A 130,776-nucleotide genomic window follows, 5' to 3' on the forward strand; every position below is an offset into this window, starting at 1 on the left:
AGGAGATGGTCGAGCTTGTGGGCCCATGGGCCTCCGGCCTGAGTATCCTGTTGCGAGGAGGCAACTTCACCATCTCCGAGGTTAAGGAGGTGGTGCGTGGGCGCCTCCTCGTCACCAACGTCATGTACAGGAATGCTCCCCTGAGACTGATTAATGTGTACGCCCCAGTGGGTAAGGGTGAACGGTTGGCCGTCCTGCAGCAGCTTCCACTGTTGCTGGCTACGTCCAGGGCGGTCATTCTGGCCGGAGACTTCAACTGTATCATTGACGCAAATGGACGATCCGGTAGGGCGGGACAGTAAACTGGACGCCACGTCCAGAGCCCTGACGGACACGGTAAAAGATGCCAAGCTGCACAACGTCTTCAGCGCTCCTGCAGACGGAGCGCAGCGTAGATACACCTGGTCACGGGCAGACGGGTCTATCCGCTCAAGGATAGATTACCTGTTTGTGTCCCGAACACTCTCAGTCAGATCCACCGACGTCAAGCCGGTGTTCTTCTCTGACCACTGCCTCCTGCTAGCTGACTGTCACCTACAGGACGAGCAGCGGGCTGGTAAGGGAACGTGGAAGCTGAACACAAAGCTGTTGACCCTGGGAAACATTGAGGAGCTCAAGAGGGACTACGCAGGTTGGAGAACAGTGAAGCCCCTCTTTGAGTCCCCAGCAGACTGGTGGGAAACAGTAAAAGGGAACATCAAGAGGTTCTTCATCCTCAAAGTTTTTCAGGAGGCGAGAGAGAGGCGGGGAAAACTGTCCCAGCTCCAGGAAATTATGCAGAACCTGCTCCTGCTGCAGATGATGGGGTGGATGTCACGGAGGACCTCAAGGAGGTGAAGGGCCAGCAAGCCTCGCTCTTTGCTTCGTTGGCCTCCAAGATAATTTTCCGGTCCAGGGTCCGCTCAGTGGAGCAGGACGAGGCGTGCTCATGTTTCTTCTTCCAGAAGGTGCACAAAGAGAGCTCCGTGCTCAGCAGCCTGAAGGAAGAAGATGGCTCGATAACGTCATCTCAGGATGACGTCATGAGGATCAGTAAATCCTTCTATGCCAGTCTGTATGACGCGAAGCCGACCAACAGCGCGGCCTCCCAGTCGTTCCTGTCCTCTATCACGGAGGTCTTAGACAACAGAACACGGGAGAGGCTGGACCAGCCGCTATCTCTGGACAAGCTGACCAAGGCCCTCGAGTCCTTCGAAAAGAATAAAACTCCCGGAAGCGACGGCTTACCAGTCGAGCTCTATTCCGCTCTGTGGGACTTGATTGGTCAGGACCTGCTGGAGGTGTATGTCAGTATGCTTCAGGCAGGTACCATGAGTGAATCCATGAGGAAAGGCATCATCACGCTCATCTACAAGCGGAAGGGGGAGAGGGAGAAACTCAAAAATTGGAGACCAATCTCACTGTTGAATGCAGATTATAAAATTCTGTCAAAGGTAATCGCCAACCGGGTCAGGTCTGCTCTGGGGTCGGTGATTCACCCTGACCAAACCTGTGCTGTGCCGGGCAGGAAGATCGCTGAGAGTCTCGCACTCCTTAGGGATACGATCGCCTACGTGCAGGACAGAGGGTTGGACACCTGCCTGATCAGCCTGGACCAGGAGAAAGCCTTTGACAGGATATCACACAGGTATATGAGAGATGTTCTCTCCAAAATGGGCTTTGGGGAGGGAATCTGCAATTGGATCAGACTGCTCTACACCAACATTGTCAGTGCAGTCTCAATCAATGGGTGGGAATCAGATAGCTTTCCAGTCAGAGCTGGAGTCAGGCAGGGCTGCCCTCTCTCTCCTGCCTTGTTTGTGTGCTGCATAGAGCCATTTGCCGAGTCCATCAGGAAGGATGCGAGCCTGAGAGGGGTGACTATTCCTGGCAGCGGGGGCCTACAGGTTAAGGCCTCCCTGTACATGGATGACGTCGCCATTTTCTGCTCGGATCCGCTGTCCGTGCGCAGACTCATGTGCATATGTGACCAGTTCAAACGGGCCTCGGGAGCCAAGGTAAACCGAGGCAAGAGCGAGGCCATGCTCTTTGAGAACTGGGCCGACCAATCCTCGATCCCCTTTACCGTCAGGACCGACCCACCTGAAGGTGCTGGGTATTTGGTTCGGGGGGGCTGGGGCGTGCGCCAAATCTTGGGAGGAGCGTATCAGCAAAGTGAGGCAGAAACTGGGCAGATGGAAGCTCCGGTCACTCTCCATCGCGGGAAAACCTGGTCATCAGGTGTGAGGCACTGTCATTGCTATTATATGTGGCACAGGTCTGGCCTATTCCCAGAACCTGTGCCACTGCAGTCACCCGGGCCATCTTCCAGTTTATGTGGAGGTCAAAAATGGACCGGGTCTGAAGGGACTCGCTGTACAAAGATCTGGGCAACGGGGGAAAAAATACACCCAATGCCACCCTCACCCTGATGGCCACCTTTGTGTGTGGCTGCATCAAGCTGTGCGTGGATCCCCGGTACGCAAACACCAAGTGTCACTACGTACTGAGGTTCTACCTGTCCTCGGTGTTGCGAAGGATGGGCCTGGCCTCAATGCCGCGGAACGCTCCGAGTAGTTGGACCGTTCCGTATCACCTGTCCTTCGTGGAGAAGTTTATGAAGAAAAACACCTTTGACCACAAGTCCATCAGGAAGTGGTCAGCACGTAGTGTCCTTGAGACCCTTCGGGAAAAGGAGAGGGTGGATCCTATCGAGCGGTTCCCTGAGCAGACTGTCAAAGCCATTTGGCAGAATGCCTCATCGCCAGAACTTTCCAACAAGCACCAAGACATGGCTTGGCTGGTGGTGAGAAGGGCTCTGCCTGTGAGATCCTTTATGCATGCCCGGACTCTCAGCCGCACCGCCCGCTGCCCTCGAAGCGGCTGGGGGGGGGACAAGACTGTCACACACCTCCTTCTGGAATGTGCCTACACAAAGGAAGTCTGGAAAGGAATGCAGTGGTGTTTGTTAAGGTTTGTCCCGAGCAGCTCTGTGACATGGGACTCCGTACTCTACGGCCTGTTCCCCGGGATGCACACCGAGATGAACATCAACTGTGCCTGGAGGATCATCAGCTCGGTGAAGGACGCTCTTTGGTCTGTCCAAAACCTGTTGATCTTCCAGCTGAAGGAGTTGACCCCGACTGAGTGTTGCAGACTGGCACATTCAAAGGTCCATGACTACGTGTTGAGGGACGCGCTGAACCTTGGGGCAGCTGCTGCCAAGGCGCGGTGGGGAAAGACCACCGTGTAAGGTCTGCCTGCCTAAGTAGAACAGAGGGCCCACTCAGAAATTGGGCCCCGCTGACGTCTCAGCAAATTATCTGGATGGTCAATGTACAGACTTGTATATACGAATGATTAATTCTGATCTCTGTATGTAAAGAAATGCAATGTGTGCATAAGAATAGCATGATCAATTGTATAGGTATCAAAATAATTTTATGAATAAAGTATATTTTTGAAATATAAAAGAAACCTGTTTAGGATCTTTGGACCTCCTGACACCTCAATTTTCATCATTGTTTTTACGTCCTTGCACTCCCTCATCCATTTCCAATCTTTGTAACGTTCTCCAGCTTTGTAGTCCTGAAATATCTGGGCGGCTGCAAATCTGACTTCTTCTGCATCTCCAGCTTGCATTGCTGCTCTGTTGTTGTCTGTGCATCTACCTGTTTATCACAGAATGGTTACAGAACAGAAGGAGGCCATTTTGTTCATCATGTTCATGGTGGCTGTCTGCAAGACCAATCCAGGTAGTCCTATTCCCTTGCCTCTTCCCCCATAACGTTGCATACTTATTTCACTTTTGAAGGTTTTGATTGAATCTGCCTCCATCACATACAGCCAGCACACTTCAGATCACAAGCACTGGTTGCATTAAAACAACAATCATGTTGCCATTCCATCCTTTGCCGAGCAACTTAAATCTATGCCCACTGGTTCTCAATACTTCTGCCAGTGTAAACAATTTCTTCTTATCTAATCAGAACCAATAAAGGTTTTAAAAACTTCTATCAAATCTCTTCTTCATAACCTCTTCTCCAAGGAGAACAACTCCAGCTTCTACAATCAAATTTCTCTTTCATGAAACCATTCTCACAAGCTCTCTTTCCTGCACCCTCTCTGATGTTCAATCATCCTTCCTAATTGAGGCTAAACTATTGTTTTATCCACTCTGAAAACTGGAATTTCCTCCCTAAACGTCCCCGTCCCCACCCCTTACCTCTACCTCCTCCTCAAAATCTCTCATTATAATATTTTTATCTTTAACTTTGTGTCGATTCCTTTGACTGGGTTTTCTTTTTTTAAGAAACAGTGCTGCCCAGTAGGACCTCAATCTGAACCTCAAATGTATTTACCCACTTTTGCCTTGACATCATTTCCCACCTTTAGATGAGGTGAAATTGTGCCACTAAATTGATTTTAAATCAACTTAACCCTGCAAGTCATCTCCCATCCCAAGGGCTGCCTAAGAAGAAGAACAAAAATCAGATAAGCTAATCACTAAAATGTGTGATATACTACGTGTCAGTCCACGTTTGGAGTATTGTGTGCAGTTTTGGATCCCACAGCTCAGGAAGGATGTACTGACCCTGGAGCGAGTTCAAAGAAGATTCACAAGAATGGTGTCAGGAATGAGAAGCTTAACATATGAGGAACGTTTGAGGACTCTGATGTTTACTCGATGAAGTTTAAAAGGATGAGGGGAGATCGAATTGAAACTTACAAAAAACTTAATGGCCTGGACAGAGTGGATGTTGGGAAGATGCATCCATTGGTAGGAGAGACTAGGACCCGAGACACAGCCTTAGAGCAAAGGGAAGGCCTTTTACATCAGCGATAAAGAGAATCTTCTTCAGCCAGGGAGTGGGGAACCTGTGGAATTCGATGCCATAGAAGGCTGTGGAGGTCAGGTCATTGACTACATTTAAAATTGAGATAGATAGGTTCTTGATTATCAAGGGTTACAGGGAGAAAGCAGGAAAAGGGGGGATGAGAAACTTATCCGCCATGATCGAATGGTGGAGCAGACCTGATGGGCAGCGTGACCTAATTTCTGCTCCTGTGTCTTATGTGTGTGATGGATCTGAAATGCAAACCGAGTGGTGGAGAAACGTAGCAGGTCTCACATCCTCTGGCAAGAGAAACAGAGGTAATGTTTCTAGTCCAATAGGGCTCTTCCAAATAATTAAATGAGTCATTTCCCACAGATGACAAACCAGCTGAGTTTTTCCAGTATTTGCCACTTTTATTTTAAACTGTCAATGACAGATGTTAGAAATTGACCATAAACCTGCCAAGTTGCGGGTTGGACAATCAGAGTGTGAGCTTGGATAAGACACTGATGCTTAATTGGAAATACATGCAGAATCGAACAAAAGTGGGATCTTTTGGAACTATTAAGGCTCAGGACTTAAATTGAAATGCAGGAGAGCACAAAACATGTTTTTAAGGACCCAACTGCTCCTCATAAATATAAGCAACAATAGAGAGATAAAGTGTCTGATAGTTCTACTTTATAAATATTATCTCTGCATGCTGTTTGGCATGGATTGGTTGGATTGAAGAGTCTGTTTCCATGCTCTGTGACTCAAATGTTTCTAATTCCAGTTCAAGGGGTATCATAGCTAGTTTAAATATTCATATAAAACAGCAAATGAAAATTATTATTAATACTCCACATCATATTTACAACAATATGCAGAAAGTAATATAAACTCAGTGTGCTTCAATATTGCCATTCCTGACTGTAATAAGCTGAAGTGGTATTACTGGTTCCTGTCATCAATCAACAGCATTTAATTAGTGGTTCTGGTAGATGCAGCATGATAACACTTACCGAGTATAATTTCCAAATAATTACTAACAGGGTTTTCCCAGGCACAGGTTTTGTATACCACCTGAACTCATCAGAGGGACAAGAGCAGCTATTTACTCCACCTGTACTCCCATCTGCTCAATTCCACCTATTTGAATGGCTACTAAAGTAGCAATTAGCTCAACACTCAATGTGATTCCATGTTCCATCATAGCATATTTGAAATTTTGAAATCCATTTGAAGAATCTGGAGATAAAAAGCTGGAATCAGCAAAGGTGACCATGGAAATGCTCCATTGTCTTATAACCAAAGTGATTCACCAGTGCTGACTTTCATTTACACTCTGAAGTGGTTGATCAAGTCATTCACCTGGATCAAACAGATTTGCCATTGCTGGATCAAAACCCTGAGCTCCAGCCCTAATAACACTTCTCCTCACAGTTCAGGAGGAGAGCACTGAGCACCTTTTCAAGGGAATAATCCATGGACAATAAATGCCAGTTTGATTCACAATATCCACCTCCCAAATCTGAAGAAAAAAACCTCTACAAAGGGTGAACTGATAACATTTAAAACACACATATATTAACTAACATTGATAGTTTACATTTATTCAGTAATTCTAACTGGTAGATGTGCTGGGACATAAGCAGAACTGGGCCCTGGATAGCTGTAGAAGACTAACATTTGTGACTGTAGGCATGGGTCAAGACATCATCCGAAGGCCAAGAGGTTAATAGTAAAACAGGGAGAAGAGATAAGCACTTAGTCATTACACATACAAGTATGAAAAAAAAACAAAAATGCAACAACTAGAATAACACTCAGGCACTAATCTCTTGTCACCTTGCTCAACAAACATGACAAAATTCATTACTGAGTCAATTGCACAAGTCAAAAAGGACCCTTCCCTTAATAAAGATTATTGTTCAAATTTACACTGCCAGCTTGTCAAATTCTGACCTTTGCAACAATATAGATACATTTTAAAAATTTAGAGACATGAGGTAAAGAGGGGAGTTCTGCTCACTACCATTTATTCTTCACTGAATTGTTCATTTACTTGATTTTTGTTTGTGGCACATTACTGTTGCAATTTGGCTGTTGGATTAATATATCAACTTAGCACAAAAAATGGCCTAGGAAACAGTGATCATAACATGGTAGAATTTAGCATTCAGTTGGAGAGTGAGAATCATGGGCCAGAAACAACTGAGCTAAACTTAAATAAGGGTAATTACAAAGGATTGAGGACAAAGTTGCATGGAATGGACTTGGAAAGAGGTTTAGCAGAAAATTCGATTGATGAACAATGGCAGATGTTTAAGAAAATAATTCATGACTCACAACAAAGATATATATGAGGTTGTTGACTGCTTGCTGAGCTGGTAAGTTTGTTGGCAGATATTTCATCACCATTCTAGGTTACATCATCAATGTGCCTCCAGTGAAACATTGTCTTTTGTCTGCTTGCTATTTAAGTGTCCCGGTTTGCTGAGGTGGGTGGTATCATTTTCAGTTTTGTTTCTTAGTGGTTGTTATATGGGTCTAACTCTACATGCTTGTTAATGAGGTTCAGAGTTGAGTGCCAGGCCTCCAGAAATGTATTAATTTCCATATCCACCATTTGCTGTGGCATGATTTGAACCCACATTCCCAGAACATCATCTGGATCTCTGGATTAATTGGCCAGCAGTAATATCATTAGGCCATTGCCTCCCCCCTCTGTTTGAATTTCCTGAAAAGCTAAAAATGTATCCTGTGGTGTGGATCACTTTATACACTGGAATGGAGTAAGTCTCATATCGATGTGGAAGAGATTTCTCAAATGAAGCATTTGTATCACTTGGTCTGTATGGGACTCGGTTGGTTTTGAATATTCTTTGGAGCATACAGGTTAAAAACTGGTCTTAGTAGATGTTTCCCCAGATAAGAGTATTAACAGATATGTAAGTAAAAGATTATATAATTAAATAGCAGAAGAAGAGGGAGAGACAGTGTGACGAAAATGCACTCACCTTTTGTTATAGACAGACCAAACCCCCTCAAGATATTCAGAAGATAGGATTAGGATCTAGACTTTCTTATTTTAAAGATAAATGTAAGTTGTCGCATTCCAGATGTGATTCAAGTGGTCAAACTACTGGATTTTAAGCAAAACACGCTTTATTCATCCACAAAGTTAAAATACAACGAAAGAAAGAAGGAATAACAACTCTGTTAGAAAACTTAACAGAATAATAGATATTACTATTACTAACTAATTGTTCCAATATAGTAACATATCATAAAGATACCCTTGGCAAAAGGCAAATTCAGGAAACAGATTGTCTCACATGAAACCACCATAGCAGGCAGGGAACCCCCAGCTTTTGGCTTTAACCAAGAAAGGAGCAAAAAAAAATAGCTTCCACTTCTTCACAACTCCACCGGCAACTGCTGAAAGTGAACTAAGACTCCTAGTTCTTTGAGAGCTTAACCACACCCAGTCAGGCTGCTTTTATTGTTCCAACTTTAAAAAAAAGCACCCAAGGTTTCACAAGTTGTTAATCTTCTCATAGACTGCTCGCTACATCGGCCTTAAAACATCTCCAAATAAAAGGTCAAAATAACCTCAAAGCCACAGCTTCATCACACTTTATTGCTGCAATGGTTTATCCTGAGTTCCAAATATAGTCTCCAGAGCCCATTTCCCATGCAATGAACCAGTGAAAAGTCACAAATAGATTACAACAAACTTAAAGATGTCTCACCAGTTAAATATAGTTTGTAAGACAGACTAGCTTAGTCATTTCATTTTGCAACTGTAGAAAATTAACTTAAGGCTATGCCAACTTAATCAAAAGCGACACAAAAATCATTCAGACCTATGATATCATATAAATGTCAGAAGCAAATTGCAGCGTATGACTCAAGTCACAATCCTCCATAACTTTATTTCCATTACCATTACATGTCCTTAATATTGACATCTGTAGCCAATATTGTGGTTAAGGATCAAGAGTCTGTCAAACTTAATCATTTAATAAAAGAGACATAAAAAAGCTCGTTATTATCTTCTTTCCTTGGGGTTTCAATGACCTTCCATTGAAATTGCACTGAAATGTTGGGAGAATATCAAGGAAAACTAAGCTCCTTCTGTCTCAGTTCATGGAAGTTTGTATAAAGTAGCATTGTAATGATGTTACTATACCAATAATCCAGCAGGATGGAACTTATGATCTGTGAAAGTGGGTCAAAACTCACCAAGGAAGCAGCAAAATGTAAAGAAAAAAATTAAGTGAACCTTGATTTATTTTAAAGTAGCATCAGTAGTCATCATGAACCTATTGGATTGTTTTAGTATACCCTTTGTCAAAAGAAACCTGCTATTCTTTACCTGTCTGGCTGATTATGAGATTTCAGACCCACGCCAATAAGGTTAACTCTTAATTGCCCCCTCCCCCCGAAAAGAAATGGCCCAGCAAGTCACTTGGATGTGTTGAAGAAAGCAAACACCAGCACCTTCAAAGGATGATTAAGAACGGGCAAATTTTCCATTGACATCCACATTCTCTGAATTTGAAAGGAGAAAGCAAGAGGGCTGTTGGCACAAATGAGACGGAGGTAAAAATAAAGTTGCTCCAACATAATGTTAGTTAAGTCAATCTTGCCACCACCCAGTTCAACTTTCCCAAAGACAGTTCACTTTTTTGGCAGACTGCCATCTGTCTAAGAAGTTATCTTTTTGGGAAATGTAATAATTGGTTTTTGGAATAGCCCTGATGCAATGATATAAAAACTACTTTTCCAAATTCAATTTGGTGGAGTTAAATAAGGCACTCAAATGATAATTATTTCTAAACTGTGGCTCAGAATAATTTTTTAGTCAGCGGCTAGACACCGCTGTTTAGGGAAGGATGGTTTGGCCCTGGGAGGAGTTCAACTCACGTTTATAAGGATGATACCTGGGCTTCAAAGGGTATGTTTTGAGGACAGACTAGACAAATTAGGCCTTTATTCTTTGGAATTTAGAAATTTAAGCAATGATTTAATTGAGGCCTTCATGATTAACAAGGAAAGACAGGGTAGATAAAGATAAACAATTAACACTGGTTGAAGATTCCAAAATCCGGGTGCATAGTCTAAGAATTAGATCCAGACAAGGTATAGTATCAAGTGGTATGGACCCAAGGTAGGGAAATGGAGTGAAGCCACAGATCAGCCATGTCAGCCATGATCTTATTGAATGCTGGAGCAGGCTGGAGAGTAGCACCACAGAATGAGTCAATAGAGTAAACTGAAGTCAGTATGGAGGGATGAAATATATTAGATTCTATCTTTATACAAGGCTGATAAGTGAATGGCTCAATTTATTTTGGAAAATAACAAATGCAACACAGATATTTTATATTTGTTATGTTATGTGGTCAACCCTGCATTGTTGTATTTCTATGATGCAGCAGTTTCAAAACTTTGCTTTATGACTTTCTTTGCTGGCCACCAGATCTCTTACAGTGTGGGGTTCGTTTTGCATTGCTCAAGCAAAGAACTGGCACCAAACAATGGAGCGCACCGTCCTGGGACTGAAGCATCAATATTGGGTAACTTCCTGTCGGTCTGTGATCAGAATGCCTCGCTTACTTGGATCCAAACCAAAAACAAACAAATTGTTTTCCAGTTCTTGCTGCCTCTGAAGTAACTTACTGAAAACCTATTCCTGAAATGGGTCTTGGTTACTCAGGAGGCAATAATATCTAGTGCTGTGTACCTTACTGAATTGTTACTGATGTGTTATTAATGGCTACATATAAAGGACAGAACCTACAGACCCTGCTGCTGCTCCTACCCTGAGCACAGTGGACCACCTAAAGACCAGAAGCTCTGATTATTGGGCCCCTGACGTATCCCTCATCCTGTGCCCGACTGCAGGGGCCACTGGTTAGTTGAGCCATCTGGTCAATTAACATGTGATTCAGAATAAGGCTAAAAGTGCAAGGTGTGACTTCAATTCTGGTAGGGTATTTTTGGGGCCTACTTCCTCACCCTGGCACGGTGGCACAGTGGTTAGCACTGCTGCCTCACAGCACCAGAGACCCAGGTTCGATTCCCGCTTCAGGCAACTGTCTTTGTGGAGTTTGCACATTCTCCCCGTGTCTGCGTGGGTTTCCTCTGGTGCTCCGGTTTCCTCCCACATTCTAAAAATGTGCAGGTTAGGTGAATTGGCCATGCTAAATTGTGTGTTATGTTAGTGTTAGGTGAAGGGGTAAACGTAGGGCAATGGAGCTGGGTGGGTTGCCCTTCAGAGGGTCGGTGTGGACTTGTTGGGCCGTAGGGCCTGTTTCCACACTGTAAGTAATCTAATTTAAAAGTGCAAGGTGTGACACCAATTCTGGTATTTTTGTGGCCTGCTTCCTCACCCCGGCCCTTATCGAAATCATTCCCTAGGCTATAGTTCAGCTGCCCTTGAATAATTCAGGACGTTACTGGAGAAGAGAAAACGTAACTTCACCACAAACCCTTCTCCTTAACACTGACCTCTTCAGTGTTCTGGCCCACTTGTTTCTGGTATGCTCTTTACTGTTAAAGTCATCACCCCTCCAACTCCCCACCTCTACCAACCTGAAGCAAGCATATACAAACAGCATCATTTCCCTATAACCTTCCATGTTGCATACCATTTGGATATTTTCTTTTGAGAATGTCAGTTCACCCTTTGATGATTAGTGTGCACTTCTGAAAGGCTGGTAGCAGGAGTATCAAAAGTAACTTTCCAAAGGCAGTTACATAAAGAGTTGAAAAGGAGAAATCTGGAGTGTGTCGGTAAAGAGCAATGGAGAGGAAAATAGGGCTAATTAAGTAACTTGTTTGCAATGGGCCATATGTCTTCGTCAATTGATGTGAAGCTGGGCAAGCACAGCAGTTCAGACAGCATCTGAGGAGCAGAAAAGTCAATGTTTCAGACATCAAACCAGATGTCTTCCTTCTGTTAGACGGTATTTAGTTTCTGTTGGTACAGTTAACTAGCTAATCTTTCAGAGTTTGAGTGGGCACTATTCAAGCAAACATTTTGGCTACAGGAATGGATGCACAAACACAACAAAATTGCCAAATGCAAACACTTGCCATGGAGAAGTTTTAATCAAACAATCTTGGGATAGTGCATGTTTGTGCTATAAACACCATGGTGTACTTGAATGGACTGCAGCATGCCATGTGACCCAACTTGTAGCTAAGTCAATGAAACATTTAGACTGTAATAATGTGGGTTACAGTTCACCCCAATCTAGTGAGGAGAGAAAGTATTCTGTCAAAGTGGGATAAGAAAGGCCTTTTTTTTTACACTGAGTTGTGAAGCTGTGGATTTCACTAGCTTCAGGGTGAATGACTTTGGAGAAAACTATGTCAGCAATCAAGATTAGATTGGAACGGGGTGGATGAAGGAAAAGAGGTTGAAGGGATATGGAAACAGGGTGGAGAAATGTGATTAGAAATGTGAAGGATAAACATGGGGCGGCTGGTCCAAATGACAAGTTTCCTCACTTAAAGGTTACTCATGCTGTATTTATCATGCAAGACTGTTTGTCAAAGCCAAAGCTATTAATGCAAGTCAGCTACTCCTCAACTCCATGGAGCTTAACACCACTTCAGGGCTCTAGAGTGCATGAGCAGTGCTGGAGACCATGTAAGCAGTATTCCGAGAGATTGCTGCCTGGTTCAGATTTCAACAATCAGCCGTATTGTCTCAATGTTTCAAGTGACATGTCCTCATGTTGCACAGCTCAAATCTTCCAAGCCAACAAATCCAACTGCTTTTCTAACTTCCACCCCTAAAAAGACCCCTGAAAACAAATGATGCTATACCTCAATATAACCTGGTGTAGCATCTTGCAGTACACACTTGCCTGTGTATCTTTACGTGTTTCTCATTATTTCCACTATTAGTGACAAGCAAACCATGACGAGTTCTTAATGTCTTGAACACTAGGCTGTCTGACTCCCGAATTGACCATTTTTTAAAAAAAAAATCATTCATAGGATGTGAGTGTCACAGGCTAGGCCAAAATTTATTGCCCCACCCCTAAATCACCCAGAGGGCAGTTAAGAGTCAATCCCATTACTCTGGGCCAGGAGTCACATGTAGGCCAGACCAGGTAAGGATGGCAGATTTCTTCCCTAAAGGGCATTAGTGGACCAGATAGGCTTTCCTGACAATTGGCAATAAATTTATTGTCATCATTAGACTCTTAATTCCAGATTTTTTTCTATTGAATTCAAATTCCACCATCTCCCCCGACCACCCCACCCCCAACTCCTGTCGGGAAACTCCCACTATACAGATGGTTCACATCCACTGCATATTTGAGGAGAAAACAGTGAGACTTGGCATGGTAAGTGATTCAAGGCATTATCTAGAAGCGTAGCAAATTCAAACATCCAAGACTTCATGCCTACTAATGGTTGTATTGCTGAGGGATAGTCTGGTACTGCTGAAGACTCCATTCTTCCAGTAAGCATGGAGCAAATCCCCCTGATGATGGTGGAGCCTTTGGGCATTACACAATTATGAGAATAATTGTCAGAGGGTTTTACAGCTTTGAAACTCTCTTCCATGGAAGGTAGTGGAAGTGGAACCATTCAATATCTTTAAGGTGGAGGTGGTAAAAAAAAACCTTGTCAGGCCAGAGAATCAAGGTTATTGGGAATGGAGAGGAATGTAGAATTCAAAATGTAAACAAAATTGGCCAAGATCTTATAAATGGCTGGAGAGGGTGAATGGTCTAGTTCTGTTTCTATTTGGATGCTTGCCTGAGTTCCCAGAGCCCAATGTCTAACCGCTGACAGCTCAACCACACCTTTGCTGATCTATTTCCTGCCAACTCATTACTTTTAATGTATTTTTTGAGCTCAGACATTTTTCATTGGAAAAAAGAAGGAAGAGAGGGGACCTAATTGAGGTGTACAAGATAATGAGAGGCATAGATAGAGTTGATAGCCAGAGACCTTTTCCCAGGGCAGAAATTGTTAACACGAGGGGTCATAGTTTTAAGCTGTTTGGCGTAAAATATAGAGGGGATGTCAGAGGCGGGTTCTTTACGCAGAGAGTTGTGAGAGCGTGGAATGCGTTGCCAGCAGCAGTTGTGGAAGTGAGGTCATTGGGGATATTTAAGATGGAGAAAGTGAGGACTGCAGATGCTGGAGATCAGAGCTGAAAAACGTGTTGCTGGAAAAGCGCAGCAGGTCAGGCAGCATCCAAGGAGCAGGAGAATCGACGTTTCAGGCATAAGTCCTTCTTCAGGAATGAGGAAGGTGTGCCAAGCGGGCTAAGACAAAAGGTAGGGAGGAGGGACTTGGGGGAGGGGCGTTGGGAATGCAATAGGTGGAATGAGGTTAAGGTGAGGGTGATAGGCCGGAGAGGGGGTGGGGGCGGAGAGGTCGGGAAGAAGATTGCAGGTCAAGAAGGCGGCATTGAGTCCGAGGGTTGGGACTGAGATAAGGTGGGGGGAGGAGAAATGAGGAAGCTGGAGAAATCTCCATTCATCCCGTGTGGTTGGAAGGTTCCTCGGTGAAAGATGAGACACTCTTCCTCCAGGCGTCATGTTGCCATGGTCTGGCGATGGAAGAGGCCAAGGACCTGTATGTCATTGGCGGAGTGGGCGGGGGAGTTAAAGTGTTCAGCCACGGGGCGGTTGGGTTGGTTGGTGCGGGTGTCCCAGAGGTGTTCTCTGAAACGTTCCGCAAGTAGGCAGCCTGTCTCCCCAATGTAGAGGAGGCCACATCGGGTGCAGCGGATGCAGTAAATGATGTGTGTAGAGGTGCAGGTGAATTTGTGATGGATATGGAAGTATCCCTTGGGGCCTTGGAGGGAAGTGAGGGGGGAGGTGTGGGCGCAAGTTTTGCCTTTCTTGTGGTTGCAGGAGAAGGTACCGGGAGTGGAGGTTGGGTTGGTGGGGGGTGTGGACCTGACGAGGGAGTCGCGGAGGGAGTGGTCTTTCCGGAACCACTTCCGGATAGGGGAGGGGAGGGAAATATATCCTTGGTGGGGTCTGTTTGGAGGTGGCGGAAATGATGAAGTATCTGGAGGTTGGTGGGGTGGTAGGTGAGGACCAGTGGGGTTCTGTCCTGGTGGCGATCGGTATTGGAATATGGGATGGCGTTTTTACAGGGGCAGGGTGGGATGAGGTGTAAAGTAGATGAACTGTTCAACATGCAGGTCCTTGGCCTCCTCCAACGCCAGACCATGGCAACACGACGCCTGGAGGAAGAGCGCCTCATCTTCTGCCTAGGAACCCTCCAACCAAAAGGGATGAATGCAGATTTCTCCAGCTTCCTCATTTCCCCTCCCCCCACCTTATCTCAGTCCCAACCCTCGGACTCAGCACCGCCCTCTTGACCTGCAATCTTCTTCCCAACCTCTCCGCCCCCACCCCCTCTCCGGTCTATCACCCTCATCTTAACCTCCTTCCACCTATCGCATTCCCAACGCCCCTCCCCCAAGTCCCTCCTCCCTACCTTTTATCTTAGCCTGCTTGGCACACCTTCCTCATTCCTGATGAAGGGGATATTTAAGAGACTGCTGGACATCCATATGGTCACAGAAATTTGAGGGTTCGTACATTAGGTTTACCTTACATGAGGATCAATGGTCGGCACAACATCGTGGGCTGAAGGGCCTGTTCTGTGCTGTACTGTTCTATGTTCTATGTTCTATGTTCTATGTTCTATGTTCTTTCTATGTTCTATGTTCTATGTCACAACCGTCTGATGAAACGCTGGAATAAAAACAGGAATAGACAGCAGGCTGAGCAGCTTCTGTGGAGAGAGGATACAAATGAGTTCATGTTTCAGGTCAAGGATCTGAATTGATTTTGCAGGCAAGTCCCTTTTGTTATGGCACGGTGGTGAACCCTTCTGCTAATTAAACCAAACAGCCAGAAAAGCTCACCTCGCCTCGTAAGCTGTTAAAACATAAGTGACAGAATTCCCAAATTCCATTATTTAAAGAAAATAATATCAATTTATTCTTTCACTCTAAAATGAACATGTTGTGAAACTTAAAAGGGTTCAGAAAGGATTTACAAGGATGTTTCCAGGGTTGGAGGATTTGAGCTATAGGGAGAGGCTGAATAGGCTGGAGCTGTTTTCCCTGGAGCGTTGGAGGCTGAGGGGTGACCTTATAGAAGTTTACAAAACCATGAGGGGCCTGGAATAGATAAATAGACAAAGTCTTTTCCCTGGGGTGGGGGAGCCCAGAACTAGAGGTTTAAGGTGAGAGGGGAAAGATATAAAAGAGACCTAAGGGACAACCTTTTCACTCAGAGGGTAGTGCGTGTATGGAATGAACTGCCAGAGAATGTGGTGGAGGTTAGTACAATTGGAACATTTAAGAGGCATTTGGATGGGTATATGAATAGGAGGGTTTGGAGGGATATGGGCCGGGTGCTGGCAGATGGGACTAGATTGGGTTGGGATATCTGGTTGGCATGGACAAGTTGGACCGAAGGGTCTGTTTCCATGCTGTACATCTCTATGACTCTATTCACAACTATAAGCCCCCCTTTTCTCTTAACTGCTTATTACCTGCCTCCAACAAAACACTTATTAAAATTACATCGACTTAATTTCAAAACCACACAGCAGCTGTCATCTCCGGTAACATTCTTGTTCCGAATAAAGATCTCCCTGGGTCGTCTTCTTTCTTTTTACTGTGAAGATGTTACATCTGAAAACATACCTTTGACAGAGAGTGTCTCAAATGGCAGTTGCTCTGACTGATGTTCAAACTGCCTGCCTTTTTTATACCCCCAACATCCTGATTCCTTATGCCCGAAACATCGATTCTCCTGCTCCTCAGATGTTGCCTGGTCTGCTGCGCTTTTCCACCACCACGCTCTCAACTCTGATCTCCAGCAACTGCAGTCTTCAATTTCCCCTAATATCAGATCATCTCATTGGTTCGATGTTGGCAAAATAAATTCAAACTCGATTGGGTTGTAGTATCCTGGGGCATAATTTAAACAGATTGGTTAAATTCGAATTGTTGTCAAAACAGCAACCAACCCAGATATCCATTTCACAGCCAAATGTTACATATTTTCAATTTCCCAGTACACTGGGACTGCCAGCTAGTCATATGACAGGTACTTGTAAGCTCTCAGTGCAAAAGAGCATTCACTCTCCCAAAGATACGGTACACGCCTTCAACTTCCTAACACTTCGTATATGGACAAAGCAGCCTGAATCAGAATCCCTTTCCTGTGGGGAAGGCGGCCATCCCCTTGCACAGCCCTGTGGGGAAGGCGGCCATCCCCTCGCACAGCCCTGTGGGGAAGGCGGCCATTCTCTCGCACAGCCCTGTGGGGAAGGCGGCCATTCTCTCGCACAGCCCTGTGGGGAAGGCGGCCATCCCCTCGCACAGCCCTGTGGGGAAGGCGGCCATCCCCTTGCACAGCCCTGTGGGGAAGGCGGCCATTCTCTCGCACAGCCCTGTGGGGAAGGCGGCCATCCCCTCGCACAGCCCTGTGGGGAAGGCGGCCATCCCCTCGCACAGCCCTGTGGGGAAGGCGGCCATCCCCTCGCACAGCCCTGTGGGGAAGGCGGCCATCCCCTCGCACAGCCCTGTGGGGAAGGCGGCCATCCCCTCGCACAGCCCTGTGGGGAAGGCGGCCATTCTCTCGCACAGCCCTGTGGGGAAGGCAGTGAAGTAGACATTACAGAGTGTTGTAGACATTCCACTTAGCATTTATGAAATGGAACAGCAAATGACATGACTTTTCAAGTTTTGCCCTTGATCGGCCCAGCTGCTGCTGAAGCCCCGATGCTTTCACCTTCAGACTTCTGCACCTCTCTCCTGACTGGCCTGAGATCCTCTACCCTCTATAAACATCAGCTCATTTAAATCTCTGACACTATATCCTAAAGCTTGTTCCACCTAAATTTTAGTTGTAGTGCACGATTAGCTTTCTCAGTTCATGGTTCCTCTCAATGTATTTTTTCTGCTGCCCTGCCTCTATGCACAGATGTGCTATTTTTCATGGAACAAGCCTTCGTCCCATGTTTGTAGAGATCTATAGAAGAGCCATAGTGGAGTCAAAGTATTAATGCTGTTTCTCTGTCTACCTGGATGCTGCCAGACCTGCTGAGTTTTTCAATCATTTTCTGTGTTTGTTTCAGATTTCCAGCATCTGCAGTGTTTTGCTGTTTCTTCATTACTGGTTCAATTGGCGGAACTGGTCCTCACCCTCAAGAACTTCTCCTTCGAATCCTCCCACTTCCTTCAGACCAAAAGGGTAACCATGGTCACCCGTGTGGACCCGGGCTATGGCTGCCTCTTCATCAGGTATGTGGAACAGTCCATCTTCTGTAGTTACACCGGCACCATTCCCTACCTTTTCCTCCAGTACATTGATGACTGTATTGACACTATCTCATACTCCCATGAGGAGGTTGAACAGTTCATCGACCTCACGAACACCTTCCACCCTCATCTCAAGTCCACCTGGGCCATCTTGGAAACCTCCCTCCATTTCATTGACCTGTCCTTCTCCAGCGACCAATTCAACATGGACATCTACTTTAAACCGACCCACTCCCACAGCTACCTCCTGCCATCTTCCCTCCTGTAAAAACACTATCCCTTACTCCAAATTCCTCTGCTGTATATGCTCCCAGCAGGAGCAATTCCAGTCCAGAATATCCGAGATGACTTCCTATTTCAAGGACCACAATTACTCCTCCCACATCGTCGATGCCCTCCAGCACATCTCCTCTACTTTCCACATCTTTGCCTTTGAACCCCACCTCTCCAACTGCAACAATCTCCAGATGCAGCACATTATCGTCCGCCATTTCTGCCACCTACAATCAGATCCCACCACCAGAGATATATTTCCTCCCCACCCCCATCAACATTCCACAGAGACCTTTCCCTCCACGTCTCACCCGTTAGGTCAATACACCCCACCAACCCACCTTCCACTCCAGGTACCTTCCCTTGCCAACACAAGAGTTTTAAAATCTGCGCCCACACCTCTCCACTCACCTCCATCTAAGGCCCCGAAGAATCCTTCACATCCAGAGATTTTCCTGCGCATCCAAACACCTCAACTACTATGTCCGTTACTCTTGATGTGGTCTCCTCTACATTGGGGAGACAGGATACCAACGTGGAGTGTTTCAGGGAACATCTCTGGGACACACGCACTAAACAACCCCACCGCCCTATGGCCAACTACTTCAACTCCCCCTCCCGTTCCGCCAAGGACATGCAAGTCCTGGACCTCCTCCAACCGCCAAATCCAATCCATCCCACACCTGGAGGAAGAATGCCTCAGCTTCTGCCTTGGGACCCTCCAACCATATGGCATCAACAATTTGACCAGTTTCCTTATCTCTCCTCCCCACACCTCATCCCAGATCCAACCCTCCAACTTGGCATTGCCCTCTTGACCTGTCCTACCTGTCCATCTTCTCCACCCTCTCCTCCGACCGGTCATCATCTATCTACCTCCACCCCCACCCCGACCTGCATCTACCCATTGCCTTCACAGCTTCCTTTGCCCCACCCAACCCTATTATTTATTTCTTAGCTCCCTTTCCCCCCACCACATTCCTGATAAAGGGCTTATGCCAAAAAGGTTGATTCTCCTACTCCTCAGATGCTACTTGACTTGCTGTGCTTTTCCAGTGCCACACTCTAACTGATCTCCAGCATCTGCAGTCCTCACTTTCTCCTGGGCCTGAATTCACGTGAGTTTACAAGGATGAAGGAAAATCTAATTGAAACAAACAATTCTAACAGAGCTGGGTGGGCTAGAAGCAGAGAGAATGTTCTCCCTGGTCAGTGAGTCCAGAACCAGAGGGTTCACAGCCTCAGGGTTGGCCTTTGAGAATGGAGATGAGGATTGATTTCTTTACTCAAAGAGTAGCGAACCCATGAAGTTCTCAATCACTGAAGGCCGAGTCACTGAATATATTCAAGAAAGAGATAGATGTATTTTTAGATTTTAAGGGCATCAAGGGCCACAGGGAGAAAGCGGGAATAGGGAATGAGATACAGCACCAACATATTGAATGGTGGAACAGACTCAAAGGGCCAAATGGCCTTCTCATGATCCTAGTTTCTAAGTATCTTCAAGGCTGCTCTGTGGCCATACACTTTGAAGGGACATTGATCCTAAACCATAGCTCTAACTCCATTTAAATGTACTGGAATGAAATATTTTCATGCAACCTTTGTGTTCACTTAAGATAGGCCCAGAGTTAACAACTCAATAGATAGATGGTCTCTCTGAAAATGTAGTGCTCCCTGAATATTGCATTGGAATGTCAGCTTAAAATTACCTATCAGGGACTTAAACCCACAGACCTCTGACTCCGAGGGAAGAGCTCTATTACTGAGCTAACACTGACAGACCAAGCCAGGGCCTTGATTCATTAGCTAAGTAGCTGTGTTGCTATGATGGGGCTAGTCTGTGAAGGTTGTCAGTACCTGAAAAGTGAACTCAAAGCCATTGCATCACAATGGCTACATTGACATTATCCTCAGCCTATGACCTGTCATCATTATTTTTAGCTTTTATTTGCACCCTTCTTCATCCAGGTGAAGAGATGTGCTGCATATCATATTGGTGACTGAAACAAAAAAATACAAAATCAAGCTTGATGTAAGAAGAGCAAGGAGCTTCAGGTCTTCCGTACCTTCTCAGGAATCAATGCAGTAGAAGCCAGGAAGGCATTCATTAAGGACGATTCATTTGAATAATCCCATCATCCTTCAGACCATGGCCTGCATCCTGGTTAGAAAGTACATTGGTTGAAGAGCTAGGAACAGTTTTGACATTGACGATTTGTAAAGATCCTCAGTTTATTGCTGCACTTGCTTTCCAGGGAAGGTACCATGCAAGTGGAGAAACACCATTGGCCAATACCAGATCCTTTTCCCTTTGTACTGTGACAGCTGCAGCCTGAATAACAGCCGATGAATGATGCTGGCCTTAACCTTTCAGTTTTACTTGGAAGAAGAAACAGAACTCATTTTGGGCAAAGTCATGTACAGAACTGAAAGTTGTGGGGATGAACATGTCAACAGAGAGTGTGTGCTTGAAGTACCTAACTGGCAGCTGGTGTAAACGTCCCACATGAAGTAATTCCAAGGCCAGAGGATCCCTGCACTGTTTTGATTTATTGAGCTCTCTGATAAACTCCCAAGGCAGCACTTCGAGCACCACAGTTGGCTTTGCAGGATTCCAAGGTTATGGGAAAAACACTCCACCCAAGTTCCCCTCAGTCCACCTCTCCCCATTACAAATGAGCTGACTCCTGCTCAGAGGTTTCAGCCCCTCGAGGAAGGTAGTTTCTGAATGGAAGGAACCAGCTGGACTTTGGTTATTCAGCTTGGCACATGTAGAATGCCCACTTGGGTAAGACAGTGGAGGGTTCCCCTTTGCTGTGAAACCCTACTCCCATATGAGTCAGTGCTAGCTGAAGAGCAGGGTTACAACTGAGGAAGGGAAAAGCAGATCAGAATAGTCAAATATGCCTGTGTCCATGAATGCCCTGTTGGTTCCTTGGTGCTGGGAAGAAATGTCATGTGACTTATTTCGAGACTTCGGCAAAGACGCACAAAATTCTACAATTCTGGTACATGGACGACGGGGCACAACATCCGACTGATTTAGTACAGAAAACACGACTGCAGACAGGCTACTTTGTACTTGGGATGGTCTGGAGGTATCTGTAAAAGTGAATGAATGGGCACCACCATGGAAGAAAACTGAGTGGTGCCAACATTGGGAAAAAGCCTGACATGTTAGTTCATCCTTCTCAGTTCTCAGTGAAGCCAGAGCTGCTCCTGATCAAGGTAGTCCCATTGCAATTGCTCACCAATAGCCTCCACAGAGGAACTCAGGAACAATATTGACACCACCTTCCCCACTCACTCTGCATTCAATCATTAATCATTTCCCTCTTCCTTCACCATCATGTCTGCAGCATCCCTCCTTCCATCCATTCGCAGGGTCCACAGAACCACCTCATCTGTGCTTTTGCATTCAGCTTCCCAAGTCCCATGGTTGGGAGTTCTCTTCCTAAATGCCTCTGCCTTCCTTCCTTCCATTCAGACCTTCCTGAAAACCACCAGGAGCCTATGAGAGTCAGGGAATGGGCTGGTAAGGTGAATAGGTTTAGTACGAGTTAAGATGACACAGGAGGAAGAGTTCCAGATAATTTCAAATGCACAGAGAATAGAATGTTAGAGTTCTTTCAGGTTTTACTGGACACAGAGTGTGGCAACAAAGATGTGAGTGAGGGTTTCAGCAGCAGCTGAAGTCTTCATCATTTGGTTCATTGGGGGAAACAAGGCATGGGGTTTTCTGGCAAGTTGATTTACAAATGCACCGAAGGGTCTTTGGACACTTGATACAGAGTGAATGTGGGTGAGGTACATGGGTCAAGGATTAGGATTTGAGGTAAATGTGATAGAGAGGATGGAAGCTTGTGAGGAGCCAGGTGAGTTCGATGCCAAGTAGGTAGGGTGCAAGATGGGCAGAGTTGCTCATGGGTAGGGTGCCGGGTGGGTATATGAGTCAGGTTGGAGTTGGGTAGTGGGCTGGTGAATGGGTATGTGGCTCAGGCTGGGACAAGTCAGGTGGCAGGGGTGGGGAGTTGGGGAGTCAATCAGATGTCTGAGGGGGAAATTGGTAGCAGGGTAGTCAGTTGTATAATTACTCAAGAGTTAGACATGGGGTTAATCTGTCCAGCGCTTCTTGGGTAACTATCCAAGTAAGTATGTCAGATCTGTCTGTATTTAAGGACTCTGTCTTCAAGTATGGAGATGTTTCTGGAGGTTCCAAGGCAGAGAGGAGTTGCTGATCAGAAGCTCATACTTCACTGGCAGGTGTGTTAGGCCCTGCCTGTGGTTCCAGTGTATGCTTGCAATCATAAGTACAGCCTCCAACCATCCAGAAATGGGAGGTTCAGGGTCAGGAAGTCTCAGTGATGGCACAGATATGTAGTTGAAAGCTTATCTTGGGGTTACATGTAACAAACCAAATTAATTAAGTGACGGGTTTAATCTGAGTCAGGGAATGGGAATGGAGTTTGGAGATAGAACGGAAAACATTGGCTGCCTAAAATGAAGTGGGAGAAAATCTCTGCTCATCCAGTACCAAATGTGGCAAAGACAGCGGGATCATTCAGTCCCTGCAGGGACTGAGGGAGCTGCTGCTGAGGTTAAACTGGGTGATGTAAAAGGACAGCAAATAGATGAGGGAATAAAATGGGCCAAGGAAACATCAGAGATTATCAGTGTGAGAACAGGAAGAGAAGCCATAAAATGATCCTTATCACAACGAGGGAATTATCTCGCAGTATTCCGCTTTATATAGTTTTATCTATTCCAAAAGAACGCAGCCTCACTGTTGAAAAATTGCAGGGAAGTATCCATCCATATTGTGATTAAACAACAACAAAAGGACAACATTAAGTAATGATATTTACAATCCCCTTTCATGAATATGCTGAAACCGAAAAGGAAAATAAATGATTATGATCAGATTAGATTACAGTGTGGAAACAGGCCCTTCGGCCCAACAAGTCCACACCGACCCGCAACCCACCCATACCCCTACATTTACCCCTTACCTAACACTACGGACAATTTAGCATGGCCAATTCACCTGACCTGCACATCTTTGGACTGTGGGAGGAAACCCACGCAGACACGGGGAGAATGTGCAAACTCCACACAGACAGTCGCCTGAGGCGGGAACTGAACCCGGGTCTCTGGCACTGTGAGGCAGCAGTGCTAACCACCGTGCCACCGTGCCACCCACATTACTGAAGTGTTTGTATATAAGTTGAGCTTGAGCTTAAATGAACATTTGATTAACTTTACCATCAAAAAAGGAACATTTGTGGATCAAAGTGCAAAGGAATCTCCAAATCCCAGAACTAGGCATGTTCCCTGTATTGTTCCTTTTTTTTAAAAAAATGAATCATGCAGTTCATGATTTTATGGTCCCATACAGCACATTACTTACTGTAATGTTTAATACAATCAGTATTGATCAGTTGGACTTTGAATAAGTGTTTCCTTTATTGCTTTGATCTGTTATAGTTGCGACATTTTCCTTCATGCTCGGAGCCTTTTCCAATTTGATCTGCCTGAGAACACAAAAGTCCATTTATTAAGACTTTTCACCCTGTAGACGTGCTTCCCAGCATAGCTATTAGAACCCATATTTCCTCCAAATTTAAGCTTTCAGCGCATCAATGAAAAAATGTTTTAATCAGAGCTGTTTTACATTTTAACCAGAAGATCAGAGAGGAAGAAAAACACCAGATGCTCAAACAAACCTGTCCCACATCACAAATGGTTAGACTTTTGTGAACTTCCTACTTGCACCCACTCCCGATTGCCCACTTTGACCTGCCACAATTCTGTTGAATGGAGGAACAGGCTCAATGGGCTGAATGGCCCACTTCTGCTCTTATGCCTTATAGTCTTACTCAGCACTGTCCTGCTCGCCAACATTTTGCTTAGCTTCTACAAGGGCCACTCAGCCTTGATCCAAACATGGGAAAAAAAATTGTGATCCAGACAGGAGTGTCTGTCCTTGACATCAAGGCATCATTTAACCAAGGGAGAAAGTGAGGACTGCAGATGTTGGAGATCAGAGTCGGGAGTGTGGTGCTGGAAGAGCACAGTAGGTCAGGCAGCATCAGAGGAGCAGGTGAATTGACTTTTTACAGCATAATTCCTGATGAAGGGCTTATGCCCAAAATGTTGATTATTCTGCTCCTCAGATGCTGCCTGACCTGCTGTGCTCTTTCAGCACCACACTGTCATCATTTAACTAAGTATGAAAACAAGGAACCCTGACAAAACAGAAATCAATGGGAATCAGGAAAATTATCCATTGTTTATAGACATTCTTAGCAGAAAGTTAGATGCAAGGTTTGTGAAGGTTTGTAGCTCAGGTTGAGATTTAGGGTGTAGGTTTGCTCGCTGAGCTGTAGGTTTGACATCCAGACTTTTCATTACCTGGCTAGGTAACATCATCAGTGGCGACCTCCAAGTGAAGCGAAGCTGTTGTCTCCTGCTTTCTAAGTACAACCCATGGACAAAACCAACGTCATCTACAAAATTCCATGCAAGGACTGACACAAACACTACGTAGGACAAACAGGAAGAAAGTTAGCCACCAGGATACACGAACACCAGCTAGCCACAAAAAGACATGACCCTCTCTCCCTCGTAGCCCTACACACGGATGAAAAAACCCACCATTTCGACAGGGACAACACATCTATCCTGGGACAGGCTAAGCAAAGACATGCCAGAGAATTCCGAGAGGCCTGGCACTCCAACCACAACGCCATAAACAAACACATAGATCTAGATGCCATCTATCAACCCCTCAGATAATGAACAGGAAATGACATCACCACAAACCCCAGGAACCCCATCCAGGAGAAAGATATAAATAGAAAGCAGGAGACAACAGCTTCGCTTCACTTGGAGGTCGCCACTGATGATGTTACACCCTAGAATATTAAACCTACAGCTCAGCGAGCAAACCTACACCCTAGAATATCAAACCTACAGCTCAGCGAGCAAACCTACAATCTAGAAAGTTGGATGGTTTGGTCACTGGAGGTCAGTCATTTCAGTCACAGGACAGCTCTGCAGGAGTTCCTCAGGGGAGTGTGCTATGCCCAAACATTTTCAGCTGTTTCATCAATGACCTTTTCCCTATCATAGAATGAGAAATGAGAATGTTCACTGATGATTGCACATTGTTCAGTAGCTTTCCAGATCCATATACCACCTTGTCACCCCACCCACCTGAAACATCCAACTTCACAGAGCACCGCCTCCCTACACCAATTAGAAAGCAAACAGACTTTTCTTTACCTGATTTACTGTCAAAGAGCCTTTTCTTCATTGACAGCCAACTTTTCTCCTGAATAGCCCACTGCAATATTGTGGAGATTGGGACTCTGGGACAATGGCAGGCTTACACCCTATTATCAGACTAAGTCCACATTGTCATTCTGAGGAAGGGTCACTTAACCCAAAATGTTATCTCTGATCTCTCTCCAGATGCTGCCAGACCTGCTGAGCTTTTCCAGCAATTTGTTTTGGTTGCTGTCAGGCCTGTTTCTCTTCCATGCTCACATTCAAGCCAAGCACATTTCTATCAGGAAGTCACCAGATCCTTAAAAGATTTTATTTTTCCGTTCTCTATTCCAAGAACGCTGATGTAAACTGTGATTCTTCTTGTTTAGAAACAGTTCACTTGTCAGAAACGATCAGGGATTGAAGATGGCTCCTTCTCTAATAAGAATGTGTATAACAGTTAATCATCCCGTTGCGTTTCCATGGCAGCGTGACTAAACTAAATTTAGATCATCTGGAGGTAACAGGAAGGGGACCAAAGATTTTCTGAAAGAGTAAGATTAGAGGGGAGAGCTACAGAAAGGAAAAGACTTTGAAGGCTTGGGAATTTCTGCTTGTAGAAACTAGACAACTGAAAGCGTAACCACTAAAGGTTGGACAAAGGCCCATAAAACGCCAGAATTAGAGAAGTACAGAGATATCAAAGTGCTGCAAGGATGGAGGAGGTTACAGAGATAAAGAGGGCACTTAATTTCACACACCCTAATAAGCCTGAACTATGAAAAGAGCTCAGCTCGCCTGTTTTAAACTATTGCTTTATTTCCTGTAGACTGAAAAGTTGCTGCATATTTCAGCAATTGCTTGTTTCCATCGCCCAAAGCATTTTTTTCCTGTGAATTACTCAGTCCTCAATGAATCAGCTGACTTCCTCATTTGACACTCCTCCAGCCCAACTCTTTGAACAAGGTTTTAGTCACCTTTGCAGTATCTCCTCATGCAGAATTTAGTCCAAATAATGAGGGGACAGTTGCTCCTTAATTTATCTTATCCTGTTCTCCCCTCTTTCTGTCACTGAGTGAAAGATAATAACTACAATTGACAATGTTATCATTAAAAAAAAAGCTTAAAATAGATCATAGGAACATAGGTGACCATAGATAGATCCATTGAATGCCTTAAGCCTGTCCTGCTACCCAAATATATCACTGCTGATATTTAACTTAGCTTCACCGAAATGTTCTGTATTTTTTAATACCACTGTAGAACAATAATCTGTCATCCCTTTTTTGGAAAAATGCCTCAACAACATTTTATTGGGGTGGATGCTATATCTGCTAATTTTCATAGGAGTACGTTGTTGTTTAAGTAATGGTTTTAAAAAGTTAATTGTTAAGCTAAATTGAGCTCCACCCAGTCCAACAATGCCACGCAATCGGTGAGTGAAGAACCTATTGCACTTTGACACAGTTTCCTAATGGATAAGTCCTTGTCTTCTCTACCTCTCGTTTGTAAATAGTTAATATTTCTATGAGGTTGAGATGTAATAAATTACATTGAAGGCAAAAGTCTCTTCTAACCTGAAACTAAGCTGTGGTCCATCCTCCCCACACATACTACAGACTGAACAGCCCCTTAGACTAGCTAAGGGAGGAGGCTTGGTGGCAAATCTGTACTCCATCAGTCACCAGTGATTGGTACTAAGGTGTCACATTATTTTATTACAAAAATGACCTTTTAATATCACTCCAGGGAAAGACCTTGTCCTTTAAGCCTATCCATGCCCCTCTTGATTTTATAAACCTCTATAAGGTCATCCCTCAGCCTCCGACCCTGAAGGGAAAACAGCTCCAGCATATTCAGCCTCTCCCTATAGCTCAAATCCTCCAAACCTGGCAACATCCTTGTAAATCTTTTCTGATCCCTTTCAAGTTTCACAACATCCTTCCTATACCAGGGAGACCAGAATTGCATGCAATATTCCAAAAGTGGCCTAACCAATATCCTGTACAGCCACAACTTGTCCTCCCAACTCCTACACTCAATGCTCTGACCAATATAGGAAAGTATACCAAACGCCTTCTTCACTATCCTATCTACCTGCGTCTGCACTTTCAAGAAACTATGAACCTGCACTCCAAGGTTTCTTTGTTCAGCAACACTCCCTAGGACCTTACCATTAAGTGTATAATTCCTGCCCTGATTTGCCTTTCCAAAATGCAGCATCTCACATTCATCTAAATTAAATTCCATCTGGCACTCCTCAGCCGATTGGCACATCTTATCAAGAATGAGGAAAGTGTGCTCAGCAGGCCAAGATAAAAGGTAGGGAGGAGGGACTTGGGGGAGGGGCTTTGGAAATGCGATAGGTGGAAGGAGGTCAAGGTGAGGGTGATAGGCCAGAGTGGGGTGGGGGCGGAGAGGTCAGGAAGAAGATTGCAGGTTAGGAAGGTGGTGCTGAGTTCGAGGGATTTGACTGAAACAAGGTGGGGGGAGGGGAAATGAGGAAACTGGTGAAATCCGAGTTCATCCCTTGTGGTTGGAGGGTTCCTAGGCGGAAGATGAGGCGCTCTTCCTCCAACCGTTGTGTTGCTATGGTCTGGCGATGGAGGAGTCCAAGGACCTGCATGTCCTTGGTGAAGTGGGAGGGGGAGTTAAAGTGTTCAGCCATGGGGTGGTTGGGTTGGTTGGTCTGGGTGTCCCAGAGGTGTTCTCCTTCCACCTATCGCATTTCCAAAGCCCCTCCCCCAAGTCCATCCTCCCTACCTTTTATCTTAGCCTGCTGGGCACACTTTCCTCATTCCTGAAGGGCTTATGCCCGAAATGTCGATTCTCCTGTTCCTTGGATGCTGCCTGACCTGCTGCGCTTTTCCAGCAACACATTTTCAGCTCTGATCTTCAGCATCTGCAGTCCTCACTTTCTCCTCGAACATCTTATCAAGATCCAGCTGTACTCTGAGGTAACCTTCTTCGCTGTCCACTACACCTCCAATTTTGGTGTCATCTGCAAACTTACTAACTATACCTTCTATGTTCACATGCAAGTAATTTATATAAGTGATGAAAAGCAGTGGACCCAGTACCGATCCCTGTGGTACACCATTGGTCACAGGCCTCCAGTCTGAAAACAACCCTCCGCCACCATCCTCTGTCTTCTACCTTTGAGCCAGTTCTGTATCCAAATGGCTCGTTCTCCCTGTATTCCATGAGCTCTAACCTTGCTAATCAATCTCCCATGGGGAATCTTGTTGAATGCCTTACTGAAATCCATATACATCAGACCCACCACATTTCCCTCAATCCTCTGTTCCTTCTTCAAAAAGCTCAATCAAATTAGTGAGACATGATTTCCCATGCACAAAGCCATGTTGACTATCCCGAATTAGTCCTTGCCTTTCCAAATACATCTAAATCCTGTCTCTCAGGATTCCCTTCAACAACTTGCTCACCACTGACGTCAGGCTCACTGGTTTATAGTTGCTTGGCTTGTCCTTACCACTTTTCTTAAACAGTGACACCACGTTAGCCAACCTCCAATCTTCTGGCACCTCACCCGTGACTATCGATGACACAAAAATCTCACTAAGAGGCCCAGCAATCACTTCCCTAGATTCCCACAGAGTTCTAGGGTACATCTGATCAGGTCCGGGGGGGGGGAGCTGAACCAACTTTATGCATTTTAAGACATCCAGCACCATCTCCTCTGTAATATGGACATTGTTTAAGATGTCACCAACTACTTCCCCACATTCTATATCTTCCATGTCCTTCTCCACCGTAAATACTGATGCAAAATACACATTTAGTATCTCACCCATCTCCTGCGGTTCCACACATCGGGTGCTTTGCTAATCATTGAGGGGTCCTATTTTCACCCTGGTTACCTTTAGATTCTCCTTAACCCTATAAAGCTATCTCATGTCACCTTTTTACCCTCCTGATTTCCCTCTCAAGTATACTACTTATGTCTTTGCACTCTAAGGATTCACTCGATCTCTGCTCTCTATACCGGGGTAAACCCCTCTGCTAATTTAAACCTGACACACACAAAAGATCCACCCTGTGCTTTAAACTGTGAAAATTCAAGAGGCAAAAGAACTATCCCAAAAGTCATTATTCAAAGTAAAAATTAACAACTTTAATTTTTTAAAAGTCTAACAGAGAATAATTAATTAACAACTACTTACAACTCCTTTCTCTAACCTATCTTCTACCTCCCCCTCTACAATACTAGCTGATTAAAACCCCCAACTAAGATTTACTGAAGAATACAAACTTCAAAAGCAGCCAGCTGTTGAGTCTTCTCTTTGTATTTTTCTCTGTAGATTTGCTCTCCAGGTTATTTCGGCTGTACAAACCCCTTCACTGGATAGGTACCTCTCAGAGAGTTCTTACCAGCAGTCTACATCTGTTGGTAGTTCTCCTCCAACTGTTCAATTTTGTTTTGGTTTTATACCCCAAAGCATTGGATCGTTTCATTAGTGTAAATATTGTCAAAATACTAAATTCAAAATTGATTGGAGTTTGGTATTTTGGGGCATAATTTAAACTGATTGACCAAATTTGAAATTTTTTGTCTCCAAGCAACCCAGCTACTCTAGTTGTTCAACCAAATGTTACATTGTTACCTTGTTCAGAACACTTGGTTCTGCTGGCTTTTAACTCTCTTAAAGGTACAGTACCCCTTATACCTTCATAACATCTGATATACGCTTCCTTCTTTTCCTTGACCAAAACCTCAATTTCTCCAGTCATCCAGCATTCCCCACACCTACCAGCTTTGCCCTTTCCCCTTACAGGAACATACTGTCTCTGGATTCTTGTTATCTCATTTTTGAAGGCTTCTTGAACACATAATCCAGTCTGAAACTCTTGTCACCTTGAGAGTATACTGGAGTTTTGGAGGTCATGTCAAACATTGGCTCTATTTGTCATCTCAGAGTGATTTAAGTATCACATGTCACTACTTGTTAAACAGTAAACAACATCATCAAATAAATTGAGTACTGGGCACCTGACAATGATTGGTTAAGGCTTTCTTATCCCACAGAATTAGAGCTGTGGGATCTTAGTTACAGTTAACTTTTTCCTGACCTTGATGAAGAAGGATGTCTAATAAAAATAAGCCTAATAATAATTCTAGTGTAAGGCATTCATTGTAAATTTAAGAGATGTCAGGAGAGGCCAACCGAGAGGATTGTGTGGAGTGCTGGAAGCTGCCAGTGATCTCCAGATTACCGATTGTGCAAGAAGTTAGTGAAAGTCTTTTTCCTAAAATGATGACATCAGCTTGTACGAAGGGGCATAACTACAAATTGAGGGGTGATAGATTTAAGACAGGTGTCAGAGGCAGGTTCTTTATGCAGAGAGTGGTAAGGGCATGGAATGCCCTGCCTGCCAATGTAGTCAACTCAGCCATATTAGGGAGATTTAAACAATCCTTGGATAAGGAGAAAGTGAGGTCTGCAGATGCTGGAGATCAAAGTTGAAACTTTATTGCTGGAACAGCACAGCAGGTCAGGCAGCATCCAGGGAACAGGAGATTCGACGTTTCGGGCACAGGCCCTTCTTCAGGAATGAGCAGAGAGTGTTCAGCAGGAGAAGATAAAAGGTAGGGAGGAGGGACTTGGAGGAGGGGAGTTGGAAATGTGATAGGTGGAAAGAGGTCAAGGTGAGGGTGATAGGTCGGAGTAGGATGGAGGCGGAGAGGTCAAGAAGAAGACTGCAGGTCAGGAAGGCGGTGCCGGGCTGGAAGGATCCGGCTGAGACAAGGTGGGGGGAGGGGGGATGAAGAAACTGGTGAAGTCCAAGTTCATCCCCTGCGGTTGGAGGGTTCCCAGTCGGAAGATAAGACGCTCCTCCTCCGACCGTCGGGTTGTTGTGGTTTGGCGGTGGATGAGTCCAATGACCTGCATATCCTCGGTGGAGTGGGAGGGGGAGTTGAAATGCTGTGCCACAGGTTGGTTGGGTTGGTTCGTCCGGGTGGCCCAGAGGTGCTCTCTGAATCGCTCCGCAAGTAGGCGGCCTGTCTCCCCAATATAGAGGAGGCCACACCGGCTGCAGCGGATGCAGTAGATGATGTGGGTGGAGGTGCAGGTGAATCTGTGGCGGATATGGAAGTTTCCTTTGGGGCCATGGAGAGAAGTGAGGGGGGAGGTGTGGGCGCACGTGTTGCACCTCCTGCGGTTGCAAGGGAAGGTGCCGGGAGTGGTGGTTGGGTCGGTGGGGGGTGTGGATCTGACAAGGGAGTCGCGGAGGGAGTGGTCTCTACGGAAAGCTGATAGGGGAGGGGAGGGAAATATATCCTTGGTGCTGGGGTCTGTTTGGAGGTGGCGGAAGTGACGGCGGATGATGCGCTGTACATGGAGATTGGTGGGGTGGTAGGTGAGGACCAGTGGGGTTCTGTCCTGGTGGCGGTTGGAGGGGCGGGGCTCAAGGGCGGAGGAGCGGGAAGTGGAGGAGATGCGGTGGAGGGCACCGTCGACCACGTCGGGGGGGTAATTGCGGTCCTTGAAGAAGGAGGCCATCTGTGTTGTACGTATTTTGAACTGGTCCTCCTGGGAGCAGATGCGGCGGAGACGAAGGAATTGGGAGAATAGGATGGCGTTTTTACAGGGGGCAGGATGGGAGGAGGTGTAGTCCAGGTAGCTGTGGGAGTCGGTAGGTTTGTAGTAGATGTCCGTGTTGATTCGGTCGCCTGAGATAGAAACAGAAAGGTCTAGGAAGGGGAGGGAGGAGTCCGAGACTGTCCAGGTGAATTTGAGGTCGGGGTGGAAGGTGTTAGTGTAGTGGATGAACTGTTCAACCTCCTCGTGGGAGCACGAGGTAGCGCCGATACAACGGGATTTCCGCTTCCCCGGTCCCCAACGCCTCATCTTCACCATGGACATCCAGTCCCTGTACACCTCCATCCCCCATCACGAAGGACTCAAAGCACTCCGCTTCTTCCTTTCCCGCCGTACCACCCAGTACCCTTCCACCGACACCCTCCTTCGACTGACCGAACTGGTCCTCACCCTGAACAACTTTTCTTTCCAATCCTCCCACTTTCTCCAAACAAAAGGAGTAGCCATGGGCACCCGCATGGGCCCCAGCTATGCCTGCCTCTTTGTAGGGTATGTGGAACAATCCATCTTCCGCAACTACACTGGCCCCACCCCCCATCTTTTTCTTCGCTACATTGATGACTGTATCGGCGCTACCTCGTGCTCCCACGAGGAGGTTGAACAGTTCATCCACTACACTAACACCTTCCACCCCGACCTCAAATTCACCTGGACAGTCTCGGACTCCTCCCTCCCCTTCCTAGACCTTTCTGTTTCTATCTCAGGCGACCGAATCAACACGGACATCTACTACAAACCTACCGACTCCCACAGCTACCTGGACTACACCTCCTCCCATCCTGCCCCCTGTAAAAACGCCATCCCATTCTCCCAATTCCTTCGTCTTATCTTCCGACTGGGAACCCTCCAACCGCAGGGGATGAACTTGGACTTCACCAGTTTCTTCATCCCCCCTCCCCCCACCTTGTCTCAGCCGGATCCTTCCAGCCCGGCACCGCCTTCCTGACCTGCAGTCTTCTTCTTGACCTCTCCGCCTCCATCCTACTCCGACCTATCACCCTCACCTTGACCTCTTTCCACCTATCACATTTCCAACTCCCCTCCTCCAAGTCCCTCCTCCCTACCTTTTATCTTCTCCTGCTGAACACTCTCTGCTCATTCCTGAAGAAGGGCCTGTGCCCGAAACGTCGAATCTCCTGTTCCCTGGATGCTGCCTGACCTGCTGTGCTGTTCCAGCAATAAAGTTTCAATCCTTGGATAAGCACATGGATGATGATGGGATAGTGTAGGAGGACGAGGGAGCATCGAGGGCCGAAGGGCCTGTTCTGCGTTGTATTGTTCTATGTTCTAAATGCTCCCAGCTACAGAAGCTGAAGCTCAGGGTCTCAGAGCTTGACCAATGGTTGGGGACACTTGGCACATTGAGAGGCTGAGAGTGACATGGATAGCATGTAACTGAAGTGGTCACACCACAGCTCCAGAGTTCAGAGGAAAGAAGGGAATGGGTGACATCAGACAGTCCAGAAAGATCAGGCAAATAGTGCAGAATAGTGTCACTGACACTTGGAAACAGGATATTGTTGCCTTTAGAGAAACATAGTTGAGTGAAGGGCAGGACTGGCAATTCAACATTCTGGGGTATTGGATCTTTAGGCGAGACAGAGGAGAGTGTAAAACGGGTGGTTGTGTTGCACTATTAATTAAGGAGTCAATTACTGCAGGAAGGAGAGATGATATAGAATCCCAACAATGTGGAAGCAGGCCATTCAGTCAATTGAGCACACACCAACCTTCTGAAGACCATCCCACTCAGACCCACGCCCCTATCCTTTCAGTGTCACCCTGCGTTTTCTTTTACACCCAAGGAAATGAAAGCCTAGTTTATGCAATGTCTCTTCATAATTTAACTCTTTCAGGCCTTGACCCATCCTGACCAATCTTCATGTTCCCTGTCCAAGATCAGCGTACCCTTCCTGAGGTGCAGTGCCCAACACTAAATAAGATTATAAGAATTAGGAGCTATTTAGACCCTCAAGGATGCTCCATCATTTGAGAAAGTCATGGCTGAACTGGTAATGGCTTTTGTTCAACTTAATTTCATAGACCCTTAGAATTCCCCTTTATTTATACACACCCTGTAGCAGAACTTCTTGTCCTTCATAACTCTTGGCTCTTTAGTCAATGAAAGATTTGTCAATTCTGTCCTGAATATATTCAATGACCCAGGACCCACTTCTCCCTAGGGAAGAGAATTCCGTAGACTAACCACTTTCTCAAGTGCTAAATAGGAGACTTGTTATTTTACAATTCTGCTCCCTAGCTCTAGATTCTTCTTAAGAAGAAATGTTCGCTCAGTTTATCTCTGTCCAACCCCTCAAAATCTTATATGTTTCCATAAGATCCCTTCTCACACTTCTTTTTCCAGTTTGTATAAGACCAACTTGCTCAAACTTTCAACAAAAGATATTCCTTCATCCCAGGGGCAAATAAACCTTCTCTGAATTGCTTCCAATGGCAGTCTATCACTCCTTAACCAAGGAGACTAAAACTGTGTGTAGTACTGTCAGTGTGATCTCAGCAATGCTTTGTACATCTACTCCACTTAACTACTCCATTCCATTAAACATCAATTTTCCTTCCCAATTACTTGTTCTGTCTGCAAAATAATATTTTGCCATTTCTATACAAAGACACCCAGATCTCCCTGTACTATATAAGAATCCCTACAGTGTGGAAATCGCACTTTGGCTCAACAAGTCCACACTGACTCTCCAAAGAGTAACCCACCCAGACATTTATCCCAGACTAATACACCTCACCTACACATCCCTGAACACTATGGGTGATTTAGCATAGCCAATTCACCTAACCTGCACACCTCTGGATTGTGGGAGGAAACCCACGCAGACACAAGGAAAATGTGCAAACTCCACACAGACAGTCTCCCAAGGCAGGAATCAAACACGGGTTCCTGGCTCTATGAGGCCACCGTGCCGCCCCAACCATACTACAGCCCACTGTAGCCTCACTCCAGTTGAATAATAGTCTGTTTTTCTAGTCTTCCTGAAAAAGTAGTCAAACTCATATTTTCAGCTATGAGTGCACATTCCTTGAATTCACAAGAGCAGAGGAAACCTTTAATAATTTCACTGCCTCCTCATTTCTGTTATGTATCTTACCACATCACTTCAGCAGTTTAATCAGGCTGAACATGGTTGAGAAATTGCTACTGCACAAAGTTGCAATTTACAAAACTCTGTGTATTTGTTGTGCAAAGGCCTTCTTACATGCTACCTTTACAGTTCCTGGCGAAGGACAATGGTGTAAACACAGATTGCTGTGATAGCCACACGACTACACTAAAACCAATTCTCTATATACTTTCCCTCTTTCAATTTTAGTGAAATCTAGATGAAAACATGTATAATCAATTGTGCACCGAATCTCATTTGGGCTTTCAAGAAAGATTGAAGTGCATCCTGCTGAAGAGTTGTTACTGAAGCTTTTCTTATTTCGTGCATCAGGACAAGCGCAAGAATGCCAAACTTCCAAAGGAGCATACCAATTTATATTGCAGGAGAAAAGGGTGCTGATTTGAGGGTAATTTCATTCTGAGTGATTTGGAGTTGCCATGGAGAAATCATGAGGTACTGTGGACTCCCAAGCTCAGCTGGATTGCTTGAATGTACTCTATTTTTGTGTCATTTTTGCAAGGTGAGTAAATGTCCAAGCCCTATTTACAAGATTTCTGATCAGGCCAGTACTATTGTTCATAGAGTTCTATGAATCCTGGTGAGTATATTTACAAGTGAAAGTAGCTTGTAGACAGGAAGGAAGAACTCTCAACTAATGCTCCAAGGAAAGAAAATGCAAGCGATTGCTCCATTTCCAGCAAGCATTTGTAGACAGAATGACCTTTCATGACCTTTGGATATACCAAAGCATTTTGTAATCAATCAAGCGCTTTGAGTGTGGTCAATGTGGGTAATGCAATTTGCTCACAGCAAATTCTCAAAGTCAGCCAAGTGATAGTGACCAATTCATTCCTTTGACAGTGTCAATTCCAGGCTATAGGGAGAAATCAGAGAAAAATCTATAAGAGGCGTAGATAGAGTCGATAGCCAGAGACTATTTCCCAGGGCAGAAATGACTAACACGAGGGGTCATAGTTTTAAGCTGGTTGGAGGAAAGTATAGAGGGGATGTCAGAGGCGGGTTCTTTACACAGAGAGTTGTGAGAGCATGGAATGCGTTGCCAGCAGCAGTTGTGGAAGCAAGATCATTGGGGTCATTTAAGAGACTGCTGGACATGCATATGGTCACAGAAATTTGAGGGTGCATACATGAGGATCAGTGGTCGGCACAACATCGTGGGCTGAAGTGCCTGTTCTGTGCTGTACTGTTCTATGTTCTATGTTCTATGAAATCACTCAGTTATTCTTTGACTAATGCTGTGGGATGTTTTATAATACCAGAGAAACCAAATCGGTTCTCTATTTTGTGTGATAGAAGGCACTCTCCAACAATGCAATCCCTCAATACTGCACTGCATGGTCAACTTCAGTTATGAGCTCAAATCTCTGAATCCTTGAACCTTTGATTGAGGGGCAAGTCTGAACTGAGACCAGTACCTGTTCAGTACTGTACACCAAGTGTTTTCATAAAATCATTGACCACTTACAGAAGGCCATTCAATCCATTGTGTCAGTAGTAGCCCCATATTACTGCCTTTTCCCCACTGACCTGCAAAACCTTCCCTTCAGATAATTTCCAAGTTGTGTTTAGAAGGCCCTGATTGAATCTTCTTCTACAGCACTGTGAAGCACACAACGTGTAAAAAAGAGTTTCTGCCAATCACTTTATAGAATCATAGATTCCCCACTGTGTGGAAGACCCATTGGGGTCCATACCCTCCAAAGAGCATCCCACCCAGACCCACCCCATCCCCACAACCCTGCATTTCCCAAGTTTAATCCTCTAACCTGCACATCCCTGGGCACTATGGGTAATTTAGCATGGCCAATCTATGCAACTTGAACACCTTTGGACTGCTGGAGGAAACCAGAGCATCCGGAGGAAATCCATGCAGAACACGGCCCATACCTTCTGGTTCTGTACTTTTCTGCTAATGGAAACAGTTTCTCCCCATCTATTCTGAACAGATTCCTCACAGTTATGAACACTGTCAAGCCTCCTGTTAATCTTCTCTTCTCCAAGGTGCACAGTCCCAGCAACTTCAACCAATGCTCGATCTTATCCACACCCTTCCTCATGCCTTTACATTCTTCCTAAAGTGAACTGGCCAGAACTGGATACAGCACCAGTTGAGGCTGAACCTATGTTTTACAGATATTGGTTGTTAAATGCACTGTTGAACTGAATCTTTCAGACAAACCCCCTTCCTGATAAAAGTTCCTACTTTGTGATGAACTATTGGAATTTATCTGCATTTGGTAATTGTTGGTCTGGCATAACTATGGGCCTAGGAGGGTTGAAAGCTGATGTCCAGTAACATGTAAGTATCTATGGGGAACAGGACACCATGAGGCTGTGATGCTCCCTATTGTCAACACCTGCTGACACTCACTGGCCAGCCTCCCAGTATAAGGTATCAGCAGTTGGCTGCATCAGCTGGGCAGCTAAGGCAAAGAGAGACAGAAAGTACTTGCAAGTAAATGCTAGCTTTTAGGAACATTCTTACATTGGAGCCAAATCTGAGAGGTAACTGGTGTTTGTGTTCGTGGTAACTGGTGAAACTTTGTCTCCTCAAGACACATTAAGGTGAATGCAGAATATCAATTTTAAATTTGATTTGCATGGGTTGGAAAAGAAGCCAGATTCAGACAGACCAAATCCTATTAGGAAATGGGGAATGGATGCAGAAATAGGACAGTTGCACAAATTGACTCAGCTACAAAAGCACATCCCTGACTGGGGAGAGTTTCTGGATTTTCATGAATCATGGAAGATGGGATATAAATGCATGCCATATATTACATGGAGGCAAACTTCTTCTGGAGCATTGCATGCTGAAATGGGGAGTAGAGTCTGGAGTGCAGTATTCTGAGGGACTAAATGGTCTTTTTAATCGTTGTCTTTAGTGGAAAAACTGATCGCCCCCAATCCATTAAAGGCACTCTCACAGTGTCGAGAGAGTAACATAGCTTCAAATCTAAATTTTATACTTTTATAAGAAATGTCAACAGCTCCTCACAATACAACAATCGATTTATAGTGATTTGGGTTACACATCTGACCTCACAATCGGAATTGTACACCAACCGCAGAAGTCAGATCATTTGTTGTGAATCTAAATTCACTTTAAATTCTGGGAAGGTAAACCAGTTTTCTTTATCATTTCTGCATTATGTGTACAAGATTAAAATGTTTTAGTTTAAAACACACACGCAAGAGGAGCAGAGAGTTTGTGAGGTGGAAAGGAAAATGAAACAAGTTCTAAAGTGTGTAGTTTTAATCGTGAAGACTGTTTGTGGGAGGGGTTCCCATGTAGACTGGGCTGAAGGTGGAGCCTCTACACTGGGTTTAATCCGGAGCTGCGCTGTTGACCATAAACAGACTGTCCCAGCACAGCACATAGAGGAGTGGTCCCATCTGTGGTAAGGGGCTTTTCAGCACTTCCTCACACCACTTCCCGAAGTTTTGTGGGAATTATAACGACTCTGTTCCAGCGGGGAATGGGACACTGTCTGGATAATAATGGCACAGCTTTGGTCTTTTAACACCGGATTTAAGTGAGAAGCAGCTCTGAAGACCTAGTTTACCTGGGAGTATGATTCAGAGAGACTCTGACCGAGCTGTTTTGGATAAAGTTGGTATGGAAGGGAACTGTTTATAGGAGGGAGGAGCCGTTGAAAGGCGACTCACTGCAAAGTTGTGTGTTGAATTAAGACACTGGGAGACCCTGACAGTGGGTGTGGGGTACAGAAATGCAGATTATCAAAGTTAGAATGAAGTTTTCTGTTGGCTGTACGGTTGGTTCCTACTCTCAGCGGCTGCTTCCCTGGTCAAAGCTGGCAGTGCGTTTATTTCCATGCTGGAGTTTATTTTTAGTGTCAGAATGTAATTACTCTATTTTCCTCAATACTGGTGTGTTTATTCCTGTGTTTGTTCCCCTCTGGCTCCATAGGCATTCCCCTGTGACTCCTGAATGATACCGGTTGTGATACCCTTTTTGTACAAACCCAGTTAGTCACTGGCAGGAACAACTGATGTTGGTGTTAACGGTGAAGAGGTCATCGGGTTTGAGGTACTAGGTAAGAACCCAACGTTTCTTGGTGCCTACGTGCTGAGTTCCAACTAACCTTTGCCCCTCCCCTCTCCCCATTATTGACCAGGTTTACTGCTGAGTCCAACGTGGATTTGGGAGTGGCGATTGATTCAATTTCCGAATAGTGGGCTGTACACGTTCTGGGTTAGATTAAATCTGAGCCAGGAGCTGGGAACCTACAGGACAAGCAGCTGAAGGAGTTGATAAAACTATTGAATTTTTTTAAAAAAAATTAAGGTTCTAATTCTTGGCAAGATAAGAATAAGGCCAACGATGTTTTAATTAGCAGCAGCACAAGGTGTATTTTATTTCTCTGGATTAGGTGGTTCATTCGCTAGACTGGAGCATGTGGTATGTGCTGACACACCACTACTGAAGGAGTGTAGCACTGCCTGAAGTGTTAGCTCTTCCACAAGATATTTATTCAAAATTCTCAAGGCCCTATTGCTCTTTTTTGTAGTTCGCTAATGGAATATGGGCATCTCCGGCTAGGTCAGCATTTATTGCCCATCCCTAGTTGTCCAGAGGATAGTTAAGAGTCAACCACATTGCTATGGGTCTGGAGTCACATGCAGGCCAGGCCAGACCAGGTAAGGATGGCAGACTACCTTCCCTAAAAGAGGTTAGTGAACTGGCTGGATTTTCCCTGAAAACTGACAATGGTTTCATGGTCATCATTAGGTCCTTAAGTCCAGATTTTTAAATTTAATTTAAATTCCACTATCTGCCACAGTGGTCTCCAAAACATTAGTTGAGTTTCTGGATTAATAGCCTAATCATGATGCCACTAGGCTTTCACCTAATGGTTGTCTTTTATAGACCTGTATCCCAGGTCTCCATGAGAGGAGGGATAATGTCCAGGTACGTACATAATCGCTCACGAAATTTCACTGAGTGTGCTTGCTGTGGGACTGTGTGCAAAATTCCCTTCAGCACCTTCCAAACCCACAACCACTTCCATCTAGAAGAGCAGGAGCAGCAGATACATTGGAACACCACCACCCATAGGTTCCTCTCCAAGCCACTCACCGTTCTGACTCTGAAATATATTGCTATTCCTTCAGTGTCACAGAGTCAAAATCCTAGAACATCCTCTGTAAGGGCATTACGGTACTACCTACATCAGAGAGACTTCAGTGGAAGGAAGAAGGAAGCTCACTACATCTCAAGGACAACTAGGGACAGGCAATAAACATTGGCTCAGCCAGTGATGCCCATGATCCACAAGAGAATAAGTAAAAATTTGACCTGTTGGGATTGTCTCCATTGCAACAGTAACCATATTTCAAAAGTTGTTCACTATGAATTGTTTAGGGTTGTGGAGGTCATGCAAGATGCTGAATTATTGCTCGTTCTTCACTCTTATACACCACATTGGGAATTGTAGGTTTAATGGAGTTAAATGGAAGGAGCAGGGAGTAACTTGCCACTGGGAGATTTTTGATCAAATACATGAACTGGGCTAGAAATTACTTTATTGTTGAAGTCAAGCAAGTAATCTTTGAAACAAAAGTGTGTTAGATATTGGCCATTTTAGTACTAGTGAGTTTGAAGTTTTTGGAAATGGATGAATCACTTAATAGCTGTCCAGAAGAGATCCTTTAAAAAGTGAGTGCACTTGGGAAGATAGTGTAAGTAACACTGTGGCCTAAATTTCACAAGACTGGAATAACAGCAAATCTGGTCTGTCCAGTTGTTGCTTGCGTATTAGGCTGCTCCATGATTCAATTCCTGATTATTGTAGCACCGTTGCCCCCCCCCCACCCAATTAGTTCAGAAATACCTGGTCAGAAGCTGTCCCTCACTAGTTTTCAGGTGAGGTTACTGCTCATTGTGCTGGTGCAGTTGCAAGATATCTTTAGGGTTTTCTATAGCTGTGGCTGAGGTGCAATCCACAAAATTCCCCACAAATATTCATTGCAACATGCATGGCTGGAACTGCTCCAAATTAGCTAGTGAGCCAGGTGGCTCATGATACTGATCTCTGTCAGTTAACCATTTTGTCCATTGTTTCTTTATGCCTCATTTATTAAAATTCTTAATGTATTGTGACTCACTTTTGTGTGACTGGCTGCCCAGGTTAGCAAATGTGACAGTGCAAGTTTAAACAAATCATTTCCTCACCGGTTTAATTTGCAGATATTTTTCAAATGCTACGTTGTGACCAAACAAACTAAACAGGAGTACAATTTAAAAACATTGTGCACTTTGGAAATCTCACTTGACTTGAGAGCTGACTGACAATATGATTCAGCATGTACTCTCAACTGCAATGTCTCAAAGTGGAGTGCAACTTTTGGTTTCTGCCATAACTATGAGCCATAATTATAAGTAAAGGGTTAATACTCAAATAGCGATGTAAGGGATCACATAATAAACTCTGCAAAGAACCGTGTTGAGCCTTGTGTTAAGCCTAAGAGTTTAAATAGTAGAATTTTAAAGAAAAGGTAATATTTACCAAATTCTTAGAATCTAACAGTCTGTGCTAAGAATACCAGAAATCTGACCTCCAATCAGCCACCCTCCGTTACAAAATAATCAAGTTCCTTAAAGTGAGTGAGAAAACGATGAATTATACTCCACCACTGGTGACTGTGCCTTTAGCTCCTTGGGTCCATGGAGATCTGGCATTCCTTTCTTAAACTTCTCTATCTTTCTAGTCCTGCCAGATGATCTTTAAAATCTACCTCTTTTTCCAAGGTTTATCCTTCTAAAATCATCTTATATGGCTCAGAGTCAAATTCTGATGTAACACTTTTATGAAGTAGCTTATGATATATTCCCTTGAAGGAACAAGGTAAATGTACATTTGTGTATGGAGTTGGCTGATGGAGGAATATTGGCCGAGATACTGAAAGAATTAATCTCCTTCTCTTTTGAAGTGAAGGGAGAAGAGTGGGTCTAGGATTGGTACTTTAAACATAAATAAGGGCAATGTTGTGGACATGTAAACTGAGCTAGCTGAAGTGAATGGGAATATAAGGCTAGGAGAAAGATCAGGAAAGCATTGGTAGGGAATATTTCAGAATAATCATGACCGGTGCATAAGGAAAACTTCCAAGGAGATGCTCACCATCCATGGTTAACTAAAGAAGTTAAGGAAAACGTCAAATTTAAGAAAAATGCATATAATTAGAGGCAAAGAGACGTACAACACGGAAACAGACCCTTCGGTCCAACCCGTCCGTGCTGACCAGATATCCCAACCCAATCTGTCCCATCTGCCAGCACCAGGCCCATATCCCTCCAAACCCTTCCTATTCATATACCCATTCAGGTGCCTTTTAAATGTTGCAATCGTACTAACCTCCACCACTCCTCTGGCAGCTCATTTCATGCACGTACCACCCTCTGTGTGAAAAAGTTGCCCCGTAGGTCTCTTTTATATCTTTCCCCTCTCACCCTAAACCTATGCCCTCTAGTTCTGGACTCCCCGACCCCAGGGAAAAGGCTTTGCCTATTTATCCTATCCATGCCCCTCATAATTTTGTAAACCTCTATAAGGTCACCTCTCGGCCTCTAACGTTCCAGGGCAAACAGCTTCAGCCTATTCAGCCTCTCCCTACAGCTCAAATCCTCCAACCCTGGCAACGTCCTTGTAAATCTTTTCTGAACCTTTTTCAAGTTTCACAACATCTTTCTGATAGGAAGGAGACCAGAATTGCATGCAACATTCCAAAAGTGGCCTAACCAATGTCCTGTACAGCTGCAACATGACCTCCCAACCCCTGTACTCAATACTCTGACCAATAAAGGAAAGCATACCAAGTGCCGCCTTCACTATCCTATCCACCTGTGACTCTACTTTCAAGGAGCTATGAACCTGCACTCCAAGGTCTCTTTGTTGAGCAACACTCCCTAGACCTTAGCAGGACTTATACACTTAATGGTAAGATTTGCTTTCCCAAAATGCAGCACTTCACATTTATCTGAATTAAACTCTATTTTCCACTTCTCAGCCCATTGGCCCATCTGATCAAGATCCTGTTGTAATCTGAGGTAACCTTCTTTGCTGTTCACTATATCTCCAATTTTGGTGTAATCTGCAAACTTGCTAAAAGATGAGTGACAAATCCGATGACTAGTCAAAATATAAAAGAATGACAGAGTATGACTCAAATGAATTAGAATATGAAAGGAAGCTACCTAAAAATGTAAAAACTGATAGCAAGAGTTACTATTTGATTTTCTGATAGCTATAGTGAGTAAAGTGAGTGTTGATGAGAATGGGGAGTTAAGAATACATAATAATAAAGAAATGGCTAATCTAATGAATACTTTGCTTCAATCTTCCCAATACAAGATGAAAGAAACCTCTCAGTAAATCGGGGGTTGAATGAACAGAGGAATTTGTTGAAATTATAATCACTAGGGAAGCATTCCTGAACGATTTAGTGGAGGTGTGGGGTGACAAATCTCTAGGTGCAAAGGTGTTGGTGGCAGGCTCATTGATTGTGTTTTTTAAGTCGGAAGTAGATCACCTTCAATCACCTTGCCTGATGAGAATCTATCAGGGTGGATGGGATTGTCAATCCGAAGATAAGTAAATCAGCCGTAATCTTATTGAATGGTGCAGCAGACAGGAGGGGCCGAATTGCCTGCTTCTGCTCTGACGTTATATGTATGAATAATGTGTGTAATGATCCTTTCAGTCTACTTTAATGGGCAGAACGGACTCCAGTTTAACATTGCCAGATGCACCACCTCTGAAATGGTATTCTCACTAGTGCCTTGCTCAAGAATGTAACATCAGAACTATTGCAAATGAAATCTATCTTTGCCAGTAATTCCATAAGTATGAAATACTAAAAATATCCCTGACAGATTTCCGTAGGTGTAGGAACATTTGGAACAAACCACCTTTTGATTATTGCTGCTTTAACAAAGAAATTTTGACCCAATTTGGAATTGTACCAGTTAGCTGTAAAGCACAATGATATTAGAACATAGAAAATTACAGCGCAGCACAGGCCCCTCAGCCCTTGATGTTGCGCCAACCTGTGGAATCAATCTGAAGCCCATCTAACCTACACTATTCTATTCTCGTTCATATACCTATACAATGACCATTTAAATCCCCTTAAAGTTGGCAAGTCTAGCACTGTTGCAGGCAGTGCATTCCATGGCCTCACTACTATGAGTAAAGAAACTACCTCTGACATCTGTCCTATATCTATCATCCCTCAATTTAAAGCTATGTCCCCTCGTGCTAACCATCGCCATCCGAGGAAAAAAGGCTGTCACCATTCAACCACCCTGTCTAACCCTCTGATTATCTTATGTCTCAATTTAAGTCACCTCTCAACCACCTTCTCTAATGAAAACAGCCTCAAGTCCCTCAGCCTTTTCTCATAACACCTTCCCTCCATACCAGGCAACATCCTAGTAAATCTCCTCTGCACCCTTTCCAAAGCTTCCATATCCTTCCTATAATGCAGTGACCAGAACTGTACGCAATACTCCAAATGCGGCCGTACCAGAGTTTTGTACAGCTGCAGCATAACCTCCTGGTTCCAAAACTCCATCCCCGTACCAATAAAAGCTAACACATTGTACGCCTTCTTCATAACCCTATCAAACTTGGTGGCAACTTTCAAGGATCTGTGTACCTGAACAATGAGATCTCTCTGCTCATCTGCATTACCAAGAATCTTACCATTAGCCCAGTACTCTACATTCCTGTTACTCCTTCTAAATTGAATCCCCTCACGCTTTTCCGCATTAAACTCTATTTGTCACCTCATAGCCCAGCTCTGCAGCTTATCTATGTCTCTCTAACCTACAACATCCTTCGTCACTATCCACAATTCTACTGACCCTAGTGTCATCAGCAAGTTTACTAACCCATCCTTCTGCCCTCGTCTAGGTCATTTATAAAAATAACGAAAAACGGTGGACCCAAAATAGGTCCTTGCAGTGCACCACTAGTAACTGAACTCCAGGATGAATATTTCCCATCAGCCACTACCCTCTTTCAGCTAGCCAATTTCTGATCCAAATCACTAAATCGCCCTCAAACCAATGCATCTGTATTTTGTAATATTGTGATACTTTCCTCTTGTCTCCCAACTTCCCCCACTGCTCTGTATTTGATTAGCTAATAATTCTAGATCATATGTTGACTGTGACTGACTTAGAATAAATAAATGATGGTTTGTAGCAGCTATACTTTGAGAATCTCCTTTTAATTGCTTCTCCCCTCCCTGCCTTCTTCCTGGACTTGGACAGGAGATTTATTGAAATGAAATATTAACTGGGATAGAAGGTATTCTGCTCAAACATTTTAAGGTGTCAAACATTCGGTTGCAAAACTCTTGCCTTCAATTGAATCTCAGTCCAGGCTCGCATATAATCTAAATTGATACTTAATTGACATACTGGGGGAGAGATGATCTGTTAGAAATGCGGTTGTTTGGATTAAATGCTTCACCATTTCATCTTTTGGGGATTCTAACTATCACATGGTGCTATTAGAACAGGGGAGTTCTCCCTGTGCACTGACCAGCAGTTAACCTTGAATCAGCATCTACAAAGATTATTATCTCATTGTGGTTTGAGTTTATTGTATGCAAATTGCTAAATTTCCTGTGTAGAAGGAATAATTTATAGTCCTAAAGTACTTGGCTGTTAAATGTTTACAATACCCTGAGGTTATTAATAGACCATAAAAAAGAACAGGAGTAGGCCATTCAGCCCCTTGAGCCTGCTATGCTATTCATTAGGATCATGGCTGATCCGGCATTCTGCATGTCCACTTGCTTGCCATTTTGCTGGAAGCCTTGATTCCCCCACTGACCAAGAAACTACCTGTCTCAGCCTTAAAAATACGCAAGGGTTCTACCCTCACCGCTCTCTGTGGCAAGGAATTCCGACAATTCTCTTCTCCCTGAGAGAAGAAATTCCTCCTCATCTCAAACTTCATTTGGTGCTCCTTCATTCTGAAACTGTACCCTCTGATGTTCTATAATGCCATGAATTGTATAAATGACGCAAGGAGTGTGCATGCACAAAGGTAAAGTGACAAAAGCGCATACCCCATTTGGGTAATTTGGGACCAGTGGTTTCTTGTTCACAGCTCGAAGCAGACATTACCATCTCTATTAGCCAACAACTGATCAAAACTCCTCACTCCCTGAGGGACAATGTCAGCATTGCTGTAACAGCAGCACCACATACTAGCCACACCATCTGTGTTCCAGCCGTAAGCCACTACACCCGAGGAATGGTTGAAATTCTGATCCATGGTGAATGCTGGATAAGAGTCCTGCCATTAAGAGATCAAAGCAACACCAGGCAGTGGTGTGTGTGTGTGTGTGTGGAATTGGTCAGTGTTTTTTAAAAATGAAATGGAGGTGGAACAGTCTGCGTGTGTGTGCTGATGTCACAGTGTGCAGAACTGAATGATGTGGGTTCCATGATCATTCTGGACCAGTTTGGGCTGAAGGGCCAGGGATGTGCAGGCAAGATGGATTAACAATGGTAAATGTGGGGTTACAGGAATAGGATGGGGGGCTGAGTCTGGATGGGATGCTCTTCAGAGGGTCAGGGCAGACCTGACGGGCTAAATGGCCTCTTTCCACACTGTAGGCATTTTTTGTGATTGATCATCCAGAATCTGATTTAAACCAAATAGAACGGGAGTAGAACAGTAAAATTCTGAACATGTCCAAGATACTGTGGGGGAAATTGAGGACTGCAGATGCTGGAGATCAAAGTCAAAAAGTGTGCTACTGGAAAAGCACAGCCGGTCAGGCAGCATCCAAGGAGCAGGAAAATTGACGTTTCCTGATGAAGAGCTTATGCTCGAAACTTTGATTCTCCTGCTCCCTGGATACTGCCTGACTGGCTGTGCTTTTCCAGTGCCACGTGTTTTGACTCAAGATACTGTTTTGGGGGGGGGGGGGGGAAGCTGAGCTGGAGACTGTTCAAGTCCAGCCGCAGCAAGAACCTGGATGGGCTTTTCGTCAGCAGCTGAGCTGAAGCAGGAGCAGAGCTGGACAATGTTGTAGAGATGGAAATCTGTGATCCCAGTGGATATGTGACCAGGGTATTATCTCAGGATCAGCTGTTTCTTAAAAACAATTGGCTTGTGTAGGAGATGGATATTGCTGACAAGGCCAGAATCCTTTACTGCCCTTAAATTGATTAGATTACATTACAGTGTGGAAACAGGCCCTTCGGCCCAACAAGTCCACACCGACCCGCTGAAGCGCAACCCACCCATACCCTTACATTTACCCCTTACCTAACACTACGGGCAATTTAGCATGGCCAATTCACCTGACCTGCACATCTTTGGACTGTGGGAGGAAACCGGAGCACCCGGAGGAAACCCACGCAGACACGGGGAGAACGTGCAAACTCCACACAGTCAGTCGCCTGAGGCGGGAATTGAACCCGGGTCTCGGGTGCTGTGAGGCAGCAGTGCTAACCACTGTGCCGCCCACGAGAGAGTGGCTCTCTCGGCCGTTTCAGAGGGAAGTTAAAGGTCAGCTGTGTTTCATTGGCTCTGGAGTTACATGTAGGCCTGACCAGGAAAAGGTGGCAAATTTTCTTCCACACGAGTTGGGAGGTCATGTTGCGGCTGTACAGGACATTGATTAGGCCACTGGAATATTGTGTGCAATTCTGGTTTCTCACCTGTTGGAAGGATGTTGTGAAACTTGAAAGGGTTCAGAAAAGATTTCCAAGGATGTTGCCATGGTGGGTTTGACCTATGGGGGATGCTGAATAGGCTGGGGTTATTTTCCCTGCAGCGTTGGTGGCTGAGGGGTGACCTTTTCGAGGTTTATAAAATAGTGTGGATAGGGTTAATAAACAAAGTCTTTTTCCTGGGCTGGGGTTTAGAGTGAGAGGGGAAAAATTTAAAAGGGACCTAAAGGGAAACTTTTTCATGCAGAGGGTGGTGTGGGTATGGAATGAGCTGCCAGAGGAAGTGGTGGAGTACGGTACAATTACAGCATTTCAAAGGCATCTGGATGGGTATATGAATAGGAAGGGTTTAGAGGGATATGGGCTAAGTGCTGGCAAATGGGACTAGATTAGGTTAGGATATCTGGTCGGCATGGATGAGTTGGACCGAAGGGCCTGTTTCTGTGCTGTACTTCTCTGACTAAGACAACCCCATCAAGCACATGCCTGATAATGACTGAAAGAAGCAGTTTGGACATCTAGCTCTACTTGATCATTGGAAATTGATGGCCTTTTAACAAAGTGAGTGGGTGTTTATGGTGCAGTGGTAATTTCGCTACCTCTGGGCCAAGTGGCCTGGGTTCAAATCCCACCTGCACCTCAGAGGTGTGTAATAACATTTTTTGAACAGGTTGTTTAAAAATACCTAAAACAAACCGTGCAGGAAACAGCTGTACTGCAGTGAACCTGGAGTTATGTTGTTGTCTTAGAGGCAGTTTACAGTAAAGCTTGTAATATATCGCCACTGCATCAGCGTGTGACTTGAGGGTATAAAGGTCTCAGTTTCTGTCTTAAGTTGTGTCGTTTGAGTATGTTGGAAAAATAGTTTGTTACTAACTCAGACACTAAAAAGTCTGCAATTCTAATATGTGTATAGACCAGGAAATGTAATAAATATTTAGTTGATCTTTCAGCACTATGGTGCCCATATCTGGTTCCTGCATTGCACGAACGAAGATAAATATTATCGGATCAGGTACAGGTACCATGCTGGAGGTAGGAGTGGGAGATTGCCTTCCAAAGCATCAGTATTTTGGAAAGATGGATAGGATTGTAATGCATTTCTGGTGTTGGCACTACACACACAAGATTACCACAATTACGGCGAATATGCTGCCAGAGTTAGTGTATTGCAGAGCATTGACAACCCTGCCAGAGCCCCTGTTCAATGAGATTACACTGTATTGGTGTGATCAGCAATGGGCTGATCCCCGCAGCTGGGTGCAGTAGTAAGACGGGAGGATTTGATTTTAACAATCCACGTTCCTTGCCAGTTTCTCTTCTATTTGAAGAAAAGAACAGTTTTGACAGTGAACTTTGCAACCACAGTCTTGCAGTAATAAAATCTAACACTTCAAATGCATTTGAGGCCTGCTTCCCCCACACCATCTGAAAAAGAGCATATCCAGCCGTGCATGCAGTTTTACACCTGAACTGGCCAGTTGAATGCAACGTGAAGCTGGAGTTAGAGTTCTGGAGGCATTATAGAGAGTGCAGAGGAGGTTTATGACTGTGGCTCCAGGGATGAAGAACTTCAAGTCACGAAGATGCAGTGGGCTGTTCTCCCATGAGAGGAAATCTGATCTTGTACAGTCAAATCAGAGGGGCGGACATAGCAAGTAAGGAGAAAGTGTTCCCACTTGAGATTGAGAATAAGAGAGCATAGATTAAAGGAATTAGTGAAAGAAATTCAAGGAGAAGCTGCTTCACACAGCAAGCGGTTGAGGGTCCGGACCGTAGCATGAGAGCGTGATGGAGGCAGCTGTTATTTCAAATAGGAATTAGTTGGTGATTTGAAAAGGAATGACAGTCTGAGATAGGGTCAGAAGGCAGGAGAATGGCACTAGGTAAAATGCTTGTTCAGCAACTCTCCGACATGAAGGGCCGATCGGACACATTCTGTGATTCTGTTAGTTTGTCTACTTTGTTCTTGGCTGCTGCACATCCCAACCTGTCTGTCTCTCTACACTTTGTTTTCTTTTCAAGGTTTTAATTATTGAATGGGATCTAATGTTGGTTGTTTAGAGTGCTGAAGTATACCTGACAGGAATGGAAGAAAGGTCTATGTACGCTGAGATCTTGTAAATTCATCATGGAGTAAAGGTGAGCAACACAGTGGAGATACATAGTTATATTGTGGACACAATGCCACTTGTGTGAAACAGCCAATATTTGGTAAACATTGGAGTTATATCTGGGAGGTCTTCCACCATTCTGCATCAGGCAAGCACGGTGGCTCAGTGGTTAGCAATGCTGCCTCACAGGGCCAGAGGCCCGGGTTCGATTCCAGCCTCTGGCGATTGTGCAAACTCCACACAGACATTCTCCCTGTATCCGCGTGGATTTCCCCTGGGTGCTCCAGTTTCCTCCCACAATCCAAAGGTGTGCAGGTTAGGTGAATTGGCCATGCTAAATAGCCAGTCTTCAGGGATGTGTAGATTAGGTGCATTAGTCAGGGGGAATGGGTCTGGGTGGAATACTCTTCAGGTTTGGTATGGACATGTTGGGCCAAATGGCCTGTTTCCACACTGTAGGGATTCTATAAGTCAACGATAAGTCATTGCTGGAGACTTGAGGAATTCTCAAGCCCAAATTTCACCCCTATTTCCTCGTAGCACATGCCAGCAAAATATCAGTGGTAGTGACATCATGGCAATGTCACTGAACAGGCAATCTTGAGGCTCAGGTTCTGGGGGTAATGGGTTCAAATCCCACTTTGGCACTTGGCAGAATTTAACTTAAATCCATAAATGTAGAATAATTAAGATCACCTCAGTCATGGTGATCATATCAACTGTCATTGTTGTAAAAATATATCTGGTTCACTCATACCCTTTAGGGACGGAAACTGCTGCCCTTACCTGGTCTGGCCTCCATGTGACTTCAGACCCATGTGATTAATGTTTAAGCACCCTCTGAAATGGAAAAAAAAAGCCACTCACTTTGAGGACACTTAGGGACTAGCAACAAATGTTGCCTTGACATCCCATGGAAGAACTAAAACATTTGAAATCTGCCTTCATTTCTCTTTTAACAAACCTGTTCATAGATGTGATGACACACTGGTGCAGGTTGGACTTGATCTCAAACCTCCTGACTCAGGTAGGGTCACTACCATTACATCACAAGAACCAGTGAAAGCTGCATTGATAATGGAGGTTAATAAACATCAGGTGATCAAAACACAGTAAGTGCTGGAGATTTTTGAAGAAACACAGTGAACCTTTTTGGTTGGACTGGGTTGGAGGGTTAATCAGCTATTGGAGCTGTTCCAGCATTCAGTCAGATCATGGCTGATATCACAACTCCATTTTAACATTCTTCACTGATATCCTTCCACTTCCTTGTCACCAGTCTTGTGTTTTTTTACATCTGTGCCCTTGAGCTGAAATCTCACATCAGATTTTTTTTTTGAATTTGAAATACCGATTAGCCCATCCCTTTTACCCTCTAACATCCAAGTTAAAAGAAGCTGCTGCAGTTTAAGGCCTTCAGTCCAAGGTGGTTTTCTCATCTATTGTGAGACCCTTGTAAACAGTTGAAAGTCCATTACAGAAAGGCACCAACGTTAAAACTGAATGGGGACACAGAACAGAGTTCAAACTCTGTCCTTGTGATATGGGAATGTATTAATCGGCTGCTTAGCAAAATACTGCTCACTCAATTAATCTCTTTTAGATTGTGGTTTGATCTTGCCTGGATGACAGCGATACGATTTATAGATTTTTTTGGCAGAGGGTAAACTGGGTGGAGCAGATTATGTGGTTAGATCGTTTTAATAATTTGTTTAGTGAGTGACAGATCAATTCCTTCCTGTCTCTTGACAACTCATAGCTGAAAATGTGTTGCTGGAAAAGCGCAGCAGGTCAGGCAGCATCCAGGGAACAGGAGAATCGACGTTTCGGGCATAAGCCCTTCTTAGGCTTATGCCCAAAACGTCGATTCTCCTGTTCCCTGGATGCTGCCTGACCTGCGCTTTTCCAGCAACACATTTTCAGCTCTGATCTCCAGCATCTGCAGTCCTCACTTTCTCCTCTTGACAACTCATCCCTTATGTTCTTTTTGCACCCTTCGTTTGCCCTCTAATGTTCATTTCACTGTGCATATCCTGCTAAATAGTTCATTGTTCAGAGTTGAAACTCTTGAATGCACTTTTGGGACCATAATAGGGTGGGGAGGATGTGACTAGAATCTCCTGTCAGATATCGGTGTCAACTCTGTATTTAAACCCGTGAGCTCTCTTCTGCCCCATGGATGAGGAAATCATGTCATTGAAAGCAAATTACAGCAGATCTGGAATAATGAAACAAAGTACTGGAGGAACCCATCAGGTTATTTGTAAATTTGTTATTGCCCAAAGGGAGATAAGTCAACCACATTGCTGTGGATCTGGAGTCACATGTATACCAGACCAGGTAAAGATGGCAGATTTCCTTCCCTAAAGGACATTTGTGAACCAGATGGGTTTTCCAGCAATTGGCAGTGGTTGCCATTAGGTTAGCTTTCTTCATTTACAGGTTATTTAACAAAAAGCTTAAATTGAACTTTCACTGTCTTCCATGGTGGGATTTGAATTCCCATCCCATGGGCACCTGGGGTTCTGGATTACTGGTCTTGTGGTATGACCACTATGCCATCACCTGCCGTTGTATCTGTGGAGAGAGAAACGGAGAATGTTTTGAGTGTGAGGACACTTCAGAACTGAGAGTTCTCCATTGGTTATCAACCCAGTGTTAGGTCCAGAGGTCTGGGCTCCTTCTAGGATCCTAGAACAGTACAACACAGAAGAAGATCATTGAATCCATTGAGTCTATACAAGCTTTTTCAAAAACAAATTCAGTTCACCCTTGGTTTCCCATATCCCTGAAAGCTTTTTTTGTTAGGTATGCATCTGGTTCTGCTAGCGTTATCATACTTTTCGACACTGCGTTCCAGGCATTAAAAAAGTTTTGTCTAAACTACTGTCTAGTTAGCCTACAGGTATTAGAGTATATCAGCTCGGTACCTGATCTATATTGCATTCACTCGTCATCCAGACCTTGAACCTCTCTCAAAATCAGCAATTGCTGGAGAAACTCAGCAGGTCATGCAGGATCTGTGGAGAGAAAATGCAGTTAACTTTTTGGATCCAGTGAACTAGTTAATATTCTGATGAGTCACCAGACTCAAAACATTAAGTCTGATTTCTACTCTCCGATGCTGTCAGACCTGCTGAGTTTCCCCAGCAATTTCTGATTTTTGTTAACTTTAAACAACTTAAACAACTTAAACCTTGTTTAATCTGATATTGGGTAGTTGTTCTAACTGCAGGAGAGTCCTCAAGATATTCATTTATGCAAACAGAGCAAACTTGAATTAGATTGCCATATACCATCCATCATTATAATTCCCCCAACCAGAATAAGCCTATCATTTTATCATTTCTGCACTCGGTTACATTTTAAATTAGAGTTTTTGCTTCCATTGCTCCCTCTGTATCGTTTGCCCTTTCTAGGTGAGAGATCTGAGGTCAGTCCTGAATTTACCTTTTTAGAGCTGGTAGGTGACTCTTTTTGTCCTGTTCTCTCAACTTAATCGAAAACCATTTGTTTAATTGTAAATTCCTACCATACCACGTTAAACTTCTCTAAATTTATTGAGTACAGAAAGTAACTGTCTAATCATGTATAACAGTCATAATCCAACCTTTTTTTTTAAGAGTTGTAATGTCTGGTACGTGTTGGAACTTGTTGGTTTACTTGTGAAGGACTTCACATTTGTCATGATAATTGAACCAGTGTCGACAACTATAGCTAGTTTCTAGGGTGTTCAAGTGTGATTGTTGAACTGTACTTCAATAAGAAAATGACTACACAGAAATCTGGAGCTTCCCCAGTGTATCAATCAGTGGAGGCTAAGTTTAACCATTGTTTTCATGGTTATAAATTTCTCTCTCCTGCTCTTTGCTCCTGTTCATTTTAACCTGACCCAAACCCACCAGACTGGGCCATATTCCAACCATAAAAAAGTAATGATGCATCTTAAAAATCAGTTTTCCAAAGAAAGCTCTGAAGAATGTAGAACACCCTCCTGAAGAAATAGCAAAATAGAGAGGGGGTCCAAAATAACGTGGAGGCGAATCAGATTCTATTTTAGTAGAAACCAGAAATAGAAATTGGTGAGCAATAATGTTTTGAGGAAACAGAAGGGTATATTTGATTAGATATATTTTAAAAAATCATAAAGGATTAAAAAAAACTTGCATTTATATAGCACCTTTCGTGACCTTGTAACAGTCAGTGCTCCAGATGACCACTGTTGGAAACTGAACACATCAAGGATTCTCAAGCAAAATTGAAGTAAATGATCAGATAATAGTCACAGAGTTGGACAGCATGGAAACAGAACCTTCAGTCCAACTCATCCATGCTGACCAGGTATCCTAAATAAACCTAGTCCCATTTGCCAGCATTTGGCCCATATCCCTCTAAACCCTTCCTATTCACGTACCATCCAGATGCCTTTTCAAATGTTGTTGTAATTGTTCCAGCCTCCTCCACTTCCTCTAGCAACTCATTCCATACACACAACACCCTCTGCATGCAAAAGTTGCCCGTGAGATGCCTTTTAAATCTTTTCCCTCTCACCTTGAACCTATGCCCTCTAGTTTTGGCTCCCCCACCTTGCCTATTTACCCTATCCATACTCCTCATGATTTTATAAACCTCTATCAGGTCACCCCTCAGCCTCCAATGTTCCAGGGAAAATAGCCCCAGCCTCTTCAGCCTCTCCTTGTAGCTCAAACCCTCCAATCCTAGCAACATCCTTGTAAATCTCTTCTGCACCCTTTCAAGTTAACAACAACTTTCCTATGGCAGGGAGCCCAGGCATGAACACAGTATTCCAAAAACAAACTAATCCATATCCTGTACAGCCTTAACACAATGTCCCAACTTCTATATTCAGTCCACTGACAGTAAAGGAAAGTGTGCCAACTGCCTCCTTCACTACCTGGTTTGTCTGTGATTCCACCTTTTAAGTAATCTTGATTGTTGTGGGAAAGATATTAAGCAGGAGACTAGGGTAACACACTTCCTCTTGAAAGAACGTCATCGGATTTTTTGTGTCTAACTTGTTCACCGGGTGTGGACATCACTGGCTATAATAACACTTATTGTCCATCCCCAGTTGCCCTTCAGAAGATGCTGGAAAACTGCTGGATTCCATGGAAAATGGATATGCGCGTGGAGCTGTTCAGCAATGAGTTCCAGGATTTTGACCCAGTGACAGAACAGTGATATATTTCTAAGTCAGTTTGGTGACAGGAGTTTAAGGTGCATCTTCGAAATCCTTTCTCTTTCATAGTACGTTTCATGGTAATGTGTATCACATGGGCCTTGTATCTAGGTAAAAAATTGCAGTGAGATGAGACATCAGCCCTATTCAGTGTTCAAATGAAATGGACAGTTTAAACTTATCTTTCACACTTTCTGCAAATTTTGGAGACTAACAGTCTAATTGCTGTAAGGACAAATGCTGCTGCATTGGTTCCAAATATGAACACCTTGCACTTTCTTCCCAACAAAACCTTCTGAACTTTCCTTTAATCTTTGACAGCCATGTCATCCTGACTTGTTGTTTGGAGGACTTCAGACAGGTTACATGACCCCCTTCATTTTACCCCAAACTTAGAGCATCCCAAAACATCCTAATCCAATCTCATTTGAAAAGCCTTGAACCTCCATTTGTTTTGCTGTAGGTTTGAAGTACTGGTAGTGAACCTAAGATTCATGTTTTTTTCATAGCTAGATATTCGCCTTGCTTAATAACTTTATGTCCATAATCCAGGATGTTGTATACATGCTTGGCTTTAGCCCAACCCTAAAGTATAACATGGTATTTATCTACATTAAACAAACTCTGCCAGGCATAAAACCTTTCTCTCATTGCATATAATCTGCTGTAATCCATTTTTTATTTATTTCTAACATCTATTCAAATCACTACTGTCTGCAAGTTTGTGGATAATGTACAACACTGGTCCTTGGCAGACTTCATCCAGAAAAGTGTTCCCCAGGCAGAATTGCTACCATTAACAGCAAACTTCTGTGAACAGGAATGCTACAAATTCCTTCTGCATCTCAAAATCTGCATTTCCTCGGTAGGGGAAGTCCCAAACTAGAGTGCATAGGCTTAAGCTGAGATGGGAAGGATTTAAAATGGACCTATCATGTGGGAATCTCTTACTGCTGTGTATATTGCTCAGTAAGTATTTCTGGATACCAATTTTCTTGAAACACACTTTGAAGAAGTTGATAATTGCCATAATGAGGAATGACTCAGTCACTTAGAATCTCTATTAACCTTGGGAGTAAAACTCAGTGTCCTCAACAATGCATAAGTCAGCCTATGCAGTGCGAAATAGCTCTTTTGGTTCCCAACAACAGAAAAATGAGCTGCTTGTTACCTCCCCAACTACCCACTATTCTTATCCATAGCCCTTCTAGTTGGTCTGGTAGATTTAGTAGTTGTTTGCTGAGTTGTCTGCCTGACTTTGTACACATGAAGACTACTTTCTTTAAGTTTGTAAAGCTATCTTTGCTTGAGATAGATTTGTCGCTGGACATGACCCATTAGTCAATTAGGCTTTGTTTTAGTACCTGCCTGTCATTCATTTGTAGATAATAATGTGAATTCCTTTTGTATTTTCATGTTATTTTGAAGTTAATGATTTTATTTTCCTTGTTGGGTGTGCTGTGCCACTAGTCACCCGGTTTCATATCCTTTATCATTTCTACAATTGTAGCCGCCTTGGTATCTGGTACTCGGCTGAAAAGTTCAATAACAATCAAACCAATGTTGCCCTCGTAATCTCCCTCATAGATGTCCAAAACTACATCGAGGTTTCTACTTTTAAAAATTAATAATATTGATTATATCAATTTACATGGGTGACATGTTTGGTTTAATTAAGTACTAAGAGTCTTGATAGGGATCTGTATTGCACCATGAGAGTGTCCCTGTCACTGTGCCAGGAGGCCTGGGTTTAAGACTCGCTTGCTCCAGAGGTGTACAATAACCTCTGTAAACCCATTGACTAGAAAATATCTAATAGACCATAAATACACCTTTTAAGGGACTTCCACCTTTGTTGCACTATCTTGATGAATCAGTTTTAATAATGACAGCTTCAGACCTTCTGTGACTAGTGGGCACCACAGGGAATGGAGCACATTTAAATCCCCTCTCAGTTAAAGCACAACGTACAACCAAGACCACCTGGCTTCATTAGTTTTTAACTGTGTTGCTGTCTCCATATCTTCAATTTTACATTGCTGTTGTTGTACTTTTGAGCCATTCAACAATGTATGACAGTTTAGAATGTCAGGGAGCGAGAATGACTTGTTTGGAATTGCACATAATGCACAAAGCATTTATAGATCTTGCGTGTCACTATACACCAGGGTCATAGCAATAGGCTACTTTTAACTTTAGAAGCATTGCTCTCAAAATTTGATGTTTTACTTGAAGTACCGATTGTATGCATTGTTAATATAGAGACCTCCAACGAGGTAGATTTAATTGTAAATGAATGCTGCTCATTCATTATTTTTCTACTGACACTGAGGGGCTGTGTTCTTAAAGTGATGAATGATGATGAGTGATGGCACACTCTAGAGAGGATTTGTGATGGTTAGGCTAAGCAACTGTATACCAATATTCTTCACTTAGCAGTATGAAAGATTGTTACTGGGTGTCAGAACCAGGAATTGTCAGTTTGAAAACTTCATTCAAAGCCAAATCTCAAAGGGAAAGAAGGATGACATTGAGAAAGACTAACTGAAAAGAATGAAGAAATACATCCTATTTTTCAGCTTTGTAAATATACCACAATTATTAAACACTTGAATGAGAGCTAAACTTGAAAAAACTAATTTTTTTGTCAAAGAGTGAAATACTATATAAAAACTGAAAGAACTGTGGGTGCTGTGTATCAGGAACAAAATAACAAAAATTGCTTGAAACATTCAGCAGGTTTGGCAGCATCTGTGGAGAGAAATCAGTTAATGTTTCTGGTCCAGTGATCCTTCCTCCTCCTCTGTCTTGACGCTGCTCTTGTTTCACTTTTAGCCAAATCCTATTGACAACACTGAGAGTTGAGCACTATTCCAAAAGTAGAACTGTTCAACAAGCAGGTTGTTTCCAGATAGAAGAATGTTTTGGAAGGTTACAATGCGGTTTACATTTTTGCACCCATGGCTTGACTCTGGTATGTATGAGACTCTTGGGGTGAGGAAAGGTGTGTACCTTTTTCATAGAACATTCCTGAAGAGTGCTTCAATTTGACTTTTATCTGACTGTACATACCTGTGTTGTTGTATCTCTGTTCTTGACAGAATTACTCTGCCGTGGGTGTGTTAGCAAAGCCAGGCTGAAGCTGTATGAGCTAGTATGATTCAGAACTCCGTAATTTGCTACACTCCTTTTACAATCATCACCTTGCTTGATAAAATCTCTCCAGTGGAAATCCAGATAAGGTGGCTGCTTTACTTGCTCCCTCAGGGTCATGATTGCCAGAATGATCAGCAATGAGCAGGAAGGTTAAAGCTAGAGCTGAAACTTTTATTGATGTTTTCCCCATTGCAGTTACAAGTATTGGCAGGAAATGTGATTAGTCTGACATGGCTTGGCATGTTGCCAGCTACAGGTGAGAAAAGAAATGAAGTAATGTTCAGACCATCATTCCTGTGTTTTGTCACTGTTCTATATTTGCAGCCCGTTAAGCAATGTCACAATTGTTCCAATGTTAATACCTGGCCTGATCCTAATTTTGAAAGTGAGAAATCAGCTGGTGAGTTTTGAGAAGATTTGTAGCTCAGGTTGAGGTTTTGGATGTAGGTTTGCTCGCTGAGCTGCAAAGTGACATCACCAACCCAAACACATAAATAGAAAGCAGGAATTTTCAGCATTGTTTCGCCTGGGGCCCACTGAAGATGTTACCAAGTAGTGTAATGAAACATCTGGAAATGAACCTTGCAGCTCAGCGAGCAAACCTACATCCAAAACTGCTGGTATTTATTTGGTGTCATTCACATATTTGGGACATTCCAAAGCACTTCAGTTAAGTGCATGTAAAGTGAAGTCACTGTTGTGAAGTGGGAAACACTCATTTATACAAGGCAGGATCCCATGGAGGATGACGATAAGTTAACTAACTGGTCAGTCTGTTTTAAACAATAATGGTGGAGGGATAAATGTTGTCCACAGCGTTCGAAAAGCAGTTCGTGAACCAGTGTCTTTGGATCGTTTGTCCATTTAATTCCACTCATTACTGTCAGTGAGTACGGGAAAGAATTCTAATGTTTTTTTGTTTCAATGTGTATTGAAGCATAGCTCAGAGGTACCTTTCAGAAATAGAAGGATTGTGGTTTAAAGCCTGAACTTCCTAGGCTGAAGAAGGGCAGCACTGTCCGAAGCACCTCTGGTATGGTGTATTCAATAATTGCAAGCTGCCAGATGCATGTCAATTTTTTTTCAGTGGAATATTGAATCAAAGGAATATCAAATGATAGATAAATATTTAACAACCCTTCTAGATGAGAGAGGCAAATGTGTTACTGTGCATTGACTAAATAATCCACTGTTCTCAAAATCATTCCTACATTTGGAACCCTTACAAAAATCGATGCACGCTGCAGACTTTTGGAAAATACTGTCATACTCAAGCTCCAAGTATCATTAGGCCCCCACTTTCCAAGAACGAAGTCACTTTGGCTAATTGAGCAGGATTTTGTTTTTTGAAATTGGCGTGCATCAACAAAAGTAACATGTTTGTGTGTTTCAACAGGTGTAAGATGCCAAAATCTGCTTCTGTCGCTTTATCACAAGGATATCATTTTGATTGCATGTCTTCTGTTAATTCAGCGAGGTGATCACTTTTTTAATATCAGGGACTGAACATTTGTCGTATTTGATCATTTTTTTAAAATGTTGCCATACATCATTGCTAATTGTACATTGAGTGTTTAATTGAATTGAGAACAAAAAAGTAGAGTTGAGGCCGAAATGAATTTAGAATTAGAATTAAGCTTCATTATCACACATACTCAACTCAAGGGATACGGGAGTTCAGTGCAAAGTTTTAAGTTGTACCATCTTGAGATTAGCCAAGATTGTATCAAATGGCAGAACAGGCTGGAGGGACTGAATTTGCTTACTGTTGCTCCTAGTTTTGATCTTATTTTCTTATGATCCTACAGGTGGTTGCCATTCATGCATTAAGTAAAGATTCACATGTGCTTCATGTTACGGTTGTGAGGTTTATAAAGTTGCTTTTAACTTTCTGACACTGAAAAAGCTCTGAAATCTGACTGGCGGTAAGCTTGGGTTAGTTTGTTGAAAATGGGCTGGGTATGAGATGGAAAGGAGGTAATAATTATTTTCTTTAACTTATGGTAAACATTTTGATAATTGAACATTTCCTTTTAAGAGTTCAACATTTCATGCTGCAGCATTGTGAAGCTGTTGCTTGTACCTGTAAATATGATTATAAGTGCTTATGTACCTTAGAATTTAGGAAGGCTTAGATTGTGTTTTCCTGGGAAGATGATGCAGGGTTTTTACATTTGGAGACAATGGCTGCTGTCTGAGTTTATAATGGGTATACTCCGAGTCTCTCAAAGTCTCCAATGTTGAAGACAGTGGATTGTAAATAATTATCCTGCAAGCTGTCTTTTTTTTAAATAAGAGGAAAGGGATTTGGGATCAAGAATAGCTCAGAGTTCATATCTGGTTAATGTGTTGGACATTGTTATGGGAATGAAAACTGACGGTCATAATGAGATCAGATTACAGACTTACCTCCAAATCACTATCATAGACGGCAGTTCTGTGCGGTCAACAGAGAAACTGAATTCCTTAGATTTGTGACCATTTCAAAACGATGGTTCCCTTCCGAGCCACTCACCATCTTGACTTGGAAATATGTTGCCATTCCTTTACTTCTGCTGGGTCAAAACCCTGGAATTCCCTCCTCAGTGGCATCAACCCACAGCTGGTGGACTGCAGCTGTTCAAGAAGGCAGCTCACCACCACCACCTACTCGAGGGCAACTAGGGACGGGCAATAAATACTGGCCCAGCCAGCGATGCTCGTATCCCACAAATGAATTTTTAAAAGATGAACCTGCAGCCATCTAAAAGCTGAGAGATTGCTGTGGCATAACAGAGAAGAGAAACAAGCTTTCCTGCTGGTAGTGGATTTAAGGAGTTCTCAATGTTGAGGAAAGTTCATAGGGATAGTCATACAATGTTACTCCTCAGTGAAATTAAGATTAAAGGAGTCCACTTAAAGCTAAGAGTAACTGTTTATTCTAAGGATGATAATTCTTTGGAAAGTGTAATGTCTGATAAATATAAAAGGGAATGATCCTTTCTATGGTTTAAAGCATAAAGTGCTTAAGACAAAACAGTAATTCATCAAGTTTTTTTTATCTTTGTTCCAGTAATAGTTTTAAAATGTCAATGTGTTGGGTCATTCTTTCATCCATCAACTCGAAATTCAAATCTCCTGTTGAACAATGTTTGTTGCCATGGAGTTTGTAATACACGGTGTAAGAACAGAATGAAAGTGAGTTGGTTTTGATTTGGAATCACGTGCTTGTGTGTCATTCTGAATGAAAACTTCCCAGTGTGTAAAAATGTGGTTTCAGTGTTTCCTGTCATTGCCTGACTATTAGAACAGTTCAGTGATGATCAGCAATTGTACAAAATAAGGCAATAATTAAAGCTAGAACAGCTATTACTGCACATTCCTCTCACTGCAATATTATGAGCAATAATGTTGTTTCAGTAGAAATTTGTTTTCTTGCCTTTTTTTTTCGAGTTATGTTCTAGCAACAAAAGTTGGATATTGCTTTGAACAAGAAAACTGAATTTGTGCTCTCCTTAACCTTGACTGTGTTTTGAACCTGTGATAGAGTTGAGTTGTTGCAAAACATACTGAGGCTGGGGTAATAGCCTAGGAACAGAGATAAAAATCACACAACACCAGGTTATAGTCCAACAGGCTTATTTGGAAGCACTAGCTTTCACAGTGCTGCTCCTTCGTCAGGTGTTGTGTAGTATAAGATCACAGAATTCATAGCAAAAGCTTATAGTGGGATGTAACTGAAATTATATATTGAAAAAGACCTGGATTGTTTAAGTCTCAACTTTTAGAATGACCCCATGTTGGTTTCAGTTCTTTCATATGTAAGTCGCTGACTCTCTTTTTTTAAAAAGTTACATTCTCAAGTGAACTTAACAATTGGTGTCATGTTGGCCCAGATAAAGCATTGAAGGTGTGAGATGCCCTGTGTGAGGCTGTCTGTGCCACATTGTTCAGGCTGATTCTAATCTAAAAAACTGATTTACAGAAGCTTACATGGATTCGTGCTGTTTTTGAGCAAAATAACATGTAATTCTGCAAGTAAAAATTCACCCCACCAACTCGTATGTGTTTGGGAGGGGGTGTTGTGTCTGTGAGAAAGTGAGTGCAAAGGGGTATAACAGAGGGTGCGTATGTGCTTTAGTGTGGGAGTGTATGTGTGAACGTATGAGACAGTGTAGTGGGGTCACCTGTAGTGTAACGTGAACCCAGGGTCCTGGTTGAGGCCATCCCCAAGGGTACCGAACTTGGCTATCAGCCACCTTGCATTGTTGGCTGTCCCAAAGCATGCCTTGGAGGATGGTCACCTGAAGGTCCAAGGTCAAATGTCCCAGACCGCTGAAGTGCCCTCTGACTGGAAGGTAACACTGCTGTCTGTTGATTGTTCTGAGGTGTACGTTCATCCATTGCCGTAGCCTCTGCTTGGTCTTGCTAATGTATCGTGCCTTAGTCCAACACCGGCATCTCCAAATCATTAGAAACAGAGATGGTTGGTTAGAGAGAGAGAGACCAACTTAAGGGAGCAATATTCTGCATCAAACATGGGGCAAGGCAAGGAGACAGGCCTCTATGATCTACCACTACAACTGAAATAGAAGTGAAGTTTGACATTGGTTCCATTATGCAACATGTTCTAGCCATTGAGCCGCCTCAGCCAGCTGACCCATGTTTGAATGAAAGTCTCTTAAAATGATAAAGGGAGTTGGTTGAGTTGATACAGAGAAACCAGATGGGAAAATCTAAAACAGGGATCACTTAACTTAAAGTTCAAGCCAAGCCATCTAAGGAGGAAAACCAGGAAATTAACCCAAAGTAGTGAGGCGCGCTCTCAATGTGGAGGAGGAAGGTCAATTAGAAGGAGAGGCTGAACATTGTCAAGTGAAGATATGAAGATACAAAGCAAAGGTTAAATTGAGGAATAGATTTGTTGAGATTTAGACATATTGAGCAGTGGATAAACTGGTGATCAATGCCCTGCAGAATTTGGTGAGACACATTTGAGATTGCATCCGGTGAGGTAGAAAATTAAAATGGACTGGACTGGACATGAGATGAGAGGAAAAATAATTATTTTCTTTAAAAGATATGGTCAGTGTTTTGATAACGATTGAACATTTTTCCTCTTAAGAGTTCAACACTTCATATTGCTGCATGGTGGAGACCCTTCTCATAAGCACCAAGAATGAGATTTGTAGCTGTGTACCTGAGAATCTAGCTACAATGCAATAGACTGTTCCAGAACCGATACCCCTCATCTATAGCCATGTATTCGGAGGAAGCAGATGCTTTGACCTTCTAAGTACAGCTAGTTTTGTGGTGGTGGTGACTTATTAGAACAAAAGATTTAAAAAGCTACAGATTCTTGGGAGGGGTCTTTTGTAGGAGAAAGTGAGGACTGAAGATGCTGGAGATCAGAGTCAAAAAGTGTGCTGCTGGAAAAGCACAATAAGTCAGGCAGCATCTGAAGAGCAGGAGAATCAATGTTTTAGGCATAAGCCCTTCATTGGTCTTTTGTAGAATTGTAAAAATGATGGTTACAGCACAACAAAAAGGCTATTTGATCCATCATGTCAGGTGTCAGCTCTCCATAAGAACAATTGCAGCTCAGCAATACAGTTCCAGTAAGGCAGTGTCCTAATGTCAAGCCCAGGTGAACCCTGTGTCCCTTACATGAGTCAGAAAAGCAATCATTCATCACTAAGCATTCTGAAGAAGCGAGTCAGAGGCACTGCATGACCTGTTAAGTGCACATTCTCTCTATATTTCAGATCTCCAGCATTTCACAATATTTTGTGTTTATTGTATTCATTACTACTCTTTCCTGTCACTCGAACAACTTCATGATCCTGCTGCCATTGTCCATTTTATTCCTTCAGCTTCATCTTTGCTGATCGGCTTGTCCTCTGTCCATACCCTATATCTAAGGAGAATTTGAAGATTATGGCCTGTGCTTTCTTAAAGTCTCAGCCTATTTTGTTCCTTACCCTTGGAGTGAGTGAGTGGTGAGTCATAAAGTTTCAAAATACTTGAAGAGGTGTGGTCAGTAGCTAGCATTTAACTGGTTTTTACTGGACTAAAAACTAAGGTAACATAAGTATGTTTCTCCTGGCCTAGACAGGGTAAACAGGCTCCACTGGCAAGTAGTTTGAGATATTTACTTGAACTGGTTCAGTCTAGCTTTTGCTGTACAGCTTCAAAGAATATAAATAAAGCTGAGACCAGATTTCAAGCAGAGTAGGTTTGGTGAACGATGAGTTAGGTGAAGTCAGGAGGAGGTGTTCCTTTCTCTCTCTCTCTCTCTCTCTCTCTCTCTCTCTCTCTCTCTCTCTTTCTCTCTCTTTCTCTCTCATCTTAATTTACTTTCTTCACCATCCTAGTGTGGCACAGCCAAACTAACTGTTGGTGAGTAACTGGTGAGCTATAACAGACAGTAGTTAGAGTATGAGAGGCAGCTCAGGTGAATGGAATGTGGTGTGTCATGGAAACACTGTCCCAGACCAGTGCATCTGCAGGAGATGTTATTGTCTGCATAAGCTTGAGCTCTGAATTTTGGATCTTGAGCAGTCGCTGGGAATGGTTCTGTGTTTACACTGCATACTAGGGGTGTTCAAGCAGGTGTGGAATAGATGGTACTGGAGTCCCTGAGACACTCTTATTTGCAAATCAATATTCCACTTTGGATACAGGCAAGGGTGATGGACCCTTCAGAGGAGTACAGTCAGAGCCACATTGTCTCAGTTGTATGGGAGAGGGGGATGGAGAGTGGAAGGGCAGTGCTGATTGGGGATGATTTAGTTCAGAGAATAGACCAGTATTTCTGGAGCTGGAAACCTGACTTCAGGATGTTGTTGCCTTTCTGGTACCAGCATCAAGGGTGGTCACAGAATAGTTGCATGATATTTTTCTGGGGAAAGGTGAACAGTGAGCAGTCATGGTCCACATTGGCATCAAGAAGTGCAAAGCAGTAAACTGAGGATAATCCCCCTTAGTCCATTGTGTGTGTTTGTGAACATAGAAACTGGAGAATTGAATGATTAGAAATATGTCTGGGAAACTATATTAGGAGAGAGGGCTTCAGATTTCTAAGGCTTTGGGACCACTTCCAAGGAAGGTGAGATCTGTACAAACTTGACCGGTTGCATCTTGATATGATTGGAATGAACATCTTTGCAAGAAGGTTTGCCACTCTTGTTTGGGAGGGTTTAAACTAGATTGACAGGGACTGAGTACAGAGTTCAGATTCAACGAGTGTGAAAATAGTAGAAGGAATAGAAGTAGTAAGTAAAAATAGAGACAAAGTAACACAGTGCATCAAATGGAGTTAAAATGGAGAACATTGTTAAAAAGACTGGATTCAAAGCATTCTACCTGAATGTGCACAACATTTGCAAAAAGGTTTAATTTTGAATGCAAAAGTTAATGTAAATTATGTTTTAACTGCCATTAGAGACAAGGTTACAGAGTGACTGAGATTGGGAAATGACTATTCAAGGATATTCTACATTTAGGGATATACAGAAAGGAGGGGGATAAAAAAAAAGAGGTTAAGTAACATTCCTGATGAGGGATGATATATCCTGTTTTACTAAAGTACTCATGATTGAAGGATCAAGCTGTGGAATCGGTTTGTGCGGAGCCAAGGATCAAGAGAAAGTAAACATTGGTGAAGGTTTTTTTTAGAATACAAGTGTAGTACTAATGTTGTGCATGCTATAAATGTAGTGAGAATAGTAGGGTCATGAGTGATTTTCATGTCTCATAATCAGGGTTGACTATGTCATCAATAGTGCTTTGGAGGAATGCGTGTGTGTTTGATTTATGGAACAATATACAGAGGGACATTGATTATCCAGCATTCGATTATCCGAACGACATACTCCCCACCCGTGTCCTTCGGAAATCGCGGTTCCTCTTTATTGAGGATGACCAGGAATTGGCTATTTTGAATTTGTTGTTATGTAGTGAGAAAGGGCTAATTTATAACTTTGCTGTAAAGGCACCTTTGAGAAACAGTGACCATAATACAATAGAATTTAACATAAAGTTTGAATTGACATATTTCATTGTGAAACTCTGGTCTTAAATCTGAGCAAAAAAAAATTGAGTATGAGGGGTAAGTTGGCTGAGGTGGATTTGATGGGGGGGGCGGAGGAACACTAAAAGATTTGATGGTAGACAGACAATGGCTTGTATTTTAAAGTCTACTAAAGATATACATTCCTCAAGGCACAAATCTCTAAGGGACAGGAAAGATGTGTTGGTCTTGGAGGAGGTCCAGAGGAGGTTTATGGGAATGCTTGTAATATGAGGAGCAGTTGAGGTCTCTGGCTCTGTGCTCCAATGGCGTTTAGGAGGATGAGGGAGGGATCTCGTTGAAATAGAATACCGAGAGACCTGGATGCAGTGGATGTGGAGAAAGTGTTTTTTTTTTATTAGTAGGAGAGACTAGGACCTGAGGGCACAGCATCAGAATGAAGACACAACCCTTCAGTACTGAGAATGAGGAGGAATTTCTTCAGCCAGAGAGAAGTGAATCCATGCAAACTCACTGCCACAGAAGGTTGTGGAGGCCAAGTCACCGAGTGCACAGAGCTAGATCGGTTCTTGATTAAATGGATAAAAGGTTGTGGGGTGAAGGTGGGAGAATAGGGTTGAGAAATGTAGCAGCCTTGATCTTATGGCAGAGTCGGTCAATGGGCCAAATTATGCTCTTTTATAGCTTTAAGATCTTAAGGACTCTGTCATGGTTAACAAGAGTTATAGATTGCAATAGATAAAATGAAATGGCCTATAAGAATGCAACTAATAATGGTAAGCTTGAGGACTGGGAGCAATTTTACAACCATGTAAAGGAGTGCCAAACAACTGACATGGAAAGGAGAAAGAGATTATGAAGGCAAGCTAGCAAGGAATGTAAAAGCTGCTGTCAATACATGAGGAAAAGGATTAGCAAGGACAAATGTGGGCTCATTACAGAAAAGATTTATTGTAGAGAAACTAAACAGTTACTTTATGCCTGACTTCAAAGAAGTAAAACAAAAGTTAAAAGAAATGAATATTAGTAAAGTGGTGGTGCTTTGAAAAATTAGCTGGATTGAAGATTGATAAACCTCATGGACAAGATGAGTGTGATGCCAGAGCATTGAAAGAAGTAACAAATAAGTTAGTGGATGAATTACAGATTCTTTCAGGATTCTACAGATGCTGGAAAGGTTCTTTTTGACTGGAAGGTAGCAAACGTAACTGCAGTATTTAAGAGGGAGGAAGTGGGAGAGTAGATGTGTTAGCTTAATGGATTCTGGATTAGTGGGACTGAAAGAGCGCAGCATCCGAGGAGCAGTAAAATCAACGTTTCGGGCAAAAGCCCTTCATTGTTTTTACCGTGTTAGCTTCATGCCTGTATTGGGAAAAATGTTGGCATCTGTTATAAAGGAATGTGATGACATAGTGAAGAAGAAATTAGCCAAACTGGGCAGAATCAACATTGGAATAATGAAAGGGAATTCAAGTTTGTCAAACTTGTTGCACTTCATTTTTAGGATGTTACTTGTAGCACAGAGGAAGGAGAACCAGTGGATGAGTATAATGTGAATTTTCAGGAGGCTTTTGAAACGATCCTACACAGAAGATTAGGGAATGAAATTAGTGGGTTTGAGATTGGGAGGAATATACTAGAATGAGCTGAAATGAGTTAATAGACAGAAAGCAAGGGGTAAAAGTAATCAGGATAGCAGGTTCTAACTAGTAATCCACAGCACTTGGGGGTTGGTCCATAACTATTTTGTGGAATTTGTTTCTGCACAGGGCTGTTAACGCTGGAGTGTTAAGTATATTCAAGGCTGAGACTGATTTTTTTTTTAATCAATAAGGGAATCTAGGGTTATGGGGAAAATGGAGTTGGGAATTGTCAGATCAACCAGGATCTGTTTGAATAGACTCAATGGGCTGAATGGCCTACTTCTCTCCTACATGTTATAATCTTATTCACTGTCTATAATAATGGTTTGGATGTGGTGACTAATGGTAATATTTCCAAAGATGATGGATGCATGGGGCTTCGGACAAGCTCAGTAAATGGGCTAGAAGATGGCAGGTTTGCATATAATAAACAGTGTAGAAGGAAAAGAGAAAGATAGAATATATATTTTTAAATGGTGCAAAGTTGGGAAATGTGGATATCCAAAAGAGTTGGTTTCTTTGTCAATGAAAGCTAGCATGCACATGCAGAAAATCTTTAGAAAGGTTCAAAGTATATTGTCAATCATTTCAAGGAGATTTGAATACAGGAGTAAAGATGTTTTCTGCATTTGAATAGAGCCTTGTTGGGACATTTACCCTGGAGTATGAACATGGGGCTGTTGGAAGCACTGGTCTCCTCTGTCTGCAAAATTTAAGTTAGAGACTGCAGGCTGATTTGACTAATGTTCCTAAATTGGTATCCAGGAAACATTAGACCAAATTTAGGGTGGCACAGTGGCTCATTGGTTTGCACTACTGCCTCATGGCGCCAGGGACCCAGGTTAGATTCCAGCCTTGGGTGACTGTCTGTGGAGTTTGCACGTTCTCCCCGTGTCTGTGTGGGTTTCCTCCATGTGCTCTGGTTTCCTCCCACAGTCCAAAGATATGTAAATTAGGTGAATTGGTCAGGGGTAAATGTAGAGTAAAAAGAGGCATGGGTCTGCGTAGGTTACTCTTCAGAGGCTTGGTATGGACTTGTTGGGCCAAATGGCCTGTTTTCGTACTGTAGGGATTCTATGAAAATTCCTATTGTGCACAACTTTGGTCTCCTTATTTAAGGACGCATATACTTGCCATAGAGTACATTCAACTGAGATTCACCAGATTAATCTCTGGGATGCTGGAATTGCCTCATGGGGAGAGATTAAGGAAATTGAAACAAACTGAAAAACAAATTGCTGCAGAATCTCAGCAAGTCTGGGAGGGGGGAAGAAATGGAGTGAACGTTTCGGGTCTGGTGAGCCCTCTTCAGTTCTATTTTCTCAAATCATTGCTTCCTTTCTTTCCTCTTTTCTTTCCCTGACTTTCCTGGATACAAGGTGTACATCAATCAGTCATACCTAGTCTTGTCCTTATGAGCGCAGGTTTCCATTATTCTTATAAAATTGTATTCTGTGTGTCTATCTCATTAACCTGTGGGCCACACTCCACCTGTGCATGTACCTTCACCCTAATGTATCTATTCTTGCATCCCCTCTTGTCCTGGTCCCTTTAATGCCTTGCTATCTTTTACTTCAGTGCTATCAGTCCTCCCCACTCTTTTGGGTACCTGGTTTTTTCTTCATGTTATGTCCTGGTTCTCGCATCCCACTCCTGTACATTAGTATAAACCCTCCCCAAAACCATTGGCAAGTCACAGCAATCTTTGTTTGTGGCTGTCCAGTCTACCTGGTCTGTCTAAACAGCCTAAAACTGGTCCCAATAATCCAGGAATGCAACACCACCCACCCCACACCTGCTCCTGTGCCATCTCTTCAATGAAACTCCCAGAACAGCCACATTTAAGCCAGAAGTTACCTTTCTTAGAAAAAAAGACAGTTGTTGTGCTATTCTTCAGGAATCCTGAAGAAGGGCTTATGCCCGAAACGTCGATTCTCCTGTTCTCTGGATGCTGCCTGACCTGCTGCGCTTTTCCAGCAACACATTTCCAGCTCTGATCTCCAGCATCTGCAGACCTCACTTTCTCCTAAATTGCTGTTAGTCAAGTATCATGTCCTTCCAATCTGTGACTCCCTGTTCTGACACAACTCTGATTCTCATCTGTTTGAACTGGGTTCCAGCAGAGCTGTATTTGTTCAATGTTAAAGACTGACGTTAGGGAGACAGAAGATGTGGGTTCAAGTCCTACCTGCTCTGAAGGTGTGTTATAGCGTGCCAAGAATGTTGATTGAAATACCTCTAATTCACCTTTACATCACCAGGCACTCTGCATTCGCTGTGGGAGCATTAATTAGAGGCAATTATCATATTGCCTCACAATCAGAAAGACTTAGTTGTAAGAACTTGGAACGACATAATCACACCTAATGTTTAAATTCTTATTTTACAGCTTATCCTGCTGTGACTTTTGAAGAGCAAGAAAAGAATAATACACATCAACTTCTCTCTCTTTATTTAGAAGATAAAATTAAAGACGCACATTAGTGGTGCAGTTGTAATGTCCCTACCTCTGAGCTGGGAAGAGGCCAGGGTTCAGATCGCACCTGCACCAGAGGTATCTAATAACATCTCTGAACAGCTTGTGTTTGTTTTTAAAGATTGCATTAGGGTCTCTTACTGTGCAGTGGTAGTGCCCCTTCCTTTGAACCAGGGTGCCTGCATCAATTCCGGCCTGCTCCAGATGTATGTCAACTTCTGACCAGCTTGGTGAAGAAACGTGTTTCAGACTCTGATCTTCTGGGGAACAGAAAATCCACAGACACTAAAAGATGTGTTGCTGCTAGTTACTAAGATTCCTAACCTCCCATGCACATTGGTCACCGTTTTGTTTTTGTGTCCACACTCTATCGTTTTGATGCCTATCCACACACTTCCCAGAATTTTTTTTTTGGTTTAATTGAACAAGCGGTTTTGTGGTTGTTTCCAACTGCGTGGAAAGATTTTGTGATCTATCCAGCCCAGAAGTGTGACTAAGCGTGTGGTGGAGCCAAGTTGCTAAGGCAATTTGACAACACATTGTGTGGAACAGTCTACATCATAGTGCGGCGCTTCAGATTCGGCAGCGAGATAACGGCGTGGGCTTGTACATTCTGATCCGCACGTAGCTCCTGGTTCTTTACATTCTGTCCCCCTTTCAAAGCGCCTCTTGTCGATACCCGTCTCGGGGTATCTCCTGCATGCGGTGCAATGACCAGTAAAAGGTTTTAAACGGGGGGGGGGGAAAAAAAAATTGGGAGTGTTGGCAGCCCTGGGCGGGGACATTTAAGTGAACGTTTGGGTCTCAACGCTGTTGGCCAGAAACAAGATCCTTCAATCTCTGTGAGTGTCCGGGAGAAGGATTATCCCGATCACCAGTTAGTGATCGCTGGTAGAACATGTGCGCGCCTGAATATCCGGTGAGCAATGGGATTTCAACTTTGCTAATCCTAACCACCCCCCCCCCCCCAATTTAGTAGACACTCCTCCTCTCAGTAATACAATTGGAACTAAATCACACTCCCAAATCGACTTTTTTTTCTTCTCTATACAGTGAAAACTTGTATCCTGTACACTCTTTTTTTGTGTATGTTGCAACTCTGGGGATTAAATTGCAAGCATAGGAAGTTATAGAGTCATAGAGATGTACAGCATGGAAACAGACCCTTCAGTCCAACCTGTCCATGCCGATCAGATATCCCAACCCAATCTAGTCCCACCTGCCAGCACCCGGCCCATAGCCCTCCAAACCCTTCCTATTCATATACCCATCCAAATGCCTCTTAAATGTTGCAATTGTACCAGCCTCCATCACATCCTCTGGCAGCTCATTCCATACACGTACCACCCTTTTTATATCTTTCTCTCTTTTCCCCCCCCCCCCCCACTAAACCTATGCCCTTTAGTTCTGGGCTCCCTGACCCTTCCTGAAGGGCTTATGCCCGAAACGTCGATTCTCCTGTTCCTTGGATGCTGCTGGACCTGCTGCGCTTTTCCAGCAGCACATTTTCATCCCTGACCCTTTGCCTATTTATCCTATCCATGCCCTTCATAATTTTGTAAACCTCTATAAGGTCACCCCTCAGCCTCCGATGCTTCAGGGAAAACAGCCCCAGCCTGTTCAGCCTCTCCCTGTAGCTCAAATCCTCCAACCCTGGCAACATCCTTGGAATCCATAATGTGTGGAAACAGGCCATTCCACCCAACAAGTCTACACCTACCCATTTCCTAACTCGGGTAGACTAATATTAGTTTTGTGGCTACGAGATGGTTCTTTTTGCCTCCTTTCCAAGCTCACATTTCCTTTAAATTATTGATGCGATAAGCGAAGGTAAACTTGACAGGTCTTTCATGATGAAAGATTTGACTAAGGTATGGTCACCATCGTCTTTTCTGACCATGGGGCTGCACCCTCATTGGAGGGAGACAGCTGGTGTTGAGTTTAACTTGAGGGTTACCATCTCTCTGGCAAAGAGAGAGGTTCAGAAGGAGAGTCCTTCATGATCACCTCAGCCAGGGCAGGAATTGAACCCACACTATTGCGTTACTCTGTACTGTTAATCCCCAGACATCCAGCCAACTGAGCAAAGTTTGGACTAACAGTACTGTGATTGATGTAGTTCAGAACAATGTCAGTTGCCATAGATTTGGAAGAGTGGTGTATCTTCAAGTGGAAGCATGTATAAAAGTTTTATTGACTTCTGAGGAAACAAAAGTTAAAACTTAGTTTTCGGGGTGGTGTTTGAAGCCATGGGTGGCATTTGGTGTCTTATTTCAACTGTTTACTGTACAGTATTTTTCTTTGTGACTGAAATTTCATAACTTCTGCAACAAAACAAGACAACCTTTGATCATGGCTTGACTTGGAAGAGCAACATACCTTGTCCCTGAAGCAATTGCCAAAATAGCATGGGAATTTCAACATTCAATGCATTTAGATGGTGTTGTGCTGCAGTGGCAGTGTCCATACCTCTGGACTAGAGCTCCCTGGTTTAAGTCAAACCTACCCTGGAGTTGTGACTGAGTAGGTTGATTGAAAATAATTTTTAATGCAGTTGGTGCATTTAAGCGTGTAAAGAGTTTGTGTGTGCTGACCATCTCCTCCCTGCCCACCCCTCCCAATTCCAGGCACGTGGCCATGGAAGACCCAAGCATTCCAAGAGCTGGCACGAGACACATTTGTGAACTCCCGAGTTAGTTTTGTTCTGCTGTTGCCTTTGGTTTCCACGGATGCTAACAAACAGCTGTCTCCTCAGATGAGAGACCGGGCAGGAGGGGGGAATCCGGTGCGTCAAGCTGCTCAGCCAATCGCAGCCATGGATCTGGCAGTTCATTGGCACCGCTGATTTTGGAGAATGAGTGGGATTAGGCAGGAGGGGAACATGATCCCCGTGCTGGATTCTGTACTTCAGAGTTCACAATGAAGCATTGAAATAACTACAGATTGTGTCAGGATTTTGTTTAAAAATTGCTTTTGAACTGAGGAATGTCACCAAGTTGATATTGTTCCAACTTAAGTCAAAAGTTGAAAAATTGACTCAAGTGAGACTTCCGTCCAAGTGATTAATTCAAGTCAATAACTCTACATATTAGGAATGATTAAGTTGTTGAGTTAACAAAGATTCCCAGCACATGTGGTCTGTATGAGTCACTGCCTTCTGGGTAGGTATTAGAGTAGTTTCAGAGGAAGTGCAATTTTGAGAGCAGTGTTTTTAACTTAGAACATTCCAGTGGTGAAAGCCAACTCTTACTGGTTTGTTGTTTTTTTTAATGTAATTAAGGAACCTGGATGTAGCAAGGACTGATGGAGATCTATAAAAGGAATGGGCAATAAATGGAAGTCCTTGCAGTGTTTATACACTTTTTTTTACTGACCGTGAAGGAGTTCCAGAATTTAAATTCAGCAAGAGTGAAGGATTTCCGATTCAGAATGATGTGAGACTTTGAGTGTCAGCAGTGTGTTGATGGTCATCCAGGACACCTTGCTGCCCTGGTCTCTCCTGGCTATAGTTTTGAAAGCAATTGTTGAAGATTAATTTGTAATTGTTAACAATATATGCACCATTGGAAGAATTCATAGGCTGTAATCACTTCTCCCCCAACTTAGAATTCAACAGACGTAGAATCAGCTCAATGTTGATCACTATCTACTGAGCACCACCAATGGAAAGCAGCCCTTTGTAGGTGTCTGTAAGAGTTGCCAAAGTATTCGAAGGTTATTGTTTGGCTGTGACCATGACTGACTGAAGCACTTAACATATTGTCAGCACGTGCAGAACAAATGAGAAAAAATAAGGTCCATCTGTTGTCAACTTTCACCTAGAAATGGTGACACATTTTTGAAATCTAATAACACTTTTTTTTAATGTGCACACAGAATAAATAACCTGGTGTGCAATTTTTTTTTTAAAAGGACTGTATCTCAAAATTTGATTTACCTCCACAATCAGCTAGTTTAATCTGTAAGAGGGCAGAGATGAATGGAATTGCGAATTGATGTTAAGGTTGCAGTGACCTTTAGCTAACTTGGCAATCTGGAGCTAACTTGGCAGCTGGAGTTAATAAAATTAAAATACATTGGAGTTTAAATAAATTCCAGTTTGCACATCTTGCTAGAGGGTGTGGCTGCTGAATGACTTAACAAGCTAAGTATGAAAGAGCAGGGACAGTGTGTCCGCAGTAGAGTGGGAGGCTGAGCTGTGAGAAGAACGAGGTACATTTTTCAGGTACTAGTGTCTTGCCATTACTGCTAAGGCCATAGCAAACAGCAGTAAAACCAAATCCTAATGCAAAGTGTTGCAAATTTCCAGAGTTATAAGATGCTAAAATAAACATTTGTTGATGAAAGGTTATAATTTGTTGAAAAAGTTATTTTCTATGTATAACCTACAGCATTCTACCCTTGGTTAAAGTATGCTCAAGTCCTCTGAACTGATATTTGTGCTTGGAGTTTAAAGCAATAAATTTGTCATTTTAGGGAGCAATCTGTATTAATAAGACTGTCTATCTGAATAATGATTAAAAGTGAGGGTTTCTTTACTGAGGGATTTATGTTATGATACCTGCTTAGCTTTTAAATCCTACATAAGCCAATGTATTTTTTCAAAAGCAAATCAGTGCTTGGAAACCAACACAATATAAATAAACTTGATTAATTGCAATTTAACTTTTTTTTTTCTTGACTAGACTAAACACAGAACAATTTGGATTACTGAGATGTTTACTTCCTTCTACATTCAAAATTAATCCATTTCCTACCAAAGGTTGGTTGATTTCTGAATTCAACTTACTTCCATGGAAAGTAATTCCTAAATATCTCAATATAGCACTAACTAGACACAGCAGGTCACTGCCTAAAATTTTAAATGAATTTTTATTGCTGTTCTTCCACGTATAAATTGTTTGAGCTGAGTCTGTAATAGTTAGTTATTTAATTAACCTTTCTGGGTGGGTTATGACGTATTCGGGGCAGGTGGGACTCGAACCCTGGCCTCAGGCTCACTCTACTACAGTGCCACAAAACCCTTTTTGTTTTATTACATTCTTTGCAAATTATTGTTAATAATTTGAGGGGTTGTAATTGTAACAAATCTCTCTACTCATCCATGTAATGTAGTTAAACATGTGATGTTAGGCTCAGGCTTCAAGTTGTCCCTAGTTACCTCTGTTCTTGATTCTCTGTTATGCTCGTATCCCTTTTTGAACCATATTAAAGTAAGTGTTCGAGAATCTCCATAGGTCTGGCAGAATCTGAACCTCCAAACAAAGCTCCTATTCAATTCACTGTTAACTCTGTTCCTCTCTCCACAGATGCTGTCAGATCTGCTGGGTTTCTCCAGCATTCTGTCTTTTTAGTAGATGCTGAAATATTTAACTTTCCTGTTAACAGTTAAATTACAGAATGTTAACTCATCCAAATGTTTTTGGACTAATGTCTGAAGTAGACAACATTCCAAAAGTCAATATTTCTATTGGCCGACTTCTGATGCAGAGGGAAGGGGAAAAAACTTGCCTTTTTGTTGCTTTTTTTAAACAACCTCATGATGTGTGCCAAAGCCAAAATTTAGCAGTGTTGTAATAAAGGCAAATGCACCAACTTGTGAGTAGCATGCTCTCAGAAACAGAATTGCCTCTGATTCAGAAGGCGAGGTTAAAAGCTTCATTCGAGGAGTTGAACCTACAATCTGTGTTGACACTCGTCAAATACTGAATGAGTGCTGAGTTATTTAATGTGCTGTTTTGCTGCTGAGATTCTGGACTGCAATCCTGTCTTGGATGGAGCTACAAGGTCCTTTAGCACATTTTGAAGAAGAACAGGGAAATTTACTCTATCGCTTATACAAAATTTATCAACCAGCACACGAACTAGCTTGTTCTTTTGATCGCTAGGCATTCTAAAGGAAAACAAAAACAGAAGTTGCAGGAAAAGCTCAGCAAGTCTGGCAGCATTTGTGAAGAGAAACCAGAGTTAATGCTTCTGGTCCGATGACCCTTCCTCTGAGTTCAGACAGAGGCAGAGAGCGAGAGAGACAGTCAGACAGAGGGACAGAATCAAATGGGGGTGGGGGGAGAGAGTTTGGCAATATCTGAAGAGAAATCAGTTAACATTTCTGATCTGCTGACCCTTCCTCGGAGTTCAGAGGAACTCCGACTTGCTGAGCTTTCCCAGTAATTTTTTGGTTTGTGTTGGATTTACAGCATCCGCAGTTCGATCAGTTTTGGTTCTCGAGCAAACATTAGTTTGTCCAACCCAAGTAATTGTCTGAAAATTCAGGAAGGATAAAAAAAAAACTTAAGCTTACATAGAATTTCTTACAACCTCAGAATATCCAAAGGTCCAAAGAATTACTTTTGAAATGCAGTCACTATAGCCACAAAGGAAATGGTGGCATTACTTCGTGTGCTGCGGGGTTCCACAAACAGGGATGTAATAAGTAGTACGTTCTCCAAATTTTAAAAATGGAGAGAGAAATGTTAGCAAAACATAGAGGAACTCACTGTTTTTTGACTAAAGCCATGGGATCATTAAAGTTCACCCAAGAGGTTATAATATGATCCTCACTTAATGGTGGCACCACCAACACTACAGCATTCTCTTTGTACTTAAAATCGTCAATGGTTTACGTGCTCAACTCCCTGAAGTGAGATTTGGCTGAGGGTGAAAGATGGCGACAAATTGGAATGTAATCCAGCTAAAACATTGCATCATTTTGGAGCTTTAGAGATTTAAAAAAAAAAAATGTCAAAAGGGGAAGGACAGACAAAAGGCAGCACATGGTTAGTGAGAGAGAGAAAGAAACCTACACTGCTAACTGATACAGCAGTGAATCTGCACAGTTACTGCCTTTGCTACTTGAATTAATGTGTCTCTGGACATTGGAGTGCATCTCGGAAAACGTAACAAACAGTGCAATTCACAACTGATCTTGGAGGAACCTGTATGAGAGAGCTCACAGCACAGGAACAGATAAGTACACCGTTTTTAAGTGTAACCTTTTCTGTAAATCTACAATAGTGAGTAGAGTGGGTTCTTTCTTGATTGTATGTTTGAGATGTCTCTCGATTAAATTTTTAAAAATATAAGCTATAAGTATTGTTAGCCTGGAGTGTTTTTTTTTTAGAGCAATAAGACTGTGCTATTCCTGGGTCTGTAGATTGTGTAGGAGCAAGGATTGTCTTTAGTAGAGTGATATGCTCTTGTTGAATGTGGGAGTTGAGGGAGAATTTACATGTTACTGAGGATTATATTTGCAGGGAATGTCTTTGGTTGTGAATCCTGTTGGATTGAATGGATCGGTTGGAGCAACAGTTAGAGGCAGTAAGGAAATTACAAGAGCTGGGGGTATGATGGATGGCAGTTATAGGAAGGGAGAAAAGCTGCAGATACAGTCAAATATATGGGTTAACTCCAGGAAAGGTAAGAGAGGTAGGCAGTTAGAGCAAGAGTCTTATGTGGTATCCCCATTTCAGACAAGTATGCTGGAAAATATAGGGGGTGAAAGACTTTCAGGGAAATGTAGCACGAACAGCCAAGTTTCTGATATCAAGACAGGCTCTAATGCAATGAGGGATATGTCTGGTTCCAAAAGATGGATTATGTTAGGGGACTGTCTAGTCAGAGGCATTAACAGACGTTTCTGCAGCTAGCAGCACAAAATCAGAATGGTGTTGCCTGGTGACAGGATCAAAAATGTCTCTGAGAGGGTGCAGAATGTTCTCAAAGGGGAGAGGGACCAGCAGGAGCTCATTGTACACATTTGAAACCAACCATATAGGAAGGGAAAAGGATGAGATTTTCAAGGGACATTATAGGAGGTTAGGCAGGAACTTACAAAGGAGGTCCTTAAGGGTAGTAATATCTGGATTACTCCCGGTGCTTTGAGCTAGTGAGAATGGGAATAGGACGATAGAGCAGATGAATGTGTGGCTGAGGAGCTAGTACATGGAGAAGGGTTCACATTTCTGGCTCATTGGAATCTCTCCTGGGTAGAAGTGACCTGTACAAACAGGATGGATTGCACCTGCATTGGAGGGGGACGAATATACCGGCAGGGAGATTTGCTAGAGCTGCTTGGGATGACTTAAACTAGTAAGGTGGGGGTTGGGACCCAGGGAGATAGTGAGGAAAGAGATCAATCTGAAACTGGTACAGTTGGGAACAGTCGGGGCAGGCAGGAAAAAGGCAGAACAAGGTTGGAATGATCAACTGCACTTATTTCAATGCAAGGGGCCTAACAGGGAAGGCATTTGAACTTGGGGCATAGTTTGGAACATGGGCCTGGGATATATAGCAATTACAGAAACATGGCTCAGGGATGGGCAGGACTAGCAGCTTAATGACAAATGCTACAGGAAGGATAAAAAGGGGGGCAAGAGAGGAGGGGGAAGTGGTGTTTTTGATAAGGGATAGCATTACAGCTGTGCTGAGGGAGGATATTCCTGGGCATACATCCAGGGAAGTTATTTGGGTGGAACTGAGGTAAGAAAGGGATGATCACCTTATTGGGATTGTATTATAGACCCCCTGATAGTCAGAGGGAAATTGAGGAACAAATTTAAGGAGATTTCAGTTATCTGTAAGAATAATAGGGTGGTTATGGTGGGGGATTTTAACTTCCTAAGCATAGACTGGGACTGCCATGGTGTTATGGGTTTAGATGGAGAGGAATTTAAGTGTGTACAAGAAACCTTTTTTGATTCAGCTTGTGGATGTACCTACTACAGAAGGTGCAAAACTTGACCTACTCTTGAGCAATAAGGTATGGCAGGTGACTGAGGTGTCAGTGGGGGAGCACTTTGAGGCCAGCGACCATAATTCTATTCCGTTTTAAAATAGTGATGGAAAAGGATAGACCAGATCTAAATGTTGGCGTTCTAAATTGGAGGAAGGCTAATTTTGACAATATTAGGCAAGAAAGCTGACTGGGGGCAGATGTTTGCAGGTAAAGGGATAGCTGGAAAATGGGAACCCTTTTGAAATGGGACAATGAGAGTCCAGAGACAGTACACTCCTATTAGGGTGAAAGGGGATGCTGGATGACTGGAGAAATTGAGGTTTTGGTCAAGAAAAAGAAGGAAGCATATGTCAGGTATACTTGGGATAGATCGAGTGAATCCTTATAAGAGTATAAAGGCAGTAGGAGTATACTTAAGAGTGAAATCAGGAGGGCAAAAAGGGGGCATGAGATAGCTTTGGCAAATAGAATTAAGGAGAATCCAAAGGGTTTTTACTAATACGTTAAGGACAAAAGGGTAACTCGGGAGAGAATAGGGCCCCTCGAAGATCAGCAAGGCAGCCTGTGTGTCGAGCTGTAGGGGATGGGGAAGATAATAACTAATATTTGGCATCAGTGTTTACTGTAGAGAAGGACATGGAAGTTATAGAATATGGGGAAATACATGGTGTCATCTTGAAAAATGTCTATGTTATCGAAGAGGTGGTGCTGGATGTCTTAAAATGCGTAAAAGTGGATAAATCCCCAGGACCTGATCAGGTGAACCCTGGAACTCTGTGGGAAGCTGGGGAGGTGATTGCTGGTTCCTTTGCTGAGATATTTGTATCATCGATAGTCACAGGTGAGGTGCTGGAAGACTGGAGGTTGGCTCACATGGTGCCACTGTTTAAGAAGGGTGGTAAGGAAAAGACAGTGAACTATAGACTGGCGAGTCAGACGTCAGTGGTGGGCAAGTTGTTGGGGGGGATTCCTATACATGTATTTGGAAAGGCAAGGACTGATTAGGGATAGTCAACATGGTTTTGTGCGTGGAAATCATGTCTCACTAACTTGATTTGAGTTTTTTTTTGAAGTAACAAAGAGGATTGCAGAGGGCAGAGTGGTGGATGTGATCTATGTGGAATTCAGTAAGGCATTTGACAAGGTTCTCCATGGGAGATTGCTTATCAAGATTGGATTTCATGGAGTACAAGGAGAACTAGCCATTAGGATATGGAACTGGCTCGAAGATTTTGGATGTGAGCGTAGGAGGTATAGTTAGTAAGTTTGCAGATGACACCAAAATTGGAGGTGTCGTGGAGTGAAGAAGGTTACCTGAGTACAACAGGATCTTGATCAGATGGGCCAATGGGCTGAGGAGTGGGAAGTGGAGTTTAATTTAGATAAATGCAGATGCTGCATTTTGGAAAAGCAAATCTTAGCAAGACTTACACACACAATGGTAAGGTCTTGGGGAGTGTTACTCAACCAAGAGACCTTGGAGCTCCCTGAATGTAGAGTCTCAGCTAGATAGGATAGTGAAGAAGACATTTGGTATGCTTTCCTTTATTGGTCAGAGTATTGAGTACAGGAATTGGGAAGTCATGCTGCGGCTGTACAGGACATTTGGTCAGGCCACTCTTGGAATATTGCATGCAATTCTGATCTCCTTCCTATCGGAAGGATGTTGTGAAACTTGAAAGGGTTCATTAAAGATTTACAAGGATGTTGCCAGGATTGGAGAATTTGAGCTATAGGGAGAGGCTGAACAGGCTGGGGCTGTTTTCCCTAGAGAGTCAGAAGCTGAGGGGGTGACCTTTTTATAGAGGCTTATAAAATCATGAGGGGCATGGATAGGATAAATAAAGTCTGTTTCACTGGATTGGGGGAGTCCAGAACTCAAGGGTATAGTTTTCGGCTGAGAGGAGAAAGATATAAAAGGCCTAAGGGGCAACTTTTTCACGCAGAAGGTGGTGTGTGTATGGAATGAGCTGCCAGAGGAAGTGGTGGAGGCTGGTACAACTGCAGCATTTTAAAAGGCATCTGGATGGGGTATATGAATGTGAAGGGTTTGGAGGGCTAAAGGCCTAGTGCAGGCAAATGGGACTAGATTAGATTAGGATACCTGGTTGGCATGGACAAGTTGGACTGAAGGGTCTGTTTCTGTGCTGTACATCTCTATCACTCTGTAACTCTATAACTCTCCTGACAATCAATAGCTGACCCATGTTTGTACATTATAGGAAGTTACATTTCCATCAAAATTGAAATGCACTCTTTGCAATCGCGTCTCCTGTTACTGTTGCCAAATCCTAGTCTGAGATTACTTGACTATTACTCCTATTTTGTGATGAATTTTCTAGCTTACTATTTTTGCGACCAATGTTTAGGATGTGACCCAAAGAACTGTGAAGTTCACCTGTGGTGAATTGTTGAAAGTGGGACTGAGCTAAACCAATCTGGAAAATTGAATTCCTGCATCATGCTGAGCTTGTTTATCTTTAGGGTAATGAAGGTGACCAGGGTCAGGTCACTAGCTGTGGGTGTGGGAAGGGAAAGTTTGGCCATGATGATGATCTTCATTATCCAGTGTCCTCAGTGGAAGTGTTGGATCAGGATAGGATTGTTGTTAGCTGTAATACCCACATTTACAGGACAACAACTTGTCTTTAGAGATTGCTTAGACTCTCCCAAGCATCATGTGCATTTGAACAATAAATTCTGGGGCTGATCATCATGGATCACATGGCACCCCATTAGTCAGTGTCCAGCACAATTGGTGAAACTCTCATTGGATAGAACCTGTTTGAATGTGTGAAACTTTCCAGCATAATGCAAAGCCTGACTGCTTACTCTTGGCTGTCTTTTCACAGATGCCACTTTAATGAGAGTGGGATGAGGTAATAGTTGCACTACTTTGGATACTTTTGCTGCAATCTCCCTCTGGGACTCTATCATTGAACTTTTTGGGATTACATCATACCCTACGATGACCACTTTCAATCGATGGACCACCATACTATAAATAATCGTGCATGCGCTACAATATTCTGTTGACCATCATTTAAAAAGAGGAGGACAAGAGCTTGCAACGATTGTGATAACTCTGTGACTTTCTTTCCCTTTGTTTGACTGTCGGCATTTCAGACCTTGATGGATGTGATCGAGACATTACAGTTTGAAGAACATCCACACAGTCAGCAGACCATGCCTTGCAGTGGTCATGCCAGGTCTACCCTACTCCCTGTTGACACTGAGGGAAGCAAGTCTACCAGTTTACCAAATGGCATCCGGAAAGGTCAGCAATGTCCACAGGAGTATGTACAAATCTCCTTACCAGATGCACGCAGTAAATTTCCAATGGAGTGGTGGAAGACTGGTGTCGCCTTTGTTTACGCACTATTCAACTTGATTATGACGAGTGTAATGATCACTGTTGTACATGAGAGAGTCCCACCCAAAGAGAAGAATCCTCCACTACCTGATACGTTCTTTGACTATGTGGACCGTGTTGAGTGGGCTTTCAAGATCTCAGAAGTCAATGGTTTGATTCTAGTCGGCCTCTGGACGATCCAATGGTTACTACTTCGATACCGGTGAGTGATGCATTGAAATGCAATTCTTCATCTGATTGGTGTTCTCTTCATAGCATCCAACTGCTTGCAGTTCAACAGTGGTGAGACCTGTCAATTACAGGATGCAAGTGGATTATTCTGCAGAGTTCCTTTTGATCCCCTTGTCTAAGGAAAGATATAGTGGCATTGGATGGGGTCCAGAGAAGGTTGATCCATGCAATGGGGGGATTTTCTTATAAGGAGAGGTTGGGTCTGTACTCATTAAGATAAAGGTAAAAGGTTATGTTACCATAGTCTTACCAAATCTTGGGCTACTCTGTGTCATTAGAGACCGATGACTGGTGGTGATTTAACCAGGGGATCACCACACCTCGAGTGAGGGGAGAGGTTGAAAAGGCTGGTACCCTCATGGTGTGGAAATAGAGTCCATGCTTTTGGCAGTACCTGCATTGCAAACAAGTTCATCAAACTGTGCATTGGAGTTTAGGAGAATGAGAGGTGACCTTAATGAAACCTGCAAGAGTATTGGAGGGTTTGACAGGGTAGATATGAAGTGGTTGTTTCCCCTTCAGGGAGAATCTAGGACGAGGGGACATGATCTCAGAATAAGGGTTTGACTGGTAAGAACATAAATGAGGACAGTTTTGTTGAGGTTAATGATTGTTTTGGAATTCTTGGCCACTGAGGGCTGTCAAAGCTGGGCCATTAGATAGTTTTGGGGCTGAGATTTTTAAACAATAGGGAAATGGCAAGAACACAGTGAATCTGTGCAATTACTGCCTTTGCTGTTTGAATCCATGTATCTCTGGACATCTGAGTGCATCTGGGTAATGTTAAACAGCGAAATTCACCACTGCTCTTGCAGGAACCTGTGTGACAGGTCTCCTTCCTATCGGAAAGATGTTGTGAAACTTGAAAGGGTTACAAGGATGTTGCCAGGGTTGGAGGATCTGCGCTACATGGAGAGGCTGAACAGGCTGGGGCTGTTTTTCCCTGGAGCGTCGGAGACTGAGGGGTGACCTTAGAAGTTTACAGAATCATGAGGGGCATGGATAGGATAAATAGGCAAAGTCTTTTCCCTGGGGTCGGGGAGTCCAGAACTAGAGGGCATAAGTTTAGGGTGAGAGGGGAAATATATAAAAGACCTAAGGGGCAACGTTTTCAAGCAGAGGGTGGTACGTGTATGGAATGAGCTGCCAGAGGATGTGATGGAGGCTGGTACAATTGCAACATTTAAGGGGCATTTGGATGGGTATATCAATAGGAAAGGTTTTGGGGGATATGGGCCGGGCGCTGGCAGGTGGGACTAGATTGGGTTGGGATATCTGGTCGGCATGGACAGGTTGGACCAAAGGGTCTGTTTCCATGCTGTACATCTCTATGATTCTATGACAGAGCTCACAGCACAGGAACAGGTAAGTGCATAGTTTTTAAGTGTAGCCTTGCTGTAAATCTACAATAGTGAGTAGAGTGGATTTTTTCTTGATTTGTATGTTTTATTGAGATCTGTCTCTTGATTACATTTTTTAAAATATAAGCTGTAAGTATTAGGTTAGCCTGGAGCAATGGTTTTTTTTTATTGGTTAGAGCTTAGGGAGAGGCTGAACATGCTAGGGCAGTTTCCCTGGAACATTGGAGGCTAACTGTTATCTTATAGAGGTTTATAAAGTCATCACAGGCATGGGTAGGGTAAATGGATAAGGTCTTTTCCCTGGCGTCTGGAGCTAGATGGCATAGGTTTATGGTGTGAGTGGAAAGATATGAAAAGGACCTAAGGGGCAACTTTTTCACAGAGGGTAGTACGTGTATGGAATGAGCTGCCAGAGGAGGCTTGTACAATTGCAACATTTTAAAAGGCATTTGGATGGATATATGAATATGAAGGGTTTAGAGGGATATGGGACTAGATTAGGTTAGGATATCTGGTTGGCATGGTTCGAAGGGTCTGTTTCCGTGTTGAACATGTCTGTGACTCTAAAATGGATTTGTGAGTTATGGGATCAGCAGGTGATGGGCGAGTCAGCCTACATCTGGTTATAATTGTGAGCCACTGAGAACTATTTCATGCTCACGTCTGGAAAGGCATTTCTTATGATAGTGTGATTATTTGATTGGAAATGGATAGAAATACAGGGTGTTGGGTGCGTTAGTCGTTTCATCTCTGGTATTCTCATCTTGGAATTTAGGACAGACTGCTGGATGAATGTCCTTTTTTGATTTTGTTCAAAATAAGTATTTCACACAATATGCTTCTAATATCTGCATTTCTTTTTGACAGCCATTCGAGCTTAAGAGAAAGTTGATAGTCACTCTCCGTCTGATTTAGTGATGTCTGGTGTGTAAACTTTAGGAAGAGACAGTGGTCTAATGAGCACATCTGTATTCAATAAACCTTCTTGAAAGCCTCATTTTCCATCAAGTTAATGCATTGCCAGGGTTTGAGGCACAAGGATGACCACATTTTCCCAGTATTCTGATCTTCCAGATGGATGAGCAGAAAATTTGCTGTAAATGGCTTTCCGATGATGCTGGGGACAGTAAAATATCTTCCCACGTTATATTTTAAGGCATGAACACAAAATACGCAACACCACTGTTGAGACTAGTTTTCAATTCCACATTTCTTTATTAAGTAAATTAATTTGAATTCCACCAGCTGCTGTGGTACAAATTGAATCAGTGTCCACAAAATCGAAGCCCCTGGATTGCTAGTCCAATAATGTGCACTGTAACATAATATTCTGCAGATTAACTTCACATAAAAACTGGGGAATGTATTGTACTGGCTTTGCGTTACAATTAAATTGTTAAAACACCAGAAGGCGCTCCGAGTACATCGTAACCTGCTGGTTAGCTGCAAGCCTATATGGGCAGCTTGATGGCTTTTGTAGTAAGGTGGTAGTTTCCATCCCTCTGAGCCAGGAGTCCTGGGTTCAAGTCCATGTGTGGGAACAGTGAGAATGTGGACCAGGGGGCTGCCAGAAAGGTAAACTTCCCTCTTGAAGAGTTACCTCATGAATAGGTGGAGCGAAGGCTCAACAGGAGTGGACACAGACATGGGACTTGCTGGGCATGTGAACTGGTATATTTGAGCTGTGGCTGGATGAACTTCAAATTATTTGGGAGGCTGAGGGGGTGATAGAGACGAGTTATAGGGAGGTAGTCACACCTAAGTTACAGGATAAAGGTAGCTGGGTGACCATCGGGAGAGGGGAAGGGAATAGGCTGACAGTGCAGGGACCCCTCCCATGACCTTTTGGATACTGTTAGGGGGCTAATCTACCAGGGGAAAGCCACTGTGGCCAGGTTTCTGGCACCGAGCCTGCCTCTATGATTCTCTATCACTGTTGCTCTCCTATTCTCCCCCCCCCCCCCCCCCCCCTCCTCCTCTTAGCCCATCATTAGAGGAACATTCAGGAGATTCTATGGTCACGAGTGAGACTCCCATATGGTATGTTGCCTCCCGGGTGCCAGTCAGGGATGCCTTGGATAGAGTCTACAAGATTCTTAAGGGACAATGTGAGCAGCCAGGAGTCGTGGTATAGATTGGTACCAATGACATTGGTTAGGGAAAGGGAGAAGCTCCTGAAAAGAGAATATCGGGAATTAGGTTGGAAGCTAGAAGACTGGGTGAGCAGTGTCGTAATCTCGATTGCTACTGGTGCCACAGGCTAGTGAGGCTAGAAATAGAGAGTGAATGCAGATGCACGTGTGGCTGTGGGGCTGGTGTAGGAGGGAGGGCTTCAGATATGTAGATCATTTGGATACCTTCTGGGGAAGGTGTGACCTGTACAAGAAGGACAAATTGCACTGAACTGGAGGCACACCAATATTCTGGGCAGGAGGTTTGCTCGAACTCTTTGGGAAGGTTTACACTAGATTAGCAGGGGATGGAAACCGGAGTACAGATCAGACGATGGAGTAGGTAGTGAATAGCCAGATACGGCGTGCAGACAGTCTGTGAGGAGAGATAGACACTTGATAGGGCAAAGGTACATTCAGTGTGATGGGTTGAGGTGTGTCTATTTTAATGCAAAAAGTATCTGGAATAAGAGTAATGAACTCAGAGCATGGATCAGATCTTGGGACTGTGATGATGTGGCCATTACGGAGACTTGGATATCATGGGCAGGAATGATGTTTGGATGTTCCAGGGTTTGATGTTTCTAAAGGAATGTGGGGGAGGTAAAAGAGGTGGAGGAATGGCATTGCTCACTGGGGATAGTATCACAGCTGTAGAAAGAGAGGTTGTTGAGGTTAGTTTGTCTACAGAGTCAGTATGGGTGGCAGTCAGAAACAGGAAAAGAGCAGTTACTTTACTGGGAGTTTTCTACATACACTCCAAGAGCAAACAGAAAAAAAAGGAGCAGATTTTGGAAAGATGCAGAAGTAACAGGGTTATTGTCAGGGTGACATTAACTTGCCTCTTATTGTTTGGAACCTTCTTTGTTCAAATATTTTGGATGGAGCAGTTTTGTCAAGTGTGTAAAGGAAGGGGTCCTGACTCAATATGTAGATAGATAGACTGACTAGAGGGGAGGTCATATTGGATTTGGTACTTGACAACGAGCCATGCCAGGAGTCTGACCTGTTGGGAGAACATTTCAGTAATAGTGATTACAACTCACTGACCTTTATTACACTCATGACGAGGGATAGGAGCAGACAACATGGGAAAGTATTTAGTTGGGCGAGGGGGAATTACAATGCTATTGGCACAAACTGGGATGCCTAAATTGGTAACACATGTTCTCAGGGAATTGCATGACAGAAATATGGAGGTTGTTTAGGGAGCACGTGATGGACAGGTTTGCTGCACTGGGGCAAGGAAGGGTTGGTAGGTTGAAAGAACTTTGGGTGATGAGGGATGTGGAACATCTAGTCAAGAGGAAGAAGGAAGCTTACTTAAAGATGAGGCATTGATCAGACAGGGCTCTAGAGGGTTACAAGGTGGCCAGGAAGGAACTGAAGAATGGACTTAGGACAGCAAGGGGGGGGGGGTGCCTGAAAAGGTTTTAGCGGGTGGGTTTAACGCAAACACTAAGGCATTCCACACTTGCGTGAGAAACAAGAGGAAAGCCAGAGTGAGGGTAGGCTGATCAGGGATAGTGGAGGGAACTTCTCTTCAGTATTCACTGCAGAGAGTAACCTTGACTGATATGCTAGAACAGGTTGATGTTAAGAAGGAGCGTCGGAGGCTGAGGGGTGACCTTATAGAGGTTTACAAAATTGAGGGGCATAGATAGACAAAGTCTTTTCCCTGGGGTCGGGGAGTCCAGAACTAGAGGGCATAGGTTTAGGGTGAGAGGGGAAAGATATAAAAGAGACCTAAGGGGCAACTTTTTCACGCAGAGGATGGTACGTGTATGGAATGAGTTGCCAGAGGATGTGGTGGAGGCTGGTATAATTGCAACATTTAAGAAGCATTTGGATGGGATTATGAATAGGAAGGGTTTGGAGGGATATGGGCCAGGTGCTGGCAGGTGGGACTAGATTGTGTTGGGATATTTGGTCAGCATGGACAGGTTGGACCGAAGGGTCTGTTTCCATGCTGTACATCTCTGACTCTAAGGAGAATGTGCTGAAAAATTTTGCAAAATAAAGGATAGATAAATTCCCAGGGCCAGATGGGATATACCCTAAATTACTACAGGAAAGAAGGAAAGAGATTGCTGTGCCTTTGGCAATCATCTTTGCATCCTTACTGTCCACTGGCATAGTGCCATATGACTGGAAGGTAGCAAATGTTCCCTTGTTCAAGAAAGAGACTAGGGATAATCCTGGGAATTGCAGACCAGTCAGTCTTATGTCTGTAGTGGGGAAAAGCATTGGAGAGGAGTCTGAGACACCGGATTTATGATTACTTGGAAAATCATAGTTTGAATAGAGGTAGTCAGCATGGCTTTGTGAGGGGCAGGTCATGCTTCACAAACCTTATTGAATTCTTTGAGGATGTGACAAAACACATGGACAAAGAGCAGTGGAGTCATGTATATGGGTTTTAACAAGGTATTTGATAAGGTTCCCCATGGTCGGCTCATTCAGAAAGTAAGGAGGCATGGGATACAGGGAATTCTGGCTGTGTGAATATAGAATTGGCTGGCCCATAGAAGACAGAGGATAGTGGTAGATAGAAGGTATTCAGCCTGGAGTTCAGTGACCAGTGGTGTTCCGCTGGAATCTGTTCTGGAGCCTCTGCTGTTTGTGATTTTTTTAAAAATCAGTGACTTGGATGAGGAAGTCGAAGGGTGGGTTAGTATGTTTACCAATGACATGAAGGTTGGTGGAGTTATGGATAGTGTGGAGGACTGTTGTAGGTTGCAATGGGACATTGGCAGGATACAGAACTGGGCTGATAAGTGGCAGATGGAGGTCAACCTGGAAAACTGAAGGTCGAATATTAATGCAGAATATAGGGTTAAAGGCAGGATTCTTGGCAGTGTTGAGGAACAGCAGGATCTTGGGGTCACTGTCCATAGATCCCTCAAAGTTGCCTCCCAAGTTGATTGGATTGTTAAACAGGCATATGGTGTGTTGGCTTTCATTAGCGGGGGATTGAGTTTAACAGCCAGAAGGTTGTGCTGTGGCTTTGTAGAGCCCAGATTAGACCACACTTGGAATATTGTGTTCAGTTCTGATTGCTGCATTTTAGGAAAGATGTGGAAGCTTTATAAAGGGTGCAGAGGTGATTTACCAGGATGCTGCCTGGACTGGAGGGCATGTCTTAAAGGTTGAGGGAACTAGGGCTTTTCTCATTGGAGAAGGATGAGCGGTGATTTGATAGAGGTGGACAAGATGATGAGAGGCATAGATAGTGGCTAGCCAGAGACATTTTCCCAGGGCAGAAATGTATATCGGAGGGGGGGGGGGGGGGGCATTTTAAGGTGAGTTAGAGGAAGGTTTAGGGGAGATCGGAGGCAGATTCTTTAAACAGAGTGGTGGGTATGTGGATGCACTGCCAGCAGTGGTGGTAGAGTCAGATACGTGAGGGACATTTAAGCGACTCTTGGTTAGGCACATGAAAGATTAGTACAATGAAGGGTATATAGGTTAGTCTGATTTCAGAGTAGGATAAAAGGCCGGTACAACACTGAGGGTTGAAGGGTCTGTGCTGTGCTGTACTGTTATACGTACTAAGTCCCACGTACTCCAGAGGTGTATCATACCACAAGTTGATTAAAAATCATCCATAAGGGCCACTTTCTTGTCTGTCTTTCGCTTTTTATTTTTTGATTTATTTTTTTCCCTTTTTCCAAAGAATGAGTTTGGCATGCATAACCTTTCAGTGACAACATTTCACCATTTGGCTTGCATTATGTTGTTAATTAGTTGAGTTTCTCCAGCAATTTCTGGTTTTGTTTTAGCCTTTCAGCTTGTGGGGGGTTATTCCTGAGTTTAGCTCATGGGATGTAGATTTATCTTCATTGTGAGAACTCCACAGCTGTATGTCTACATACTAGTTAATTTGGCAATCCATCAGATAATGCATTGTGATCTTTCTGGATCAGTAAATATTTGTACTGTTGGAGCAGGGCTAAGTTCATGTCTGCAGCTCTTTTAACACTGTTAAAGATGGCCAATGAAAGCCATCTCGATAACACATTTGGCACAATGTAGCCTTGTTGGGTTGAACTCTGCACAACGTGGGGCAATTGTTGACAAAGCAAACAGAACTGGGAGTCTGACTGCAGATGTGTAAAGTCTACCGGTCCCCTTCAAACCTTGTGGTCTGATCTGACACATGCAAAGTATCACTCTTGTCAATGTAATGAAAAGCTTTTCTTATTGAATATTAGTTATCTAAATCTTGTTGTGCAGACATTTGTGGAGTGGGTAGATAAGTGGCAGATGAATTTCAATGCAGAGAAGTGAGGCAATGCACTTTGGTAGGAAGAAAATGGATCGACAGTACTAAATGAGTGTACTTTCTAAAGGGGTACATGAGCAGAGGGACCTGGGTGTTGTATGTGTACAGCAATGTTCCCTTAAACCTGCACCTTGTAGCCACTCTGTTTGGTGGACACCAGTTGGTGCCAACATTGAGTTCCAGTTTCAGAAGTGAGTGACACAAATGGACTTTGAAGATCTACACAGCAAAAAAAAAGTTCAGTGGGGGGGGGGGGTGTCACTAGTAGCAGGTCAAGTGGAGAGAGTAGTTAATGAAGCCTATGGTAACCTGGGTGTTTTAATAGGGGCATAGAATACAAAAGGAAGAAGGTAACGTTGAACTTGTATTAGAGACTTTTTAGACCCCAGCTGGAGTATTATGCACAGTTTTTGGTGCCACATTATATGAAATGTGAATGCATCAGGGAGCAAGCTGAAGAGATTTCCAACAGATTGGAACAGACAGATGAGGATAGATTGGGACACTTTTTTTTTCCTTGAGGAAAACCTCTAGGCATTTTTGATATCATGAGCGGGCTGGATGGAAAGACTGGGAGAAACTGTTCCCCATTGTAAAAAAAAAACTAGAATGAGAGGACAGTTTTAAAAGGATTTCTGAAAGAAAGCAAATTTGATAAGTGTTTTTCACACAACAAATAGTTAGGATATGGAATGCACTGCCTGGAAGTTCAAATTCAATCGTGGCATTCGAGAGGGTATTGGATGACTGTGTTTCTGTTTAAATTACATACAAGGAAATGCAGGAGAATGGCACGAATGCTCATGTAGAGAGCTGGGTGCAGACATGATGGGCCAAATGGCTGCTGTCTGTGCCTTAACTCTTCAGTGATTCTGTGAGCAGTGTCCTTGTGATGCTTGTTGAGGGTAAGCACTTCAAAAATTATTCTGCTGTTTGAGTAGTGTGACATAGTCTCAGTTCAACATCTCATAGATAGGTTTTTGATTAGTAAGGAGAGCAAGGTTTACAGGGAGAAGGCAGGAAAATGGGATTGAGAAACATGTCAGCCACAGTCCAGTGGCAGAGCAGTCACTATGGGCTGAATAGCCTAATTCTGCTCCTATATCTTTTGGTCATTTGAAAGAGAGCATTTCTGACTGTGCTGCCTGCCCTCAGCACTGTCCTAAAGTGTGGGTCTAGATAGACTAGCTGAGAACACTGAACAGGACTTGAACCTTTTCACTGCAAGGCAAGTGCTATCACTGAGCCAATGTTGAGATAGAGAAAAATAACCAAAATTCCTCTGTGAATGTAGGAGCAGAGATCAAAGTGAAAAGCAAATTTACGAGTGAGGGGAAAAAAACATACTTTTTATTTGGAGTACCGCAGGGGGTAAGAGAAACAGAGTCTCTTTGTTTAAAATGTATTTCAATGTCAGGATGAAAGATGCATTTGAAGTCTGAGTTTTTCTATGATCAGCACGAGGCTATCATGTGGTGGAGCAGTTACGCATCTAATGGACTGAACACACGTCTGCCGATGACTTTCCTCTTTGTTCACAGGTGTCAATCAGTCAAAACACCAAGTGATGTTGTCTTGTGACTTTTTATTAGCAGTTTAGCCTGGAAACCCTCTGTTTCTTCTCATAATTGCTCGACCTCCTCTCTCCAAAACCTGAGATTTGTATTCAACTCAATTCACAAATCCCTGTGAATCCGGTCTGTAGAGTGTTAACAATCTGATCAGGAGGACAAAGAGATGGAGAAATGAGGGTATCTTTTGTTAAATTCCCTTATGATAAGTAGAGACTGCAGGGTTATAAGATAATTACCAATTAGTAAAGGCTGATAACGCAGACCCATCACATCTGACTTAAAGATGATACTAAGAGAACATAGTGACACAAAGCAAAGAAATTCTGTCCAGCTGTCTTATTTGGATGGCGTAAGATTGTAGCAAAATAAATTTTCTAGCAGAGAAATTATTATTGGCTTCCTTGCTACCGTAGTTTCAACCTGGCATTCTCTTTGTGTTCGTTCTTCCTGAATCACACTGAGAATGTGTAATCCTGTCCACCACCAAATCCATACACTCCCTCTGCCAGCAGCTCCAAGACAGCAACACTATAATAGATCGTATGGTTGGGAATTGCCAATTCAGCAATTCCTGACTATAGGAATATTGGATCGTTCGATGTGGGGTGGGGCAGCAGAGCAGAATGGGCTACACTACATTGTATCAGAGAACACAGACAAGTAGCCATTCCTATCAGAACTTCTGCCTGACTGTGTGCAAAATATAGACCAGGGACTATATTGACTCAATGTCTTTAGAAAGACTCAGCCAAATATCTAGAAAAGGAAGGTAGCACTCTCTTTGCCAAAACAAAGAACAAGCATGTTTTTTTATTTATATAGTGCCTTTCACAATTTCAGGACATAGAAAACATTTAATTAGTTGAAAAGCATTTTGTAAGTGTTGGGGTTAGTCAAATTGCAAGCAGTGAGCTCCCCAACTGGATAAATGATCTGCTTTGAGAAATGAAAATAAAAAAAATACTGGTAATGCTCAATAGACCAGGCAACTCTATTGGAAAACAAGTAGAGATAATGTTTTAAGGTTGATCACCATTCATCGGAGCTCTGACTTTAGGAGTTGGTAGAAGAATAAATATTGACCAGGATACAATGGCCCTGCCTTTCTCATCAGAAAGTGTAATGTGATCTTTTTTAACGCCCATCTGAGGGAATGAACTCTGCTTAAGATCCCACCCAAAAAAGAGTGCGTGCTGTAATTCAGGACTACCTTATTTGTGCAGTGAATGCCTGAACAGTCTGTATTAGTGCTTGAGTGGAGCTTGAACTCATGATCCCTGTTTCTGAGGCAGGAATTCTCCCACTGAGTGATATTGGGAGCTGTCCTGTTGACTTATCCTAAAGGAATAACCCAAACCACTTTGCCATTTTAGAAATTTTTCAACAAGAGTAAATTTACAAAGGGTAGCAAATTAAAAATGTTGACAGATGAGACACTTGACTGGAGGCTCTTGAAAGTGAAGAATTCTCATCTGGTGTGAAGATTATTGCAATGTCTCCAGTAATAGTGGGCGGCACGGTGGCACAGTGGTTAGCACTGCTGCCTCATAGCGCCAGAGACCCGGGTTCAATTCCCGCCTCAGGCGACTGACTGTGTGGAGTTTGCACATTCTCCCCGTGTCTGCGTGGGTTTCCTCCAGGTGCTCCGGTTTCCTCCCACAGTCCAAAGATGTGCAGGTCAGGTGAATTGGCCATGCTAAATTGCCCGTAGTGTTAGGTAAGGGGTAAATGTAGGGGTATGGGTGGATTGCGCTTCGGCGGGGCAGTGTGGACTTGTTGGGCCGAAGGGCCTGTTTCCACACTGTAAGTAATCTAAAAACAAATCTTAAAAAAAAAATCTAATCTAATACCCCATCCTTGCAAATCCCAGTCGAGCCCTAGTTTTGTAGAAATGTTGACAGCCATTCATAATAGTGATAAATGACCATTGCAAACATCTCCCCTTTAAAGGGTATCAATAAGTGTATTAGTCATTTCATGCATTCATTCTGCATTCTTTAACACACTCATATGATGTAGGCATCTCTAGCTAGGCCAACCTTTTATTGCCTATCCCGAATTGCCCAGAGGCCAGTGGAGCGTGAACCATTTCGCTATGGGTCTGAAGGCTAGACTGGGTAAAGATGGCAGATTTCCTTCCTTCCTTCAAGGACATTTAGATTTTTTTTTTATGTTAATCGAGAATGGTTACATGGTCATTGTTAAGCTAGATTGTAATTCCAAATTTTGATTAAAAACAAATTTCACCATATGCCATGGTGGGATTCAAAACAGTGTCCCCAGAATATCCGCCTGGGATTCTGGGTGGTTGGTCTAGTGACATAGCCATACTGCCACCGTCTCCTCTCAATTAAAGGTGTGAACAGTTATTCTAACCTGCCTGATAAGGATCCTACTTCTCATCGGGCTTCACTGCCAAGTTCTCAGCTTTTATGCCTGGTATACAACTGGAAACGAGACCACACAAGGGTGGAATTGCTTCACTGAAGTAGCTGCATCAGAGTTGCTGTAGCTGATCAATCTCTCACAGCCAACAATAAGGTGATTCACCCTAAAAGTTGGAAATTATCTATGGGCTTTCACAACATCAAACGATAAAGGTCAGGCCATATAACTGGATGAAAACATCCTGCTTGGCATTAACTCAAAGTCTTGTAGTTTTGATCTCCAGTCTCTAATCAGCAAGGCACCCTGGAGTATGATTTTTTTCATTCATTCACAGGATGTGTGTTACAGGCCAGCATTTATAGCACATCCCTCATTGATAGTTAAGAGTCAGCCATGTTGCTGGAGTCACATGTAGGCCAGACCAGATGGCAGATTTCCTTCCCCATAGGACAACAGTGAACCAGATGGGCTCTCCACAGCAATCAACAACGGTTACCCGGGCATCACTAAACTCCAGATTTATTTCAGTTGAATTCAAATTCGAATCCAGGTGCCCAAACTTTCCCATGGTCACTGGATTAATAGTCTAGCAATTTTATACTATGAGACCATCAACCCCACTCACCCACCCCTTTTTTTTTCTTTTTACCCCCTTCTCTTTCTCCCCCCCCCCTCACCTATGTAAACTAAAGTAGGCCCTTCGACCCAGTCAAGGAAAGAAGATGGTGGCAACAAGCTTCCCCAGCCCCACACTAGTTTTGTTTGGCATCATTGCATCATATAACCATTTCTGTATATTTTTTTTAAAGTTGTAAATCATTGCTTGGGGAAGCGCTAATATGTGATCTGGAACCATGTATTTTCCATTTCACTGAGCTGAGAGTTCTGCAGTCGGCTTTCAGCTAGTCTGGTTTATGTTCACCCAACCTAAATTCTTTCCAGAGTGAGGCGCTCATTGTTGGGTTGCCAGACTTTGTGGGGGTTGGGAAGGGGCGGAGGTGTGAATAGAGGTCCAGAAATTGAACCTCTATAGGCAACATTAAGAGATAATAACATCAATACAAAACAAAATAGCACAAAGGCTGGAAATCTGAAGTGAAAGCCGAAACACAAAATATTGGAAAAGCTGTCATCGGGAAATTGCTTGGATTTTATTATAATGGAGGTTATAACAGGACAGTAAGAAAATCTCAATGCCATCGCACTGATCGTGGTTTTGTAATTTTTTTTTTGCAGTTTTTATGGAAGTAACAAGCAACCTCAGTGAGTGGTAACCAGTGGGTATATTGAACTTCGATTCACAGAAGGCAGTTGACTAGGTGCTACATTTGAAGTGTACATCTAACTGAAATTTCTCCTCTTCATAGGTGAGGGAGTATTGGAGATGCTCAGACCGTTTTCTCCTTGGGGAGGAGATGGCTGAGAGGAGGTTTGATTTAAATCTTTCAAATCAATAGAGGCCTGGAGAGAGCAGATGGGGAGAAACTGCTCCCACTCATAAAATGAAGAATGAAAGGGTGCAAATTTAGTGTTTTGCAAAAGAAGAGAATGCAATGTGGGAGAGAAAAAACTTTGAATCAGTGAGTCATTAGGGTTAGGGTTAGGGTTGAGAATGCATTGCCTGGAAATGTGGCAGAGGCAAATTCAATTGAGGCATTGTTTCCAATCAAATAACCAATGTGCAGGTTTCTGAGAAAAGGCATCAAGACACAATTCTCAGCTGGTGAATCTGTCTAGATAGGATGGGTTGAATAGTTTCTGTTAGACATTTTTAAAACTGTCATGGCGGTAAAAGCTCATGGTTTAGGGATTAACATATTAGTTTGGATTCATTGGAAATAGGAATCACAGGAGGGGCACAAATGGGTCACTTGATATTTTAATGTAAACAAATTCAGTCATTTGTTTTGGGAGTTTCCTGTGTGCAAATTGGCTGCCTCGTTACTGATATTATATTTACTCACATGGGATGTGGTTGTCACTGGATGGACCAACATTTATTGCCCGTCGCTAGTAGCCATTTGAAAAGGTGCTGGTGAGCTACTGCCTTGAACTGCTGCAGTCCATGTGTGATAGGGAGACCCAGAATGCCCTTAGGAGGGACTTCCAGGATTTTGATCCAGCGACCCTGAATGAACAGTGATACATTTACTCACCATCCTGACTCAGAAATATAACGGTGACTATATTTCAATAGCGCTTCAATGTTATTAAATATTTTGGGACTTCCTGAGGCCACTCCAAGCACTGTATGATGTGGATGCTACGTATGTACACTGCCACCAAATTGCATCATTTGAGTTAAAAACTTACATTTAGGCAAGTTTACCCTCCAGCGGGAATTCCACTAAGAGCTATCGTTGCTTTTTGCTATCCTGCAGTGACTGCCGAAATTTCCCCACCCCCACCAAACAAATGTCAGATAGTCATTTGGCACTTTAGACAAATAATCTCTCAGGAATAATGGTCACTTGGGGAATTATACCCTAACGGGTCAGTGCAGCCTGGTTGTGGACGTCAGGGTGAATGTATACTGATGAATAATTCATCCCTTTTTTGCCATAAACCAGTGCATATTCAGAAGCCTCTGGAATTGGAACCGAGATTTGGACACTTGTTGCGTGTTATTATTACAATGCTATTTCTATGTGGTACAATAGTGAGATCTCTACAGCTGAATAGTTTAGTTTAGCTCTGAGTTGACTTTGCAGACTTTTCTTCCCATTGCAGGTCGATTGTGGGGCGTAGGTTTTTCTTCATAATGGGAACTCTGTACCTGTACAGGTGTATCACCATGTACATCACCACTTTACCTGTGCCTGGCATGCATTTCCAGTGTGCACCAAAGGTAAGGTCCTCACTTTTTAAAAATAAATCGCTCTGCATTTGGTAATTTTATTTTTGATTGCCTAATGAGATTTCACTATTGCTAAGGACCCGTCTATTGTGAGGTACAAAAACCATCTGGGGACAGTTCCTAGCTTAGCAGCAATTTGACTAATCCCAGTTGTAGAGATTGAGTGGGAGGGTGTTGTCGGACAGCTACAATTGACTCCGTAAGAGGGAGATCAGCATTCTCATACATAATACTATCTAGCAGCCATGTTACTTGTTAAATATAAATTCAACATTATTTATAGCAAGGGAATGTTTTGCTTCTGGGTATTGATGTTCCAAAAGGAGGTGGGAAGGGTCCAGCAATGATTTGAGAAGGTCATTTGGATTTGAATGATGTACCTAAAGGGTTTCTTGAAGGAAGAAATTTGAAAATGATTTCCTATGCTTCTGATAAAACAAATTGAAACTTTCACATCAATTAACTAACACTGAATCATTCCTAAAATAGGGGTAATATCTTAGCATGAAACTCTGGTCATAGAACTTGCACATTAGAAATGTGTAGCTACAGCATTGTAGCCCATCTCCAACTTGTGTTCCTCACAAAGAAATTGTTGAAGAAACTCAGCAGGACCAGCAGCATCTGGGGTGAGAGAAACGAGTTAGTGCTTCAAATCCGACTTAATATTTTTCAGAACTTTCAGTTGGGGGGCTGGAAATTGCGAGGTTTTTAATGATATTAAAGGTGAGTGGAGCAGATGGTGAGGGCGCCCAGTGCGTGTCAGTGGTAGCCAAGGACAAATTAAGATATAAGATAGGTGTAAATAATAGATGTGAAAAGGGCAAAATGGGTTCCAGTAAAAGACAGCTGAGGCAGGTTTGCTTCCCCACATTTGAAAAAATGGAACAGTATATAACGGGCTTACAGTTCAAGTGGCTGTGCAAAGTACTGGGTTTTTCTGAAATCTCACAGACAAACTTGTCTTGGGCATCTTCATAATCAAAGCCTTAAATCCATTAAACTATTTATCCAAACATTGCATTGCATTCATTTCACATCTATTTATTTAGGAAAGAAGATAGCTGCAAATGTTTCTAGGGTTCATATTGAGGCTTTATTGGAAGAATGCATATTAACTGCTCACCTTGTTTTTCAGTTGGTTCCTTTGAATGAGATTGTCTGTCTGCTTGATGGTATGTAAAAACCAAAGTTGTCTTTTTTTTTCTTACTCTCAAAGGCACAGAGAGGATAACTGGTATCAATTACACTCTTGCATCTTCCAAACTCATTCTCAACCCCAAGCTGGGAGCCACAGTGGGTGTATAGTGTCTGGACTGGATGTGCCTTGAATAGCAGGGATCATAAATTGTCAGCCTGCTATTTCTTATCCATGGTTGTTTTGCTCTCTCCCAGCTGTATGGAGATTCTCAGGCCAAGCTGCAAAGAATTTTAAAGTTGATCTCTGGCGGAGGTCTTTCGATTACTGGCTCGCATATCATGTGTGGAGATTTTCTATACAGCGGTCACACTGTCATGCTGACGATCACCTACTTGTTTATCAAAGAATGTAAGTGGTTACTGTTTGTTGGTGTGGGAGTATTAATGACTTTTGCTGGAGTTCTAGCATATTGTTCCAGACCTGACCCTGTTACAATTCCGTTTTAGTTACTGCTGTGATATCATGAAATTCTAATTTACTTAACGATTCTGGGTGACAATTTTGTTTTTTATACACTTTGCATCAATAGGCAGAGGGTTTTAGTTTGCATTTTCTGTTTTATCACTTGCAGCTTTCTTCTTTAATCTGTTGTGTTCTTTTGATACCCTCTCTTTTTGGCCTCTGACTCAGTTATACCTTTTAACAGTATACACTTTTCTTGTTTACTCCCTGCCTCAAGCATTTTATGTCCTTCATGGCTCTTGTTAATCTCTGAAAGGATATTGGTCCTAGCCCATGTTCAAAATGACACCATCTGTTATTCACAAGTTGCAGTTCCTCCAGGAATCTGAACTCTTCTATCCAATTCCCCATACAGCTTGGATTGTTTTCCCAGATTTTGCCTGTGTTGAAAAATGTGGTGCTGGAAAAACGCAGCATCCGAGGAGCAGGAGAATCGATGTTTCGGGCATAAGCCCTTCTTCCTGGATGCTGCCTGACCTGCTGTGTTTTTCCAGCACCACATTTTTCAACTCTGGTACTCCAGCATCTGCAGTCCTTGCTTTCTCCCAGATTTTGCCTATGCTTGGAAGAATACAACAGAGCAGAACTGTAAAGTTGAGTTGTGGCTGTGAACAGTGGTCACTGCAAATCATTAGAAACCAATGATTGGCCACTTCTCGACAAGCAAGTTTCATCCTGGTTTTTTTTTGTCTGCTTGCCCCAGGCCCAATTCCATACAAGTGGTTTGATGATGTGTTCTTCTTTAATTCATAGTTGTGTATATCAAAGTTTTGCGGCCAGTTATATAACCATCAGAGACTTCATTCAATTCTTCAATAGGGCACTGCCAAGATTTTCTATATGACTTGCATCAAGCTGTTTCCAGAGGCTGTGATGTTTTCCACATTAATTTGCACCACACCCAGACATAAACAGACAGTTGCATTGTGATGAAACTTAATGAACAAGGGCTATATCAAGTTATTTTGTGTTTAAAAACAGAATTTATTTTTTCCTGGGATGTAGGGATTGCTGGCTGGACTAGCATTTGTTGCTTAACCTGAATTGTCCAGAGGGCAGTTAGGAATCAGTCATATTGCTGGTGGGTCTGGAGTAACATTTAGGCCAGACTAATCAAGAACAGGACTTCCCTTCCCAAAAACAACATTCATTAATGTTGTGTGAACATTGCATTTTATCCCAAACTAATTTCATTTGGTTTTGTTCCTACGATAGATTTAACTCATGGAGTTTTCTGCTATTTAATCTCTGGGCACAATTAAAACAAAATTAATTGATATGGCTGTTTTGATTAGATCAAACTTAATTTTAGTATTTTTGAGTTCAGTGTCCAGTTTCCCAGCCCCATCCAAGCCACCCATATTTCTTCCCCTCTCACACAACACAAATGCACTCATGCAACACACACACACCCAACAGCTGCCCGCAAATACACAATGCATGCAACAGACCCATATGCGCACTTCTACCACTTCCTATTCTTTCATTTGGAGATAAAGTTGGTGAGAGTACAGGGGAACCTCCAACTCCGTGCAGATTGAGAATCAGATCTGAACTTCTGGGATTTGTGAGACTTTGTTTTGAGTCACAAAGGAGAAAGTGAGGACTGCAGAAGCTGGAGATCAGCCAAGAGTAATGCTGGAAAAGCACAGTAGGTCAGGCAGCATCCGAGAAGCAGGAGAGTCAGTGTTTCGGACATAAGCTCTTTATCAGGAATGAGGCTTGTGGGTCAGGGGGCTGAGATAAATGAGGGGGGGGGGGGGGGAAGGTAGCTTGGTAGATAAAGGTAGGGAGGAGGTGTTATAGGTCAGAGGAGGTGGAGCGGATAGATGGGAAAGGTAATGGACAGGTCAAGAGGGTGGTGCCAAGGTGGAGGCTTTGGACTGGGATAGTGTAGTGGGAGACAAAATGGGGAAACTGGTGAGACATTGCAAGGTGAAATAATTATTTAGCTAAAGAGTGGTCAGAGCAAGACCGGATACAGGAAAGATTTACAAGGATCATCTCAGAAATGCCAATAACATTGTCAGGAAAGGATGGACAGTATGGGTCTCCAGCACAGTTTTAATTTCTTTTGCAATAGAAGCAAATTCAAGATGAGAAATACACTTTTTCACACAGCAATTCGAGTTGGGAATGCACTGCCTGGGAAGTGCAACTGAGGCATTCAAAAGGACATGGATGCTTATTTAAATGGAAACAAATGTGCAGGGTTAATGTAAAAAGGCAAGAAATTGGCATTGACAGCCAGTAAAAACAACAGCATGAGCTGAATAACCTCTTGCTGTGCAGTAGTAATTCTGTGATACTCTTTTGGGGAAAAGAAGATTTGGGGGTTGGGGAAAGGAGGTTTAAATCAAGGTTGTTAAAATTATGGAAGGTTTTGATAGCATGCTTATAGGTGAGAATGTTCCCGAAGAACATGGCTAGAGGTTTCAGATAGTCATCAGGAAATCCAATAGGGAATTTAGGAGAGAGTTGTATGCAAAGCATGATGAAAATGTGGAACTGTCTACCAAAGGGAGTGGTTGAAACAAATGCAATCAATGCATTTAATGGGATGCCACGCATGCACAAGAGGAGGAAGGGAACAGAGGCTTACAATAATGGATTAAAAGGATAAATGGAAAAAAGCTCTTGCAGAGCATAAACATTGGTTGGGCTGAATGGTCTCTTTCTGCAATGTATAAGCTATGAAATCTTGTTACAAAGGGCTGACACAACGTCTGTAGATGTTATTCAGTCCACTTAATACAAAATTGACCATTCTGGCCTTAACTTTGCATCCATTATAAATTGTGTTCCAAGTTATAATGGAAACTGTACAGAGTTCATGCTGTAATTACAATAGTGGCACTGTTGACAGGAGAAAGTGAGGTCTGCAGATGCTGGAGATCAGAGCTGAAAATGTGTTGCTGGAAAAGCGCAGCAGGTCAGGCAGCATTCAGGGATTCCTGAAGAAGGGCTTATGCCCGAAACGTCGATTCTCCTGTTCCCTGGATGCTGCCTGACCTGTGCTTTTCCAACAATACATTTTCAGCACTGTTGACAGGAAGAGTATGCTGTATGATTTTTTAAACTCCAATTTATATAGCCATTACTCATTTCAACCATGCTTACAGAAGATATGATGGGAAAATATTGACACATGTGGATTTGACTTTAGCTCAACGTTATTTTTTTTTTGAGATATACAACACTGAAACAGACCCTTCATGCCAACCAGATCCTAAATTTAGTCCCATTTGACAGCACTTAAACCATAAGACATAGGAGCAGAAGTTATGCCATTTAGCCCATCAAATTTGCTGTGCCATTTAATCATGGCTGATACATTTCTCATCCCCATTTTCCCACCTTCTCCCCATGACCCTTGATCTCCTTAACAATCAAGAACCTATCTATCTCAGTCTTAAATACACTCTGACCTGGCCTCCTGGGGCAGTGAATTCCATAGATTCACCACTCTCTGGCTGAGGAAGGTGGTTCTTATCCTCCATTTTACAAGGTTACTCTTAGGCTGTGCACTTGGGTCCCAGTCTCTCTTCCCAATGAAACATCTTCCCAACTTCAACTCTGTCAGGCCATTCAGTATTATGTAAGTTTCAATTAGATTCCCCCCTCATCCTTCTGAACTCTGTCAAGTATAGACCCAGAGTCCTTAAATATTCCTCATATGTGAAGCTTTTCATTCCTGGAACCATTCTCGTGAACCTCTTCCTTTCACACTCAAGGGCCAGTACATCCATCCTGAGAGATGGGGCCCAAAACTGTGTACAGTATTCATGTGACCAGAGCCTTTTAGAGCCTCAGAAGTACATCCCTGCTTTTATATTCAAGTCCTCTTAAAAAATAAATGCCATCATTGCATTTGCCTTCCTTACTACTGACTCAACCTGCAAGTTTACTTGGCCCCTATCCCTCTAAACCCTTTCTATTCATTTTCATTATACCCATCCAGATGCCTTTTAAATGTTGCAATTGTATCAGCCTCCTCCACTTACTCACTCTGGCAGCTCATTCCATACCCGCACCACCCTCTGCGTGAAAACGTTGCCCCTTTGTCCCTTTTAAATCTTTACCGTCCCCTTAAACCAATGCCCTCCAGGGTTCTGGACTCCCAACCCAGGGAAATAATCTTTTTCTATTTATCCTATCCAAGCCCCTCATAATTTTGTAAACCTCTAGAAGGTCACCCCTCGGCCTCCGACGCTCCAGGGAAAACAGCCCCAGCCTATTCAGCCTCTCCCTATAGCTCAAACTTGCCAACCCTGGCGACATCCTTGTAAATCTTTTCTGAACGCTTTCAGGTTTCACAACATCCTTCCTATAGCAGGGAGACAAGAATTGCACACACTATATTCCAAATGTACCCTAATCAATGTCCTGTACAATCGCAACATGACTTCCCAACTTGTACGCTCAATACTCTAACCAATAAAAGCATACAAACACCTTCATTGTCCAATCAACCTGTGACTCCACTTTCAAGGATCGTTGAACCTGCACTCCAAGGTCTTTGTTCAGCAACACTCCCCAGAACCTTATCTTTAAATGTACAAGTCCTGCCCTGATTTGTCTTCCCAAAATGCAACTCCTCACATTTATCTAAATCAAACTCCATCCAGCACACCTCGGCCCACTGGTCCATCTGATCAAGATGGGAAACTAGGGTAGTGATTGCTGGGCCCATTGCTCAGATGTTTGGATCACTGATAGTCACGGGTAAGGTGCCGGAGACCTCTAGGTTGGCTAATGTGATGCCACCCTTTAAGAAAAGGGATAAGGAAAACCTAGGGGACTGTAGACTAGTGAGCCTGACATCGGTGGTGGGCAAGTTGTTGGAGGGAATCCTGAGGGACTGGATTTACATAAATATGAATAGGCAAGTACTGATTAGGGATAGTCAACATGGCTTTTTGTGTGGGAAATATGTCTCACTAACTCAATTGATGTTTTTGAGGAAGTAGAGGATTGAGGGCAAAGCAGTAGACATGATCTATACAGATTTCAGTGAGGCATTGTTGGGGAAAAGTAAATCTTTTGCCAGATCGTTTAAAACAAAATAGTCAGGAGTCGAGAACTTGAGCAATGAACTAGCTTTTAATCATGGCCATGGGGAACTACATCTTCGTTCAGAGAAGTTTGACACAATTCCAATGAGATACCGTGTGATATATGGTTTATCACAAGCACACTGCCCATTAACTACCCAACCTAGGGGCAGTCTACATACATTGTCCAGACCTACATTTCTTAATGTCTATAAAACTGAATGTTATCTTATACTGCAGGTTTAGCTAGGCAGAAACAGAAACCGATAAGGAGACAAAATGAACAATACATCATCTATGAAGCAGAACTGTGTCTAGGGGACCAGAGGAACGGAGACACTTTTCAGCTGCAAGGTCATGTTATCAAAACAAATTCCTCAGCTTTGGCTCTAACAGCACTTTGTTAGCAGTCTACATTTTACTGACAAGAAGGCTTCCAAACACATTTGCGTCAATTCTGGTCAAATTTCTTCCACAAGCATTCAACAAGGTTCCTCGTGGTAGACTAGTTAGCAAGGTTAGACCACATGGAATACAGGGAGAGCTATCCATTTAGTTACAGAACTGGCTTGAAGGTAGAAGATGGAGGGTAATGGTGGAGAGTTTCCTTTCAGATTGGTGGTCTGTGATCAGTGGTGTGCCACAAGGATCGGTGCTGGGTCCATTACTTTTCATCATTAATATAAATGATTTGGATGTGAACATAGGTGGTGTAGTTAGTAAGTTTGCGGATAATATCAAAATTGGAGGTGTAGCGAACAGTAAAGAAGATTACCTCAGAGTACAATGGGAGAAAATGGACAGAATAAAGTTGAACACTGGTTTTACATCCACACTAATATATTTTCTACCAATTAACCGTGGAGTAAAATCAGACCGCTGTAAAACCGGCTTTTTCATGATCTCCTTGGTTTCCTGAAAGGCAGATTAGCTTATAATTGTTTTGCATGACCTGAAAAGCCACTGCTGCAGATGAGAAGTTTGTACAGTATTACATTTTATTGCAATGAACACAGCATGCATTTGATTGATAAATACCTGTGTGAGTCATTTCATAAGGATACCATAGGGTAAGTTTTGATCTTTGCTGGTCAGTAATTGGGCAGAGTGATGGTACCTGCTTTGCATCAACTGCTAAGTGACGATGGAATGGAAATCCGGTTGGTAAATGTACAGATGCAAAATCCACTAACCACTTAAGGTTGAAACTGTTGAACTTTACACCAGAATTTAATATCCTTGGGTTTATTTTCCACAGATTCGCCACGTCAGTTCTGGTGGTACCCTTGGGTCTGTTGGCTCCTCAGTGCAGGTGGCATTCTGTGTATCCTGATAGCCCATGAGCATTACAGTGTGGATGTTTTAGTGGCCTATTACGTTACAACAAGGCTTTTCTGGTGGTACCATACGATGGCCAATATTCCGGTAAGTTTTTCAATGCGCATGGAAAGAGAAATCCATCTTGAAGCCCAGCTATTTTACCACCATTTTAGGTAGAACGAGAAACAATTTTTCTCCCCCCCAAATCACTTCCAAATTTAACTATTAACCAAGTAACCACTTTTCATATGAGACCATGCAATCTCATAAGAAGCAGGAGCTGGAGTAGGCTATTCAGCCTTCTCTTGTCATTCAATTAAAATTGCACCTGATTTTCTACTTCAAATCCACCATCCTGAACTATTTCCACATGGATTGGTTCTCTTAATGTCTAAAATAATGCAGACACAACTGCCCAGCATAGAGAATTTAACAGATTCACAAACTTCAATGACGTTCAATTTAAACTCTTAAAATTCCCATCTGTTGCTGAATTTGCCCCTCCCTATCTTGATGATCTGTTCCAGCTTTACATAGCCCATTTACATGGTGTTGGGGGTACTGCCAAATGGTTGAGTTTGGTGATGCACTCCTCCCTACGTTTGCTGTCAGTGATTGATGGAGACCAGACTCAGCATGCTTGCACCTGGAAACAGTGTTATCACCTCTCCTTCTAACACAAAACCTGCCTGTTTCAATTAAAATGGTACAGTTAAGAAGTTAGAGTATCAGATAGTTATTGTATGGCCTTGAGGTTTTCTGCCAGAGCTATTTCAAGATGTGACAATGGAAGTAAAATTTTTTGATCTAATGGGACACTGGTGATTTGACAATTTAAATGGAAATGTATTGCTTTACTCTTTATCTCACCTTTTGTTAAGTGGTCCTATGAGCACCGAGAGCAGTGCCAAGTAAGGCCTCAAGTGAGAGGCAGCAAAGACTGGGCAAGAAGGGGCAAACTGGGAGAACAAAGGGAAGGGGAAGACAGCAAGGGGCAGGTGAGGTCTGGGAGAGAATGAGGGCTTGGCGGGAGAAGCAATAATCGGTAGATGGGGCTGAGTGAGGTAGCTAACACTCAGGCAGTGGAGGACAGGATGGTGCAAGCATAAATTGGACCAATAACATCAAAGATGGGGAACATGTGACTGCATCAATGGGTGCCTAACTGCTCGTGCTTGGCACAAGGAGTTATAATCCTCTGAAATAAAAGCCACCATTCAATTTGCCTTCCCTTTTACCTGCTGAACTTGGGGACTACTTGTTCATGAATCAAAAAAAGCTAGCATCCCTTTGTGCTGCAGTTTTCTGCAGTCTTTGTTTTTTATTTATTCATTTTGTGGGATGTGGGTGTCGCTGGCTAGATCAGCATTTTTATTGCCTGTTCCTTGAGAAGGTGGTGGTGAGCTGCCGCCTTGAACTGCTGCAGTCCACCTGCTCTGGGTTGTCCCACAATACCATTAGGGAGGGAATTCCAGTGACTGTGAAGGCATGGTGACATATGTCCAAGTCAGGATGGTGAGTAACTTGGAAATTGAAGGCGGTGGTGTTCCCATATATCTGCTTCCCTTATCCTTTAAGATGGAAGTGATTGTGGATTTGGAAGATACTGTCTGAGGATCTATGGTGAAATTCTGCGTGTATCTTGTAGATATTATGCACTGTTGTTACTGAGCGTCGGTGGTGGAGAGAGTGGATGCTTCTGGATGTTGTGCCAATCAAGCAGGCTGCTTTGTCCTGGATGGTGTCCATTTCTTGTGTTGTTGGGGCTGCATTCATTCAGGCAAGTGACGTGTGCCTTGTAGATGATGGACAGGCTTAGAGAAGTAAGGAGGTGAGCTACTCGTTGCAGTATTCCTAGCTTCTGACCTGCTCTTGTAGCCACTGTTTGTGGTGAGTCCAATTTGAGTTTCTGATCAATGATAACCCCCCGGATGTTGATATTGGGGATTCAGTGATGGTACCACCAAGGAGCAGTAGTTAGATTGTCTCTTATTCATGATGGTCATAGCCTGGCATTTGTGTTGTGCAAATGTTACTTATCAGTTGTCAGCCCAAGAATGATATTGTCCAAATCTTGTTTCATTTGAACATTGTTTCAATATCTGAGGAGTTGCGTGTGGTGCTGAACATTGTGCAATTATTGGTGAACATCCTCGCTTCTGACCTTTTTATGATGGAGGGAAAGTCATTGATAAAGCAGCTGAAGATAGTTGGGCCGAGGACGCTACCCTGAGGAACTCCTGCAGAGGTGTCCTGGAAACTGAGATGGTTGACCTCCAACAACCACGATTATCTTCCTGTGTGTCAGGTATGATTCCAACCAGTCACATGATACCCATTGATTTCAGTTTTACGAGGGTTCTTGATGCACATTCTTGATGCAGCCTTGATGTCGAGGGCTGTCACACTCGCCTCACCTCTGGAATTCAGCTCTTTTGTCCATATTTGAACCAAGGCTATAATGTGGTCAGGAGCTGAGTGGCCCTGTGGAATCAAAACTGGGTGTCGTTGAGTAGGTGCTGCTTGATAGTACTATTGATGACACCTTCCATCGTTTTACTGATGATCGAGAGTAGACTGGGGTAGTAATTGGCTGGGTTGGATTTGTCCTGCGTTTTATCTGCAGGATGTACTTGGGGCAATTTTCCACATTGTCAGGTAAATACCAGTGTTCTAACTTTACTGGAACAGCTTGGTTAGAGGAGTGGCAAGTTCTGGAGCACAAATCTTCAGTATTATTGCCAGAATGTTGGCCGGGCCCATAATCTTTGCGGCATCCAGTATCTGCAACTGTTCCTTGATATCTTGTGGGCTAAATCGAATTGACTGAAGACTGTTATCTGTAATGCTGGTGACCACTGGAAGAGGCCTCGATGGATCATTCACTCAGCATTTCTGGCTGAAGATTGCTATGAAAGCTTCTGGCTTATGTTTTGTATTGATGTGCTGGACTCTTGCATCATTGAAGATGGGAATATTTGTGGAGCCTCTTGCTCCAGTGATTTGTTGAATCATCCACCATTCATGACTGGATGTGGCAGGACTGCAGAGCTTAGATTTGATCTGTCTGTTGTGGGATTGTTTAGCTCTATCACTTGCTGCTTATGCTGGTTGGTATGCAAGTAGTCCTGTTTGGTGGCTTCATCAGGTTGACACATCTGCAGGTATTCCTGGTGCTATTCTTGGCATGCCCTCCTGGACTCTCCATTGAACCAGGCTTGATGGTAATGGTTGAGTGGGGGGTATGCCAGGCCATGAGATTGCAGATTGTGCTGGATATGATCCTGTTGCTGTTGAAGGCCCACCGTGCTTCATGGATGCCTAGTCTTGAGTTGCTAGATCTGTTCGAAGTCTGTTCCATTTAGCACGGTGATATTTCCACACAACATGATGGACATTATTCTTGATGTGAAGTCAGTACTTTGTCTCCACAAAGACTGTGCAGTGGTCACTTTAATCAGTACTGTCATGGACAGATGCATCTGCAGCTGGCAGATTGGTGAGGATGAGGTCAAGTATGCTTTTTCCTTTTGGTTCCCTCACCACCTGCCCCAGACCCAGTCTAGTAGCCTTTCCTTTAGGATCTGACCAGTTTGAACAGTAGTACTGCTGCTAAGCCACTCTCGGACATTGAAATCCTGCACCCAGTGTACATTTTGTGCCCAGCCCATCCTCTATGCTCCCTCTTAGTGTTCAACATGGAGGATTACCGATTCATCTGCTGAGGGAGAGAAATATGTGATAATCACAGGTTTCCTTTCCTGTGTTCATCCTGAAGCCTCAAGACTTCATGGAATCAATTTTGAGGACTCCCAGAGCAACTTAATGCCACTGTACTGCCACCTCTGCCCTGCTGGTGGGACAGGACATATTCAGGAATGGTGATGGTGGTGTCTTGGACATTGTAAGTTATAATTCTACGAGTATGACTGTCAGGCTGTTGCTTAATAAGTCTGTGAGACAGCTCTCCAATTTTAGCACTAACCCCCAGATGTTAGTGATGAGGACCCTGCAGGGTTGATGGGGCTGTTTCTGCCATTGTTTTTTCCAGTGCCTAGGTCGATTCCAGATAATCAGTTTGGTTTCATTTCTTTGAGACTTTATAGCGACTGATACAACTGAATAGCTTTCAGAGGGTAACTGAGAGTCAACCACATTTGCTGTGGGTCTGGAGTCGCAGGTAGACCCGAACAGGTGGTGATGGCAGATTTCCTTCCTTGAAGGATATTAGTGCACCATATGGGTTTTTCTGACAGTGATTTCGTGATGATCAGTAGATCCTTAATTCCAGATTTTCTTTTTATTGGATTCAAATTCCACCATCTACTGTGTCAGGATTCAAACCCGGATCCCGAGAACGTTACCAAGTTTTTGGATTAATAGTGTAGCGATAATACCCCTAGGCCATCACCTACCCTAGTCTTTCTCCATTTAAATAATATTTGGGTCCTCTATTCATCCTGCTAAAGTGCAAAACCTCAAATTTTCCCATATTATTCTGTCTGCCAAGTTTTTGACAACTTACTTAACTTGCCTATATCCTTCTGTAAGCTGTGTGTCATCGTCACTACTTGCTTTCCCACTTTTTTTATCGTCCACAAACTTGGCAATAGCACAATCACTTCCTTCATTCAAGTCATAAATATGTATTATAATTAATTGTGGCCCCAGCACTGAGCCCCGTGGCACTCCACTAGTTAGAGGCTGCCCCCTTATCCTTACTCTCTGGAGGTCTCCTATGACTTGGCCAATTCTCTATCCATACTAATGTACTACCCCTAACACCATGGGTTCTTTATTATTTAACCAAATGTACTGGACCTTTATTGAACATCTTATAGACATCCATATATATTACATCTACTTGTTTATCTTTAATGATCCTATTTGTAACCTCCCCAAGGAATTCTAATAAATTTTCCAGGCATGACTTCTCCTTTCTGAAGATTGACAACATTAGAAAATCCCCTTGGAATGTTTTATTAGATGAAGGAATTTTAACCACATCCCCAAGTAAAAGTTTTTATGTTTGGATCAATTTATAAATTATAAATAGACCATAAGATAGGCCAGTAGCGCTTAAACCAGGAATAATTTATTCCACATCTTTATAATTACACAGACAAATTTAGACTGATCCAAAGCTCCCAACTCTGGGTCAGCTGGTTCAGTCTATTAAAGGGACAGCACGCACCTGAACTGCCTACATAACAATAATAGCTTTTCATCCTGTTTCTAAATGTCTGACCTTAATTCTAGACTTTCCAGCCAGGGAGAATACATTCTCCATATCCATCCACTCAAAACCTTTAAGAATTTTATACATTTCCATGTGATCAACTGTTTACCTATATTCTTAAAATGTCAGCAGGTATTTATTTGTGAGCAACAATGATGTGTGATCAACCATGTGTTATGTTGGGGACATTGTGTCTTTAGATTTAGCTGTACAGAGTACTGATGTTTGGCAAAGTAACCTGGATTTTTGGGTAGTTTTCCATTAGGTTTCCAAGTCTCTGCATCATTGTATTTTTTTCCTGTTTGAGTGAGTAAATGTACGGTGTAAGATTTTTTGATATAAATTCTCGTTTTCTCAACAGACGTTGAAAACCCCCTCACAGACCAATCAATTTTCTCAGGCCTGGTGGTTCCAGGTTTTCCTTTTCTTTGAGAAGAACGTGCATACTTCAGTTCCCTGTTCCTATGTGTGGCCACTTGCTTGGTTTCCAAACTGTCTGAAGTCATCTTGTTGGAGGTATTCTCGGGCTCAAAAGATGTGAGAAGATGGCATGAGTCCCAGTGATCCTCAGTCTTTTCCTGCACAGCACCCGATCAAAAGGAATATATATATATATCTATATCTATCTTTTGAGGTTTACATTCACTTCCATCTAGTAAACAAACAAATTGAGCACTTTCCAGATGTCAACTTGAACATAAGCCTAAAGAATCTAGAACAGTGGGGAACCAATGATTTGCAGGCCCAGGTAATTGTTTTTATTAACTACATTTTAAATGCAAATCTGGCTATAGTGCAATTCTGTGACATTCCTGAAGTGTCAGTTAAATCATGAGTGAAGACTGCAGATTAAGTCTCACTTGTGATCTACCTAATAAGGATATACAGTCAGATTCTCTGGAAGAGTAGTTCTGCCATGTTTGAACGTTTCAACTGAAGGAAGGAGTGGAAGTATTGAAATACCAGAGAACTAACAACATGGCTGAGTATATTCTAAGAAGTCTATGCAATATATTATTTTTGCACATTCTTTCATGTATAACTACAACTGTGAATTTGGAATTTCTAAAACCAGGATTCTGGGATGGGAGCATGTAGCACAAGCCAAAAGAAATTAACCAAAAAGGTGTTCATGGGGTCCCATTCTGGGCACACCATTGTATATTTGTTTCATGATGAAAATCATTTGTCTAGAATTAAATAGCTTTACTACATGGAAATGTAAAACTCCTGCATCCCTTCTGCATAATCCCCTTCCCCCCAACCCCCTGAAGGTTGTGTGCAAGTGCACAGAAGATGTGAAGCTGAGGTCTCCTGTTTAGACTGTGGATGTGTTCAATGATCTCAGCAATTGAGAGACCCCACACTTGGCATCAATGCTGCTGAGCTACGAGGAGGTCAGCATTCCTACCCCTGACAGCTATGTAGAGATTCCTGGTATTTGACTGTGTACTGATGAATAATACTGGGTAAAACCAACACCAAGATGGTTTTCCACCACTCACTCACTGCGCATTCATGTGGAAAGTAGGCATGTTAACTAGAAAGTTATCACGAGAATGAACTTCCAAACTAGTGCTCAGCAATAAAACCCGAGATTGTGGGTACAAAACAGATGAAAGGGGAAAGGGCGGGAGGATTCAAAGTGCAATATGGGATAGTTTAAAATTCACTTCTTTAATTTTTTTTGGCAATGATTTAAAGCTGTATTCTTATGGATCAATGTTTTGATGGCAAGGTCCAACAATACTCAACCCACGAGGTAAATTGTGACAGCAGTTGTGGAATTTATTATTTAATGTCCATAAAGACTCCTGTTAACTTACTTTAAATGTTTATATCTGCAATAGTTTTGTTTTCCTGTCACCAGTCATAAAAGTTTAGTTTTGTTTACTAAAATGTAAGTTGCTAGAATTTGTTTTTACCCAAAACACTGGACAGTGTGAAGTGTATTTATGTATGCCATCTCCAATAACACTGAACCCATACAGATGACACATTCTAAAGATGAATATTAGGCATGCGCTGCATCAGTGTAGCACCTATTTTATTTTGAAGCAGCTTGCTACAAAATGTTATGGTGTAGTCATTCGTGAAGGAACAATTTATATATCCTAGGCCTTACCATATAAAATCTTAGTCATAATTACATAAAAAACCTACATACAGCATAGAACAACAAGTTTCCTGTTGATTTCATGAAAAGTAATGACATTATATCTTTTTGCATGAGGTGTTGAATGGGTTTGGTGCCTGATACTGGAGTGAGAGTAACTGGTTTTAGGGGAATGCATTTGGGTCTCTGCCCAACCTTTTGGATACTGCATACAGCCCGTTTGCCTCTTTGCATAAAGAATAGGATAATATTAAAACTGCACATAAAAGTGAAACTAGAATTGCACTTACACATATACACTGTTACAGCATAGAAGTGGATGAGCCCCCTCCATGTCTATCTCTTGCTCTCCCTTGAAAGCTGCACAGACACACCACCAGTACCCTGTTGCGAGGATCTGGCCTTGGAGTTATTTGAAAAATGGTTGATGGTGACCTTTCCAATCCTGCCTGCCAGTTTTTCTGGTGACTTCCTGCATGGAAATTGTACATGTAGGACCTTCTCGAAGCTTGGCATCTGTGGGGCTATGTTGTCTGAGAGTTGCTCAGTATTAGAAAAAGGAGATAGCTGTAAGCTCAGGTCTACTACATCTTGGTCAACTTTTTTTTTGAACCTCTGATCAGCAGTAGTTTGAAAATTGACATTTTATATAGGATATCCTTTCGTGTGCAATTTGGCTGTAATGGAGTCAGAAGAGAGTCCACTGGCTGGTTCTCTACTCCTGTTACTCCTGTAATGTAAAACAAATGCTCTATAGATGCTGCTAGGCTATGATTAACCCTGTGCCCCATTCCTACTCGGCACAGGTTTAAAAGACAGAGACACAGCAGTATGAGCCTACTCCCTTTTAGAACATTTAACTTGATGAAGCTATTGAGTCAAATATATTTTCCATTCCAAGGAGTGCAGGTAATTATTTGAATTTTAAGGCTTGATTTGAGTCCCTTGAAGGTTGCACCTTGCCATCATCCCTACCTACAAACAGAAAATGTTTCCAAATCAAATCTTGAAGAAAATTTCAAGACTTTACTACGGGATACAATAATTTGTATTTTTACTATTCAAAAATGCTGATTTCATATTTTAGACAATTACTTTTAATAATCTTGTACCTTGTATTTATCTCTAATTTGTGAATGTTATACACTTGTTTCTATAATCATGGTTTGTCATACAAAATGTAATTGTGTACAATTAAAATAAAATATTTGATTGTTAAAAACTTGCTGGATTGTATGGACTGCATTTAATGAAACAGAATTCTGACAAATTTAAGCTTTAGTGGCTTCAGTCTTCTCCATACCTCACTCAAATTCTTTGTCTCTTACTTGACTTTGGTTGCTGGTCAATCTCTAATGTGAATAGACATAGTGGTTTAACTTGTTTACTTTCTCCCACCATCCCCACTCTGTCTCATCTATCACTTCAGACAATGGCAGTTGTGCCAAGACCTTCCCCACACCTCCACTTCTCGCCTTTAAACAACCACCAAACCTCAAACAGATCATTTGTTCATCGCAAACTACCTGGCTTTCAGGACAGTATCATACAACCTTTGTCGTGGTAGATGCTGCAAGACATGTCACAATGTCAACACGGATACCATCATTGCACATGGGGACACCTCCCACCATGTATGTCGCAGGTACTCGTGCGACTCAGCCAACGTCTATCTCATTCACTGCAGGCAAGGATGCCCTGAGGCATGGTGTATTGGTGAGACCAAACAGCTGCTACAGCAATAGATGGAATGGATACCACACAACAATCAGCTGCCAGGAGTATTCCCTCCCAGTTGGAGAACACTTCAGCCTTCCAGGACATTTTGACCTTCAGGGTCCTTCAGGGCAGGCAACAACAAAGTGGCTGAGCAGAGGCTGATAGCCAAGTTCGGTACCCATGGGGATGGCCTCAACTGGGATTTGGGGTTCATATCAGACTACAGGTGACCCCATTGCACTATACACACGCAAAGACAGATGTGCATACACACACAGACTCTTGCAGACCCTCTCTCCTGTGCTCATACACCCTCTCACTGGCTTATACCCCTTTTACACTCAGTCACTCTCTTAGCCACTCAACCACCATCTCCTCCCCCCCCCCCCCCCCCCCCCCAATCCACATAAATTTGTACTTGCAGTATTACCTTTTACTTTGCTCAAAAACTGCATGAATCCATGTAAGAATCTGTAAGTCAGTTTTTTTTTTAAGATTAGAATCAGTCTGACCATTGTGGCACAGACAGCCTTAGACAGGGCAGCTCACACCTTCAAGGAGAAAGTGAGGTCTGCAGATGCTGGAGATCAAAGTTGAAACTTTATTGCTGGAACAGCACAGCAGGTCAGGCAGCATCCAGGGAACAGGAGATTCGACGTTTCGGGCACAGGCCCTTCTTCAGGAATGAGCAGAGAGTGTTCAGCAGGAGAAGATAAAAGGTAGGGAGGAGGGACTTGGAGGAGGGGCGTTGGAAATTTGATAGGTGGAAAAAGGTCAAGGTGAGGGTGATAGGTCGGAGTAGGATGGAGGTGGAGAGGTCACACCTTCAATACGTTATCTGGGCTGTCATGGCACCAATTGTTAAAGTTCACTTGAGAATGTAACTTTTAAAAAATGTTTTGCAATTAACATATCAAAAAACTGAAACCAACCTGGTCATTCTAAAGAATGAGAGACTTAACAAATAATCCAGGTCTTTTTCAATATATAAGTTCAGTTGCATCACGCTGTGGACTTTTGCTTTAGATTCTGTGTCTTGTGATCTTATGCTCCATGGCCACCTGATGAAGGAGCAACATTCCAAAGGCTAGTGCTTCCAAATAAACCTGTTGGACTATAACCTGGTGTTGTGTGATTTTTAACTTTGTCCACCCCAGTCCCACACCGGCATCTCCAAATCATATTTTCCTTGAGGCTGCATCACAGCCAAGATCAGACACCCACATTCCTCTTTCCAGTGTGCTGAAAGGATCTCTTCTATGGTTTAACAGTGGAGTAGAGAGTTAATTTCTGATGGAATATTCATCAGTGTTTGTGGGCTATTTATTTTGATCATGTATGAAGACTGAGCATTATCTTTAAGCTTCTAATCAAGCTACATCAGTAAAATTTGTTTGACTGAAAGTATGTTTTCACCCTATAGGTACATCTTATTTAATTAAATCCAAACATTTTAAGCATTAGTTGAAAACAGCAAGGTAGAAAGTACTCCACCCTGGCCCCTGCTGCCTCCCAGTATCTGAGAAGGTGCTGCTCCACTACTATAATTAGGTGGAAAGAAAGAAAAAAAAAGGGAAAAAAAAGAGAAGGTGCTGCTCTAGTTTAATGAGCTGACCAGCCCAAAATATCCATTGGCTTTCTTCTCCTAGGACCATCTGACCTAATGGGGCTTTAGCTTGTCTGATTTCACAGGACTTAGTAGGTCAAAAAGTCCTGAATGGGCAGAATATCTCTCCAGATTCTATTAAGTAACACTTGGCCAGCAGAGTGGTTGAAGTTCTGTGAACCTTAAGGGCTCTGGAGAAAAAAGAATTTGAAGGTTTAACCCAGGTTTGATTTTCCATTAAAAGCAAAATATTGGAGGTGCTGAAAATTTGAAATTAGAATAGAAAATTCCAGTGTAACTCAGCAGGATTAGTCATAAGGGATTTGACCTGAACTCTGCTTCTTTGGACAGATGCTGCTAGACCTGCTGAGTTGCTGTTCTGATTTTCCATTGTTTGATCTTGGAGTGACAGTAGCATTGCTTACTGACTTACCCTTTCTAGTCACAAGAGGAAAGTCAACACAAGTACTTTTTGTGGTGTGGGCCAAGATAGGAGAAGGCCTTTCAGTCTCTAAGTTTGTTGTTCCATTCAGTTAGAGGGCTGATATATACCTTAACTCCATCTGTTCATCTTAGATCCCTAATCTTTAGCACCCTTTTAGATTAGATTAGATTAGATTACTTAGTGTGGAAACAGGCCCTTCGGCCCAACAAGTCCACACCGCACCCCCGAAGCACAACCCATCCATATCCCTACATTTTACCCCTTACCTAACACTACGGGCAATTTAGCATAGCCAATTCACCTGACCTGCACATTTTTGGACTGTGGGAGGAAACCGGAGCACCCGGAGGAAACCCACACAGACACGGGGAGAACGTGCAAACTCCACACAGTCAGTCGCCTGAGGCGGGAATTGAACCCGGGTCTCTGGCGCTGTGAGGCAGCAGTGCTAACCACTATGCCACCGTGCCGCCCTTCTGGAACAAAATCCTACATTCAGTTCAGGTATTTGCATTTTCACCAGTTTTCAGGATGCAAATGTAATCCAGAAACAAACATGTAGTACATGGCACCTTTCAGTTCACAGACTGTTGCAAGATATTCCAGTATCAGTTAATTAGTCCTGCAGTTAATGTTGTTTTATACTCCATTGCAGTGGTGGATTGGCAAACTGTAAGAGCGGTGGGAGGCTGGGTTATTAAATATATTCAAGGTTGAGTTAGATTCTTGTGATTTATTTACTCCATGGGAAATGAGCATCACTGGGTGGCCAGCATTTATTGCCTGTCCATAGTGCCATTGAGAAGGTGGTGGTGAGCTGCCTTCTTGAGTCATGTGCTATAGGTGGACCCACAAAACCTTCAGGAGTGGTATTCCAGAATTTTAATCCACTGACACTGAAATAATGGCAATTATATTTCCAAATCAGGATGGTGAGTGGCTTGGATAGTAACTTGCAAGGTTTGGTGTTTCCATCTATCTGCTGCCCTTGACCTTCCAGATGGAAGTGGTCATGGATTTGGAAGTTGCCACCTAAAAATCTTTGAATTTCTGACTATATCTTGTGGAAGGTACCTACTGCTGTTACTGAGTGTTAGTGGACTAAGTGGATATTTGTGGATGTGCCAATCAGGTGGGCTGCTTTATCCTGAATAGTGTCAAACTTCTGGACTGTTGTTGGAGCTGCACCCATCCAAGTAAGCAGGTAAGATGCCATCACCCTCCTAATTTGTGCCTTGTAGATGGTGAACAGGTATGAGAGAGTCAGGAAGTGAGTTACTCACTTCAGTATTCCTGGCCTCTGACCTGCTGTTGTAGCCACATGTTGGAAAAACCCATGTAGTTCATTTATGTTCTTTAGGGAAGGAAATTGCCATCCTTGCCCGCTCTGGCCTACATATGACTTCAGACCCACAGCAATGTGGTTGATTCTTAACCACGTTCTGTGCAATTAGGGATGGGCAATAAATGCCTAGCCAGTGGTATCCTCGTGCTATGAATGGATTTAAAAGAAAAGACTATTTATATGGCAAGTCCAGTTGAGCTCCTGGTCAATGGTAACCTCCAAGATGATGATAGTGGGGATTCAGTGATGGTAATGCCATTGAATATCACTTCACAAAAGTAAGAATGATTAAAAGGTGGGATTGTGAACAAGTGGCAGAGGGTTAAAGGGGTATTGATTCCATGCAAGTTGGGAAGTCAGCTCCAACTGGCATTTTGGGACTCCGTGCTCTACGGCCTGTTCCCCGGGACGCACACCAAGACGAACATCAACTGTGCCTGGAGGATCATCAACTCGGTGAAGGACGCTCTCTGGGTGGTCCGAAACCTGTTGATCTTCCAGCTGAAGGAGTTGACCCCGACTGAGTGTTGCAGACTGGCACATTCCAAAGGTCCAGGACTACGTGTTGAGGGACGCGCTGTAGCTTGGGGCAGCTGCCGCCAAGGCGCGGTGGGGAAAGACCACCGTCTAACATCTGCCTGCCTAAGAAAAACGGGGGGCCCACGCAGTCATTTGGGCTCCGCTGGCGTCTCAGCTCAATGTAATCGCACTAACCTGTGAATATGAATGATCACCCTGTTTCGATACGCAAAGAAATGGAATGTTTACAGAATAATGACATGTCCAATTGTATAGATTAAATATATATGAATAAAGTATATTTTTGAAATAAAAAAAAACTGGGTTTTACCAACTGGAAACCTAACAGTGTTTCACTGAGGCATGATAAGGGAGCGGGCAATTCTAAAGTCGGTTTCAGGAATGCTGTCCCAATTAGATAAGATCAGGATGAGGAAGACAGCAAGTGATTTCACAGCATTCCACATGTGAATACCATTCATTCACCAGCATTCAGGATTCAGGTGGAGTTGTGGATGTGATTGACTGGAGGCCAAACCTGTCACAATCCATAGAGTTATAATTCCATTGTATGTAGTGAAACCCGGGAACTGATTACCCAACCTTACCCACTAATTACCAAAATCAGGTGTCTCATTTCCACTCTGTTCCATCAGACTACAACTACAATAATAAAGTACTTTATCTCTCTCCAGGTATGACTCCCTCAATCTGTTGTGAAACTTAGCACTCTAGTTTTCCCATTACTTTATTCAGTAAGTTAAACTTCCACACTTGCTCCCCCAAGTGTAGCATACCCTCAATATGATAATAGGTACAATACCGTGCTTGAGTCCTGGCATAGGCTTTGAAGTTAAGAGTTTGTGACTCCAAGGCAATAATCTATCACTTGAGCCAAGATTGGACCTTTAAATCTATCTCTAGTCTTGTGCCTTAAACATCAGAGGGCATATTCAGTAGGAAAGCAAATGCTCAAAGACCACATTATTGCAGCAGTTGTGTTTAAACTGGAGCACTGCAAACTCAATAACAAAGGGACCTTGGTAAAAGGTAAAGATCTGGTTATTAAACATATAACATTTGATAATCAGTTACCATATACTTCCTAGGTATCCATATTCAGAACAAAATTGAAGCCACTCACATCCTTGTAAGAGATGGAAGAGTTGATTTTCTGACATTCTATATAATGAGCTGGAAATGCAAACTCGTAAGTGGCCACATAAGAAGAAACAATTATTTGGACAGTTGGTAGGGCATGTAAGCATCCATTAGTATGATTTGGATAGATGACAAAAAAGATTAACACAATATACAATATGTCTCCCTTTTAGCTCCTGCACCTGGAATTGGGAAGCCTGCTGTACTATTTCCCATTGAGAAGATCAGCTCATTTAGAAAGACAATGATTCCACATACTGGAATTCTTATGCTGTCCTGTGCTTAAATATTTAAACATTGGCTACTAACAAAGTTAGGCAAAGTATTTGTCCATTTCAATTCAGTTGTTGCTTCTGAATAAAGATACAATCAGCTCTTAGTCAAACAAAAAAAAAGAAAAGTTTATCAACAGAAGGTCGTCAAACAGATGTGCAAATGAAGCATACTGTAAGTGGAAAAATATTCGCACAAAGAGTACTTACTACATCCAAAGGTTACAAAGTACCTTTTGTGCAGAATTAATTTTGCTTCAGAACAACAGTGTACTGTGATAAATGTAAGCTTGTGGTAATTTGAACAAGCAGATCTTATTTTACTGTGAAAAGTTGCTGACTCACGGCAGTAATTTCACTTTACAATGTCTTTTTTTTAATTGTTATCAACAGCTGCTTCAGTGACTAAAGAAAGCAGATTTAGCACAAATAGAAACTTCCAGAAGCCGCCTCCATGGGCAGGAATTTCATTGTCCACTGAATGGACCTATTTGTCCAGCTTTTACAAAAAGATGTCAACATTTGGGGAAAGTGCCACTTATTAACAAACAGTGGTTTTTTCCCACATTTGTCTGTTCAGAAGGCATTGACTTATGTTGGCACACAGATCCATATCCACCCCTAAAATTTCTTTCCCGAAAGGTGATTTGTGCTTTCACCCATTTATTTAGGGGGAGCAAAACAAAAAAATGCCTTCCATATTGGAATACTGGACCTTTGTGTATTCATTTGATGAGCACAGTTCTAAGTCTGTAAAATGTCCAACTGAAAATTGGGTCAAGCCACAGGCTCTGCTTGGGTTTTCTAATTGTGAATGTTGTCCTCAGTTGGAGGTGGTTCTCTAAGAGGGGATAGGCGTCTTGCCTACATCTTTTTGAGTACTGGCAGAAATTGAGTTGCCATGCATGGAGTAAGGTACAGGCCATCTCTGCTGAGATTTTGTCGCTGCAGATGTTGCTTAATCAGAGACTATCACTGAAAAAATAAGTTTAATTTTGAAAATAAAAATTAATTTGGAGTTTGGAATTTGAAAATCCTGATAGCCAGTTGGTGAAGGATGAAATCAGAGCCCAACTATGCTCACTAAAAGTGAAATTTTACAAGTACATAACTTCAAACTCAACACTCCCTCAGTGTCATTTACACTCTTCTGCAAATCAAATTAAGCTTGAAAATGAGGTGAACTAATTAACTAAGTAACTAACCCTTAAAAGGGGAGAGTGTATGCAGTTTTTTTTTAACCATCCTTTATTTTATTCAACAAATCCCTAGTGCCAAGTGATAGCCTCCTTACTTGCTGAGTTTATGGTGATTAGTTGTCACTTAGTCTGCAGAGGGTACAGACCTTGGTAATATGCAGCATTGCTTATATCTCTTCATTAGTTCATAAAGAGTTTGTACTGGGGCGTTAGTAGAAGAGATTGGATGACAGAAACATCTGAATTTCTGTATTATTCTGCACGTGTTGACTCCAGAAATTGTTATGGATTTCATCAAATACTGACAATTTCACCATCTTTAATGATAAGTAGTATCAATAAGCTCAAAAACAATTATGATAAAATATATTTGTATCTATATTTTGAGGACATGTCAGCCACGTAGTATACAGTATTAGTGACAGCACCTCATTTGGCCAATGAATTATTGTTCATAATTAGGAAATTAAATTTTGGACATTGTTGTTTCCTATGGCTGCTTCTGTTCTCCATACAAGCTGAGGCCTGTCTTTTAAACAATGTTTATTAGTAATATGTACATGAAGCTGATCAGCTGAGCTCCACGTTCTGATCTACATTAGTTCCAACCATCCAGCAGATCCTATCACATAACTACAGAGGGCACCATTACATCACAACACATCTCCGAGGCTCAGTTACATCCTCATTAAATCCCATTTCTTTGACAGTTAATTATTCTGCTAGCATTACATTAACAAGATACAGCAGACTCTGCATAAAGTCTGGGTTGCTTGCAAATTATAACAGTTCCCCTTTGGTTTAAGATGGTAACTTAAAATGGAAGACAATGCATAAGAAATTGCCAATAGAACACACATCTGTTTAATAACCATGCCCATTCATTCATGACTTATAGGTTTCAAAATGGATACAATCGGGCCCAAAATAAATCAGATTGCCATTAAATTGTTTCTGCTACTGTCAATCATCACAAGCATCTGTCTCCTTCTTATCCTTCTTCTTTTAATTTGTCTAGAAAGTCAAGTATTAGCCAATAAAATTCAGACCTGGCCCCATAAATGGCATGATATGTTATATTTTGCAAATAGATGATCTCTATTCTGGTGTGTCAACTAACTGAACGTGCTATTTATTAGAAAGACAGTAATTGTACATGGACATTTTGTACCCAATTGTGAATCGTGAACATTTTGATGTGATAACTCACAAACACACTTAGTAGGGGTGCCAATATGCATAGCTCATGCTCCCTGTGTCTTTATAGATAATTCTCACAGTCACCTAAACCAACCACTGATACTCTAGCAAATGTCAATATAGTTCTAGGTTGACATCTCTTCAGAAAATATCATGATAATGTTACACTCATTAGTATGAGCTAATAATAATATTGTGCAATATAATGGTATCAAATATTTCATTACTTTGGGAATGCTAAAGATTTTTTAATTAATTCAGGCCTTTCTAAGTAGAAAATAAAGATTTCGGGCGAGTAACTGAGAGACCTGTGAACAACCTGTACTCTTCCAATCCTGGCTGTTGAGCATCTCGGGCCTCCATTGGTGGCTATGCTCAGCTCACAGACACCCCAAGATTTGCCAGCATTCTCTAAATCTCTCAACCTTTCCTGTTTGAAAATAAATCTTTAACACACCTCTTTGATCAATCTTTTGCTCGTCGCCTGAAAATCTACTCATTTGGCTTGGTGTCAAATTTGATTTGATACCGCTCCTATGAAGTGCCTTGGGATATTTTATAACATTAAAAGGTGCAATACAAATTCAAGTTGCTGTAGCTAAGAATAGGGCAATAAGTCCAAACCTAAAGGGACCATGCTTCACAATATAAGAAACAAAAGTTATACTTATAGTACTTTTAGTTTTGGATGTGTAATGATGCACATCTGGGGTAGGTGGGACTTGATCCGTACCTTGCAGTCCAGAGGTAGGAACACTATCACTCAATTCAAGAGTCCTAAATCACATTGTGATTATAATATTGAGGAATGACAGTACATTTTTGTCACTGTAAAAAAAATTGCAGCTTCCCATATTACCATTTGAGATTCCCATATTACCATTCAAGATTCCTCCTACACTGGTGTTGTCATCCTTTAACACTGGGACATGATTTGACGAGTGATGGCCAGAATTCCAATTTGTTCCTTTGCGCGAGATCTTTTGTGGATAGGGTGGTAGAGTGGTATTAACATTAGCATTCAGCTATGATTTTACTGAATAAGAGAATAGGCTTAATGGACCACAGACCTTAGACCCTCTTATCAATGCTTTCAGGAAGTCAACTGCAGTACTTGTCTCCTTTAAGGAGGTGAGGGGTTGGGAGGAGTCATGTGACCTGCTAATCCAATCAAGGATGGAGTGAAGAATCTGAAGGTGGTATGCAGACTTCCCCAGTAGTTGAATTGGAGAGGAAGGGATGTAAAGATCATGTAATGTGCTCAGTAAATAAGTGCTATTAGTTGTATTTAATTGTTGCACTTTATAAATTAACTAGCACAGCCAAACTTTGAACTACTTACATCAATATATTAAACACCCCTGAGGCACCATACTCACGGATGCCTCAAAATAATTCCCTGTATCTGTGAGTAATAATATATTTATCATACTCATGCTCGATCGAATTCCTTCAAAGATCATTGGAACAAATAGAACTATAGAAAAGCTACAACTGGAGGCTATTGGAAATAAACTATTCAGCCCATCGTGTCTGCACCAGCTCAACAAACTAGCCACCCACTGTAATCCCACTTAACAGCAGGTGGTCTATAGCCCTGTAGGTTACAGTGCTTCAGGTGCAGAAACAGATTCCTTTTAAATGAGTTTCCACTTCAACACCGTACTGGGCAGAGAATTCCAGCCACCCCACTACCCTCTGGGTGAAAAAAAACTTTCTCAAGGCCCCTCAAGTCTTTCTACCAATCATCTTAAAACTTTGGAGTTCACAGGCTGTGGTCATCAAAATCTATATACAAATGAATAAGTACAAGAGACCAAGTGGCCTCATTCTGCTGTTGTTCTGCAGTTCAGTAAGATCATGGCTGATCTCATTACTCAGCATTCCAGCCTGGTTATCTTTCACCCCCTTGCCTATCAAGAATCTATTTACCTCTGCCTTAACAAACCGGTTGGACTATAACCTGGTGCAGTGTGATTTTTAATTTTGTCCAACCCAGTCCAACTCCAGCTCCTCCATATCATTAAAAATATTCAATATTTCTGCTGCCTTTTGAGGAAGAGAGTTCCAAAAAACTTCCAACCCTCTGTGAGAAAGAATTCCTTCCTATCTCGGTCTTAAATGAGTGATATCCTATTTTTCAACAGTGATCCCTGGTTCTAGATTCTTTCATTTTTAGCTGCTATAGACTCTCCCAACCACTCTTCCTAGCAATTTGCTTAATTGCTGGGAGGATTTGGTCACTTCACTTAAATGTCTTTTTCTGAAGTTCTCTTATTTTCTGTTCATCACCCAGAAGGAAAGCAAAATAGTAAAACTGGCACATGAGACATAGTGGTTCAACTTGTCTTGTATATTTCAAAACATAGAACCAGTAAATTGATTTCCAAGTGTTAGTATTTTTGCTCTCCAGACAACTATCTTCATAACGATACTAAAATTTTCAAATCTGCATCAATCCTAGCTTGAGGCCACTTGGTCTCTTGTACTTATTCATTTGTATATAGATTTTGATGACCACAGCCTGTGAACTCCAAAGTTTTAAGATGATTGGTAGAAAGACTTGAGGGGCCTTGAGAAAGTTTTTTTTCACCCAGAGGGTAGTGGGGTGGCTGGAATTCTCTGCCCAGTACGGTGTTGAAGTGGAAACTCATTTAAAAGGAATCTGTTTCTGTCAGTCATTGGCAGAGTGTTTAGCAGTTATTTTTAATCGACCTGTTCAGACAAGTTATGACACACTTCTGGGCCAGGTTAGACTTGAAACTGGACCGCCCAGAGGTAGGGATACTACCACTGCTCCCCAATAGGTGTTGCAACACATCTTGCCATCACACAGGTAGTTGAAGTTTTAGTTATGTTCCAGCCCTCAGAGTGTTTGCTACGTGTGTGTTAAAAACCTAATATCATATAACAAGTTCCTACTTCCTCATTCATTCCTCTTTCATTGTCTTTTTAAGTTTTAGTTCTGGCTTCCATCCATTACAGATACCATGTGGAAACCAACATACAGTGTGATTTAGTGAGCTGGGAGTAAGAGCAGGTCCATCAAATGAGAAGCTTGTTACAACCTGGGTCAATGTGGTGAGTGGTGTTACCATCTTCCTGTTTATAACACTGAGATTCAGCTTCATATTTTGCCATTTGCAATGGGGGAAGTATTGGTCAGAAATTCACTGTAGTACGTTCTATGAAAGGCTGGTTACACTGCCAGCACTGAAACTGGTGTTAGAATGATGTAAAACACAAAACAAATTAAATGGGGTCAAGGCGAAATAATATCCTTTCTGCCATCAGTGCAAAGTTCAGAAATCTCTCTTCCTTTTAATAATTTGAAAGTGTTAGCTTTTCAGTAGGAATATTGTAGATTTGTCCTAGATGGGGTTCCTGGGGTTTGTGGTGATGTCATTTCCTGTTCGTTTTCTGAGGGGTTGATAGATGGTATCTAAATCTATGTGTTTGTTTATGGAATTGTGGTTGGAGTGCCAGGCCTCTAGGAATTCTCTGGCATGTCTTTGCTTAGCCTGTCCCAGCATAGATGTGTTGTCCCAGTCAAATTGGTGGTTTTTTTCATCCGTGTGTAGGGCTACAAGGAAGAGAGGGTCGTGTCTTTTTGTGGCTAGCTGGTGTTCGTTTTTCCTGGTGGCTAACTTTCTTCCTGTTTGTCCTACGTAGTGTTTGTGGCAGTCCTTGCATGGAATTTTGTAGATGACGTTGGTTTTGTCCATGGGTTGTACTGAGTCTTTTAAGTTTGTTAGTTTTTGTTTGAGAGTGTTGATGGGTGTGTGTGCTACTAGGATTCCGAGGGGTCTTAGTAGTCTGGCTGTCATTTCTGAAACTTCTTTGATGTAAGATAAGGTGGTTAGGGTTTCTGACTGTGTTTGGTCTGCTTGTCATGGTTTGTTCTCGAGGAATCTGCGGACTGTATTTTTTGAGTATCCGTTCACCACAAACCCCAGGAACCTCATTCAGGACAAATATATAAATAGAAAGCAGGAGACAACAACTTCGCTTCACTTGGAGGTCGCCACTGATGATGTTACCTAGCCAGGTAATGAAACGTCTGGATAGCAAACCTACAGCTCAGTGAGCAAACCTACATCCTCAACCTCAACCTGAGCTACAAACCTTCACTAACCTTGCATTGTAGATTTACGTTCCTACCAGATAATGGGCACATAAAATCTAACCTGTGCTGTAAAAACTGCATACTATCTGAAAACAATGGGGTTTAGATTATTCTGTGTAAACCTGAAATAAGGACAGTGTTTTTATTGCTGTTGCTGTTATACAATGCCACCTACTGGCTACAATGAACTACAGCAAAACTTTCATGTGAAAGTCTACTTTTCTCCTAATTTTTGCAAAGATTTTAATCCACTTAAATGTGTCAATGAGTTGGACACTGGAGTTTGAAACAGAACACTCAAGCTTGCTCCACCATACAATAAGACCATTGTTGATCTAATCGCAGTCTCAGATTAGAGTGGTTCTGGAAAAGTACATCAGGTTAAGCAGCGTCCAAGGAGCAGGAAAATCAACATTTCAGGCAAAAGCCCATCATCAGGAAAGCCCTGCATTATCATCACTATTCCTGATGAAGGGCTTTTGCCCGAAACGTTGATTTTCCTGCTCCTCTGATGCTGCCTGACCTGCTGTGTTTTTCCAGCACCATTCTAATCTTGACTCTAAGCTCCAGTACCTGCAGTACCCACTTCCGCCTGATTGCAGTCTCACTCCACCTACCCCTTGTTGATCATCAGTTTATCAATTGAGTCATCAAGATGGCAGTGGAGTAGGGCTCCTGAGCTGGGGCTCCTCCGCTTTGACCGCTTTTCTTTTATTTACCTCTTGTCCTGAGCTTGAACGGCATTGGCAGTGGTGAGGAATCCCAGCGTGGACTTGAGCGAACCCAGCGTGGACTTCGTAGTGGTGACAAGCGGTCCCAGCACAAACATTGTGGAGGCAACAAATGGGCCCAATGTAGAACTCATGGCAGTGAGGAGTGAGTCCCTACTTACTTTTCCAGAGTGAGCATGGGATCTGCCAATGGAATCGGCAGCTGCTACATGAGTGGAGGCGACGTTGGCTAGGTAGGCTCAGCAGCAAAGGTTGGCACTTGAGGATTGTCATTGGTTGAGCCCGGCACTGGTGGCAGCTAGGCGGTGATGAAAAGACATCACAGCAACATCGACAAAGTGGGCCCAGTGGTGAGAGATGCAACTTTGATATTGGTGGGTCCAGTGCAGATGGCGGCTAGGAGGTGTCAGAGCAGAATCAGCTCAGTGATGAAAGATGGTGCCCGAAAAGTGGCAACATCAGCATTTATGTAGATGGCAGTAAGGCGGGGGGGGTGGCACAGGTGTCATTGATGATGAGCTAGCTCACAACTAATATACTCTCTTTACACTAGATGTTTCTTTTTTTCTTGTTCATTAGAGTCATAGACCAAGCATATATAGCAAGGAAATATACCCTTCAGTCCAACTTGTCCGTGATAGATATCCTAAATTAATCTAGTCCCATTTACCAAAACTTGGCCCATATCCCTCCAAACCCTTCCTACTCATGTACCCATCAGATGCCTTTTAAATGCTGTAATCGTACCAGCCGCCACCACTTCCTCTAGTAGCTCATTCCATACACGCTCCACTATCTGTGTGAAAAAGTTGCCCCTTAGGTCCCTTTTAAAACTTTTTTCCTCTCACTTGAAACCTATGCAGTCTAGTTTTGGACTCCCCCATCCTGGGAAAAAGATTTTGGCTATTTACTCTATCCATGCCCATCATGATTTTTATCAACCTCTGTAAGGTCACCCGATCCTCTGACTCTCTCGGGAAAACAGCCCGAGCCGATTCAGCTTCTCTCTATAGCTCAAACCCTCCAACACTGGCAACATACTTGTAAATATTTTCTGCACCTGATGCTGCCTGACCTGCTGTGCTTTTCCAGCACTACATTTTTCAACTTTGCTCTCCAGCATCTGCAGTCCTCACTTTCTCCTGTATCCAAATGGCTAGTTCTCCTTGTATTCCATGTGATCTAACTTTGTTAGCCAGTTTACCATGCAGAACCTTGTCAAACACCTTGATGCAGTCCATATAGATAATAGGTCAGGCAGCACCAAAGGAGCAGGAGAATCGAAGTTTCAGGCATAAGCCCTTCTTCAGGAATCTTCCTGAAGAAGGGCTTATGCCCAAAACATCGATTCTCCTGCTCCTTTGATGCTGCCTGACCTGCTGCGCTTTTCCAGCAACACATTTTTAAGCTCTGATCTCCAGCATCTGCAGTCCTCACTTTCTCCATATAGATAATGTCAGCCGCTCTATCTTCATCAATCTTCTTTTTCACTTCTTCACTTATTCTTAAAACTATTTAAATGAGCACCAGATCATAGTGACAATGGAAAAGCTTTTCACTGTATTTTAAAGTTTTTTCACCATAAAATACACATGACAATAAAACCATTAATTCGTTCATTCAGTTTTGAGTGCACTCAATGCCCCTGCCTCCTACTGCTCTCTGTAGAAGTGAATTCCACAGACTAATAACCCTCTGAGTAAAAAATTCTCATCTCAGTCTTCAGATTCTTTTCAAACTGTTTTCCTCCACAACCAGGGGTCACAGTCGAAGAAGATGGGGTTGACTACTTAGGGCGAGAGTTTTCTTCACCAAGAGTGCTAAGCCTGTCAATCATTGTCCCGGCGTGAGGCTAATCTCCTGTCAATCATTCCCCGGAGGCAGGGCTCCTTATCCTGTCAATCATTCCCTGCAGGCGGGGTTTCTTACACTGTCAATCATAGCCCCGGAGGCAGGGCTCCTCATCCATTGAGGATGTAACTCTGAAGATGAACAAGGGAGATCCAGTAGATGTAGTGTACCTGTACTTTCAGAAAGCTTTTGATAAAGTCCCACATAGGAGGTTAGTGAGCAAAATTAGGGCGCATGATATTGGGGGCAAAGTACTAACTTGGATTGAAAATTGGTTGGCTGACAGGAAACGAAGAGTAGTGACAAACGGCTCCATTTCGGAATGGCAGGCAGTGACCAGTGGGGTACCACAGGGATCAGTGCTGGGACCGCAGCTTTTTACAATATATATTAATGATGTAGATGATGGTATTAGTAATAGCATTAGCAAATTTGCTGATGATACTAAGCTGGGTGGCAGGGTGAAATGTGAGGAGGATGTTAGGAGATTACAGGGTGACCTGGACAGGTTAGGTGAGTGGTCAGATGCATGGCAGATGCAGTTTAATGTGGATAAATGTATGGTTATCCACTTTGATGGCAAGAAAAGGAAAGCAGATTACTACCTAAATAGAATCAATTTAGGTAAAGGGGCAGTACAAAGAGATCTGGGTGTTCTTGTACACCAGTCAATGAAGGTAAGCATGCAGGTACAGCAGGTAGTGAAGAAAGCTAATAGCATGCTGGCCTTCATAACAAGAGGGATTGAGTATAGAAGGAGAGAGGTTCTTCTGCAGCTGTACAGGGCCCTGGTGAGACCACACCTGGAGTATTTTGTGTGCAGTTCTAGTCTCCAAAGTTGAGGAAAGACATTCTGGCTATTGAGGGAGTGCAGCAGAGGTTCACTAGGTCAATTCCTGGAATGGCAGGACTACCTTACGCTGAAAGACTGGAGCGACTGGGCTTGTATACCCTTCCGAGTTTAGAAGGCTGAGAGGGGATCTGATTGAGACATATAAGATTATTAAAGGATTGGACACTCTGGAGGCAGGAAACATGTTTCCGCTGATGGGTGAGTGCTGAATCAGAGGACACAGCTTAAAAATACAGGGTAGACCATTTAGGACAGAGATGAGGAGAAACTTCTTCACCCAGAGAAGGGTACCTGTGTGGAATGCTCTGCCCCAGAGGGCAGTGGAGGCCCAGTCTCTGGATTCATGGAAGAAAGAGTTGGATGGAGCTCTCAAGGATAGTGGAATCAAGGGTTATGGAGATAAGGCAGGAACACGATACTGAGTGAGGATGATCAGCCATGATCATATTGAATGGTGGTGCACGCTCGAAGGGCAGAATGGCCTACTCCTGCACCTATTGTCTATTGTCTGTCAATCATTGACCCTGGGGCGTGGGGCACGTTTCACCAGACAAGGAAACCCACTCCTGGTCCATGATTGACAGGGAAGGGAACCCCG

General features: G+C 42.8%; 1 protein-coding gene across 1 annotated transcript; it reads left to right on the forward strand.

Annotated features, from left to right (window-relative positions):
* Nucleotides 1-38,792: 38,792 nt before the first annotated feature.
* sgms2a (sphingomyelin synthase 2a) lies at nucleotides 38,793-114,377 on the forward strand. The gene is made up of 8 exons (XM_087979970.1): nucleotides 38,793-38,862; nucleotides 39,393-39,519; nucleotides 75,471-75,547; nucleotides 82,372-83,094; nucleotides 97,633-97,750; nucleotides 99,155-99,308; nucleotides 105,735-105,901; nucleotides 111,397-114,377. Exons 4-8 carry the CDS (start codon nucleotides 82,652-82,654, stop codon nucleotides 111,574-111,576), a joined length of 1,062 nt encoding a protein of 353 aa, XP_087836096.1. The 5' UTR covers nucleotides 38,793-38,862; nucleotides 39,393-39,519; nucleotides 75,471-75,547; nucleotides 82,372-82,651; the 3' UTR covers nucleotides 111,577-114,377.
* Nucleotides 114,378-130,776: the final 16,399 nt, after the last annotated feature.

This window comes from Chiloscyllium plagiosum, unplaced genomic scaffold (genome assembly GCF_037043375.1).
Source record: "Chiloscyllium plagiosum isolate Xiang-an unplaced genomic scaffold, Cpla_swu_hap1 HiC_scaffold_36, whole genome shotgun sequence".
In the NCBI taxonomy this organism is placed as follows: Eukaryota; Metazoa; Chordata; class Chondrichthyes; order Orectolobiformes; family Hemiscylliidae; genus Chiloscyllium; species Chiloscyllium plagiosum.

What these genes read in the sequence shown, in the direction of transcription:
- sgms2a (XM_087979970.1), top strand. Translation starts at nt 82,652, where the DNA reads ATGGATGTGATCGAGACATTACAGTTTGAAGAACATCCACACAGTCAG. An exon ending in ATTTCCAGTGTGCACCAAAG is followed by an intron (nt 97,751 to 99,154) that starts GTAAGGTCCTCA and finishes GCTCTCTCCCAG; the next exon opens with CTGTATGGAGATTCTCAGGC. An exon ending in CTACTTGTTTATCAAAGAAT is followed by an intron (nt 99,309 to 105,734) that starts GTAAGTGGTTAC and finishes TATTTTCCACAG; the next exon opens with ATTCGCCACGTCAGTTCTGG.